The 143,769-nt window shown below is 48.0% G+C and overlaps 3 protein-coding genes across 4 annotated transcripts; 1 reads left to right on the top strand and 2 right to left on the bottom strand.

Annotated features, from left to right (window-relative positions):
• Window positions 1–44,487: 44,487 nt before the first annotated feature.
• On the bottom strand, window positions 44,488–68,720 carry ZMAT5 (zinc finger matrin-type 5). Of its 2 annotated transcripts, XM_065417866.1 has the most exons (6): window positions 68,656–68,720; window positions 62,741–62,902; window positions 61,171–61,233; window positions 59,192–59,272; window positions 50,598–50,700; window positions 44,488–44,742 (listed from the first exon to the last, which is right to left on the bottom strand). In XM_065417866.1, the coding sequence occupies exons 2-6, from the start codon at window positions 62,865–62,867 to the stop codon at window positions 44,613–44,615; spliced, it is 504 nt and encodes a 167-aa protein (XP_065273938.1). In that variant the 5' UTR covers window positions 62,868–62,902; window positions 68,656–68,720; the 3' UTR covers window positions 44,488–44,612. The 2 variants fall into 2 exon arrangements, with proteins under 2 accessions (XP_065273938.1, XP_065273939.1); XM_065417867.1 differs by lacking the exon at window positions 50,598–50,700 and having other exon boundaries at window positions 59,199–59,272.
• Window positions 68,721–68,971: 251 nt separating this feature from the next.
• On the top strand, window positions 68,972–71,805 carry LOC135890330 (cytochrome b-c1 complex subunit 9). Its single transcript, XM_065417695.1, has 2 exons — window positions 68,972–69,178; window positions 71,536–71,805. Exons 1-2 carry the CDS (start codon window positions 69,038–69,040, stop codon window positions 71,581–71,583), a joined length of 189 nt encoding a protein of 62 aa, XP_065273767.1. The 5' UTR covers window positions 68,972–69,037; the 3' UTR covers window positions 71,584–71,805.
• A 2,605-nt stretch (window positions 71,806–74,410) lies between these two features.
• Window positions 74,411–124,738, bottom strand: ASCC2 (activating signal cointegrator 1 complex subunit 2). The gene is made up of 19 exons (XM_065417581.1): window positions 124,672–124,738; window positions 121,375–121,474; window positions 120,174–120,332; window positions 119,630–119,800; window positions 117,623–117,752; window positions 114,462–114,529; window positions 112,764–112,874; window positions 110,994–111,106; window positions 109,301–109,375; window positions 107,114–107,221; window positions 92,172–92,240; window positions 91,354–91,428; window positions 90,905–91,091; window positions 89,256–89,470; window positions 87,409–87,528; window positions 79,885–80,109; window positions 77,439–77,532; window positions 76,219–76,298; window positions 74,411–75,185 (listed from the first exon to the last, which is right to left on the bottom strand). Exons 2-19 carry the CDS (start codon window positions 121,453–121,455, stop codon window positions 75,014–75,016), a joined length of 2,253 nt encoding a protein of 750 aa, XP_065273653.1. The 5' UTR covers window positions 121,456–121,474; window positions 124,672–124,738; the 3' UTR covers window positions 74,411–75,013.
• Window positions 124,739–143,769: the final 19,031 nt, after the last annotated feature.

The following is a 143,769-nucleotide window of genomic DNA, read 5'->3' as shown; positions in this document are numbered from 1 at the left end:
AAAATAAAATGTGCAAATCTATGTCTAATCAAACTGAATACAGATAATCTCACCCTCAAAGATGCGTCAGTAAGTTTTTTTTCTCAGACTGGACACCTTCCAGGCCTGGGCATAATTCTTTCCCCAGTACAGCTCTTGTTCCAGCTCAGGTGGTAGCTAGGGGATTCTTTATGACAGCTCCTCTCTCCCCCTTTGTTCTGTTCCACCCCTTTATATATGTTTTGCATAAGGCGGGAACCCTTTCTCCCTCTGGGTTTCCACACACACACCCCCACTGGAAAAGTACCAGGTTAAAGATGGATTCCAGTTCAGGTGACATGATCACATGTCACTGCAAGACTTCATTACCCACTTGTCAGCACACACGTATACAGGAAGGCCTGCAAGCAAACAGAGCCATCCACAGTCAATTGTCCTGGTTAATGGGAGTCATCAAGATTCCAAACCACCATTAATGGCCCACACTTTGCATAATTACAATAGGCCCTCAGAGTTATATTTCATATTTCTAGTTTTAGATACAAGAGTGGTACATTTATACAAATAGGATGATCACACTCAGTAGATTATAAGCTTTGTAATGATACCTTACAAGAGACCTTTTGCATGAAGCATATTCCAGTTACATTATATTCACTTATTATCATATTTTTATAAAACCATATCGACTGCACAACCTCATATGGCCAACCTTAAGAGATCAGAAACCATGAATCAGACCCCCAAAACGATGAGATTGGCCCCTCCGAATCAAAAGATTTAAAAAAAAACCTACCAAATCTCTGTTTTTTAGTCTGTCGTTTGACTTTTTAACTCCCCTCTGCGCCTCTGCCAGTGTGCGTGTGAGAATTTCAGGTTGAAAAGTCAATCTTTAATGCACACATAAATGCACGCCTCTTCCTGGCAGCTCACCCCTGAGAGAGGGGAACTGCCGTCAATTCCCTATTACCATCTCTCCCTCCTAGTTTATTTCCTTTGATAAAAGAAGGGCAGATGGTAAATGATTTGAGAACCACTGACCTAATCAATGCATTATGAGTCACACTCTCACATAGAACTTCTATTACTTTTTGAGGTTGATGAGTTACAGCTATACATATTAAAGAACATACATTAACTCCTGCTTTCTGAATGTAGCTGAACAGGATGCAGAGGAATATGACAGGAGAGGGGGGCTCAGACAAAAAGGAGAATTGTACATTGTATGGAACAGCAGATGAGAAATATGCTCTGTCATTATATATGAGTAAACTCATACATTTTGTAGTACTACAATAAAAGAACTGACGGCATAGTCACAAGTAAGCATGAAATAACTCATCAATGTTAACTAATGGGCAGCAAACCAGTAACCAGTGTCCTGAGAGAGCAGCGGGTTCTGTAATCTCCCGTCATTAAATATTTCAAAGAAATTAAGTGTTGAAAGTATTTGTAATGTTCCAAAAAGGATCCTCTAATGACAGGGTTTCTATACAAAAACTTGTATCAGTCACTCTCATAAGCGACCCCGTCACAGTGAATCCACTATGGGGTTGGTTCATCCTTGTGCAAGAAGCCATATTTCCCTGCTTCCCCCCCAGCCTTGCACTTCTTTGCCTGGGACTGGGCAGCACTTACCCCTCCCCACCACCACCACACATTGCTGCCCTAAGACTTCTCCGCCACCTCCCAGGTAAGGTAGAGGTCAGGGAGCTGCTGCTGCATCCAAGGCAGCCCTGAAAAATGCTCTTGCTTTTAGGGCAACAAGGCCCAGGTTAATCCTCACTGATCACCCATGGTAGGTGGTCACAGCATGTTTATATTTTCAGATAACTCCACTGATGCCCAGCCACAGCGGGTGAAATTCAGAGATCAGGTAGAGCCTTCAGTCTGCTAGATTCACTTGGCTATATCCAACTACTCTAGAAATATTCCTCAGTGGCCAGAAGTCCACCTTCACATCCCCAGGAGAAGTTAGGAACTTTCCCAAGAGTATAACACCAGTGGCAGAATCTATGAGAGGGTGGCATTCACAACTGTGCAAGATTTATGCAACACTTATGTCCTACTTAAATAAAACTTGAGATCTCCTGACTTTTTAGGAGGGCTGTATCTCAGGAATCTGTTGCTCAAACAACCCCAGATTTGGACCACTAAGCCTAGCTCAGTCCCCCATGAGGCAAAGCAGTTTTCAAGAAAATCCAAATGAGCACGTGGGTTTTAGGGCACTTAATAAAACTGGCTGTTAAACAGTAAACAAGTCTCAACCTTAACTATAGCAGTGCTTCCACTCCACTATAATAGGGTGTGAGTAGTACATGGGCCTTTGCAAAGGGGTGAATGTCACTCTCAGTAAATATCCATTTAGCAGGGATACCCTGCAGAAAATAGAAGGATTCTCCCCTTCATGTGTAATTTGTGCTGGGGACCATAAATGCTATACAGAGATGGCAAGAAGGAGTCATCTACCTTCTCTGCAGATGTCACCTACCTAAATCACAGGAGCTACAAGCAACTATAGAAGATTTCTGCAGATGTATGCACCCAACAGGAACGAACTTTGCCTTTAACTCTAATTCTACCCAACCAAATACAAGAATAGATCTCCCTTGACCATTCCAAGGACTTCTTGACCATGTGGAATTTACAGAAATTGGCGTTATCACCACATCAGACCATGCAGCAGGTTTCCTGGGTTTTACAATTAAGGCATTATCTAAAGATTTGAAGTTTAATATCATTCTCCTTACAGGATGCTCAGTTTATACACAAAAGAGGAAACTCCATAATGGGTTATTATTTGACTAACAACTCAAAGGAAATTTCCAAATCTGTGTTACAATAGGAACTCCGTAATGCTAGTTTTAGAGTACAAATTGTTATAGACTACAGCAGGTCCAATATTTGAATTTCTGTTCCCCAATATTCCATGGAACACACCGCTGACATGGTACTACTTTTTGGGCAGACTCTGTTAGGCCTTGTTTTAGGTGTATCCCGTTAACCATCTCTTCCAGCTATCTTAGGGTATGTCTACACTACAAAATTAGGTCGATTTTATAGAAGTCGGTTTTTAGAAATCGATTTTATACAGTCAATTGTGTATGTTCCTACTAAGCACATTAAGTGTGCGCAGAGTGCGCCCTCACTACTGTGGCTAGCATTGAAGCTATCCCACAGTTCCCGCAGTCTCCGCTGCCCATTGGAATTCTGGGTTAAGCTCCCAATGCCTGATGGGGCAAAAACATTGTCGCGGGTGGTTTTAGGTACACGTCGTCAGTCTCCCCTCCCTCTTTCCATGAAAGCAACTGCAAACAATCATTTCACACCTTTTTTCCTGGGTTACCCGTGCAGATGCCATAGCACGGCAAGCATGGAGCCCCCTCAGCTCACCGCTGCTGTTGCGAGCATTGTAAACACCTCGTGCATTATACTGCACTATGTGCAGAATCTGGCTAAGAGACGGCAGTGTTAGAGAGCTTATTCCTTCACTCTCCCACTTCCCTGGCCTTCTCGCATGAACAGAGAGCAACAATACCCGAAGTCCGAAGGTACAAACAATCAGATGTTTATTGGGGTGAACTTCCAGCAAGCTTAAATCCAAGTTCCTTTTTCCTTATTTTCGAATCCCAACTTACTTCCTGTTTGCCCCTAATTTATATAGTAATATTCTTAGCTATCCCTTAACCAATCATTCTACTAAAATTTACCTAACCAATCCTAACATATTGTAACATGATTAGCTAATCAATTCTATCCCACCACCTTCATTAGTTTACACCCAGCAAAATTAATTCTACAGCAGACAGAAACAATCACAGAACCAGACAGAGCCCATGCAAATAAACATAGCAAAGTGGGAACTATAATGACAAAACAATACAGAGGTGAGGATTTCACAACTACATCTATATAGACAGAAGGGTTTCCCAGCTGTGTCTATTGATAAGTGAGTTCTTGCCAGACAGGATGCTATCAAACTAAGTTTCCTTTTACATCTTCTAGGCTCTTCCCTTTCTCTGGAGGTGATAGATCGGATCACCATTCTAACAGCCCCAGATTGACTTATTTCAGTGTAACTGGTTTGGGATGTGAGGATGTGACCGTTCGCTTCCCAGCTTATAGCTGCCTCTGCTGCTTAGCCAAAGGCCTTGGCCTAAGAACAGGGCCTCAGCCTGTCACAGGGAGAGAAGGCCCTGACACAGATTCTTTCTTTTATACCTCTATAACTAGCTAAATGAAAACATACACCTAAATTCTTAAAGTATAGGCCTTTACAGACAGGCTTGAATATCTATATCCTAAGAGGCAGCACGAGGACGATTGTGAGGAGGACATGGACACAGACGTTCCTGAAAGCAGGGCTGCCCAGAGGATTCAGGGGGCCTGGGGCAAAGCAATTTCGGGGGCCCCTTCCATAAAAAAAAGTTGCAATACTATAGAATACTATATTCTAGTGGGGGACTCTGCGGGGCCCGGGGCCTGGTGCAAATTGCCCCACTTGCCCCCCCCTCTGGGCGGTCCTGCCTGAAAGCACGGGGTGTGGCAATTGTGACATCATGGCGGCACTGGGGCTGGTTGATACAGTGGAACGCCGATTCTGGGCCTGGCAAACAAACACAGACTGGTGGGACTGCATAGTGTTGCAGGTATGGGATGATTCCCAGTGGCTGCGAAACTTTCACATGCATAAGGCCACTTTCCTGGAACTCTGTGAGTTGCTTTCCCCCGTCCTGAAGCGCAGGAATACCAAGATGAGAGCTGCCCTGACAGTTGAGAAGCGAGTGGTGATAGCCCTGTGGAAGCTTGCAACGCCTGACTGCTACCGGTCAGTCGGGAATCAATTTGGAGTGGGCAAATCTACTGTGAGGGCTGCTGTGATCCAAGTAGCCAACACAATCAAAGAGCTGCCGATATCAAGGGTAGTGACTCTGGGAAATGTGCAGGCCATAGTGGATGGCTTTGCTGCAATGGGGTTCCCTAACTGTGGTGGGGCGATAGACGGAACGCATATCCCTATCTTGGCACCAGACCACCTTGCCAACCAGTACGTAAACCGCAAGGGGTACTTCTCAATGGTGCTGCAAGCACTGGTGGATCACAAGGGACATTTCACCAACATCAACATGGGATGGCCGGGAAAGGTGCATGACGCTCGCATCTTTAGGAACTCCGGGCTATTTGAGCAGCTGCAAGAAGGGACTTACTTCCCAGACCAGAAAATTACCATTGGGGATGTTGAAATGCCAATAGTTGGAGACCCAGCCTACCCCTTGCTCCCATGGCTCATGAAGCCATACACAGGCAGCCTGGACAGTAATAAGGAGCAGTTCAACTATAGGCTGAGCAAGTGCAGAATGGTGATGGAATGTGCCTTTGGACATTTAAAAGCTCGCTGGCGCTGTTTGCTGACTAGGTTAGACCTCAGCGCAACCAATATTCCCATTGTTATTACTGCTTGCTGTGTGCTCCATAATATCTGTGAGAGTAAGGGGGAGACGTTTATGGCAGGGTGGGAGGTTGAGGCAAATCGCCTGGCCAATTTTGAGCAGCCAGACACCAGGGCGATTAGAAGAGCACAGCAGGGCGCACTGCGCATCAGAGAGGCTTTGAAAACTAGTTTGATGACTGGCCAGGCTTCGTTGTGACCGTTGTGTGTGTTTCTCCTTGATGCAAACCTGCCCCCTTTGTTGATTTTAACTCCCTGTAAGCCAACCACCCTCCCCCCTTTGATCAGAGCTGGCAAAGGAAATAAAGACACTATTGTTTTGAAACCATGCATTCTTTCTTTATTAATTAAAAAAAAAAGGAAGATAACTGATAAGGTAGCCCGGGTGGGGTAGGGTGGGGTGTGGGAGGAGGGAAGGACAAGGCCACATTGCTTACTGTAGCCACACTACAACTCAAAACTGTTTGAATGATAGCCTTCTGTTGCTTGGACCATCCTCTGGAGTGGAGTGGCTGGGTGCCCGGAGCCTCCCCGCATTCTTGGGCATCTGGATGAGGAGGATATGGAACTTGGGGAGAAGGGCAGGCGGTTGTACAGTAGAGGTCTGTGCTCTTGTTGGCTTTCCTGCAGCTCCACCAGACACCTGAGCATGTCCGTTTGCTCCCCCATTAGCCTCAGCATTGCATCCTGCTTCTTCTCATTGCGCTCACTTAATGCTTTCCTGGACTCTGCCACTGAATGCCTCCATGCATTAAGCTGTGCCCTATCAGTGCAGGAGGACTGCATGAGCTCGGAAAACATGTCATTGCAAGTGCGTTTTTTTCGCCTTCTAATCTGCGATAACCTCTGGGATGGAGATGATAGGGGGAACATAGAAACATTTGCACCCGAGTGGGGGATAAAAAGGGAGAGTAAAATTTAAGATGATACATTTCTGAGAACAAAAGGGAGACTCTTTCACAGTGAATCAAACAATTCACAGCAGACAGCACATGTGCTTTAGGTACAAGGCCGCATTTTGCCTTTTATATTGAGCGCCTGCCGGTATGGTGATACATCACACACAGCTGGGCAACAGAATTCGGTTTCCAGGCAGTGATGGTAAGCCAAAGAGTACGCAGGTTTGTCTTCTAATGCCTTCATAACATGTGGGAATGTTTTCAAACTGCAGCGCCCTCCTTTCCCATAGCAAGCAATGCTGGTTGGGTTTGCCATTTAAAAGGAGGGGTTGCGGTTTTCAGGTGGATGATCCCTTTTAGACAAGCGCAAACAGCCCAGCATGAACGGGGTCCTTTTACTGTTCCCTTACAAAAATTCTAGGGTGACCAGATGTCCCGATTTTATAGGGACAGTCCCGATTTTTGGGCCTTTCTCTTATATAGGCTCCTGTTACCCCCCACCTCCTGTCCCAATTTTTCACATTTGCTGTCTGGTCACCTTAAAAAATTCCCCTATTTCAACCAGGTGACCATGAATGGTATCACTCTCCTGAGGCTAACACAGGATAACAGACATATACAGATGTCAACAGATAACAAAGATAAAGACTGAATGTTGCTTGAATGTGACCAAAACCCAGGACCATTCGCTGCCATGCTTTGTGCTGCAGTGATTTCAGACCACTTGCTACTGGCTTGGCGTGGTAAAGTGTCCTACCTTGGAGGATGAAATAAGGCAGCCCTCCCCAGAAACCTTCTGCAAAGGCTTTCAGAGAACCTCCAGGAGAGCTTCATGGAGATGTCCCTGGAGGATTCCCGCTCCATCCCCAGACACGTTAACAGACTTTTCCAGTAGCTGTACTGGCCGCGAATGCATCCCAATTGCTATGGGCAAATCAGACATTAAACACTATTGCTTTTAAACCCTGTACTGTAGTTACAAATGTGCACTCACCAGAGGTGCCTTCTCCGCCTTCAGGGTCGGGGATCCTGCCTTGGGAGGGTATTGGCTCCAGGGTGATGAAAAGGTCCTGGCTGCCGGGGAGAACGGATTCACCGCTTGCCTGCTGCACATTCTCCTCCTCTTCCTCCTCCTCTTCCTCCTCCACAAAATCCTCCTCCGTGTTGTGTGAGACTCCCCCCTTGCAGGTGTCCACTGACAGTGGTGGGGTAGTGGTAGGGTCCCCCCCCTAGAATGCCATGCAGCTGATCATAGAAGCGGCATGTATGAGGCTCTGACCTGGGGGGGAGGGATAGCTCATTGGTTTGAGCATTGGCCTCCTAAACCCAGGGTTGTGAGTTCAAGCCTTTAGGGGGCCACTCAGGGATCTAGGGCAAAAATCAGTACTTGATCCTGCTAGTGAAGGCAGGGGGCTGGACTTGATGACCTTTCAGGGTCCCTTCCAGTTCTATGAGATAGGTATATCTCCATATATTATTATAAAATCAACCTAACACGGCTAAATTCGACCTGACCCTGTAGTGTAGACCAGGGCTTAAGTGAAGGATGCGTTCATACATCAGTTCAGTGAGGTTTTAACTCAACCCAGAACACTACAGAGAAGTGCGACAAAAATGATTAAGGGTCTGGAACAGCTTCTGTATGGAGGAGAGATTAAAAAGACTGGGACTGTTCAGCTTGGAAAATAAACAACTATGGGGGGATATGATAGAGGTCTATAAAATCATGAATGATGTGGAGAAAGTAAATAAGGAAGTGTTTTTTACTCCTGCACATAACACAAGAACCAGGGGTCACTCAATGAAATTAATAGGCAGCAGATTTAAAACATACAAAAGGAAGTACTTCTTCACACAACACGCAGTCAACCTGTGGAACTCATTGCCAGGGGATGTTGTGAAGGCCAAAACGATAACTGGGTTCAAAAAATAATTACACAAGTTCATAGAGGATCGGTCCATCATAGCTATTAGTCAAAATGGTCAAGAATACACCCCCATGCTCTAGGTGTCCCTGGCCTAGACTGTGACTGCCAGAAGCTGGGACGGGCCGACAGGGATGAATCACTCGATAACTGCCCTGTTCTGTTCATTCCCTCTGAAGCACCTGGCATTGGCAACTGTCAGAAGACAGGATATTGGGCTAGATGGACCACTGGTCTGAGCCAGTATGGCCGTTCTTAAGTTATAGTGAAAACAATCATAAATTTATTATCAAAAGCTAAGATTTAAGAACTAATGAGTAAGGATCATGGAAACAGATAAAACAAAACTAAAATATGCTTCCCAGGCTTAACACGCTAAAACCCTTGTCTACCGTAGTTTATCTCACCTAAAGCAATCTTCCAACGTCTCCACCAACGTGGCTGGGATCCCTCTTTCATTAATGCAAAAATGCTGTCCTTTTGCTTCCTCAGTGAAGGATAAAAGGGTGTCCTTTAGCTTTCTCCTTAGAGCCCCTCATAATCATTGTTCTGACCCCAGACTCAGGATACCCCTCTGTGTTTAATCCCTGGTGTGCTGGCTTCACATCCTTAGCTTTGTATGCAAATGCAGGTCCATTATGCTATCTTATGATGCTTAATTTGCACATGAGCTGAGGCAGACAGGTGAATATACATCCATTGTCTGGCAGAAACCTGTTTGTCAACACTGCCTTGATTTGGGCTTTCTTAGGAACATATTTTCAGTATACACACACACACCTACCTCTTACATGGTATTTATACATTGTGATGGTCCTCACTTGGGGATTGGTTGGTGGAGTAGTGTCGCCTAGTGGTCAGGGCTAAGGCCCGGGACCTGCAGGGGAGCGGTTGGTAGGGGAGCCTGGGCCCTGTCCCTCCATCAGTCTCTAACCCAGGGCCCTCACTATCTGATATCCCAGGCGGCCTCCCTGGGCCACTTCCTATCTCCCCCTGCGATTGTCCCAATTCGCCATCCGGGTTAAGGCAGCGTGAATGGGTCTGCCCACCACAAGACACCCTCTGGTGGTGACATGCAGTGTCTGGTGAAAATTGCCTCTTCCTGTGGGCCAGCTCAGTCCAAGGGCTTTCCCTGGCTGGGAGAGTCCAACGCAGGAAAATAAAGGGGATTGCCAAAGTCCAGAGTCCATAGGAGGAGGAGAGGGGAATGCTTCCCTCTCAGGCTGTCTCTGTGGCAGGTCCTCCCTTCCCTTCGCAGGGAGAGATTTCTGCCTTCCCCTGTCTCCTCTGCTGGAGCTTCAGGGTGCAGGTCTGCTCTCTCCGTGGGCAGCCCCCAAATGAGCTGCTCCCCTGCCTTTTAACTCCTCCCCCAGCTGGAGCATTTCCTACAGGTGTGGCGGGGCAGGGCGGGGCTGGCTGGGCCCAGCGTAGTTCCTTAACCCCTTGTTGCCCAGTGTGGGGTTTGTACACCCCATCACGTACATGCATTTCACAATGAAATTAATGACCAGTGTGATCCTGGCTTTCAGTTAAGATCTTACATGATATTCTTGATCGCTAAATACTCTGAAAGTGGTGTGCCATGTGTAGTGAGTTCGTCAGGCATGTCTGGAGTTACTGATACAGAACAGCAGCCCTTTGTCAGTGAGCACTGAGGGGTTCTTAGTGTCACACTGCTATTCTCCATACAGCAATGGTGCCATAGAGAAGTGCTGGTGTGACACATCTCACCAGGTACCAGCTCAGTCCAGCCCTGGAAACATAAGAACATTTGCTTATCACCTTGGCCATCCTCTGACCAGTGAAAGGGCTTGTTCCAAAATCTCTCCTAAAATCCATAATCCCAAGTAGTCCCATTTGAAACCAATCCTTTCATTTAAACCCTGCCATTTTGTCTTCTTTTAATTATGATCTCACATTTACGCATCATGTTGCATCCCGAAGGATCCCAAAGCACTTTGCAAACTGATTTACAGTCCTCCACCACTGATCGGCAGCTGCCTCTGGGGTGGGACATACCAACTGTTTTATAGCACATACAACACTACACGACAATGGGGGGGGGGGTGATGGAGAAGTGTGTAATTAATTGTTGAAGCTGAAATTCAAGAGTTACATTCATTTCTCTTACAAAAAAACCAGGGATCTTTGAAAACTGCAAGTTGGCTTGGTAAGTACATCCCAGGCAAAAGTACATCTCCTGCAGCACAGCGCCCCCTAGCAACACTCTGAGGCTTTGCTTCAGTACTGAGTTAGAAGGAAAAGCACCACTGCTGAGGCAGCAGCCATGCTCCTTGGGGGCTCCTACCCAAGCACTAACACAGACCAGTCTGGCCTAGCTTTCGAGACCTCGCGGCATCACAGCACAAGATGATCCGGCTGCAGCCACATATTTGACTTTTCTGGGCATCATGGATGGAGACCAGGGGATCTCAGACTTTGTCACAATGTGACTGAGATTGTCAGAGATTGTCCCATGGACACCTGCTCGCCCTTTAGCATTGATGTGGACTACAACCTCCTCCCAGTACTGCCATGGCAACCATAGCAATCGCTTTCATGGGAAAGTAACCTTAGGAAAAGGCCTGGTGGATTTGTAACTGCTTTCTGATCCAGTCTGGCAGCTGGAGACGAGGGGGAGAGCCCGCCCGATGTGCACATCCAGCTGCCCCCCGCGCTTGCTGCTTCACCCGCCAGTGCTCCCCAGGTCAGGCACCTCTCACTCAAGCATCACAACGGCCTACTCTTGACTTGCACATTCAGAGCTTTCCCAGTCAATCAGGCAAGTTCTTTCAATGCCCTTTTTACAAGTTAGCCCATAACCATTGGCGATGATATATTGTGTCATTATGTCTCCAGACACCACGCAGTAAAATACAAGGCTATAAAAGCCTGTAATTTATAGGATGCTACAGGTAACTCAGAGCTATAAGGCTATACGCACATAGCAATAGCTTGGATGTCTTCAGAGCCCTCAGATGTATGTACAGCTTTATCCTGCTTATCCACTTCCCCCAGCTTGTGCTTTATGGGGAGAGATCACACAAGATTTTACAAGAAAAACATTTTTTAATTAAAATCAGTTCCCAGGCACCTCTGTGCCCCACGCCCTCCCACGGATTTATTTATCCTTTGTCACATTTCATTCGGCAGACATTTGAGGAAAATCTTCTCAGAGGAGTTATTGTTTTTCATACCTTACAAGTGTGGTTCTGAGTTATGAACTGTTCAGCCTTGGGGGAGGATGGGAGTGTGGTGAGAGGTTAGTGAGTTGCAGGGGCTGTGACTGAGATATAGCTATGGAGCGACGCTGGGAGTGAAGCAGTCAAGTTCCTAGTCTAACCCTGTGTTTGCATTCCACCTTGCCCCTTCTCAACTCTTCCCAAAAGTTACACACTTCAAACCTGGTGGGGCTGTGCTTTGGCTGAAGTAGCATTCCTTTGCCAAATTTACAGTGGCTCTGACAAGCTGTTTCTGAGACACAGTGCTAATAATAAAGAGGAGTAATTCAACCAACTACATAGCCTAGAAACTCTGTTTTATCCTAGTGGCCCTGAAAGGTGCTTGTGCCAAGGAGGAGTTTGTGGAGAGTGTCTGGATTGAATTACTTGGGATTTGCTCACGTTTAAGAATGGCATCAGGGCTGCTGTGCTCTTCCCCAAACCCAAAGTGAAGGTCACCCAGGGCAACAGAAACTCCAAGGGGCCTGGCTAATTTTACTACTCACGAAGCTCCCCACATCATTTATGAATTCCATAACGTTAGGAGGGATGGGGAGGGGGTTCCAGGCTGCATATGAAGAGGGTGAACAACAGCAGGGAATGGAAGACTGTCACCACCACTCCTAACCCAGGGGACGCAGCACAGACGAAATGGCTGAGGTTATAATACGGAGTCAAGGCTTTATGAGAGGGGCTGACGCAGACCAAGGGTTTGCCTGGCTGAACAGCTCGAGCTGTAACAGTGACCAGAACTAGGATGTTCCAAGCCAGCTGTCACTAAGCCACTCTTAAAAAACACAGGAAATTCCCAGCCTAAAAAGCCTGGGGAATCTGAACTTGACTGTAACTATGTATCAGCAATTTAGGGGCACTGAACTTTTCTTAGGGCATCCTAGTTTAAAAACAAATACAAGAAAGAAATGCAACATTGAAGTTACACTGTTTAATGATTGGTCACCCAGACAACCTCAACTCTGCCCTTCTATTCCCATCCAGCCTCCAGCCAGTCCCAAGACAGCCATATGCCTGCATGCCATGCCTCTTTGACACTGAGAATGTGAGCTTCCCACCCCTTCACTGTGCCATAGTCAATACAGGAATGTATTGGGGATGTGCCAGCAGTTCAGCCTGGGACCAGACAGCAACATCTCAGTACTTAGGGCTTGTCTGCACTGAGGAATGGGTGGCGCAGGGCTGTGCGCACTAATTATTGTGGATAACTATTCCAAAATAGTTACGTCCACATCGCTGGCTATTATCTACTTCCCTCTGGATCAGCCATACACACAGCACTGACTATTTCAAAATAAGCACTCAGCATTCTGGGCAAGTATCCCATGGTGCTTTGTCCCGCTGCTGTGCTCTTTGCATTCTGGGATTTTTCTTGCAGTGTGTTGTGGGATACCTGCTGGAAGCCAGTGGAATTCTGGGATTCGGGGGTCACAATAGCAAACTCCCATGATTCCTCTCCTCAGATCCCAGGATTCATCTGTCTTTTGCAAGCCAGCACCATTTTCAAACTGGTATCAGCCAGCATGGAAAGAACACAGATGCACGCCGTGGTCCTGGGACTCATTAATTCATAGAGGTGACTGCAAATGTATTTGTGATCATGCATCCAGGTGTCTTTGGAAGACAACCAATTTCAACAGAGAAGGAGAAGGAAATTGAGCTGCTACTTATGGATAAATCCTTCCTGGAGCAGCATAATTCCACTCAGCACTGTTTCTGGACTTAGGAAATCAGCGCTGACTAGTGGGAAAGGAGCACGGTGCTGACCTGGGATGACAAAGTCCACTTCCCTAGAGATCTGCCCGGAGCTCACCGCAGAGCTGCAGTAGCATCACTTGTCACAGGGGAGTTGCCCCTTTAAGTGATCCAGCTCCGCTGGTGAGGAGTGACGTGCACCCAGGGTGGGCCTAATGAGGGCAGGGCAACAAGTGAGTTAGAGGATAAGCAGTAGTACAGAGGGAATAAAAGAGTTCCACCATGCCATGTATTAGACACCTTCCAACCATTGCTACACACAAGGCTCCCCTGCAACTGCAGACATCTTCAGGGTCCTCAGGCCGAGCCTTCCAAAACTCATGAGTCAGGCCCCAAAATAACCATGAGGTTGGCTTAAAAGTCATGAGCACTTTAAAAATAACCATTGTTGAGCTCTTTTTATTGGCCTTCTAGGGCTGTTCAAGCCATAGATGAACACGATATGTTGGGGAAGAGTCAACACAGCCTTTGTAAAGGGACATCATGCCTCACAAATCTATTAGAATTATTTTAGGAGGTCAACAAACATGTGGACAGGGTTGATCCAGTGGATATAGTGAACTTGGACTTTCAGACAGCCTTTGACAAGGTCCCTGACCAAAGGCTCGTAAGCAAAATAAGCTGTCATGGGATAAGAGGGAAGGGCCTCTCATGGATCAGTGACTGGTTAAAAGATAGGAAACAAAGGGTAGGAATAAAGGTCAATTTTCACAGTGTAGAGAGGTAAATAGTGGTGTCTCCCAAGGGTCTGTACTGGGACCAGTGCTGTTCAACACATTCATAAGTAATCTGGAAAAAGGGGTAAACACTGAGTGGCAAAATTTGCTGATGATATAAAATTACTAAAAATAGTTAAGTCCAAAGCAGACTGCGAAGAGTTACAAAGGGATCTCAAAATGGCAGATGAAATTCAATGTTGATAAATGCAAAGTGATGCACATTGGAAAACATAATCCCAACTATACATATAAAATGCTGGGGTCTAAATTAGCTGTTAACATGGAAGAAGATATTTTACAGTCATTGTGCATAGTTTTCTGAAAACATCCGCTCAATGTGCAGTGGCAGTCCAAAAAGCTAACAGAATGTTAGGAGACATTAGAAAATACGAGGAGAGATTTAAAAGAGTGAGACTGTTCAGCTTGGAAAAGAGAGAGACAACTAAGAGGGGATATGATAGAGGGGATATGATAGAGGTCTATAAAATCATGACTGGTGTGGAGAACATGAATAGGGAAGTGTTATTTACCCCTTCACATAACATAAGAACCAGGGGTTACCCAATGAAATTAATAGACACCAGATTTAAAATAAACAAAGGGAAGTATTTCTTCACACAATGCACAGTCAACCTGTGGAACTCATTGCCAGGGGATGTTGTGAAGGCCAAAAGTATAACTGGTTTCAAAAAATACATTCCTGGAGGTTAGGTACATCAATGTCTATCAGCCAAGATGGCCAGGGACACAACCCCATGCTGTGGGTGTCCCTAAACTTCTGCCAGATGCCGGAACTGGATGACAGGAGATGGATCACTTGATAAATTGCCCTGTTCTGTTCATTCCCTCTGGGGCACCTGGCATTGGCCACTGTCAGAAGACAGGATACTGGGCTAGATGGACCATTGGTCTGATCCAGTATGGCCATTCTTATATTCATTAGGGGTCACATTTTAAATTTTTTCTCTGCAACCAGGCAGGCTAGAACTTTCCTTCCAAGCTTTAATGAAAGCTGAGATTCTCCCATAATAATGTTCCCCCTTTTGACCCAAACAGATAGCCAAATATGTGGGGTCTTGCAGGTTGTTCCAGTTAGGAGGAGAAATTGGGAAGAAGAGTCAGGTTTTTCTTTTGAGGTAATTTTGTTTCTTTGATAAGAATGTGCCAAGTCTTGTTCCCCTGACCACAGGAGGACTCAAACAATGGTACAGGAGAGAGAGTCCTTGCTCAGATATCCACACCAGCACCCCAATCCAACGCCTCTCTCTAGGCTTCTCCCAGGGCCGCACACCAGGCTTCCAGGCAGTGGCTGTTTGGCTTTCTTTCTCCTTCTGTCTTTCTGTGGCTCTCCCCTTATGCTGTGTCTCTCTCCCACACACAGAGAAAAAACAGTTCCACCAATCCACGCCCTCACCACTGCATATGAAACCCCTGAGGCCACAAGATTCCCCTTCTGTTCTGGCTTTTCCATGTGCCTGTGTTTGGTGCTAATGCTTCAGCCACTTCTTTACAACGGCTTCTTCACATTTCTGTAAGGCAAAGGCAACGTTTACCTCTGACCCATAACTAGGGTAACCCAACCCGTAACAACAATAGGAGATCATATATACGTTGCTGGGTGGGTGAACCATGGTGGATGTGATTTAAGAAACTTGCAGTTGCAGGAGAAATGCTCACGTGTACAGTTCCTTACAATGCTCCCAGCAGCAAGGATTCCTGGACTCCATCCAGAGAGAGAGCAAGCATGTGTCACACGCAGGGAGAGAGAGAGGTGGGTGGGGGGAAGACAGGCTAGGGTGACCAGATGTCCCAATTTTATAGGGACAGTCGCGATATTTGGGGCTTTTTCTTATATAGGCTCCTATTACCCCCCACCCCTTGTCCCAATTTTTTACATTTGCAGTCTGGTCACCCTAAGACAGGCAGAGCCAGCTAAGTATAAAGCAGTGCTTCCTTTCCCTATGCCCAATCTGTAAAACTTTATTAAGTCACGGAGGTGCCATATATCCCATGTCACCTAAGCTGTTGTCGTGACAACAGTCACCCAACAGTGAAAAATAATCCACAGGGCAGGTGGAGGCCATGGATTTTTTACACCTTGGCTCTGGGAATATGAGCTGCTTGTATCAGACCTTTACAAAGGAGATGGGGGGGAAAGACCAGCCTACCAGCATCTCTATAAATTATGCACAGGCTCTGCAAGCAAGCGGCGCACGCCTGGGAAGACGTAGTGCTTAAGAATTCACTCTGCAGAAACACATGCATAATGCGGCTGCCTCTGCCACGAGCACAATGGGGAGAGCTTTCGCGCTGGGTCCTGACAACATCACAACTAGAAGCTCTCCTGTGCTCCATACTCCCTCCCACCAGCTCTGCATCAAACGGGTTTCCCAGAACTGCAGAGTCAAGCGCTGAGAGACCTGGTACAAGCCTCAGAGACTCATCAGAGAGCCCTGGTAGAAATCCTGGACCAAGCTGCAGGTAAATGGCTTGGCATTAACTTCCCCATTCTGGGCTTGCATGACAGGAGATCTGTGATGAGTGCTGACTGCCTGGAATTCAGAGACCGCATCCTTAGGGGTAAGGGCATGGCCTAGCAGCACATGAATCCTGCACTGGGCAAATCCCTTCCTCTCTCCATACTTCAGCTCCCCATTGGTAAAATGGTGATAATGATACTTACCCAGCTCCTAAGGGGTGAGCGAGGAGTAATCTCTCAGTGGTACAGAGCAATCAGCTCTGGCAGTGCAAACAGGAATTGTGGTGGGGCTGGTCTCTGGCCTGTGTGATACAGGAGGTCAGACTAGATGAGCACAGGGGTCCCTTCTGGCCTTGGAATCTCTGAACCTTGCTCCCTACAGAGCTTTGCTGGGGACTGTACTTATTAATCATCCTCTCTGCTTTCTCTAGCATGTTTCACCCAAAGATCTCAAAGCACTTTGTTGAGTCTAGTGCCCTCTTATGGCCCCACTACTGTAGTGTCTGAGCACCTCACAGTCTTTGCTGTATTTTCCCTCACACACCCTTTGGGCAGTAGTGCAGAGCTATTATGCCCATTTTACGGACAGAGGCAAAGTCATTTGTGCAAGGTCACACAGGAAGTCTGTGGCAGAGCAGGAAATTGAAGCTCAGTCTCCTAAATCCTAAGCTAGTGTCCTAACCACTGGGCCACTCTGCGGAAGCATGGAGCCGAGATTGATCCAAGTGGACAGTCTCAGACACAAGCATGCTTGAGCACAAGCAAGAAAGGTATAAACACTTTGAAATGGCAGCAGGAGGCCACATTTTAAAACACTCCAAAAACCCCAGAATATCCTGAGAGAAGAAGAGTTGATTTTGCTGCTTTGATTTCCATTTGTCTGGGGGATAAATTCCAGCTGGGCCCTCATTAGGGGTTACTGAGTCTGCTCACTCAATTTGTTTGGGTTTTTTAACATTCTGCCCATCAGCTGGGCTGGCTCATTACTAATTCAGGGCTGTTCTGTGCCAAAGGCAGCGGGCTCTGAACTCTAGCTGCAGCCACTCATAAAAAAGCAGCGCAGCATTCGTACACCACGTGCACGCCCCGCCCTGGCTCTGTTATGCTTTGACATTAGAGCAGCAGGACTAGATGAATCAACCTAATCCCCCCAGGCCCATCTGCAGCATTTCTACTAGGGCTGTCAAGCAATTAAAAAAATTAATCACGATTAATTGTGTGATTAAAAAAATTATTTGTGATAAAACACGCAATTAATCACACTGTTAAAACAATAATAGAATACCATTTATTTAAATATTTTTGGATGTTTTCTACATTTTCAAATACATTGATTTCAATTACAACACAGAATACAAAGTTTACAATGCTCACTTTATATTTATTTTTTATTACAAGTATTTGCACTGTAAAAAAACAAAAGAAATAGTATTTTTCAATTCACCTAATATAAGCACTGTAGTGCAATCTCTTTATCATGAAAGTTGAACTTACAAATGTAGAATTATGTACAAAAAAAACCTGCATTCAAAAACAAAACAATGTAAAATAGAGCCTGCAAGTCCACTCAGTCCTACTTCTTGTTCAGCCAATCACTCAAACAAGTTTGTTTACTTTTGCAGGAGATAATGCTGCCTGCTTCTTGTTTACAATGTCACCTGAACGTGAGAACAGGCATTCTTATGGCACTGTTGTAGCTGGCATCACAAGATATTTACGTGCCAGATGTGCTGAAGATTCACATGTCCCTTCATGCTTCAACCACCAATGCAGAGGACATGTGTCCATGCTGGTGGCAGGTTCTGCTCGATGACAATCCAAAGCAGTGCAGACTGACGCCTGTTCATTTTCATTATCTGAGCCAGATGCCACCAGCAGAAGGTTGATTTTCTTTTTTGGTGGTTCGTGTTCTGTAGTTTCCGCATCAGAGTGTTGCTCTTTTAAGACTTCTTAAAGCATGCTCCACACCTCGTCCCTCTCAGATTTTGGAAGGCACTTCAGGTTCTTAAACCTTGGATCGAGTACTGTCAGGGCCGGCTCCAGGCACCAGCGCAGCAAGCAGGTGCTTGGGGCGGCCAACGGAAAGGGGCGGCACATCTGGCTCTTCGGCGGCAATTCGGTGGCGGATCCCTCAGTCCCTCTCGGAGGAAAGGACCTGCCATATATCCCATGTTTTTTTGTTTTTCCGCCGCTTGGGGCGGCAAAAACGCTGGAGCCGGCCCTGAGTACTCTAGCTATCTTTAGAAATCTCACATTGGTACCTTCTTCGCGTTTTGTCAAATCTGCAGTGAAAGTGTTCTTAAAATGAATAACATGTGCTGGGTCATCATCCGAGACTGCTATAGCATGAAATATATGGCAGAATGCAGGTAATATAGAACCAGGGACATACAATTCTCCCCTCAGGGAGTTCAGTCACAAATTTAATTAACACATTCTTTTTTTAACGAGCGTCATCAGCATGGAAGCATGTCCTCTGGAATGGTGGCCGAAGCATGAAGGGGCATATGAATGTTTAGCATATCTGGCATGTAAATACCTTGCAATGCGGGCTACAAAAGTACCATGCAAATGTCTGTTCTCACTTTCTGGTGACATTGTAAATAAGAAGAGAGCAGCATTATCTCCCATACCTGTAAACAAACTTGTTTGTCTTAGCGATTGGCTGAACGAGAAGTAGGACTGAGTGGACTTGTAGGCTCTGAAGTTTTACATTGTTTTATTTTTGAGTGCAGTCATGTAACAAAAAATAATCTACATTTGTAAGTTGCACTTTCATGACAAAAATATTGCATTACAGTACTTGTATGAGGTGAATTGAAAAATACTATTTCTTTTGTTTATCATTTTTACAGTGCAAATATTTGTAATCAAAAATAATATACACTTTGATTTCAGTTACAACACAGAATACAATATATATGAAAATGTAGAAAAACATCCAAAATATTTAATACATTTGAATTGGTATTCTATTATTGAATAATGCAAATAAAACGGCGCATAATTGCGATTAATTTTTTTGAGTTATCGCGTGAGTTAACTGCGATTTATCGACAGTCCTAATTTCCTCTGCTCCCTTCTCTCTGTAGCAGAGGGGAGGAGGTGAGCAGCCCTCAGTGGTGAAAGAACAGGTTAAGGACTATTTAGAAAAGCTGGACATGCACAAGTCCATGGGTCCAGATCTAATGCTTCCAAGGGTGCTGAGTGAGTTGGCTGATGTGATTGCAGAGCCATTGGCTATTATCTTTGAAAATTCGTGGCGATCCAGGGAGGTGACGGACGATTGGAAAAAGGCAAATATAGTGCCCATATTTAAAAAAAGAAAGAAAGAGAACCCGGGGAACTACAGACTTCAGTCCCCGGCAAAATCATGGAGCAGGTCCTCAAGGAATCCATTTAGAAGTACTTGGAAGAGAGGAAGGTGATCAGGAACAGTCAACATGGATTCACCAAGGGCAAGTCATGCCTGACCAACCTGACTGCCTTCTCTGATGAGATAACTGGCTCTGTGGATATGGGGAAAGCAGTGGACATGATATATCTTGACTTTAGCAAAGCTTTTGATACGGTCTCCCACAGTATTCTTGCCAGCAAGTTAAAAACGTATGGATTGGATGAATGGACTATAAGGTGGATAGAAAGCTGACTAGATTGTCAGGCTCAATGGGTAGTGATCAACGACTCAATGTCCAGTTGGCAGCTGCTATCAAGTGGAGTGCCCCAGGGTTCAATCCTGGGGCCAGTTTTGTTCAACATCTTTATTAATGATTTGGATGATGAGATTAATGGCACCCTCAGCAAGTTCGCAGATGACACTAAGCTGGGGGAGAGGTAGATACGCTGGAGAGTAGGGATAGGGTCCAGAGTGACCTAGACAAATTGGAGGATTGGGCCAAAAGAAATCTGATGCGGTTCAACAAGGACAAGTGCAGAGTCCTACACTTAGGACGGAAGAATCCTATGCACTGCTACAGGCTGGGGACCGACTGGCTAGGCAGCAGTTCTGCAGAAAAGGACCTGGGGATTACAGTGGACAAGAAGCTGGATATGAGTCAGCAGTGTGCCCGTGTTGCCAACGGCATATTGGGCTGTATTAGTAGGAGCATTGCCAGCAGATCGAGGGAAGTGATTATTCCCCTCTATTTGGCACTGCTGAGGCCACACCAGAGTTTTGCATCCAGTTTTGGTCCCCCCGCTACAGAAGGGATGTGGACAAATTGGAGAGAGTCCAGTGGAGGGCAACGAAAATGATCTTGGGGCAGGGGCACATGACTTACAAGGAGAGGGTGAGGGAACTGGGCTTATTTAATCTGCAGAAGAGAAGAGTGAGGGGGGATTTGATAGCAGCCTTCAACTACCTGAAGGGGGGTTCCAAAGAGGATGGTACCAGATGACAGAACAAAGAGCGATGGTACCAGCACTGCTCGGAGACGGGGAGTAGCGATGGTACCAGATGACAGAACAAGGAGCAATGGTCTCAAGTTTCAGTGGGGGAGGTCTAGTTTGGATATTAGGAAACACTACTTCACTAGGAGGGTGGTGAAGCACTGGAATGGGTTACCTAGGGAGGTGGTTGAATCTCCTTCCTTAGAGGTTTTTAAGGTCAGGCTTGACAAAGCCCTGGCTGGGATGATTTAGTTGGGGATTGGTCCTGCTTTGAGCAGGAGGTTGGACTAGATGACCTCCTGAGGTCCCTTCCAACCCTGATATTCTATGATTTTATGATTCAATGTAGCACTTCCATGCTGTGTGCATTGCACTACTGGTGGCACAGAGGAAAGGGGACATCAAAGTCAGGCAGCGCTGACACACAGCTCAGTTCCCGGTCCCTGCTGGACTCCCTTCATGCCTCTCTGGACCAAAGCCCTGACTCCCAGGAGCCCTCCACAGGAGCCCAGCTTTCTCCCTGAGGTTCCTCCCAACAGCTGAGTTTTCTTGCCCCTTTGATAAGCCCCGGAATTTCAGGCTGTCACCTGACCCCCAGCAGTCCAGCCCCCTTAGGCTTGGAGGCAGCTAATTATGGCACAGGTGAGGCTGACTGCCCGTGGCTGGCTAGTGCCAGGCCTCCTGGCCCTTAAAGGGACAGGCCACCCTGTTACATAGCAGCTCGGTACTACTGTAATATTAATAAAATTAGGCATTTTACACTCTCTTTGCACGGCTGCTGATGAGGATGATGACACAAGGTGCTAGGTGATAGGGAATCAGGCCCTAGCTCTGCCACTGGCTTGCTGGATGACCTTGGGCAAGTCACTGCACCACTCTGTGCCTCAGTTTCCCCACCGGTAAGAAGGGGTTGATCGTTCTGAGCTGTTTCCCCAGAGAATTGACCAGTTAATGTTTGTCACAAGGTTAATGCCAGCATCCAGGATGCAAACTCAGCTTGGCCTCTGAACCACAGTGTCACGGCCAACATCTCTGTGTGCAAGGACCTCGTGCCCTCACTAGCCTGGCCAGCCCTTATCTCAGGAGCCTCTTGCCATGGCTGAGCCCATCACTGCCAGGCAGAGCCATGCAGGCAGGCGCACCTCTGCCCTGCGTCAGACAGGAGGCTGAACTACACGCGCATGGACTGACTTCTCCTGGTCTTAGTGGACATGCCGTCCACACACAAACCCCCAGTTGTTGGCTACTCCCCGTCTCCGAGCAGTGCTGGCAGAGCCACACTCATCCTGGGGCTGTACGGCACTGCTGCAGTTTGCTCTGGGCACCTCCTTCCATTTCACTGCTGCCTGACGCCGTGGCTGCTGGGGCTTCTCAAAAGGGCTTTGTCTGGGATTCTCCTGGGGGTTCAGAAGCTGAGGTCAAATTCCCATAGTGCCCTGAGAACCCCCGGGGCTGGTGCCATTTCCCTAGGGGCGGCCAGGAGAGCACTCCGCTCATGCTCTTTGCTTGCCGAGAGGTTGGTCCAGGAGCTCTGGTGTAGTGGAGCCAGAGCCCAAGTCCAGCTACAATGGTCATGGCTGGAGTAGCTGGCCACATGCAGGTCTCGAGGGGGCTGACCATGACCACGGGCTTCTTCTTACTCTGTTTACCTGCAGATTTGGTGTGACTTTTGGAACCCACCCCACCCCCTTGTCCTCCATTTGGAGTCCAACCAGCCCCTTTGTATGGCATGTCCACCCAACAACAGCCACAATGCAGTGGGGCTGCCAAGGGGGAATGCCAAGGGAGCCAAGCCAGACGGGTCAGAGAACAGCTGGTGGCGCTGTGTGAGAAGTGAACCCCGCTACCATCAGAAGCTGCATCTGCCCTAATGGTGGCATCCATCAGAACCTGGAAAAACCTTCCCCAGGGTCTAAGCCTCCAAAACCAGCCCCCATCATATGTCACAAAAAATTGCAAACCTGGGCTCGAGGGTCCATCATCCCCCCAATTCCTCCTCCTCAATTCTTACAGCCACTGTCACCTCTGCTGCTGAGTCTAGATTCTGGGGCCCTGCAGAGAGAACCTGGCAACACCTCCAGCATCTCACAGACTGAGGCTTGGCCCGTTCGTGTGCCAGTGTTTTCCTGCTCAGCCCTCACCACTGTGCTGCAAGGCACCTCCATGCCTTCCAGGCACCTCAAGCTAGATGAGTTCCAAGGGTTTGGTCCAGCTCCTCATGCAATGGACAAGTTTTCCGGCCTGACCCAGGCCTGCTGATATTGTCCCAGGTCACACCTCTGCTTGCTGCTCTGAGGGATGCCCATCTTAGCAAGCCATCCAGACAGCCGGGCATACACCACTGTGTTCTGAGTGACTGAGCGCAGCTGGCTCTGGGTCTCCTCAACTCTCCAGAAGGCTGCCAGTGCTTGCATGAGGACGTCAAGCCAGCTGGCAACAAGCTCATAGGATGACATCCTCTGAGACACGTTAAGGCAAGCAGCAGACTGAAGACAGAGAAGCTGCTGAAGAAGTTGAAAATACCATGCACCAGAGCTCTATGGCATGTGGACAGCCACTTTTACAGGGCCATTTCCCTAGGCAGCTTCTGGCCAACTTGACACCTGTGCAGTGGAGTCCAGCGTGTAGACCAGACAGGCCAAATACACAGCATCTGGTGCACTGTAGGATGGTAATGGGAGGACTATGATGCTAGTGATTCTTGTCCTCACTTGCCACTGCACTGGTGAAGACCGGCACAGCAGAGTCTTCTCCAAATGGTGGGGTGAGCCCCTTGCACTATTGGGAGTGAGGTTGCATGTGGATGCAAGGTGTGTTATAGGCGTGTCCAGGGTAAGCAATGGCCAGCGTGCTTGTCACAGGGTATGCTGACCCTTTAAGAGAGATGGGGCTCAGCCTCACATGTGCCAGGTGCAGCCCACCTCCCAGGGAATGAGTCCAGGGGTCATGTGATGGTAGGGTTACCATACGTCCGGATTTTCCCGGACATGTCCGGCTTTTTGGTCCTCAAATCCCCATCCGGGGGGAATTGCCAAAAAGCCGAACATGTCCGGGAAAATGCCGGCACCCCTGCCCCAGTCCCCTGCTTACCTGAGCGGCTCCGGCTGCGAGCTGCAGGCGGATTCCCCGCTGTGGCAGTGGCTACTGCTGCTCCCCCCAGACAAATCAGCTTGGTGTAGCTGAAGAGCCGAGCTGCCCGAGCGCTACCGACTTCACGGTTTGCCGGGCAGCCCCCAGACCTCCAGACCCTGTGCCCCCGGCCAGGTGCTTCCCCTCCCGGGCTCCGGCTGCGCTGGGGAAGCGCCCGGCCGGGAGCGCAGGGTCTGGAGGGCTGGGGGCTGCCCGGCAAACCGCGAAGCCGATACGCTCGGGCAGCTGTTTCCCGTGGCTGGGAGGGAGGAGGGGGAATGCAGGGCGCTCAGGGGAGGGGGCGGAGTTGGGGCGGGGCCGGGGGAAGGGGCGAGGTTGGGGCGGGGACTTTGGGGAAGGGGCGGGGCCAGGGCCCCATGGAGTGTCCTCTTTTTTAAAACCTTAAATATGGTAACCCTATGTGATGGCAGCATGTGACTCACAACCAGGCCTGCTGGGGACTAGAAGGGTGGCCTGTGATCAGTCAGCAAGATCTGCTCTGCCTGGTGCCTAGGCACAGAGTCTGGGGAACGCAGCCTTGTGTTTCCTTTGGCTCTCTGTGCTAATACACCAGCCCCTGGTGTTTAAAGGGATCCGAAAAAAACAGGGTTGGAGGGCTCTATCGCTTTCCACAGAAATGAAAGTGACATCATATTTGCCCGCCCAGCCCCATCAATTCTGCTCCTCCTGCAGCTCCTGGGTTCTTTGCCCCCTTCTCCTAGGCCTGGGGGGCTGCAGCAGGGTCCCTCCCCCCTTCCCAGGCCTGGTGTTATAGGCAGGAGGGGGGAGGTGCAGAGGAGCTGTCCCTTTGCTAGGGGCTCTTTCGGCTTCTCCTTCTCCCCCGCCCCCCGAGAACAGTGTCAGTTCCTGAGGGGTGGGGCACAGAGCACTTCCTGCAGCAATCTGATTGGCTGCTGTACCACAGGAGGTGGGGCAGCGGGGAAAGCCACTCTGGCAGATAGATACCTTGCAATGCCGGCTACAAAAGTCCCATGCAAACGCCTGTTCTCACTTTCTGGTGACATTGTAAATAAGAAGTGGGCAGCATTATCTCCCGTAAATGTAAACAAACTTGTTTATCTTAGTGATTGGCTGAACGAGAAGTAGGACTGAGTGGACTTGTAGGCTCTGAAGTTTTACATTGTTTTATTTTTGAGTGCAGTCATGTAACAAAAAAATTCTACATTTGTAAGTTGCACTTTCACGATAAAGAGATTGCACTACAGTACTTGTATGAGGTGAATTGAAAAATACTATTTCTTTTATCATTTTTACAATACAAATATTTGTAATAAAAAATAATAATATAAAGTGAGCACTGTACACTTTGTATTGTGTTGTAATTGAAATCAATATATTTGAAAATGTAGAAAAACATCCAAAAATATGAATACATTGAATTGGTATTCTATTGTTTAACAGTGCGATTAAAACTGCGATTAATCGCGATTAATTTGTTTGAGTTAATCGCGTGTGTTAACTGCAATTGAGAGCCCTCGTTTACATTTCACACTGGACTGTACTTGCTGCTGCTTCTTTTTTCCCCCTCTCTCCTGCTGTCTGATTGTGTAATTCCGGTTCCAAATGAGGTGTGCGGTTGACCGGTCAGCTCGTAACTCTGGTGTGAGTAACTCGGAGGTTCTACTGTAATGTTAAGGGCGCTGTTAGCAGGTTATCAAGCGCACTTGTGCATGTGTCTATTTTTGTCTGGATCGGGGAAGGCACAACAAAAAATTGTAACTCAAAGAGAGAGCTCAGCTCAAAAAGGTTAAAAACCTGCTGGTCTAGTGCTAGAGCTGCTGATTGCTAGAGGAAATCCCACTGGGCAGCACCTCTCCTGCCACTCAGACTTACTATCCATTGCAAGCCTGACATGCGCCCTTGCCCTAAAAGCCTTTCCACTTCAAATTCTGCACGTGTGGCCCACATGGAAGGGGAATTCAGACAAGCCCTTAAGAAAACATCCAGAAACAGGCTTGAAAGGGCCAAAGAAGGGAAGAGGAGGAGGTTCTGGTATCACTATGGTGCCGAGTTAAGGCTGTTTGTGTTCCTGGGCCCACTCTGGGTTTCTGATATATAATACTGATCTGCGCTGTCAAACTTTGTCCAACGTTGGCTGGGGATTAGTTCCTCACTGAGCCTCAATCACAAATAGCTGCCTTTTAAACATTTTTAGTGCCCCTTAAACAACATTTTTCATAGTCTAACATGACTCATCCACAGCATTTCCTTGAGCTGCTCTCTTCCAGCCAAAGGGAAGGGTTTTATTTCAGTGCTTCCAGCCCAGACTATGAGCCCATTGATAGTAACAGGCTCAACCCTGTACGATGGCGGACCTTGCCCCCACTCCACTGAGCCACCAGCCTCAGCCATCACCAGATTTGCAGGAGACGTGAAGTGGGACTGACTGGGGTGCAGCGTTGATCAGTAATTGCCGCAGACCACAGAAGGGGAGAGAGATGGCAAATGAAATTGGCTCAGTATGGGGTAACTGGATGGAGTCTAATGGCCTGGGATATACAGGCGGTCTGACTAGATCAGTGGTTCTCAACCTGCCGTCCGTGGGCCACTTGCAGCCTAATCAGCACACATCTGCGGCCCACGTGACATCCTCAGAGCCATACAGGTAGTACTGGATGCGGCCCACATAACACATTGTGGGCCACATATACAGCCCACAATGGTAGATAGGCTGAGAACCAATGGACTACATTATCACAATGGTCCCTTCTGCCCTTAAACTCTTTAAATCTGTGAAAGACCCAGATTGGTTTCAAAGCTATCCAGAGGGGATGGATGTTAACAGGAACTAGACCCAGCCTCCATGCCTGTCAGACACCTGGCAGCAGGTTTTCATGCTGCTATCTCTATACAAGAGAGTTCTGAGCAAGAGCTGGGGAGAAGGGAAGAGAAAGCAATTTTCTCTCCAGCGTGCAATTTATCTGCCACTTATCATAGAATCATAGAATATCAGGGTTGGAAGAGACCTCAGGAGGTCATCTAGTCCAACCCCCTGCTCAAAGCAGGACCAATCCCCTGGCCTCTCTAGGAGAAGGAAGGAAAGTCCCCTCAGGCTCAGCAAACCTGAGGTGTGGAGCCCCTTCCTGTCGCCATCAATCAGCATTTGTGGCACTGGCAGGTTTGTTAAGTTCAGTGGTGGCTCAGAGATACCAGGCTGCCCCGCACAGTGCAGCAACGGAAATGTTATGTCTTCACTCAAGGCAGCAGCTTATCCATACGGGCTGAGCCTGGAGACCCATGTGTACACACGCTTTAATTACACCTTGGTGCTGCAGGCAACGGAGCTGGAATCCTGCTGCCGCAGCGCTAACTAAAGCGACGCTCTCCCCAAACATGCTGCAGGAACAGGTCTCATTCCCCCTCTGGTTAAGCTGCTAGCGGGCAACCAGATCAAACATGATGAGCTAGACACATCTCCCTGCATCTCAGTCCTGTGCTCACATCAGCAGGCCAATCTATCTTAGTACCTCTCTGATCCCCCATCACTGTACCACCTGTGTATGTCACAGTCTTTAAGCTTTAGCCCCACAAGACCCCTGTGAGGTAGGACAGTGCTATTGTCTTCATTGCACAGAGAGGGAACTGAGGCACAGATCCTCAAAAGCATTTAGGCAACTAAGTTCCATTGAAATCAAGGGGAGTTAGGCACTTAAATGTCTTTAAGGATCTGAGCCAGAGACTTAAGCCCAAATGTTTACCACTACTCAGGTGTGGCTGAGCTCAGTGTCACACTGCCTAGCTGATTTAGGAGCCAGAATCTCATTTTTCCAAAGGGATTTAAGCATCTAAGAATCTTGGTGGGGTTTAGATACCTAAGTGCCTAAAATTCATTTTGAAAATGAGAGTTGGGCTCCTAAAGCAGGTAGGGGTTGATATGCTGAGCGCAGTTAAATATCAGGGCCTAAGGAGTCTGCAGTGGAGTAGGAAATTGAACCCAGGTCAGCCAAGGTCTCAGCTCCTGCCCTAGCCACTTGGCCATCCTCCCTCTCCTGCTCAGTGGCTGGTAGCAGACTTAGGCAACAGAAGATAGAAGAATTTCCCCACACAGAGATTTTCCTCCCCTCCCATTTTAATCCTCTTTTCTCTTTCAATTATCCACCCACTCTCCATGCTGCCCTTTCCAGAGGACTCTCTGGAGGAATGTGATCATTGCCCTCTATTTGGCATTGGTGAGGCTTCATCCGGAGTACTGTGTCCAGTTTTGGGTCCCACACTACAAGAAGGAGTTATCTTAAGTGCCTATACACAAATGCAAGAAGCCTGGGAAACAAGCAGGGAGAACTGGAAGTCCTGGCACAGTCAGGGAACTATGATGTGATAGGAATAACAGAGACTTGGTGGGATAACTCACATGACTGGAGTACTGTCCTGGATGGATATAAACTGTTCAGGAAGGACAGGCAGGGCAGAAAAGGTGGGGGAGTTGCATTGTATGTAAGAGAGGAGTATGACTGCTCAGAGCTCTGGTATGAAACTGCAGAAAAACCTGAGAGTCTCTGGATAAAGTTGAGAAGTGTGAGCAACAAGGGTGATGTCGTGGTTGGAGTCTGCTATAGACCACCAGACCAGGGGGATGAGGTGGACGAGGCTTTCTTCCAGCAACTAACAGAAGTTGCTAGATCGCAGGCCCTGGTTCTCATGGGAGACTTTAATCACCCTGATATCTGCTGGGAGAGCAATACAGCGGTGCACAGACAATCCAGGAAGTTTTTGGAAAGTGTAGGGGACAATTTCCTGGTGCAAGTGCTGGAGGAACCAACTAGGGGCAGAGCTTTTCTTGACTTGCTGCTCACAAACCGGGAAGAATTAGTAGGGGAAGCAAAAGTGGATGGGAAACTGGGAGGCAGTGACCATGAGATGGTCGAGTTCAGGATCCTGACACAAGGAAGAAAGGAGAGCAGCAGAATATGGACCCTGGACTTCAGAAAAGCAGACTTTGACTCCCTCAGAGAACAGATGGGCAGGATCCCCTGGGAGAATAACATGAAGGGCAAAGGGGTCCAGGAGAGCTGGCTGTATTTTAAAGAATCCTTATTGCGGTTGCAGGAACAAACCATCCCGATGTGTAGAAAGAATAGTAAATATGGCAGGCGACCAGCTTGGCTTAACAGTGAAATCCTTACTGATCTTAAACGCAAAAAAGAAGCTTACAAGAAGTGGAAGATTGGACAAATGACCAGGCAGGAGTATAAAAATATTGCTCAGGCATGCAAGAGTAAAATCAGGAAGGCCAAATCACACTTGGAGTTGCAGCTAGCAAGAGATGTTAAGAGTAACAAGAAGGGTTTCTTCAGGTATGTTAGCAACAAGAAGAAAGTCAAGGAAAGTGTGGGCCCCTTACTGAATGAGGGAGGCAACCTAGTGACAGAGGATGTGGAAAAAGCTAATGTACTCAATGCTTTTTTTGCCTCTGTCTTCACAAACAAGGTCAGCTCCCAGACTGCTGGACTGGGCAGCACAGTATGGGGAGGAGGTGACCAGCCCTCCGTGGAGAAAGAAGTGGTTCGGGACTATTTAGAAAAACTGGATGAGCACAGGTCCATGGGACCGGATGCGCTGCGTCCGAGGGTGCTAAAGGAGTTGGCGGATGTGATTGCGGAGCCATTGGCCATCATCTTTGAAAACTCATGGCAATCGGGGGAGGTCCCGGATGACTGGAAAAAGGCGAATGTAGTGCCCATCTTTAAAAAAGGGAAGAAGGAGGATCCGGGGAACTACAGGCCAGTCAGCCTCACCTCAGTCCCTGGAAAAATCATGTAGCAGGTCCTCAAGGAATCAATTATGAAACACTTAGAGGAGAGGAAAGTGATCAGGAACAGTCAGCATGGATTCACCAAGGGCAAGTCGTGCCTGACTAACCTAATTGCTTTCTATGATGAGATAACTGGCTCTGTGGATGAGGGGAAAGCAGTGGATGTGTTATTCCTTGACTTTAGCAAAGCTTTTGATACGGTCTCCCACAGTATTCTTGCCGCCAAGTTAAAGAAGTATGGGCTGGATGAATGGACTGTAAGGTGGACAGAAAGCTGGCTAGATCGTCGAGCTCAACAGGTAGTGATCAATGGTTCCATGTCTAGTTGGCAGCCGGTTTCAAGCGGAGTGCCCCAAGGGTCGGTCCTGGGGCCGGTTTTGTTTAATATCTTTATTAATGACCTGGAGGAGGGTGTGGACTGCACTCTCAGCAAGTTTGCAGATGACACTAAACTTGGAGGAGTGGTAGATACACTGGAGGGTAGGGATCGGATGCAGAGGGACCTAGACATATTAGAGGATTGGGCCAAAAAAAAAACCTGATGAGGTTCAACAAGGACAAGTGCAGAGTCCTGCACTTAGGACGGAAGAATCCCATGCACAGCTACAGACTAGGGACCGATTGGCTAGGTAGCAGTTCTGCAGAAAAGGACCTAGGGGTCACAGTGGACGAGAAGCTGGACATGAGTCAACAGTGTGCTCTTGTTGCCAAGAAGGCTAACGGCATTTTGGGCTGTATAAGTAGGGGCATTGCCAGCAGATCGAGGGACGTGATCGTTCCCCTTTATTCGACATTGGTGAGGCCTCATCTGGAGTATTGTGTCCAGTTTTGGGCCCCACACTACAAGAAGGTTGTGGAAAAATTGGAAAGAGTCCAGTGGAGGGCAACAAAAATGATTAGGGGTCTGGAGCACATGACTTATGAGGAGAGGCTGAGGGAACTGGGATTGTTTAGTCTGCAGAACAAAAGAATGAGGGGGGATTTGATAACTGCTTTCAACTGCCTGAAAGGGGGTTCCAAAGAGGATGGTACCAGATGACAGAACAAAGAGCGATGGTACCAGATGACAGAACAAGGAGCAATGGTCTCAAGTTGCAGTGGGGAAGGTTTAGGTTGGATATTAGGAAAAACTTTTTCACGAGGAGGGTGGTGAAGCACTGGAATGCGTTACCTAGGGAGGTGGTGGAATCTCCTTCCTTAGAGGTTTTTAAGGTCAGGCTTGACAAAGCCCTGGCTGGGATGATTTAGTTGGGGATTGGTCCTGCTTTGAGCAGGGGGTTGGACTAGATGACCTCCTGAGGTCCCTTCCAAATATTCTGTGATTCTATGATTCTCTCTCTCTCTCGCTCTCTTTGAGTTGGTGTCAAACTCCCCAGTGCATGGTGAGCGTGTTCCCAAGCAAGCCAAATGACTTCCTGCCCCTCTAAATAATCTGGTTGGGGTGTAAGGGTGAATGAGGGCATGACAGCTGTGTTGTGTGGTCATCGGCTTCTTCTACGACTGCTCAGGCCAGGATTTAGGGAGACCCTTTGTGGTGCTATGAGGCAGCACTACCTGTGAGATGGTGGCTAAAGAGCCAGAGAGACCCAGGCTCTGTGTGCACCCCACAGCCTCAGGAAAGAATCCCCAGGGGAATGGATGGGGCCTTACGGAGGGACCTGAATAGAAGCACACTGTGAGCTTGGAAGAATGAGCCTGCTCCTATTTCCTTCTGCCCTTAGCTCTGTAGGATCTGAGCACCTTCCAGCCATGCATTAAGCAATGGGGAAGAGCAGCTGGCCTGTTGTAGTCTCTCTCTCAGCAGGGGAGGATGGGGTGTGTAGTGTAGTGCTTTGTTTTGGTAGGGGGTTGTAAACACATACACATTGCTCTGTGTGTTAGTGAAGGCAGGCTGGAGATGTGCTCCTTGCACACGTGCCGTGTGGTGTGGGCTGGGCCTTCATTCCACAGTCTGGGACCAGCCCCCAAGAAAGCTCTGGATCCTGCACACATGAGCTTGACCCTTATGGTAGAGAGTCCTATGGTGCCAGGGGTTGCTGACCACAGTCCCCATTGTGGAGATTTCATGGATCTCTTCAATATGCTGGGCCCAGACCATGGAGCACCTCAAAGATTGGGCCTGAGACCTTGACCTTATATTTGACTCCCAAACTGTGGTGCAAAAAGAGGTGAGCAGCCCGCCTGGATGACAAAGGATCCCACAAATTCTCCCAGGGGCCAACCCAGGGAAACACAGAACAAAGCGAATCAGAAGCAATGCTAACGCTGAGAGACTCCACAGCCCCGGGAGGGAATGAGAGTAGGGCCATATTCTTTACCTATAGAAAAACAAGAAGGCTCGGCCAGAGCAAGGGGAGACTGGCACACTAGCCTCATGACACCAGCTGCTGCAAAGTAGCAGAGGAGGGAGGAGCTGGGATCACAGTGACTAGCCTGCAGATCTCGCGGTCTCAAAACACCAGGGCAAGAGCTTCGCAAGGCCCAGGAAAGGCTGAGGCATTGATAGGGAGGATGCGCACAGCAGGGTTACGTTACGGAGGGGCACAAACCAGCCTCTAACTGCCTGAGGGGAGGAAGAAATGTCCCCTGGGAGTCAGTTAGACCACAACTGCCGGCCGTGGGATTTCCTGCACCTTCCTCTGAAGCTGGCCTGTTGGTAGGGTGACCAGACAGCAAATGTGAAAAATCAGGAGGGGGTGGGGGGTAATAGGAGCCTATATAAGAAAAAGACCCAAAAATCGGGACTGTCCCTATAAAATCGGGACATCTGGTCACCCTGCCTGTCAGAGATATGAGTCAAGTGGGTTGTTCCCTGCTATGGCAATTCTCAGGTTCCTAACAAACTAACCGGCTTCAGAGAGCACTAGACATCATGGGCACTGGGTCAGTCTAATGGCTTCCCATGAGCATCCACCCGTTTGGGCAGCACTGAGCCCCTGGACGTCACAGCACGAGCACAGCGCCCATCAAGACAGGAGTTGGCCAAGATTATGGCCTCAGCCACTGTTGTCCCTTCACCTGCATCCTCCCCATGCAGCCAAACCTGACCTACGTTCCTGCTGTGCTCAGTGTGGCCTGAACTGCTCTTCTCCCAGTAACCGGAGAGGCTGCTCCAGGGTGCTGCCTGCATGGCAAGACTGCTCCAGACTGGGCTCTCTGGGTTGCCAGCCATCTCTCTAGGGCTAGGCTGTAGCTTGACCTGACTGGCTCCACGAGAGAGCAGAGCCAAAGGGCCTGATCCACATCTTCCTGACAGTAGTTTTATCCTAGTGCAGGGGTCGGCAACCTTTCAGCAGTGCTGTGCCGAGTCTTCATTTATACACTCTAATTTAAGGCTTAGGGTTCCGGTAATACATTTTAACGTTTTTTGGAAGGTCTCTCTCTAAGTCTATAATATATAACCAAACTACTGTTAGGGTTAGGGTCAGGCCAGAAAGCAGGCTGAGCAAGGCTGGAGATCCAGACAGGAGGTCAGCGGCTGGAACCCCAGATCAGCAGCTGAGGTGAATGGAGCTGGCAGCTAGTAGGGCTGAGCAGGGCCAGAGGCCTGGACCCTGTCTGGCAGGGGGCCTGCACTGGAACTCCAACCAGAAGCAAGGTGAGTGGGGCTGCGGCAGGGGGGGACTCCGGCTGGCAAGAGACCAGCACCCAGAACCCCAAAGCAGCGACTGAGGGGCTCAGCCCGCCCCCGCTCTGGGGTTTCGGCCGCCAGCTCCTGGCAGCCAGGGTCTCAGCCCGCTGCCAGCCTGGGGTTCCTTCCCCCAGGCCAACAGCGGGTGCTGAGTGGGACCGGCGGTGGGACCCCGGCTGGCAGGAGCCGGCCACGGAAATCCCAGAAACCCCAGCAGCTCAGCCCGCGCTGCGTGCCATCAAAAATCTGCAGGCCTAGCTCCATCACAGCACTAATCTGTCACCTTCCTTCCCCAGCAAAGCAGAGGCTGGAAGGGCTGTAGCCACAGCACAGAGTGCCTCACCTCTCTCCTGGCAGCAAGAGGGGAGGCCAGGTATGTTCAGGCTGCCAGTTCTCTGAGGCTTGGAGAGGAGACAGCAGGAGGTAACAGGAGGATGCCTGCCTCTCCACTGGGTGCACCGGCCAGCCCTCCCTCCCCCCCCCCCCCCCAGCAAAATGATCTCTTCTGTCCCTTGATCTCCCCTAAATTCTGGAGGTTGCAGACGCAGTGATACCAGCCGGGTGGGCGTGGCCTGCAGAGTGCAGTTTTGTTCCATGCAGCTGCGTCCTCATCCCCGGATGTCTGTCCAGCCCCTTTTCATTCCAGTCACCTAAAAGCCAGCAGGAATCAAGAGGCCTAAGCCCATCACCACAAGAAACAAGGTGACATCTTGCATGAAAGGGAGAGTGAATATAGGCACCGTGGATGGGTCCAGCCTGCTGCCCTCAGCATGTGGAGGGGGTGAGGTGAAGTGGCAATTTTAGGTCCCCTCCTCGTCCATTTCCTCTCGGCTATCAGGTCAGAGCATGCTCCTGCTGGGATCAGGAAGTTGGAGGATTCTGTGTATGTGAGGCACTTGTAGACTGCTTAGCACGAACCCCATTCTCACCCCACAGCCAGACCAAGTGGGAGAACAAAGCCCCTCCAGCCATCTCCCAGCTGCTCACAGAATCCTAGAGCCATAGGGTTAGAAGGACCCGCAAGGGTCACCTAGTCTCACCCCTGCAAGATGCAGGAGTTGTTGGGTCTCTAACCCTCCCAGGCAGATGGCTCCAGCCTCCTTTTGAAAACCTCCAGGGAAGGAGCTTCCACGACCTCCTGAGGCGTCTGTTCCGTTGTCATTTAGGGAGTTTTTACAGTTAGGAAGCTTTTCCCGAGATTTAATCTAAATCTGCTCTGCTGTATTTGAACCCATTGCCGCTTGTCCTGCCCACTGTGGCAAGAGAGGACAACTTTTCTCCATCTTTTTTATGGCAGCCTTTCAAGTGTTTGAAAACCGTTGTCATGTCCCCCCTTAATCTCCTTTTCCAAACTGAACATACTCAGTTCCTTCCGCCTTTGCTCCTATGGCTGCATTCCATCCCCTTGATCATCTTTGTCAATTGCCTCTGGATCCTTTCCAGTTTCTCTACATCCTTCCTATACACTGGTGACCAAAATTGGACACAGTACTGCAGCTGAGCCCTAACCAGTGCTGAGGAGAGCGGTGCTATCACTTCCTGTGACTTCCATGCTAGGCCTCTGGTAATGCCACCTGAAATTGCATTTCCTTTTTTTTGTAACAGCATCGCATTGCTGAGTGATGTTGAGGGTGTGATCCACCACAACTCCCAGATCCTGCTCAGCAGTGCTGCTGCCAAGACAATTATCCCCCATGGCATTCTGTATTTGTGCATTTGGTTTTTCTTCCCTAAGTGTAGCACCTTCCATTTGTCTTTGTTGAACTTCATTTTGTTATCTATAGCCCAGTTCTCCAATTTATCAAGACCCCTCTGAATTTTAGCTCTATCCTCCAAAGTGTTGGCAACCCCTCCCCAGCTTTGTGTCATTTGCAAACTCGGTCAGTCTGCTCTCTAGTCCTACATCCACGGCATTAATGAAGATGTTAAACAACACCGGGCCCAGAACAGATCCCTGTGGAATCCCACTTGAGACCTCCCTCTAATCCAACATCATTCCATTAATAGTTACTCTCTGTTGTGGATGTTTAACTAATTATGTATCCACTTAATGGTAGCTCTGCTGAGCCCGCATTTCTACAGCTTACTTATCAGAATGTCACATGGGACTGAGTCAAAATCCTGGCTGAAGTCCAGGTATATTATGTCCACTGCATTCCTCCTATCCACCAAACCAGTTACCCTGTCAAAAAAGGAATTCTGATTTGGCATGATTTTTTCTTGGTAAATCCATGCTGGCTGCTAGTGAGCACCCCTTTATCCTCCAGGTATTCGCAAATTGAATGTTTTATACATTGCTCTAGTACAGTGGTTTTCAAACTTTTTTTCTGGGGACCCAGTTAAAGAAAATTGTTGATGCCCATGACCCAACAGAGCAGGGGATGAGGGGTTTGGGTGTAGGAGGGGGTCAGGGCTGGGGCAGGGGGTTTGGGTGTAGGAGGGGATCAGGGCTCTGGGCTGGGGGTGCAGGCTCTAGGGTGGGGCTGGGGATGAGGGGTTTGGGGTGCAGGAAGGGATTCCAGGTTTGGGGGGGGCTCAGGGCTGGGGCAGGGGATTGGGGCACGGACTTACCTCCCGCAGCTCCCAGTCAGCAGTAAGCTGACTGGGAGCTGGTACTCGGGGTGGGGGCAGCGTGCGGAGCCCCGTGGCCCCCCTGCCTAGAAGCCAGACCCACTGCTGAACGCTTCCGGGGCGCAGCGCAGTGTCGGAAGAGGTAGGCACTAGCCTGCCTTAGCTGGGCAGCACCGTCAACAGGACTTTTAATGTCACAGTCGGCAGTGCTGACCAGAGCGACGCAGTAGCGTCACGACCCAAAGTTTGAAAAATGCTGCTCTAGTAGCTTCCCAGGTACCGAAGTCAGGCTGACTGGTCTATAGCTCCCTGGCTCCTTCTTCCCCCCCTTTTTAAAGATGGGCAGAGGTGACTTGCAGAGACATTCTTTAAAAATTGGGGCTTGTCAGCAAGAAAGACAGATGGATATTTAGGTATTTGACTACCTTTTATTTGATACTCAGAAAAAGTATATTCACCTGAAAAAATAAACCAGCATGCCTGTCCAACTGTTCTGAATATTAATAGACTTGCCTGGGCTGTTACATGTGTATATAGAGATATTTTACTCCATTTAATAAAATCTTTAGACACAACATAGGTGTTGCAATGTATGACACACTACACCTCAGAGTAGCACCCTGTAACCCCCATATTCATCATTTGTATATGGTTGTGATATTTCATATAAAGCATGCCATGTAAGATACCATATGAAAGGTCATGATCTGCTGAAACTAATTGTTCTGACAAAATATGTGTATCATTAGTGTGTATGAAGTCATGAGATTTTGCTATATGGTTGTTATTGAAATATGTTGTGAGTTTGGGAGATGCCCACTGCTAGTTCTCCAGTAACAACAAAGGTGGTGACCCATACCCAAACTGGTGTTAAGTGACCATCACGAGCCATCGATCAGCAGGGGAATTGTAAACAAGAGATTTACAGTTCTGTAAGAGACAGTTCTGCAAGCACCACACATTAGGGATTGCTCAACTCTGCGATTCAGCAAGGCCCACCAGGACATGCCTGGGCCAGTATCTTCCCTGGGACATGAATTAAGAGTATAAAATAAGGAACAATGGCATCATGAGACCACCTCTCCCCTCCCCCACCTACGCGGAAGGCAACAAGAATGCTTGGAAGATAAAGACTTTGAACTAAGGAGATTAGCCCCAGGCTGAGAAGGAAATTCAGCCTGTGTATTAAGCACTATAATCTGCCTATAACATCCAGAGGGGTGAGAAAAACTGCTTGATTCAAATATTGCTTAGTCTGAAAGTTTAGGAATTGGAATGCGCGTTTACTATTTTTTTTACTACCTTTATGCCTACCACTTATAATCATTTAAAATCTATCTTTCTGTAGTTAATAAACTTAGTTTAATGCTTTATCCTTAACCATGAGTTTGTCTAAAGCGCTCAGGGAATCTGCTCAGATTACAAAGGCTGGTGTATGTTCACTATCCTTTGACAAAGTGGTGAACTTATTAATGAGCTTGCATTGTTCAAGAGGTCTTGAGCAGTGTAAGATGGTACATTTCTGGGTGCAAAGCTGTGGACTGGGGGGATTTGCTGGTGTCTCCCTTTTATAGTTCATGAGTGACTTGGAGAGCATACACGCAATTGTGCTGAGTGATCACAGCGCCTGGAGGGGTTTGCTGCTTGTCACTAGCAAATCATTGAGAGAGACAGCCCAGGCTGGAGATTCAAGGGGGCACAGTTCCAGATTGTACCCCAGGGTCCTGTCACATACTGATGCTCACTCTGTAAGACGGGAACTTGCTGTTAAAACAGAAAGGCCTGATGACTATATTTCTGTATAATGTCCTTTTAAACAAAAGCTCACTGTTGTAATGATTGTTTTGTTTCTGATATTTACATGGCAAAGATTTGTAAACTTGTTAAAAATTCCTAAATAGTGTAAAAAAAAAAAAAAAAAAACCTGAGGACTTTCCCTTTTTGGCTTCTTCATGATGAAGAAAGAAAGCTTGAAAGATGGCAGTTTTGGGGGAGTTGCCTTGTGGTTTTTTACCTTAGAAAAAGAAAGAGTGGGAATATCAGGCCTGGGGTAGCTGGAGGTCTCTGGTTTCAATAGCTTAAATAAAAGGGCGAGAATGTTGGATTTCACAAAGACTTCCTTTCTCCAAAATGCAAGTCACTAAAGTTAAACAGATGTTAACAAAAACCTGAGATTTACAGTCTGGCTAGAACTCCCTTCACCTCCACTGTCATTATTACTGCAGTAGTGCGAAGTAGCCCCACCCCTGGGCCAGGATCCCATTGCTCTAGTCATGTACAAACACAAAAAACAGTGCCTGTCCCAAAGTATGAGACAAGACAACAGTTGGCCGCAGACAGTCATGAGCGCAAGGAAGCAACAGGACAATACTGGACAGACAGCGGGCTCAGCACACTAGCTGCCTAATCGTACTCAAGCTTGTTGTAGGCATCACAGCAAGTTAGAATCATAGAATATCAGGGTTGGAAGGGACCTCAGGAGGTCATCTAGTCCAACCCCCTGCTCAAAGCAGGACCAACACCAACTAAATCATCCCAGCCAGGGCTTTGTCAAGCCGGGCCTTAAAAACCTCTAAGGAAGGAGATTCCACCACCTCCCTAGGTAACCCATTCCAGTGCTTCACCACCCTCCTAGTGAAATAGTGTTTCCTAATATCCAACCTAGACCTCCCCCACTGCAACTTGAGACCATTGCTCCTTGTTCTGTCATCTGGTACCACTGAGAACAGTCTAGATCCATCCTCTTTGGAACCCCCTTTCAGGTAGTTGAAAGCAGCTATCAAATCCCCCCTCATTCTTCTCTTCTGCAGACTAAACAATCCCAGTTCCCTCAGCCTCTCCTCATAAGTTTTGTGTTCCAGCCCCCTAATCATTTTTGTTGCTCTCCGCTGGACTCTTTCCAATTTTTCCACATCCTTCTTGTAGTGTGGGGCCCAAAACTGGACACAGTACTCCAGATGTGGCCTTACCAATGTGGAATAAAGGGGAACGATCACATCCCTCGATCTGCTGGCAATGCCCCTACTTATACAGCCCAAAATGCCGTTAGCCTTCTTGGCAACAAGGGTACACTGTCGACTCATATCCAGCTTCTCGTCCACTGTGACCCCTAGGTCCTTTTCTGCAGAACTGCTGCCTAGCCACTCGGTCCCTAGTCTGTAGCAGTGCATGGGATTCTTCCGTCCTAAGTGCAGGACTCTGCATTTGTCCTTGTTGAACCTCATCAGGTTTCTTTTGGCCCAATCCTCTAATTTGTCTAGGTCCTTCTGTATCCTATCCCTACCCTCCAGTGTATCTACCACTCCTCCCAGTTTAGTGTCATCTGCAAACTTGCTGAGAGTGCAGTCCACGCCATCCTCAAGATCATTAATGAAGATATTGAACAAAACCGGCCCCAGGACCGACCCTTGGGGCACTCCGCTTGATACCGGCTGCCAACTAGACATGGAGCCATTGATCACTACCCGTTGAGCCTGACGATCTAGCCAGCTTTCTATCCATCTTATAGTCCATTCTTCCAGCCCATACTTCTTTAACTTGCTGGCAAGAATACTGTGGGAGACCCTATCAAAAGCTTTGCTAAAGTCAAGGAATAACACATCCACTGCTTTCCCCTCATCCACAGACCCAGTTATCTCCTCATAGAAGGCAATTAAGTTAGTCAGGCATGACTTGCCCTTGGTGAATCCATGCTGACTGTTCCTGATCACTTTCCTCTCCTCTACGTGCTTCAGAATTGATTCCTTGAGGACCTGCTCCATGATTTTTCCAGGGACTGAGGTGAGGCTGACTGGCCTGTAGTTCCCCGGATCCTCCTTCTTCCCTTTTTTAAAGATGGGCACTACATTAGCCTTTTTCCAGTCATCCGGGTGTGACGTTGTGCAGTCTACATGGTTTTATAAAAACATGATAATAAGTGAATATAATGTAACTGGGATAGTTTTATAAAAAAATTGATAATAAGTGACTATAATGCAAATGGGATATGCTTTGTGCAAAAGGTGTCTTGTAAGGTATCATTACAAAGCTCATAATCATCCTATTTGTAGAAATGTACCACTCTTGTATCTAAAACTAGAAATATAAAATGTAACTCTGAGGGCCTATTGTAATTATGTAAAGTGTGGGCCATTAATGATGGTTTGGAATCTTGATGACTCCCATTGTCTGCAGATGGCTGTTTACCTGTGAGTCTCCCTGTATGTGTGTGTGCTGGCAAGTGAGTAATGAAGTCTTGCAGTGACATGTGATCATGTCACCTGAACTGGAATCCATCTTTAACCTGGTGCTTTTCCAGTGAGGGGGGGGTGGAAACCCAGAGGGACAAAGGGTTCCCCGCCTTATGCAAAAGATGTATAAAGGGGTGGAAGAGAACAGAGAGGGGGAGAAGCCATCATGAAGAATCCCCTAGCTATCACCTGAGCTGGAACAAGAGCTGTACCAGGGGAAAGAATTGTGCCCAGGCCTGGAAGGTGTCCAGTCTGAGAAAAAAAAACTTACTGACGCATCTTTGAGGGTGAGATTATCTGTATTCAGTTTGATTAGGCATAGATTTGCGCATTTTATTTTATTTTGCTTGTGACTTACTTTGTTCTGTCTGTTACTACTTTGAACCACTTAAATCCTACTGTCTGTATTTAATAAAATCACTTTTTATTTAGTAATTTACTCAGAGTATGTATTAATACCTGGGGGAGCAAACAACTGTGCATCTCTCTCTCTCAGTGTTATAGAGGGCGAACAATTTATGAGTTTGCCCTGCATAAACTTTATGCAGGGTAAAACGGATTTATCTGGGTTTAGACCCCATTGGGAGTTGGGCATCTGAGTGCTAAAGACAAGCACACTACTGAGAGCTGTTTTCAGGTAAACTTGCAGCTTTGGGACAAGTGATTCAGACCCGGAGTCTTTGTTAGAGCAGACTGGAGTGTCTGGCTCAGCAAGACAGGGTGCTGGAGTCCTGAGCTGGCAGGGAAAACAGAAGCAGGGGTAGTCTTTGCACATTGGGTGGCAGCTCCCAAGGGGGTTTCTGTGATCCAACCCGTCACACCGGGACTTCCCCCGATCGCCATGAGTTTTCAAAGATAATGGCCAATGGCTCTGCAATCACATCCACCAACTCCTTTAGCACCCTCGGATGCAGCGCATCCAGCCCCGTGGATTTGTGCTCATCCAGCTTTTCTAAATAGTCCTGAACCACTTCTTTCTCCACGGAGGGCTGGTCACCTCCTCCTCATGCTGTGCTGCCCAGTGCAGCAGTCTGGGAGCTGACCTTGTTCGTGAAGACAGAGGCAAAAAAAGCGTTGAGTACATTAGCTTTTTCAACATCCTCTGTTACTAGGTTGCCTCCCTCATTCAGTAAGGGGCCCACACTTTCCTTGACTTTCTTCTTGTTGCTAATATACCTGAAGAAACCCTTCTTGTTACTCTTTAACATCTCTTGCTAGCTGCAACTCCAAGTGCGATTTGGCCTTCCTGATTTCACTCTTGCATGCCTGAGCAATATTTTTATACTCCTGCCTGGTCATTTGTCCAATCTTCCACTTCTTGTAAGCTTCTTTTTTGCGTTTAAGATCAGCAAGGATTTTACTGTTAAGCCAAGCTGGTCGCCTGCCATATTTACTATTCTTTCTACACATTGGGATGGTTTGTTCCTGCAACCGCAATAAGGATTCTTTAAAATACAGCCAGTTCTCCTGGACCCCTTTGCCCTTCATGTTATTCTCCCAGGGGATCCTGCCCATCTGTTCCCTGAGGGAGTCAAAGTCTGCTTTTCTGAAGTCCAGGGTCCGTATTTTGCTGCTCTCCTTTCTTCCTTGTGTCCGGATCCTGAACTCGACCATCTCATGGTCACTGCCTCCCAGGTTCCCATCCACTTTTGCTTCCCCTACTAATTCTTCCCTGTTTGTGAGCAGCAGGTCAAGAAAAGCTCTGCCCCTAGTTGGTTCCTCCAGCACTTGCACCAGGAAATTGTCCCCTACACTTTCCAAAAAACTTCCTGGATTGTCTGTGCACCGCTGTATTGCTCTCCTAGCAGATATCAGGGTGATTAAAGTCTCCCATGAGAACCAGGGCCTGCGATCTAGCAACTTCTGTTAGTTGCTGGAAGAAAGCCTCGTCCACCTCATCCCCCTGGTCTGGTGGTCTATAGCAGACTCCGACCACGACATCACCCTTGTTGCTCACACTTCTCAACTTTATCCAGAGACTCTCAGGTTTTTCTGCAGTTTCATACCAGAGCTCTGAGCAGTCATACTCCTCTCTTACATACAATGCAACTCCTCCACCTTTTCTGCCCTGCCTGTCCTTCCTGAACAGTTTGTATCCATCCATGACAGTACTCCAGTCATGTGAGTTATCCCACCAAGTCTCTGTTATTCCAATCACATCATAGTTCTCTGACTGTGCCAGGACTTCCAGTTCTCCCTGCTTGTTTCCCAGGCTTCTTGCATTTGTGTACAGGCACTTAAGATAACTCATCGATCGTCCCTCTTTCTCAGTGTGAGACAGGAGTCCTCCCCTCTTGCGCTCTCCTGCTCGTGCTTCCTCCCAGGATCCCATTTCCCCACTTACCTCAGGGCTTTGGTCTCCTTCCCCCAGTGAACCTAGTTTAAAGCCCTCCTCACTAGGTTAGCCAGCCTGCTTGCGAAGATGCTCTTCCCTCTCTTTGTTAGGTGGAGCCCATCTCTGCCTAGCACTCCTCCTTCTTGGAACACCATCCCATGGTCGAAGAATCCAAAGCCTTCTCTCCGACACCACCTGCGTATCCATTCGTTGACTTCCACGATTCGACGGTCTCTACCCAGGCCTTTTCCTTGCACAGGGAGGATGGACGAGAACACCACTTGCGCCTCAAACTCCTTTATCCTTCTTCCCAGAGCCACGTAGTCTGCAGTGATCCGCTCAAGGTCATTCTTGGCAGTATCATTGGTGCCCACGTAGAGAAGCAGGAAGGGGTAGCGATCCGAGGGCTTGATGAGTCTCGGCAGTCTCTCCGTCACATCGTGTATCCTAGCTCCTGGCAAGCAGCAGACCTCTCGGTTTTCCCGGTCGGGGCAGCAGATAGATGACTCAGGGCCCCTGAGGAGGGAGTCCCCGACCACCACCACCCTCCTCCTCCTCCTCCTCTTGGGAATGGAGGTCGTGGAACCCTCATCCCTAGGACAGTGCATCTTTTGCCTTCCAATCGGTGGAGTCTCCTTCTACTCCCTTCCCTCAGATGTGTCCTCTAGTCCACTCTCCGCATTAGTACCTGTGGAGAGAACATGGAAACGATTGCTCACCTGTATCTCCATTGCTGGTACATGGACACTCCTCTTTCTCCTTCTGGAGGTCACATGCTGCCAAACTTCTTCACCATCCTTCTGTCCCTGCTGCGCCGCCTACTCTGAATCTTCAGAACATTGTGGCCGTAGAAGCATCTCCTGACGTCTGTCCAAGTTGGTTCTTGTCTCCGTTCCACCAGTTCTCCTGGCACCATAGAGGCTTCCCGCCTAGACAGGATCTGAATTTTTATTGTAAAAAAGATTTGGGGGGGGGGGGGGGCAGGGAGGGTGGGAGAATAAAACCTCTCCAGCCATTTTTGTCCCAAAGAATTAAACAAGGACAAAAGCCCAATTTTCCTCCCTTCACAGGTCACCATGGGAACTGGCTGCTAGAGTCCTGAAGAAACAATACAGCTAAACAGCGAGAGAGGCAGGAACTAACACACTTTGCTCTCCCCAGCATATGGCTCTTAACAGTCCAGGCATTTCCAGTGCTGGAGAGGTCATTAGCTGAATGACTAGACCGGGGTAGACAACCTATGGCACGCGAGCTGAGGGCGGCACACAAGCTGATTTTCAGTGGCACTCACACTGCCCAGGTCCTGGCCACCAGTCCGGGGGGCTCTGCATTTTAATTTAATTTTAAATGAAGCTTCTAAAACATTTTAAAAACCTAATTTACTTTACATACATACAATAGTTTAGTTATATATTATAGACTTATAGAAAGAGATCTTCTAAAAATGTTAAAATGTATTACTGGCACGTGAAATCTTAAATTAGAGTGAATAAATGAAGACTCGGCACACCACTTCTGAAAGGTTGCCGACCCCTGGACTAGACTCTAGGCCCAACAGAGACCATTAAAAGACAAAAATCGCTGTGAAAGAAGCACATGCTGCCGCATTAACGCCACTTTACTTTAACCGCAGGTTTGTTGGCTTGTCCATCATCAGGAATCTGCCTCTAGTGCAGCCACACGACTGGGGCTTGCACAGACAGGTAGAGCTGGCACTGTGCCTCAAAGGCCACAGGATGGGGCTCATGCTAATCTTCATTAGCAAAGGCCTTGCACCCCCACCCCCACTAAGGGGCAGGAAAACCCTGCTGCCTTGTGGGAATGACCCTGCATGCAGTGCAGGGGATACATAGGCTGGGGTTCTGATAGGTTGGTCAATTTCAGCAGAGAGGACAACTTCCAGGTGATCAACTCAACCCCCGGGCGGCTGGAAAACATCACAGTGGGGGAAATACCAGGTCCAGTAGGCCACACACCCAGACCAGCCACAACTGACTCAAGTGACTTTTATTCATTTAAAAAATATATATGAAGTAACACTGAACATTTCCTACAGCAAACAGAGCCCCTCTCTTCTCCATGAGGCATAACTCCACACATCTACCCCCCTGCAGCCTTCATCCCCACTGGAGGTTGGGTAAGACTGGCCATCCTCCAGGGGGTGGAGCCTGAAGGGATGGGGGAAGGTCCTGTATTGGAGGCCAGCCAGGGGGGTATTGAAAAACCAACGTCTTCTCCGTCAGGGAACTGGGTGAGAGAAAGAAATAGCAACATCAGGTCAGATCCAGCCAGGCTGAGTCATGGTGGTGCTCCCTCTGCCCCCTTCCTCTCCACCCCATTATCAACCTAGTTTTTCAACAGCCACCAGACCTGCCCCCCCACAAGAATGAACCTCCAGAAGTATTAGGGGCCATAGGGCTGTCTGGGGAGTTGGTAGAAATCTGAGACTTGGGAGACTTGAGCCAGACAGCAGCAGCTGGTGAACAAAATAAGCAGAGGAGCCGCAGGTAGCAAGTTACCACAAATCCCTCCAACCTTCCCTGACCGGCCTTTCCAAGGGAAACCCTGGGACTCTGGTCAGGAGGCAGCACAGGGAGAAGAGAGGGCAGAGGGAAGGGTTCTGCTGGGGAAGGGAGCCGGTGGGGAAATGGGAAGACAACAGAGGAATGCAAAGCTGGGACATTTTACAGTCAAGAGCACGGGATGAAAAAGCAGCATTTATCCCTCTATACATTGCTTTACTGCTCTCCTAGTTCCAAACTCTACCCCATCTTCACAGCAATAATCCCGGGAAAGGATCTCTGTGCAAGCAGAGAGGAGCTGCTGAAATGTCTGGGTGCTTTGTGACAGGCCCCACTCCTGGGTGGGAGATCCTTTCCTGATCTAGCCACTGGGAAAGTCACACCTCCTCTCCCTGTTGTGTATCAGTTAAGGTTGCTGCAGACAAGCAAGGATGGGAAAAGTTAAGCCACCTAATCTGACCTAACCTTCCACCCACAGCTATACACCTCATTGCTAGAGCAGTTGCCACATGCCTCAGCCTTGACTCATCCCCCTAGACATGCCAGCCTCCAGCACTCCAGGGAGCTGGCTTCCCAAAGCTCTGCAGAGAAGGGGGAGGGTGTCAGGCTGGTCTTTGTTGTGGTGGGGGTTTGGGGCCAGCATATCCCAGAGAGAGAGAGAGTCACCACCACAGCAGGTGCATTTGCCCTGCGCTTGCTGCCTGAATGGGTGAAAATTTGCAGTTAACACTAGCAGGCAGCCCCTCCGCCCAAAGCACAGCACTCCCATGCCAGAGGTGAACTCCTCTCTTGCTCCGGAGAGGATAATTAATCATTCTGCACATCAAGGGCCAAAGCCAGCCAAGGTGTCACTCCATTATCTCCGGAACAGGGATGCGCTTGGCCCTTTAAGTCTTCCATTGGCAGGCAACCTGCCCCCTTTCCAGCAACTCCTCAGTGCAGAAGAAGAACTCATTTGTTCTCCAGCATGAGTCCTGACAGCCGCTTTCACTGATTCTCGGGGGCTTCTACCTCTGATCCTCACGCATCTCTTTTTAATTGTTATGCCAGGATGAATGTAATCAAGCTCCTTTACATAATAGTGCTTATCCAGAGAATCGCGGAGCCCAAACCATGCGCTGGAATTGACTATTAACGTTTAGTGCATTACCTTCCATGCGGTCTAAGTGAAACGATCATTCAGGGATGGTCTAGATAATACTTAGGCTAGGTCTACACTGCAGCGGGGTTCCGACCTAAGATACGCAACTTCAGCTACGTGAATACCGTAGCTGAAGTTGCGTATTTTAGGTCGGCTTACCTAGCGGTGAGGACGCGGGAAAGTCGACCGCTGCCGCGCTGCCGCCGACTCCGCTGCCGCCTCCTGCCGAGGTGGATTTCCGGAGTCGACGGCAGAGCGATCAGGGATCGATTTTACCGCGTCTTCACTAGACGCGGTAAGTCGATCCCCGAAAAACCGATTGCTACCCGCCGGATCGGCGGGTAGTGAAGACAAAGCCTTAGTCTTGCCATGAGTGCATGGGACTGGACTAGAAGACCACTTGAGGTCCCTTCCAGTTCTATGATTCTATGATTCGGGCTAATGTTTATATCCCCTTGGGGGAGCTTCTTCTGGAGTTTGGATGACACTGCAGATGCTTTCAGCGTCTGGTGGTAACATTGCTTTTGCCACATTTAGGCTTTAACTATACACAAAAGCTGTTCTGCTTTAACTAGACCAGTATGGCTAATGCCGTATGACCCCCTAGTGTGGACGCAGTTATACCAGTGTAAGAGTGCATACAGGGGTACAGCTATACCCATACAGGAAGGGGAATAAACTATTGCGGTATATGACCCCTTTATCACAGTGTAACCGCATCTACTCTAGAGCTTGTACTGATCTAACTATACTGGTAAAAAAAAAAAATCACCGACCTAACCAAAATGGTTCTCCTGGTCCAAGAACTGTGTGGGAGGCCGGCAGGCGTTCTGGAAAGTAAAGGTGGCTCAGTGGTTAGGGTGCCAGCCTGGAACTTGGGGAACATGGGTTCAATTCTCTGTATGAACTTGGGCAAGTCACTCAGCCGCGCTGTGCCTCAGTTTCCCCATCTGTACAGTGGTGATATTACAAGGGTGTTGGGAAGATAACTACTGCTGATGGGGGCCCTATACGTACCTTAGATACAATTATTCATGGATTTCCTTACGCCCCAGCCTACCTATCCAAAGAATGGCAGAGAACTGCATGGCTCAGGCAATAAGGATCAGATGGGAGCCTCTTGTATAAACGTCATTTCAAAGCCAGCCAGAAGGGAATGGGTGGCTGTTTGGGGGGATTATGTGAGACAAGCTGGTGGGTCTCCAGTCATTTCCCGCAGGATCGGAGTCCCATAGTGTTACCTCAGCCAAGAGGACACAGAGTGAATGGAGACAGAAGCTCAACTCCCCTTTGCCACCCCCAGGCCATGGTCTGAGGCACATCGGCAGGGGATGCTGGAGCTGCTCAGACCATTCAGGACCATGCTGCCCCCAAGAGCTTTTCCGTCATCCCCCAAGCTGCCCTCCCTGGTAGCCGAGATGGAAATGGCCCGTAGGATCCCCTAGTCCCATCTCTTTGCCAATGCAGACTGCTCCCCACAGCACTTTCTCTACAGTTTAGTCTCATTTGAAAGAGCCAGATGGCCTTTATGGACACCAGCAGCCACACAAAGCACTAGCTAAATGAAGCAGGCGCTGGAGGGCATGTGTGTTTCAAGTCCATGTACCCATCACTGCACTGTCTGACCCTTTCAGAGAATGGGTCACCTCTCTAAGTTTCATAGAGTTTAAGGCCAGAAGGGACCACCGGATCAAGTCTGACTTCCTGCGTGGCCCAGGCCATTACATCTCACCCAGATACCCCTAATTGAACCTAATGACTTGAGTTAAACCAAAGCATTTCAGTCCACAGGCAGAAAACACGCGAGACCGAGGTGCCACCAATGCCTGAGGCCCCAGAAACGGCAGGGAATTGATGAAGTGAGACGTGCCCAGATGATTCCAGCTAGTGCTCCATGCTCCATACTGCAGAGGAAGGAGAAAGACCCTTCCCAGGATAAGACAGGGAAATGGGCTACTTGCCCCCTGCTGCCAACGTTCTCAGCACTGTCTACGGCCACCCACACATTAGCTGGGTGTGTCAACGCCCTGTGAAGCATCTCACAGTGGAAAGTGAAGGCTCCTTCCCAGACAAAACAGAACACAAGATTGCTCAGGACAGCAAAATAGCAAGGGCTGCTGAGTGTCCTGTGGCTGTTGGTGTGGGTGAGTGTAGCTGGTAGGGATAGACATTTGCCAGGTCGGTCTAAAGGTGAAGTTCTTACATGAATGATATTCAGCTCCTGGCTGGCAGATGCACCAGCAGCATCTACTGGAGCAAAGAGGAGCTTAGCAAATAAAACACCCAGCATCCAATGCCTCCTGCCTGCTTCTAATGACCAGGGAGACAGGTGCTGGTTCGTGGCCATTCCACTTGGTACTGCACGAGTCCCTGAACAGGACAAACAAGGGGCGACCGCACTGCATGGGTGCCAAAGTTATTCATCACAAGCAGGCTCTGCTGCAGGGCTAAGAGCAGCCAAGCAGACAGATGGGATAAAAGGAAAGCAGCACATCTAGAAACACTCCAGAAGGAAGATCATGTCCAGACCAATGCGGAAGGGACAAGAGTGAACAGAAAAGAACAAAAGAGAGATCTGGCACCTGACCAAGCAACAGCCAATTAAGCCTGCGGCACAGTCAGGTGAGCGAGACAACAGGCAATGCCAGGCTGTCAGAATGCCACTGGGAGGGGCTGGTTCCATTCCACTGCTAGCAAACCAGAAGGCAGGGGCTGTGCAGGGAGGACAAGCAGAGGGCAGAGAAGCTGTCACCGAGCCGGGCTCAGCAGTCTGTCCGTGGAACTCGGGTTGTTAATGACACACAACACTTCAGTGGCATTTTCCACCCAGAGATCTCCAAGCACTGTGCAAATGGGAGGGAAATATCACTAGCTCACATTAGATAGGGAAACTGAGGCAGAGAGAGAGCAAGGCTGAGATTTCAAAGCCATGGGTGTGTAAGGGGACTGTTGGCCCTTACTAAAACTCAGTGGGGGTGTTTTGGTTAGCTAGCTCCTGGTACCAAAAGAAAGGGGAAGGGTCGATGGGAAATCAGTATCCTGAGACTGACAGTCCCCAGGACCAATGGGGAAAGGCCAATGCTCCAGGTCAGTCTGATTGACAGGGTGGGCAGGCTAATGAGGGAATCAGGAGGCCTGGGTCCCGTCCTCTGTGTGAGCTGGAATTGCCTGGAACAGAGTGGGGCCCAGCTAAGAAGAGAGCAGGGGCCCAAGCTGAGCTGGGGAGCAGGGTCACACCGGTCAAAGCCAGAGAGAACCAAAGAAACAGCCCAAGGAGCAGGTCAGCGCTGGGAGCAGAGCCGTAGCAACAAGAGCGATAGAAAAAGTCCAGAGAGCAGATCCATGCTGGGAGGAGAGTTGCAGGAGCCAGAGGGGCCAGAGAAGCAGCCCAGGGGGCTGGAGGCAGAGCAGCAGCAGTGCTGGGGCTGGAGTTGGGGCTGGAGCCAGGGCAGTGAGCAGCTGCGGAGAGCGAGGGGGACCCTGGGCAGAGGGCCCAGTGCAGGGAGGTGCCCCTAGCCAAGAGGCCTTGCAGGCCAGACCTGGAGGGGGATCATAACTCCGATGGGGGGGTTGACGCTGGGAAGAGGGTCCTGCCACCTAGAGCCTGAGGGCGTGGCCACCGCCAGATCAAGTGTCCGACATGCAGTATCCCTGCAGTACAGCCAGGGCCTGGGAGGGAGGCTTGGCACATGTGAGTGACAGACTGTGAACTTTACAACCAGCGTCTCTGGAATGTAAGGGATGTTCCTGTGCCACCAGGGCGGGGTGATGTGTTTTCCTTTAGCCTTTCCCATTTTTAACTTATTTTTTAAATTGGTCGCTGTTTCATAAATTGTATTTGCTTGAACTGTATATAATGATCAGTGAGTCAGGGGGGTGTCCAGAGCGCAGAGAGCACCCTGGAGTGGGGACACCCTAGCCAGTGCCCTAAGTGACCACAAGATTGGCAGCCGAGCTCCCCAGGAATTGTCGGGGTTACAAGGACTCTGCCAGACAGGGGAGTGGAAGGGGAGCCCTCGAGGTCAGGCAGGCCTCTGGGTAAAGGGAGTGGGAGCGAGGACTCGGATCCTTTCGCCGGCCCATTTCACCGGGGTAGTGTATAAGCCAGGAAAGTTCCCCACGATAGCGGGACCCATCCCCAGTTTACAAGTGCATGCAACCCTGATCTGTGCGTGCAAGTCCAGATTTGCACAAGCGGGTAGGTATGACGTACACACCCAGCGCACGTGCATAGCTTTGAAACCCAGGCTTTAAGTGACTTGCCCAAAGGGTCACAGCAACTCACTAGCGGGGTCTCCTGATTCCCAGCTCCCACAATCAATCCACTAGCTTAGACTCTGCTCTGACTAACCTCCAACATCTTTAAGATTCAAGGAGGCTGGGGTGAAGAACGGGACCATCTTCTGACTGGGGCGGGGGGAGCTGCCAGCCTCACATACCTGTTGCTCTGAGCCAAGCTCACCCTCTTTGCTCTCTTCTCCAGCCAGTCCTCTACTGTGCCAGCTGGGACCTCTGCTCCTTCCTCCTTTGATCTCCTTTCCTCTGTTTGGGGGAGAGAAGGTAAAGAGGGCCCCGTCAGAGCGCCAGCCCTGCAATCCTGCTCATCCTGCAACACTTTCCCTGCAGTGAATCAATAGCTTCTCCAATACAATCCGATCCCTCCTCCCTTGCTGGCCACCTACATCTGGATACTTGGCTTCGCCATGGCCAGGGGCATACCCAGGAGCATCCATTGCCAGACACATGCCCAGCAATGGAGACTGATATAGAATCGTAGAATATCAGGGTTGGAAGGGACCTCAGGAGGTCATCTAGTCCAACCCCCTGCTCAAAGCAGGACCAATTCCCAACTAAATCATCCCAGCCAGGGCTTTGTCAAGCTGGGCCTTAAAAACCTCTAAGGAAGGAGATTCCACCACCTCCCTAGGTAACCCATTCCAGTGCTTCACCACCCTCCTAGTGAAAAAGTGTTTCCTAATATCCAACCTAGACCTCCCCCACTGCAACTTGAGACCATTGCTCCTTGTTCTGTCATCTGCCACCACTGAGAACAGCCGAGCTCCATCCTCTTTGGAACCCCCCCTCAGGTAGTTGAAAGCAGCTATCAAATCCCCCCTCATTCTTCTCTTCTGGAGACTAAACAATCCCAGTTCCCTCAGCCTCTCCTCATAAGTCATGTGCTCCAGACCCCTAATCATTTTTGTTGCCCCTCCACTGGACTCTTTCCAATTTTTCCACATCCTTCTTGTAGTGTGGGGCCCAAAACTGGACACAGTACTCCAGATGAGGCCTCACCAATGTCGAATAAAGGGGAACGATCACGTTCCTCGATCTGCTGGCAATACCCCTACTTATACAGCCCAAAATGCCGTTAGCCTTCTTGGCAACAAGAGCACACTGTTGACTCATATCCAGCTTCTCGTCCACTGTGACCCCTAGGTCCTTTTCTGCAGAACTGCTACCTAGCCATTCGGTCCCTAGTCTGTAGCTGTGCATGGGATTCTTCCGTCCTAAGTGCAGGACTCTGCACTTGTCCTTGTTGAACCTCATCAGGTTTTTTTTTGGCCCAATCCTCTAATTTGTCTAGGTCCCTCTGTATCCAATCCCTACCCTCTAGTGTATCTACCACGCCTCCCAGTTTAGTGTCATCTGCAAACTTGCTGAGAGTGCGGTCCACACCATCCTCCAGATCATTAATAAAGACATTAAACAAAACCGGCCCCAGGACTGACCCCTGGGGCACTCCGCTCGAAACCGGCTGCCAACTAGACATGGAGCCATTGATCACTACCCGTTGAGCCCGACAATCTAGCCAGCTTTCTATCCACCTTACAGTCCATTCATCCAGCCCATACTTCTTTAACTTGGCGGCAAGAATACTGTGGGAGACCGTATCAAAAGCTTTGCTAAAGTCAAGGAATAACACATCCTCTGCTTTCCCCTCATCCAGAGAGCCAGTTATCTCATCATAGAAGGCAATTAGGTTAATCAGGCACGACTTCCCCTTGGTGAATCCATGCTGACTGTTCCTGATCACTTTCCTCTCCTCTAAGTGTTTCAGAATTGATTCCTTGAGGACCTGCTCCATGATTTTTCCAGGGACTGAGGTGAGGCTGACTGGCCTGTAGTTCCCCGGATCCTCCTTCTTCCCTTTTTTAAAGATGGGCACTACATTAGCCTTTTTCCAGTCATCCGGGACCTCCCCCGATCGCCATGAGTTTTCAAAAATAATGGCTAATGGCTCTGCAATCTCATCCGCCAAGTCCTTAGCACCCTCGGACGCAGCGCATCCGGCCCCATGGACTTGTGCACATCCAGTTTTTCTAAATAGTCCCGAACCACTTCTTTCTCCACAGAGGGCTGGTCACGCCCAGCTATTCAGAGAGACTAACAGCCTCCGCATCTGGGAGGGTGTCAGCTTCCTCTCCTGCAGCACTTAGCCTCTGCTGGCCCGCAGCCCTGAAAGATTTCCAAGGACCTGTCCGTCTGATTGGCAGGGAAGTAACCAGACACCTCAGCCCCGGCTAGCTGGCTGAAAAAAGGAGCATTTGTATCAATCGATGCAGTTAGCAAGTTGCAGGAGTGTGAAAGATTCAGAATGTGTGTGTGTCTCAGACAGACACACACACAGGGTTTCTGCTGGAAGATAATGGGGACACTGCCAGCGTTTGTTCTTGGGGCATTTGCTGCTCAACACATCACAATCCCAAACACTTATGGGGGGCAGGCCAGAGCCAGAGGGATTGCTGGATCAATGGTCAGTGTAGACCAGCAGCCAGTCTCTGACCAAGACCAATAGCAGATATTTCAGAGCATAGCACAATGAGGGGCGAGGGGGGGTATGGCTAACCTTCCTTAACCTCTGCTCAGCCAGCCAAGAGGAGGGGGTGAAAGTGACTGTCACCTTTGCACTTTCTTGATCTCTTGGGCTGCCAAGAGCCTGTTCAGCCCCAGCATAAGAGAGCAGCCTCAAGATTGCTCTAGCTTACCCCATCTGGTAATAGCTCCCTAGGCACTGTTCTGCCAGCTGGAGGTAGTCAGAGTGCAATGGCATCCAGTTACACCCTTTCCTGTGGCACGCGCCCTATGCCCAGAGAGAGTGTAGTACGGAGCCAGCTAGCGTGGCTCTGAGAACGCCCCATGCTGGGGGAATTCCCAGCTGCCCCGTTAGGGCAGCTTTGTGCCCCCAGAACAGCATGAAGGTGCCATGGCATGGGCCAGGGTCTAGCCCTCTGTGCTGACATTAACAACACAATCTCACCCTGACAGCAGGCAAGGCAGAGACAACCTGCTAGATGCTCACAGCTCCGGGAGTCTGCAGCCTAGGTTAAAGTTTCCAGCTGATGGAACTGGGAATGCAGCTTTAAAACACTCTGAAATTAACAAAAAGAAACCAAACATCACGTCCTGTCTCGCCTTTCTGGCAGTGGCCAGTAGTGTCTCTTGTGGTACAGAAGCACCAAGACTAGGTTACAATGGATATAAAGGACAGACAGAAAGACCCTTGGAGCGCTCTAGCTCCCTGACAAACACAGCATGTGCCGCCCCTTGGCCCCTTCCACAAGGTGCCTGCTCAGCATCAAGACATCATATGTCAGGCTTTTAAGCAAAATAGTATACATTTCCAGACAGGGTGTGAAATTAATATCACTCCAGCAGAGTGAAGGATCACTCCATCCTAATGGTGGCAACCAATTATTCATCTGCCTGGTGAATTTTAATGAGGACAATGTGCTACACAATGAGCAACTGGAGATGGATAATTTCCCATACCCAGAATTCGCAGCCTTTGCTAAGGGGGATTGGTTTGATCCCACCGGCTGCATGTCACTCTAAATGCAGTGATGAGGATCTTTGCTGGAGAGCTCTGTTCTGCTGTTCTCCTTGGAGAGTGGGGAGGGATCCCCCGTTTAGAATGGCCACCCAGCATAGTCCCAAACCAAAGGCTTGATCAGAAGGGTTGCACAGGGGAGGTAGGAATGATAGTCCAGTGGACAGGGTACTGGACTGGGGCTCAGGAGTCCTGCATTCAGTTCCTGGCTCAGCCAAGGACACACCAAACATCTATGGGCAAGTCCTTTAGTTTCAGTTTCCCCACTGGCATTCCTACTGGGAGGAATCTACCAGTGATTGTGAAGTGCTTGGATACGTGGTGATGAGGGACACAGAAGTACTTAGACAGGTTTCTCTCCTGCATCCGCCTTGTGCTGGGATTGCCTTTCTACCCTACTTCTTCTATTCAACAATGCTTTTCAATGCCTCTGTCAAAGCTGCTTTACTATTCAGCCAGCAGGGGGCACTCATGGAATAAACTGCCCCAAAGCATCTCCATGACTTCAGCTCTGCTCAGACAGAATGGGAGCAGGTGGTACTCCGCAGACCCTCGGAGCCAGAGTCTGCTCTCCGTTACCCCACAATAAATCCAGAGTAACTCACTGGCTACTCCAGATCTACACTGGTTTAAGTGAGATGCGACTCTGGCCTCTGGTGTCCACATTAAAACATCCAGCTAGCTACTTGTTCAACAACATGAGTTTCTGCGCCAAGGTGCTCTGATCCTCAGACACCCACATACAGGCAGCAGGGATCAGATACATTTAGCTCTATCCTGCTCTCTGCACACCTGTTAAATCCAAGCCTCTAAACCAGCTTTCCTCTGCAACATTCCCCTCCCCAATCCCATGTTGCCTGGGATGATCCTAGGTGCCAGTGCATTTGGGACGCTCCCAAGAATTGGGATGGATTTGCCAGAATCTACAGTTTAAGCTTGAGAGGCAAGGTTCTGAGCCCATCTGCCTCACTAATAAAAATACATGTACAATACCAAGTACACAGCGAAGCAGACAGTGGGAATGGCAGCAAGACTGGGGGGTTCGGTTCAAAGCCTAACGACAACCAATTAAAGAGTGGCTGTAGTGAGTAAAGTGCCTCTCTAACGACGCTGTGAGGGGATTCCAGATCAAGCTTCTCTCTCCGTGTGGCTTCCAGAACAGGTTTGTTCAATTGGGGGAAGGGGAGGAATATATCTATCTATCAGCTTTTGACTCGCACAGTGACAGTGTGCAAAGCTCATCTGGGATCGGAGAGTCAAGCTGGGTTCTCTCGGCATCTGACATCAGCATCTGTTACAAAGAGAGATGAGCCAGAACCAAACCTTCAGAGCAGAGCAGCCCAACGCATCCTGAGCAAGTTCAGATCCAGATCTGAACTTTGGGCCGCTCTCTGGTTAGGAAGCTTCTGCAACCAGAACTTCTCTGGCTCCTCTGCAGCAGTGCATGAATAAGAAGGGACTCCGGCTCTCTCCCACATCTGTATGGGCTTGCCAGGGCCGACGAGAGAGATTGGAGTGCATCAGTACTATGAGCATGAGGGACTCAACGCAGCAAGGAGCCAGTAACTGCGTGTAAGAAGATGCCAATTTTACTGTCACTTTTCCTGACCATAACTGCACTTAAGACGACAACCCTCACATGTCTCGCTGCTGATAGTTGGGACACTGCTCCCCGTCCTACTACAGGGGGAAACTGTTGCTCCAGGACACGCACATTGGAGTGGCAGCACAAGCAGCTAAAACCAAACTGGTCTTGATGCCTAAGCCACTGTAAAGCAATGAATGGTAGAGAAAAGCTCCTATTTTACCCTCAAATGTGACACAAAAACATGGGGACACCCACCTCAATTAAAAGGCACCAATTAAAAAAAATATTGCCTTTGATTAACCAGTGGAACTCACTGCCACAAGGTTATCGAAGCATTTAACTGGATTCAGGAAAGGATTTGATATTCATATGGCTAGTAAGAACAGACAGACATATTAGACAAGCTCTCGTGCTTCAGGGTATAAGCCAACCACTAACAGGGCTAGGAGGAAACTTCCCATAGGGGCAGGCTGTTCCATAACTTTTCCTTATGGGGTTTCTTGCACCTTCTTCTGAAGTATCTGACCACTGTTGGAGATGGGAGGCCGAGCTAGATGGGCCTCGGCTCTGATCTAGTCTGGCAATTCCTATATCCCATAGGCAACACACAAAAGGGAATTAGAGCTGGGCTGCTCGAAGAACCCTGCCAAAGGTTGATTTTTGTCCCTCCCTTGACTCCATCTGAGGCACAGAGCAGCCACCTGCAGCAAGTTAATAACTTCTGCAAGTGATGGGTTCTGGGACTGCTGCAAAGGAGAGACCCACCCCACCTGGCAACTGTTTGCTGCTCCCACCCCTTGTGACTGTGACTCAGCCCTAACAATCCCCTGCACCCTGTAGCCAGACCATCTTATCACAATCCCACAAGCTAAGCAGGGGCAGGTCATCAGTCGGATGGGAGACCTCCAAGGAGCAGGGAGTGGGGCTGGTAATCCAGTAAGTGGCACTATCCCCTGTGAGTCAAGATCGCTGGTCCATCAAGTCCTGTGTCACATCTCCAGCTGTGGCCTGTGGTGCATCTTGTGGGACAGAAAATGGATGTAAAGGGAATTCTTTACTGGGACAGATACACAGATCCTATGGAGCTCTCTAGCTCCCTGACAAACACAGCCTTGTGCTACCTAGTGCCACCACACGGGGCCTTCCTAAATCCTGGCCTGGCCTCAGCATGCTGTACCTCTTGCCTGGCCTCCGGACTCCTGCGAGGCGCTGCTGACTACTCCACATGGCGGATACACTTGGTTAATTGCAGTCTGTTCCTGCCTGACCCCTAGCATTACCACCACTTTACCCTGTCTCTCTGAAACTCTCCTGGCATCTGGCTCCATTTTACAAGCCCAGCTACAGTATCTGACCCCGATGTCCCACGCCTGTGAATCCTGCCGGCTGACTGCATGCTGTGCAGCGCTACCTTGTGCCAGCTGTGCTCTCCGGCCATTCATGTGATCCAGATTTTCCATGTTACTAGATCCCACCTCCCTTCCACTGTGCCCTTCATTCACAGCCTTAAAAATTCCAGAAATTCCCGGTCAGCCCCTTGTCAGGCTAAACCACCCTGGGTCTCTCATCACAGTACAAACCAGCTCGCATGGCCAGCCTTTACTCACAAGAGGATTTCCATTGACATGACTGAGACTGCTCCCAGGAGCAAGGTGAGCATAGCCCTGAAGCCAAGCATTTATACCGCACTCCTCCCAGTGGTGCCAAGTCTAGATAAGAGCCCTGCCTGTCTCTAGCCATCTAGGCTGCTCACTCCTTACAGGGGAATTGCTTTTAATTCAAGAGTTTAGTTTGTAAAGCCAAGGGCAAGGGTTCCAAGGAGTCCCCCTGGCCAGTCAATTCAATTCCCCACTTTCATCCAATCAATAATCAATAACAAATGTACTTGGCACACAGCCCTGTCAGATCCTGCCCTCTCCCTGTGGCTCCACTCAGGACAGCTGTTGCCATGTGCGGCGCGTGAACCGCCAGCTGGGGGAGGCTAGCCCCCAGCCCCACCCCTTCCGCCTGAGGCCCCACTCCTTCCGCACGACCCCACTGGAGCCCAGAGCCCCACCACCTTCACCCTGCAGCCACCGGCCCCTGCCCCAGGCTAGCCCCCCCTAGCCCTGGAGTGCCGGGAGGGCCAGCAGCGTGGCCCCAGCCTGAGCCGGGGGCCACCGCACAGGGGGACTGGAGCTGCCGCCTGTGGCATGCAGAGCAGGAAGTGGGGGGAGGGCCTGGGGGCAGAGCATGGGTGGAGCCAAGTCTGGCTGTTTGGGGAGGCACAGTCTCCCCCAGCCCATGGTACCCACCACCCATGGCGGTTGCTTCCCCTGCTATAAATAACCTTAAATGGCTAGAATTTTACAGGTTCTTTCAGTTTAACTGACTTCCCAACCAGCCCCTCGTAGGGCCTTGCAGCAAAGAGGGGTCACCAAGAGGTTCCGCCCAGGGATGCAGGAGCAGAGAGAAAAGGAGGCGAGATGGCAAGATGGGCATTGCTTTTCTGTGTGTACGGTGTGAGAGGCAACCATCGCTGGCTCTCTCCATCCCCCACGTGGCTCCAGTGGAGGGATTTTTACTGACTGCCAGCGCCGGTCAGTGAGCGATTCACAGAGAAGCCTCGGGGATGTGCAGCCTGACTCAGCAACAGCCAGGCCTCTCCCTCCCACTCTTTCAAATCTAGAGCAAAGGCCGGGGGTCCCAAGAGTCCCCCCCAATTAGCAGCCCCCCCCCGTTGCCAGCTTAAGGCTGTTCCCTGCTGGACTGTTATCAATGCGAGTCGACCTCTCCGACTCCTGGAAGCCTGGGCAAGTGACTGGCTTGGAGGAGGTCAACAATGCTTGACCCTCGGGTTCTTAGCCTGGGGAGGTCATGATCCCCAGGAGGCGTTGCAGCTGCCTTCCCTTTCTTCAGGGTTAGATGGAAGGGGGATCATCTGGGATCACAGTATGGAAAAGCCATGGCCTCCCCCAAGACTGGCCAAGGGGAGCAGCCCCCCAGCACCTTCTTTCTAATCCCTTACCCCATCCCAAGCTCCACTCCCCCAGAAGCAGAAACCCTGAATCCAGGTCCCTGTGCATGCCCCATAGAGGACCCAGCTAACTCTAGGCCAACCTTTCCCGGGGTTCGGAGAAGCAGTTTCCCTTTAATTGTGGGGAGGGGCTGGGGGGAAACCACAAAAGTCTGAGAGTTTGGGAGGATGTGATGCATTGGTGCCCCCTGTTGGTGACAACTCATATAGCTGGATAACAAAGCCTTCTCCCAGCCATGCTGCAGAGAACCCACATGGCCCAGAAAGCCACCTTCCCACGCCCATTACTGGGCTGTAGCTCTGAGCAGTAACACGCACAGGTCTCTCCCTGTGCCAGGAAATCAGGGAAAGAATCCATATAGGAAGTGGCCCCATCTCCAGTAGTGTTACAGGCTCAGATGGTGAGGAGTGGCTGGGGGGCCAGCAGGATGGATCTGCACTGATCATTCCATGCAGCTGCCCAGTCCCACAGACTGTCATTGCACAATTGCTCCTCTGTGCCCCCTTGTGCCCCACCAACACTCTGCAGCCAGGGTTCACAGTCCTCACAAATCACTTAGAAGTTTCTTGTTCCATCCTCCCTTCTCCCAATATTCACCTTGTACCTGTGCGTTCAGCTTCTCCAGATCCTCCTCAGTCATGTGAGAGAATCTGCAGTTGAACCCAAAGTCGCATTGCCCTGGAACAAGACACAAATGCAGGCAGATTAGAGCAGGGCTCACTCCAAACAGCAGAGGAACAGGCTTGGGCTCCCCCATGCATCTGCACAAACAGCCTCCATCCTTCCCTTTTTTACTCCTGGGGGAATTCTGCACCACTGCGCATGCGCAGAATTCACGTCCCCCGCAGATTTATTTGCTTCCCTGCAGAAAATTGACTTTCTGACAGGGAAGCCACAAGAGCAGTCACGTGACCCTACCCAGCAGTATGTTTTAAGAACATAAGAAAGGCCGTACTGGGTCAGACCAAAGGTCCATCTAGCCCAGTATCTGTCTACCGACAGTGGCCAATGCCAGGTGCCCCAGAGGGAGTGAAACTAATAGGCAATGATCAAGTGATCTCTCTCCTGCCATCCATCTCCATCCTCTGACGAACAGAGGCTAGGGACACCATTCTTACCCATCCTGGCTAATAGCCATTTATGGACTTAGCCACCATGAATTTATCCAGTCCCCTTTTAAACATTGTTATAGTCCTAGCCTTCACAACCTCCTCAGGTAAGGAGTTCCACAAGTTGACTGTGCGCTGCGTGAAGAAGAACTTCCTTTTATTTGTTTTAAACCTGCTGCCTATTAATTTCATTTGGTGACCCCTAGTTCTTGTATTATGGGAATAAGTAAATAACTTTTCCTTATATGTTTTGGGTGCCCAAGGCAGCCAGCGGAGAGGTAAATCATTGTGGGGCGGGAGGCGGGCCTGGGGAAGACCCAGCTGATGGCTTCTACCCTGTGCCGGGCTCAGTTGCTAGTATGGTTGGCATGGGGAGGATGGGACTTCCTCTTCCCCTACACAGCACCCAGATCAGAGTCAGACCCATCCCCAGATTTCTCTCCAGGCTGCAGGAAGCTCTGCAAACCCCCCCGCACCTTGGACCCATCGCTCCTCAGCTGCAGGGGGAGGGATCACTGTACAGGGAGCTGCTCCCCCAGCTGCCAAACCCTCATGCATCCGCTGAGCCTCATCCCCCCAACCAGCACCCCCCTGACAAGCCCCACTCCCTCTGCACCTGGACCATCCCAACAAGTCACCCGGATCTCCACCCCACTTAGCCCCAACCAGCCGCACCTGGATCCCCAACCTCACTGAGCCCCACATCACTAGCATCTGGACCCCCCCACACCCAGATCCCCCTGCCGAGCTCTATCCCCTCCCACACCCAGACACACACACACCCTGCTGAGCTCCAACCACCTTCACCTAGACCATTACCGCTGCACCCAGAACCCCCCAACAAACCCCTGTGCACCCAGATCCCCTCTGCACCTGGATCCCCCACTGAGCTGCCCACACTCAGATTGCCCCACACAGAACCCTCTCAACCCACACCTGGATCCTCCCACACTAACCATCCACACTTGGATGCTGCCTTGCTGAACCTGCCTGCCCACACCTGGTGCACCTGGCACTGAGGGGCAGGGCCCTGGGGTGTTTCTGAGGCAGGCACGGTCCTTGCGCTGTGTCAGGGTCGGGTGCAGCCTCACCACTGAGTCTGTGTCCCAGGGGAGAGCTGCACAGTGATCTCCCACCTCTGTGCAGCCAGTGGCCTGTGTTCCCCGATGCCATGCTGGAGCCTCCACACTTATTTGACAAATAAGATTTGCAGAATTTTGCAGACTTTTAAAATACTGTGCACAGAATTTTTAATTTTTCTGCGCAGAATGTCCTCAAGAGTAAAACTTTTTACATGCGTGTGCACATGGGGGTCCACACAAGCACACCCAGCAGCTCCCCGCCATACTCTGTTAGGCACAACTTCCAGGCCAACCCAGAGCGGCACTGACCTGGCTAACAGAGATTTTTTTGAGCTAGCGCACCCTAGTTATCACTGTATGGAAAGACACCATGCCAAAACCTAACCTGTTTGCAGAAATTTCCTGCAGGGCTTCTTGCTTTGCTCCTCCAGCAGGACAGCAGCAGCATCTGGGGAAGGAAAGGAATGAGAGAGATGGGAATCAGTAGAGCCATCTCACCCAAAAACCATGCACATGTCACCACCCTTGCATAAGGGCCTGCGGCCCACAAGAACAACATGCAGGTCAGCTGACCAGTGAGCAATCCTTTCACATGAGAGCCGTGAGCAGCAGCCATGGAGAGCTCACTACAAGACAACTGGTGACTAACATTTTCCTTGTCTGCAGGCTCCTCCCTTGCATCTCACTGGCTTTGGAAGATCTTGTTTTCTTTCTGCTACGTGCTTCTTCTCCAGCCACACAACAGAAAAACAAGCATGAGGCCAGAGCAAAGACAGTCTGTAAAGCTCACAGGACAGAGACAGACTCTGGTTCAAACTGATGGCAACAGGAGGGGCGGTGCGCAGCAGTTCTGGAAGCTGGGCCCCCAGCACCTCATCCTGTGCATCTAGGGGACACCACGGCAAAAGTGGCCTTTAATGACTATTGAGGTTGTGCCCTGGAAACCCCTAGCAGTGAATGAGCCTGGAGAGCCAAGCTGAGCCCTGGTAGAGGCAACTCCCTCAAATTTCAATGGAAACTGCAGCTGCTCATGCCAGGGCTATATTCAGTCTGGAGACAGGAGTCCTTGCTAGCCAAAAGGAAGGTGACCCCTGTAAATCAAGGTTGGGGGGGGTCACTAGGACAGCAGCACAAGATAGGCCTGGGAACGAACAAATCGGTAAGGCTATTCGGCAGCTTGCCCTGGCAAGACCCCGTTGGTCCTTCCACGCTCAGCAACAGTCACCTAAACTTCCACAACCCAAACTGCACTAGGCAAACTTCCTGCCCAGCCCAAGCCCATCAGCACCATGCTGTGCCTGACCCAGCAAGCCAGGTGATTTGTCCAACGGAGGCAGTCTCTAACTCCTGGCCCATGGGAGCCCCAACAAAGGCCGTGCGATTTCCCCAAGTCACAAGGGCATCTCCTGGGCTGCAGCTGCATCTTCCAGCACAATTCCACAACCGCATCTGCCTCCTCTGTCCAAACCCTCAGTGCCACCCTCCCCCATGGCCGCGGAACCCCCATACAAACAAAGCAGCACCTTTTCTCCCCATCACACATCCCTGCCTCCCCCAGCTCCCAATTCAGGTCACAGTAGTCCTCTGGGGTTTCAAGAGCTGCCTAACTCCAGCACTCTCTCTCTACACCCCTCATCCAGCACATGCCTCCTCTCTCAGCCTCACCACTGTTGGTGCAAGAGGCTTCCCCTTTGCACTTCTACCATCTGGAGCAGACTTCCTGGTTCTTTCCATCTCATTTCAAATCTCACCTGACACCCAGGATTCTTCACAGTGTGATATTGCTGCCTTGGAAATAATTTGGCAGTCATACCACCAAGTCTGGGAGGCGTCCTTGACACACTGGGATGAATGATGCTGGATACAGATTACTGATGCTGATCCAGCCTCATTTACTGACCACCTTCCATGACCACCCTCCAGGGAGAAGGTTCAACTCGGCTGGCAGGACCCACCTCGGAACAGGTCATACCAGGCCTTTTTGGCCCTCAGGTGCTGCACCCCGTTCAGGTGCTTCTTCCTGTTGTGAAGATTGTCTTGAAAGGATCGGTCACAGTAGTCACAGAAATATCTCTTCCCCATTTATCCTCCGTTGGGCAGAGCAGGGTCAGTGCTGCCTGGAAAACAGCATCAGACAGATGTCAGCGCCGTGCAGTATTCATTCCCAGGGAAACCCTTACAGCTACTGCTCCCAAAGGACAAGGATGTGCACCCTCTGGAGGTGTACACTTGAGAGGGATAGAGAGGAGGGGGCGAGACAGGCTAATTTAAACTATTGCCCCTCCCCCCAAGACATGGCAGCTCTGAGTCTAGTGGATAACGCTCAGCACTGCTGCAGGGAGGCTCCCATTCCCTTCCATGGTGTCTTGCTCCCTAAGCAGTGGGAGGCCAGCTAAACACACCTCCTCCCCAGGGCTGTAACCAGGGCAGGGTGAGCAGGGCAACCGCCAAGGTGCAAAGCTGCAGGGGCAGAAAAATAACGAAAAAAACCAGTAGGGGGAGCAAACATGCTTGCTCGCCCCAGGCGCTAAAATGCCTCCTCACGGCACTGCTCCTACCCTTAGGGTTCTCTGCTGTGAGGAGTCCAGATCGTCCAAGCAGCAATGCCAGAGAACCTCCGCAAGCTGCCCAGCAGCCCCTGTGTGGTGAAGCGGTTACCCCTGGGAGCTGGGATGATCTCAGGAATTAGCCACCCTGGATGACAAAGTGATGGTACTGCCTAATCCAGTGCTGATCTAGCTAGAGTTTAATGCTGCCTTACAACATGCAGGATTAGCCTCTCCCCATCCTTTTCTCCTCCTTCCAGCCCACCAATGTATCCCTCCAAATGATTCCATTCCTAGACCGTCAGAAGTTGAAGCAAGAGGGATTCTCCCTTCCACTGCACCCCCTGTACAGATGTCCTGGCAGCAAATAAGGGTCATATAAAACCCCTAGCCAGCTGGGAGAGAATTCCCCTGGCACAGACACAGCACTGAACCACCACACGTTACCTGATACTGCCCAGCCTGGCATGGGAGAAAGGCTGGTGGAGGGCAGGAGCATGTCAAATGAGTCTCCATAGCACTGAGCACTACAGAGATTTTGTGCTATGGTCCATTGGCAGGATCTAAAAATTATAACAGGAGTTGACTGCTCTAATTTATGCTGGGGCCACGTCAGCCCCCAGAGCAGGCCAAAATTCCGATGGGCAAAGATGGCTTAAATCACCTGTGCCCCATCGCCCGCTGGACTGTGCCTGCTCGAAGCGCAGAATCTCAGCCAGTAGCAGCTGTACACTCCCTCTCTTGGAACATGATGGACACCTTACAAATACCTAAGATGTACAGATAGGTAGATAGACTCTGAAAATGCCTACACAGCTTCAGACACCTTGATGACCAAGTCTCTGAAAAGCATGGCACAGAAATTAGCACAAGAAATAAAGACTTAAAAACAAAAAGACAGCCAGGACCAGAGCCCCCAGGAGGTTCTCCAGAGTCAGCAGGAACACTGCCATCAACAGGTGATCCCTTTAGCGCCAATACCCAGCCTTCCCTCAGAGCAGATCCTGCCAAGCCTTCATGTCAGCCAGTCACAGGGACACCTCAGGGGCAAAACAAATCACTGCTACAGAGTCAATCTATCAGCCTCCCAGAGCCTGAGAAAGGAGCCGTCTGTTCCATTCGCTTTCAGTGCAAGATTCCTCAATGCCTGTGCCAGCCACTGCACAAATACAAGGGACTGGAGGAATCACACACCAATAAACCTCCACCTTGAGGCACTGAATATAAATGCCTCCTTTTGGATCGCCCTTTGTTCTCTAGGTACATGATGGATGGTAAAATACTTGGATAAGAATAAGCCAGATGGGTTGGTCTCTCTCTCAAGTTCTGATTACCCTACTGGGAAACCAACTATGTTATCTAGAATGATGGCTAAGTCTAGCTCTTGCTAGTAAAGTGCTACCATGGCTTGGATGGCCAGGAGTTTCAACCCTGGTGAGCTCTAAAGCTCTGCAGGGGTGAAGCCTGAAGCTCTGCTCTGCAGTCCTGGAAGACACAGCCCATCTTCAGTTAATCAGCATTTACCTACCATTTGTCACCTTCTTCTACCTGATGTACTACAAACTTTTGTAGCCAACTGTGGAATCTGGCACTAGGCATATCTCAGCAGCCAGACAGCTTTTGGGATCTGTAGGGGAAAGTTCTTACAGCTTTCCACCACATAAAGGGTCACTCAAGGATGTTATTGTTTTTTTGTTTTTTTTTAAGTTTCTATGTTCAAAGACCTCTGACATCTGATTCCAGGGGATATGCCAGCAGCTGACATTAACCCAAACTCTAGATTTCAACCACCTGCTTCTGCAGTCTATTTTTACTCCAATTTCCACAAAACCAGATCTCAGATCAGGGGAAATGAGCTTGGTTTCTGCAATGGATCCACACACAAAATATCCATGGAGTTCAGTGTGAATTTCATGTCCAGAAAACATTACAGCATCAAACTCTGAGAAAATTAATTTAAATCTTTACTTTTCTTTATTTGCATTTTTCATCATTCTGGCCCCGTAACTGCAGAAACTAATTCCCAAAATAAACAGCAGCAGCAAAGAGTGAGAACTCTTGTAGATTTCAGCAAATGCAACTTTCTACAATCCATACATCCCTTGTGGTACTGGCTCCTGCATTCTTGTAGCAAGTCAGACTATGGGGAAAAAAATATCATAAAGCTCTATTAGAGGGTCACCGGATACTCGATAATAATGGGGACGGGGATGGGACACAAAATGTTTTTTTACAAGGAGTAAGAGCAATAAATATGTTCATCTTCTTCATATAATTTCAATTACAACAGTTATTTGTTTAGATTTTAACAATCCTCTGTAGTGCTGCAATCCAGACTCTTCAGCACAGGGCTAGTGCCTGGGAATCAAAGTGAAAATGACTAGAACCAAAAGTGATATTGACTAACCTATTTCTGCTCTCCCTACTGAATGAAGCACAAAATAAACAGCATTATTAGTTAAAAGTACAAATAGATTTTTTTTAAAGAATTCCCTCAGTTTTAATAATCTTGGTTGTTATTAATAACAGGAGTAAAAAATTCAGCTTAATATTTTTTAACCTGGCTTTTCTCCTTTAATGTAATATTTGCAATTGGATCCATGCAAAGTGGACCCCCGAGTCTCTGTGGAGCCACCACACAAACATCAAGGAGCCTGTACAGGTGCAGAGGTCCATCTGCCTTAAGCCCATTTTAAAATAATATTGTTCCAGTTTAAGATCTTTTCAGAGCAACCTTTTCAAAAAGCAATAGCACAATCCAATGAGTGCAGTGGTTGACGTAACCACATGGGCTGGGTGGTTGAAAAGATCCAAGGTACACTGCATAATCTCACACCCTTCTTCTCTAAGGGGCCTTTCACTGATTTCATTTACAGGTGCATACAATCCAGGGAGAGGGAAGGACATGCTGAAGAGAACACATGTCTGATTTGTTTTCATCTGGGTGTAACTGATTTTTTTTGTACTGGACTCTGGGCCTCTCTCTCAATTTCCTGCTTTCTCATAATCCAGGCTCAGGGCATTTCAGCCACCTTGGGTAGGATATCTAGGCAGATGTGAAGTTAATTAAAGCCAAGTGTCAAGCTTATGAGACCCAGCTGCCAATTTAAATATGCTCAGATCTCTATAGTAACAAGTGAAACCAGTGGAGTCTGCCAGCATCTCTCCATGCTGAAAAGAGGACAAATTCTGATCTAATTTACACCAGTGTAAATCCAGAATAACTCTCAATGGATTTAGTCAGGAGTCATGCCAGCATAACTGTGATCAAAATCCAGCCAAGTGGGAATAGTTTATAGGCTTATTACGAAGATTGCCTTAGCAGAAGTGATGCTCAGCAGTTACCATTGAAAAATTGCGGCTGAGTTTTCAAAGCCACCTAAGAGATAGGTACACCTAATTCCCATTATAATTAATGGGAACTGGGTGTCCAAACCTCTTGGCCAACTTTCCAGCTTTTCTCCATGTCTCCGACACAGACAGAAACCTCCACTGATCTTAGCAGAAGCTGTGTGCAAGATCAAGGAAAGCAAATGGCTCTGCAGCCAGGACTCCATTTCTGGGTGGCTGACATGACTGAAACACAGAGAAAATGTCAGTTTTTAAGATCCATTTTCAAATTCAATGTAGGTTTCAGAGTAGCAGCTGTGTTAGTCTGTATCCGCAAAAATAACAGGAGTACTTGTGGCACCTTAGAGACTAACAAATTTATTAGAGCATAAGCTTTCGTGGGCTACAACCCACTTCTTCGGATGCATATAGAGTGAAACATATATTGAGGAGATATATATACACACATACAGAGAGCATGAACAGGTGGGAGTTGTCTTACCAAGTCTGAGAGGCCAATTAAGTAAGAGAAAAAAAACTTTTGAAGTGATAATCAAGATAGCCCAGTACTCATTAAATGGAAACCCTGGAAGAGAGAGGGAGGTTTTAAAGGGAATTTTCCCCTCCTCCTTTTAGTTTGCTTGAATGCAGCCCCAGATACCCCTCCCACACACGCTTCTAAACCCAGATTTACCTCTGCCCCACTGAGGTTTGCATTGATGGGGGTAATGTGTAACTGCTCCCCTTGTTAAAATGAACCACTTTGATATAAATCAGCAGAAGGCAAATGGGAACTGGAAGTCCTCCAATAAAACGTATTCCAAGCAACTTCACCCTCCTCGTGCTATCACTAAAGTCAATGGCAGAACTTCCACTGATTTAAAGTGGAGGCAGCACCAGGCCACAAAATTTATGTTTTTCTTGTGCCTTCTACCAGAAGTCTCTGCTCTCTAATGATAACTACTCTTACTCTCATGTGTGATCAATAAAAAAAAATAGCTGCACACACACACACACAACAATATATGAAACCTAACTTGCCTCCCTTGTGGTCCCTTCTATCCCTAGGATTCTATTTCCAGGAGCAAATGTTCTTTCCTCATGGATTTCTCTTAGCTCTGCTCATTACCCACCGCAATCCAGTGTCATTATTTGTGGTGCTGTTTCATGTAGAATTCAAGACTCTTTCTGTAGGTATGAAGATCACCAAGAATGCCTATTGTGCTGTGTAAAACACACAATATGCAGCTGGTCTATATAAACTTGGGCTGAAAAATTCATTATTAGATACTGATCTTGGGTGCAATTTGGGCTGCCCAATTCAAGACAGCTTGGCCCTGATTGTCAGAGATGCTGTACACTTACAGCTTACATCAACATCCAATTGCAGCACTTCCAAAACAGCCTCAAGCCCCCACTGTCTCAAGCGGAGCACATACAAATTGAAGCAGCTAAAATCAGAGGCCATTTTTTTGGCCTTGATGTTTCATTACTCCTCCCCACATCAGAAGTATTTTAAGTCATGCTAACATTATAAAAGCCTGTTTTGCGTTAAATGTATTCAAATCCCCACCTTCCTTCTGTGCTTTTATTGGGCCCGATTCCTCAGCACCTTGCACTTTGTGTAGTCATTTACACTAGCACAACATGGGTGTGAAAGAGTCCCAGCCTGATGTGCTCCATTTTATACGTACTTTGCACTGGTGAAAATGTTTACACAAGGTGCAAGGTAAAGGGTGCGTCAGGCCCATGTTGTGTGTACACGCTGCCTTAGGGGTCCCTGGGGCGGAGCGCGCGAGGGGGTGTAAATGGGCCGGGCCTGCATCCCCAGAAGAAATAGTTACTCTATCCCAGCTCGCACGAGCCCGGGCAGCCCAAGGGCCGCCCTGCCATGGGCCAGGAGCCGCCGCGTTCCCCTAGGCCTGCTGCCCTGACCCTACCCCAGCGCAAGGCCCAGCCCCCCGTGCGCTGGGACAGGCACAGGTGCCACTCACCTCCCCACGGACACAGCCCGACTCCCCAACCTGCGCCTCCCTGAGCGCGCACCGCACGGCATGCTGGGGCTTGTAGTTTTTTACCGCCACCAGCGAGGGTCCGGCGCACGCGTTCGAATGAAGGGACTACATCTCCCAGAGGTCTCATCGCTTAGGGACCATGGTCGCCTGAGCGTGGCGCTGTGCATGCCAGGAAATGCAGTCCGCGTCTGCCCCCGAGAGCGAGGTGCTTTCCCCCTGCGGTGGAGCGGCGCGACGCCGCACTCCAAATCCCATGGTGCCTCGCGGCAGGACTCCAAGCCCCAGGGTGCATTGCCGCCACTATAAATTCCGGGTGCAGGCCGCACCTACGCTGGCCCAGGCGTCGCCAGAGGAGGCCATCATGCCGCTGCGCTCCCGGTTGTACAATGTGCTCTTCCGCCGCACCTCCACCTTCGCCCTCACCATCGTGCTGGGGGCCCTCGTCTTCGAACGCGCCTTCGACCAGGGCGCGGACGCATTCTACGAGCATCTCAACCACGGGGTGAGGAGCCGCTGACGGGCCGCGCCGGACCCGAGGCGGAGCTCGCGCAGTTCCTAGGCCGGCGTGGCTGAAGGTCAGGGCGGCCTGCGCACTACGCGAGGCCCCGGCTCGGGCGCGGCCCCTTGACAGTCCGTATCCCCAGGCGTGTTCCGCCTGCGGCCAGAGTGGGGTCGCGGAGAGCCGGGCCCCGGGTGACCTTGGCCCGGCTGGTGACGCTCTCCCCCGCTGTACTAGCGGGGCTGGCTGCCGGCTCCAGACCGCCTCCGGGCCCCTGCCTAGAAGGGAACAGCCGCCCGGGTGGGTGCCGGGCCCCTCAGCCCCGCCGATCGGGGCGGACAAGTGGCCTATTCTCCACGCTTCGGCTTCCTTACAACATACCTCGCCCCTTCCGCGCTCGCCGCTGCGCCCCGCTGTTTCCCCCGCCGCTCTGTGCTAGGCCGGGGTGTGAGGGTACCGCGCCCTGCCGCACCTTCCAGCCCACCTCTGACCGGTCTCTGCCAAGGTGAACACAGCAGTGGGACTTTACAAAAAGGCTGGGTGAATTTACTTCTCACTTAACACAGGCTGCCTGTAAGTGGTAGGGAAGCAGTGGGGTTGAGTTCTGCTCACTTCATTCAGCCCTTTATTTTACAGGGCCAGATGCATATGAAGGGCTGAGGATCCAGCAACCATGCTAGTATCATGGCAGATGCATTTTGTAAATGCATAGTAATGCCAGTGCTGAATTGCCTTGTGATGACCACCATGATTATAGAAGTACTGCTATTATGGCACTTATAGGGAGGATTTACGCATGCTCTTGGACTTCTCCAGTTGTCTTGGCCCTAATGGGGGAGACAGTCAAAGAAATTGTAACACAGGAAGCTTAAAACAAGGACTCATATTTCTGATGTCTAACTCAACAAAAAAGGTGACAGCAACTTTGCACACAATGTAGGTCATATAGGATGTGTTGCCAGTATTGCAGTGCTGTCCCAAGCAGTCTGCAACATAAGATGAGATGAGTCAAGTCATCATTGTAGTTAAGTTGTATCCATGGACAGGAAAAGCTTGATAATTAATGCTTAGATACCATGGCAATAAGTGATACACACATTACCTGATCCTCCAGTTACCTGTAACTGTCCCCTTAGCATACCAAGTTGTGATAAAGTATGTATTTTAACTCTAAAAGCACCCAGAGTTTGTGCAAAATACAAAATTACAGCCAAATATAAAGTGTATGATTTGCACATTTCCTCTTCCCTTCCAGGAGTTTGGGGCTAGAGGAAACTTCTAATATCCAACTGGAATTATGTATTTCTTTGGCTACTTTCTTAATTGAGCAATTCAGTTATTACGTGTTAGTGTACTTTTTGTCAGTCTAGGGTTGTATGCTGATTTTCCTCTTTTAAAGAGGCTGTGATCCTGTCTAGACCAGGCATTAGAAATGCTATGATACTTTCTGCCCACAAACAGGAATCTTACAAGTATTTATTGTACCAGTTGGTTGTGATGGTTGGGCTAAAGACCTTGTTTTGGGTCCAGCTTGAATCTGTGTTGACTACAGTGGCTTTTCCCCAGTGTGAATGGGGAGCCAGAAGCTGCAACAGTTTGGTGTTTCTTAACCTGTAAGGTTACAGAGTAGGGCAGCAGTAGGAACCTATCAAGTTGTATGATCCTAGACTGCCTCCCTAAAAAAACATTCTTGAAAGCTACCTCCATTCCCTTTCTGGTATTGTAGCTTACCTAATGCAGTTCCTGAGGATGGGGCCCCAAGCTGAGGCATCAGTGCACTGCTCCAGGCTCTTGTGGCACTCACCTGGTATCATACGCTCCTCTGGTGACTGGGTACAGGGAGGCCATAGCACAAAAGAGCAAAGCTACTGAAAAAATATTAAGCAAAATGCAGCAAAGGATGTGTGAATAGAAGGAAGAAATGGCAGCAAGTATGCTGGGACTTGAGGAAGGGGACATGGTCTGATTCTGCCAGTCCACTGCAAGAAGCAGCTTAATCAAAAAAGATGAGATCCATTATCTTAACTCCATTCTACAGTGCAATTCCTCCTCTTGAAGTTACCTCAGAACCTGTGTTTCAAGTGTGTGCTGTGCCTTCTGGAATAAATGTTTTGGTATTCCTGGAGTGCACTGGTCTGGCTAGGTAAGGCATTGTGTGGATGTGCCACAGTGGTCACCCAAACAAGTGCCATTAGGATATGCTGTCAAGGGCAAGACACCAAATGGGACAGCAATGGCAGGAAACTTCAGTGTGTTCCTCACTTGTAGGCATTCCCTTTAGGTGAAAGTAAGAAATTCAGCCCAGCATCACTGGGACACATACATAAGGCTTCTTGCTTTTGTTTTTTTTTCAAATGCAGAAACTGTGGAAACACATCAAGCACAAGTATGAGACAGAAGAAAAGTGAAGTGAGAGCTACAGGAGCCATGCGGGGGTGCCTGTATCCCCTTGTGTAAACTCTTCAGTTGCCTGATACCAGTTACCAAGAATGAAAATGGGCTTCTGACTGAAGAAATCTGAGCCAGAGTACATCACCAACTTCATCTGTGGCAGAAACCTTGATGGATTTACTTAAGGATTTACTCCTGCTGTGTTAAAACATTGTTAAACTAATAAACTCACTAACCCATACCTCTTGTGCTTACATGTTCAGTGAACTTCCCCTGTGCTCCATATGTAAATAAGGGTTTATTGTTAGCCATAGGATGTTGGGCTCTAAATTAATGTGGCATATAAAGCCTTATTTCTGTGGCACTGGTATGGAAAATCATATGTGGTTTGTTTTTGTGTAACCTAAAAAGTGGAAGCACAGGTACAGCTGAAACCCTTTGTCAATATTTATTGCTTTTGCCTGGTAAATGTTCCAGTTTATAACTCAGACCAATGTACAGACAGGAGCAATAGCCTTAAATAGGCAGGCAATAGCTAGCCAAAATCTCTAACCATAAATGGTCTCTCCAAATATTCTTAACAGCACTTTATTTTAAAAAATTCCTCCAGCATTCAAACCCATCTTTCACTTTGCTCTTGGTTATATGCAGCACTTTGGTCTCTTTATTTAAACATCTTGTTTTTTATAGTAATTAGTATATCAAAGCACCCAGTTCTGGTTTCTGTATCTTTGTTACATCTCAGACAAACATCTAGCCTTTGCTTGCTGACAAATGATATGCACTTGTTCAGGGTGGCTGCCTCAGTAGTATTGATTTTAATTAAAATCTTAACTTTCAAATATCCTTCACTACTCAGTGAGAAGTGCTGCTTTGCTTTCAGACAGCTGGCCTGAGCTGCACTTAAAAACAAAAGCAGCTAGCCCAAGCTGCCATGCTTGGTTTTGTGTCAGGATGCTATTCTTAGCCTGCTAGGTGGAGCAGCACTAGTGCCTTTCTGTCTGTAGTGGGAAGCAGCTTTAAGAGTCTCATCCTAACTGATAGCAGTGCCATCAGTTCCCATGCCCCTTTGCTGCCTATTTCCAGAAACCCTCTTCCTTCACAAGCCAGGAATGGAGGAAGTTAAAGCATTATCTAACTACCTGGTTCCTTTAAAAGTTATCCAATAGGAATCTGTTTTTAGTGCATGGGGATGATGGAAACCAGTTACTACTTGCCTGGCCAGTCCTACACATCTTACACTTGAACTGTCTTTCTGCTTGTTACATTTCCACTAATAACATGCAATTGAAGTTTTGCTGATGGATGACTGAGGTGGAATGGAACTTGCTACAGCAGTAGCATGAACTGGAGAAAAGCTTTATGGATAGTGAAAACATTAACCACAATGGGTGCCATTTACACTTGGTGGGTAAGGAGGATTTGCCAATATTTTGTTTGAGGAAAAAATGGCTGCTGTCGACTCCTAGCGGCCTTAAATTGCTTTTATAGAGGCACCCTAGGGGGTAGGATTTAGGCCTTGCTGGGCTAATCTCATAACCTAACAAAAAAAACCCACATTTGCTTCTAGTGTAAGTTCTACCTGCAGGGCTGATAGCTTTATGCTATGCTGAACTAGTGATGGTGGTTTCAGCAGCCTTGAAGCTAGTTACCTAGCAGTGAATACATATTAGATGGGGAGATGTGGTAGCAAGTCTGTCAAAAAGCAAATTATTAGGCAACGGGATAACTGAAAGTACAAGGGTTAAGTAGTTTCCCATGACAATGGCTTTTGAGAAAGCGCAAGTGTTAAATTCATTCCTTTTACCCCATGTCCTAGTGGGCTGTTGAATAGTGCAGAAAATTTTATCCTGTGAACATTCAGGGCTTTATCCTATTTGCATAATGGTGACAGCCATTTCCATTCTTTCTGAAAGCAGCCTCAGTGTTATAGCACTAATCACATAACTGTACAATCTCCTCCCCCTGCGTATAACTTGGCAGTGAAGGACGTGCATACAAAGCTTAATACAAAAGCCTGCCTTCTGCAGTATTTGGAGAAAAGCAACATGTAGTACTACACACACTGAAACAAGGGTTAGAATGCTGTAAGCTTAGAATTCAGTGCATTTTACGTAGCAGCAATACACCAAAAATAAATTGCTCTTGACTTTCTTTGGAACAGGTTGATCTACCACAACCCATTTGTCATCTGTTTATGTGGGGAGCTAATGTACTCATACTATTTATTTTAAAATGTAGTATAAGTCTACATGCTGGTGAGCAGAACGCATTTTCAATGTGCAGATATTTAATGACAACTTATTGACATTCGTATCACAGACAGCTAGCTCCATCTCCAATGTCTGTCTAGGCTTTTGTAAGGTAGCCCTCACGCTGGTATCTGAGTACCTTACAAATAGATTAAAGTGACCTCAGGAACGGTCTCATTCTGTAGAAGTGACTTTTTGTATGACAAGATTGTTTCTCTTGAGACCTCTGTCAGCAGGCAGAGATTGCTATTACTAGCTCATAGCGTTCCCCATGACAGGTATGATCTGAGCTGTTCTGCTTAATGAGTGGTGACAAGTAGCTATTGGGAAAGCAACTCTATGGCCTGTGACTGCAGAGGCAAATCACTGCATGCCTTCCCCTCACCTAATTTGCATATTGCAATCATCTTGCTTTAGATGCCTTGATAGTGAATGCATTTCAAAGGGGCTTTGGGCCATGCATATCCACTGCACACCTCACTTCATTAAACAAGCTCCTAACTGCAGACATATGATAGTTCACTGCTAACGGATACAGACAGATTAAATTAGATAGGGTTCATGGACGGAAACTGCATAAAACACCAAGCCGAAAGATTCAAATTCTTTATCTGCATGTTTTTATACACGTTTCTCGCTCAAGGGAGAGGAATTTAAAGTACATCACCATACAGCTGAACTCCTAGGGCTTTGTCAGCAACAGGACTGGCCTGTTGTGCATTTGTTTCTATACATCCCATGAGTCTACTGCAGGATAAGGCACCGTGTGTGGAGTGGGCAGCTGTAGCTAATGGTGCAGGCAAACCTCACTGTCAGTTGTAGCGCTCATTCTAAGTGCTCTTAGCTGTGCTGATTGGATGCCCCAGGCAGTTGTGGGGGCGGGGGGATGTTTCTTATATGAAAATAAAGTTCTCATAGAATCATTACAAATAGTTTTTAAAAAAAAAACCTGAATGGCTGTTGCAGCCTGTCCTATGCATCTGAGAGACCTGCTGCTGCATTAGCTGTATTGACAACTAGCACAGCAGCAAGCCTGCCTGATGGGCAGTTCCTATTCATAAATGGAAAGCTCTCCCCAGGGCGGGGTGATCCCAGTTAAAATTGAAGGGCTGGGTATTGCACCATAACCTTAAGATCAGGAGGCCCTCAGAAGTGAAGGCCTGAATCCAATGCAATGCCTTGGGCTAAGAGTCCCTCAGGAAGGGATCATGCCTTTGTTCCGTTTCCTGTCAGCCATGACGCGGCGGTTATGATTAGCTCTTGCCCCTTTGTTGGCTTCCTTCTTCCTTCGGTCTTGGACTGTATCCCGGCTTTGTCCATGCCCCTTGGCGTTCCCTACGACAGCTGAGGTGTTGTCATGCTTGTACCTAAAGTATAGATAAAAATGGGAATCACCACAAGTTCTGCACAAGGCACACTGAGGATCACACATCTAATTTCTCTTTCTAAGACAAAGGATCCTGAGAAAAGATCAGATGTGGAGAGAGCACACCTGAGGGGAGTCCATCCACCCAGCCATCTCCCCTGACGAGTGAGCTGTGCAGCACTTCTATAGTATCCGAACATTACCCATCAGCCATGTGATGCCAGCTCCCTCTTCCTGCTTTTAGCATGCCAGCAGCCAGCCAGATGTTGCACTGAAGCCTTGTACTGTCCAAGCATCCCCTGTGGTAGTTACTGAGGATCTGGGAAGCTCCTGTACCCCCAAATCTTACTAATCTTATGCAGGTTCCTGCTCTCCCTTCCCCCATATAACTGCAGCAGTAGCATTGCTGTGCCAGTGAAGGGACTTGCCAGGCATCCCTGCCACTTGGTGTAGCTGCACTCTAGGCAGCGAAGTGGAAGCTGAGTAAGATGTTGGAAATGGTGACACTCCCAACAACTCTCGAAAGATGGACTGTCATTTCTGAAAGCCAACCTGAGGCTGTGTGTAGACTGCGCATCTTACAACGGTGCAGCTGTGCCGCTACAGCACTGCCATTGTAAGGTATGTAGTGTAGCCGCTCTCCTGACAGCCAAACAAAAGCATCCCCAACGACAGGCGGTAGCTTTGTCATCGGGAGAGCGTCTCCCGCCAACAAAGCACTGTCCCCACCGGCACTTTTTGTCGTTAAAACTTTTTTTATTTGGGGTTTGTTTGTTTTTTTCACACTCCTGAGTGACAAAAGTTTTAATGATGAAAGTGCAGTGTAGCCACAGCCTAAGACCTGGAGCTTCTAGTCAACTCAAGATGCAACATACCATTGTGGCTGGAGCCCTGAGGAGACAGGAATATTCCGACCAGGTGCAACAGCAGGACAGTCACCAAGGAGGAAATCCTGGCCCACTAAAGTCAGGGAGTGTTTTGCCACTGACTTCAATGGAGCCATGATTCACCCCTGGAGAAGGATTCCATCTTACCCTTTCCTTGCAAGGTAAGTCATCCGTCTGGCTTCAGCTCTCTCCCTCAGCACTGCTGGGTCCTGCACAAAATGGTCCTGCTGGGGGATGGAAATAAAGTCTTTAATCTCATTACCATTTTACCAGCATTCAGCGTGACTTGGGGAGCTACAGAAGCCTGACTTCTTGTGGCTCCCTGGTGTGGGGAGAGTCCCCCACATTCCTCAGCTGAAGTTATTCATTACAGCCAAGTAGTCCCCCAGGATCAGTGACAGGGAGCGGCTGATGTGAGATGCCAAATTGATCAAAGTGAAAAGCATCCGAAAATTTGAATTGCAAGTGGTTTCACTGAGATTTTAGGGATTTCCCCCCCCCCCCCCCCAATCACAGCCAAATGGTCAATTTCCATTAAATCCATGATAACCATGAAAATAATACAGCTTTAATGATCCTCCCCTCCCCCTCACACACTCCGCTGGCATCATATCCTCTCTTCCAGAGATACATGCACACCTCTCCAAGGAGTAAGAGTCCTGTGACATGCCTAGGTTGGGAGGCTGTGGGCAATTGTACTTGGGGGACACTTCACTGTCCAACTTGCTGCAGCCTGCCACTCTGAAAAGCAGAGCTGCCTCAATGCTATGTGAATAGATTCATGCTTTGGAAAAGGAAACCCTTTCCACACTGTTACTGGTCAGGGCTTCAACCAGCGGCGTATTATCACCTAGGCCGGCAAATTTGCAGGGGCGGCAAATTTATAATAGCAGCATTTTTGTAATCGCGGCATCAGTGATGCCGTGATTCTACCAATCATAGCGCGTATTGAAACCACCAATGACGGCGTGACGCCATTTAGTAAACATACTCGCGAGAATCCTAAACTGCACTGGACCCCCGCTTGAATGCGGGGTTTTGGATCCATGTGCGGTCCCACGCTATAAGCGAAATCACACTATACAGACGCACGTTCAAGCGAGGGTCCACTGTACTTGTAATTTTATTTATAATAAAACTTGTAAATGTTCAATTATTTTAATGATATTTACATTCATTTTAGTTCAAACGAATTTGTAAAAAAACGAAAACAAGTTCATATGGGGCTGGGGGCGGCAATTATTTCAGGGCCTAGGGGCAGCAAAATCATTAATCTGCTACTGGCTTCAACAGGTGAAATAGACAGGGCATACAATAGAATTTAGCATAATGCCAATTCCCATCAGCCTACAAATTAAGCTAGTAACCTTTGTTGTTTCCTTTTCAGGCTCTTCCACTTCCTCCTCCTCCTCCTCCTCCTCTTGTCCTTTGGGTCTCAGGACTTGAGGGATGGTAAATGGCCTGGGAAATGGAGAGAGAAAGGTGAAAGATTCAGTACTATTTCATCTGCGCAGTTCTGATACTAGAATCTTTTAAAGACAATTCTGAATTACAGAAGGGCAGGTCTTTCAAGAAGTGAAATCCACAGCTTTTATGGACCTGCCTAATTGGTAAAGCAAGTGGACTGAATTAGCAAATCTAGAGAGAAGGAGAGCAGCCAATGACAAATTTGCCATGTTCCAATGACTTCCAGGAGATCTGCAATTGGTGAATATTGACTAATAGGGAAAAGTGTCTTAGTGGAACATGTATCCTTGATTTCATATTTAATACTTCACCACCTGTACATTTGGTCTAGCTGTAGGACCATATACATTGGGGGTCAAGTGCAGCCCTATTGTAATTCCACAGAGGTCAATGGAGATCTCCCCCAGACCCACTCTAGGATAGGGATGCCACCTCTGATGTACAAAAAATCCAGACATCCAGGATGATCCTGAGCCCATAAAACTGGCCAGCTGGCCATGTGTAATGAGCTCCCTTACAGATTTCCTGGGACAGCTACCTCAGAAAAGGGATGATCCCTGGAAAACCTGGACAGACAGCAACACTACCCCAGGATGAATTTGTGGCTGTGTATTTGGTTTAGTTCTCCCTTTTTATATATGCACATCTTCAGTTCCCTGTGGAATGTTCTTTTCACATCTATCAAATCTAAATTAAAAAGGGACAGTTTAAAACACTTACTATCCAGTGCCACCTTGAGGCAGGGATAGGATGGCATTTCATGCACTGGGTGAATTGCAAGGGGGAGGAGAAAGGCAGAAAAGACTTGAGACATGCAAGGGACAACAGAGCTGCACAAAAGAAAACATGCCTTCCTCTAGGAGACCACCCAGAAAGCATTTTGCATAGAGCAATGGCATTTGATGGTTAACTCTCTCTAGACCTCAGCACACAGACAGCGATGGGACTGAGGGTTGTATGTAGGCATATCAACTCACATTACGTGCACACCATATTAAAATCAGGTATCTGCTCAAAATAGTCCCCACTTTAAAACTGCTGTGATTGGTCAGAGGTTGTCCCATTGATTCTCAGTTGCACCCATTATGCTGGGTTTGCTGGGGAGTCTTTCACACAGGAGGAAATCCATCGGCTTTATGGCCCCTTTGCACACCTCGAGCAGTGCAAAGGGCCTGGAGCGAGGAAGAGAAAAACTATCCCTTTATTTCTGGCTCTAATGTAGTTCTTCTAAAGGATTCCATTTTATTTTAAATCTGTGGTTGTGTCACCAAGGAAAAGAAAACTTAAAACCAAAAGTACAACAGCCTTTGTTTTATATCAGACGCCCAGGCCTGATCTTCAGAAGTGCTGAGCACCCTCAGACCTCCCAGAAAAGCCAGTGGGAAGGGTGGGTGCTCACAACTTCTGAAGATCAAGCCCCAATGTGTTACAGGTGAACCGTAAGGAAGTTTTTATTCAAGTCTCTAGAACTCTTTAGGAAGATTCCAAAAGAAGAAAAAAGTAGAGAAGAGAAATATTTTGTTTTAAATGGGGTTAGCACTGCCTGTTAACATGGTACAATTCCTGCTTCCTGAAAATGCTGTTATGGCTGGAAAATTACTCTGTAAATCACAAGAGAAATGTTAAGCTTACAGCTTCCAAAAGATGGAGAAAGAGAGAGAAAGAGTGGGTGTGCATACTTGGTTGTCTGTCAAAATCTCATTCCTTTTCCCAATATACCTCTAGCCATGCTCTTAGAATTAATGTTTTTCAGTTCTAACTCTCAGCTAACCCTCACACCCCTGGGAGCCAACTTAGTATTAGCTCTATTTTGCAGATGGTGAGACTGTGGCAGAGAGAGGTGATGGTCACATGCCGAGGCAGTGGAGTGGAGCCCAGAACTCTCAGTTGCATGCTCTAATCACTAGATCACAGAAGAGCCTGTGCCCAGGGTGGGGGGAGGGACTTGCCAAACAAGCAAGAACAGAGGTCAGCTTTTTCTTACTGTTTGCCCAGCGGCTTTTCTGCATTGGGATGGGGGGAGAAACAAGCATAAGAGGCCAATTCACACCCTCCATCCCCAATGACCAGCGTTCCCCTCTGTGTGCAGAGTGAAGTGCTGCCTCAGTGAAAGCTTAACCTCTCAGAGCAAAGCCTCCCGCTCAGGTTTTAAAACTGAGCTCAGGCAGCATTTGGTTCCACACACGAAGAAAGGAAAGGAGGTATAGGAGGAAGGGGGAGCATGACAACTCCCTGTTCCCATGGCTGGGAGAAGCTCCCTGACCAGCAGGGGAAAGGGGAGACCCAGAAACCCCTCCTCCAGGCTGGGAGCAGAAAGAGCAGAGAGGCCAAAGATGCTGTACCCACCTCCTACTGATCAGCTCATCGTCTGAGTCAGCATCATTCGCCCCCACCTGGTTGCCATCATAGGTGTCGTCGTATTCATCCTCGTAGTCAACCCTATAGAACTGGGCTTCCCCCTCCTGCTCAGGGACCTCCTCTACGATCACACTGTACTGGCTGTAGCGTTCCTTCTGCTCAGCTATCAGTCGCTTGTCATTCAGTAAACTCTTTGTCGTATCCTTGTCCTTCCTGCACGTCGGTGGAGAGGACAGAAAGAAATAAAGGCAGTTTAGAGTTGTTCTTTACAGCTGGATTTTTTAAATAAATGGAAATTTAAGCACCATCTGGTGACTACATTTTATCATCTTGCTCTAGCACCTTTCATCTCAAAGAAGCTCACAAACATAAGCCTCACTGCCTCCCCTCCTGAGGTAAGTAATGGAGATGCAAAAGGATCATTCGACCCACTAATGAAAACAGCCACTTCTGGTTTGGAACACAACAGCTGTTTAACAGCACCCAGCAAGATTGTGCAACAGGTCAGAACAGGAATGGAGATTGCCGAGGAGATTTTAAGAATGGCCAAATGCAATTACTCAAGCTGGAATTTGACCAGGACCAAACTCTCCCCAAAAGTACCATGGACCGTGAATAACTACAAGTGGTCAGGGCCTGGAACTTGTCTCAGCTGAGGGGCAGCATGTCCAGGTGCACAGTGCCCTTTAACACCAGGCTGCAGCTGTACTGGTTCATGGGGGTTAAGTATCTGTATTGCAGTACTAGCACCTAAAGGCACAAATCAGGGCTCAGCGCTGCATTGTACTAGGTGCTGTACACCTCCCCCCAAGTCAAAGAGCTTCCAACCTAAGCATAGGATGAGAGAACGCAGCTGAACACAAACAAACAGATGAGGAGAGCACAAGGTAACAGTGAGATGATTATGAGTATTACACTAAGCAGGGGCTAGAAAAGCAGGATTCAGAGGGGAAAAGACAGCAGAACAAAACACCAAGCAGGGAGATCTGCCTCAGCCAGAAAATCAGAGCCCCACAATAACACCACTTTGCATTCCTGTTGCACTTTATCTATATATCTCAAATCACTTAAACACCCATCAATTAACCCTCATCCAACCCCTGTGAGGCAAGTAATATTAGACCCATATTAAGATAAGGAGCGGGAGGGATAGCTCAGTGGTTTGAGCATTGGCCTGCTAAACCCAGGGTTGTGAGTTCAATCCTTGAGGGGGCCACTTAGGGATCTGGGGCAAAATTAGTACTTGGTCCTGCTAGTGAAGGTAGGGGGCTGGACTCGATGACCTTTCAAGGTCCCTTCCAGTTCTAGGAAATAAAATAAATAATGGAGATATCCTATTTATTTATAAGGAAATCAAGACACGGGTACAGCCAAAATTCAGATATGGCCATTGATTTAGCATGCCTCAGTTGCACAGGGACCTGATACCTCACGCCGGATTTTCAGACATGCTGAGCACCCACTGGTCCTGTACAGTGATCAAGACCTTGTGATGCTGAGGTTGTAAACCACATATGAGAACTTACTGCAGACTTATGGGGAAATCCCTTTCTGAGTCTACTCAGGACAACCTGCAGCTCCCAAAGCCTGAGGAGGAATTCACATCTGAATCCAGAATTCATTCAGAATCTGCATATTACTAGTGGAGGAACCTGTCTGATGAACAGGTATATCAAGAATTGCCACGTTCCTGTGACATTCTTGCAAATATAGGGAAAACCATCCTCTGCCCTGACCATCAATTCCATTCCACGCGGCTCAGCCCCGCTCCGGCCGGGGCGCTGGGTCAGGGGCCGCACCACGCGGCTCAGCCCCACTCCGGCCGGGGCACTGGGTCGGGGCCGCACCAGGCGGCTCAGCCCTGCTCCGGCGCTCCGGCCGGGGTGCTGGGTCAGGGGCCACACCACGCGGCTCAGCCCCACTCCAGCCGGGGCACTGGGTCGGGGCCGCACCACACGGCTCAGCCCCGCTCCGGCCGGGGCGCTGGGTCAGGGGCCGCACCAGGCGGCTCAGGCCTGCTCCGGCGCTCCGGCCGGGGCGCTGGGTCAGGGTCGCACCCTATGTCTCCCAGAAGCAGCGGCATGGCCCCACTCCAGCTCCTACGCGCTCCAATGGGAGCTGCAAAGGTGGTGCCTGCAGATGAGGCAGCACGCAGAGCCAGCTGGCCGTGCCACCGCAAAGGAGCCAGAGAAGGAATATGCCACTGCTTCTGGGAGCCACTTGATGTAAGCGCCGCTTGGAGCCTGCATTCCTGAGCCTCTCCCCATGCCCCAACCCCCTGCCCCAGCCCTGATACCCCTCCCACTTTCCAAACCCCTCGATCCCAGCCCGGAGCGCCCTCCTGCACCCCAAACCTCTCATCCCCAGCCCCACCCCAGAGCCCGCACCCACAACTGGAACCTGCACCCCTTTCCGCACCTCCGCCCCAGCCCTGATCCCCCTCCCATCCTCCAAACCACTCGGTCCCAGCCCAGAGCACCTTCCTACACCCCAAACTCCTCATCCCCAGCCCCACCCCAGAGCCTGCACCCCCTCTCGCACTCCAACCCCAATTTTGTGAGCATTCATAGCCCACCATACAATTTCTATTCCCTGATGTGGCCCTCGGGCCAAAAGTTTGCCCACCCCTGAACTAGTACAATGGGGCCCAGCCAGGTTGTGGTCTTCAGGTGCAATATCATGTTCAACAACACCACCAGAACTCTAATAAGATAAAGAGCAAGCACCACAATTACATCTCTCTGGTTTTAAGGAGGGAGGCAAAAAGAGTAGAGATCATTGAGACCCAAATCAGGCCTTAGATGAGGCTGGAGAAAACCCTATTGCCCAGAAAGCCTGGGCAAGTATCAAGTTTTCTGCCTGTTAGACAAGGACAACAGGGGAGACACAGGCTGTCTTCACCACAAAATAGGTATGGTTTTGACATCGAAACAGCTATCTCGATGTAAATTCCTAGTGAAGACAAGGCATTGTAGTTTTTACCTTGATGTACCAAGTCAAGGTCAGCCCTAAGTGGAGGGTATATGGGTGATCCCAACTAGCTACCAAAGGCTACCTTCACTTGGATTTTACATCAAAAGGGCTATAACTAAGGCTACATTTTAATCACGGGACCTCGGCTGGTGCTCGGGGGGAGGGCTTGGCAGGGCCAGGAGGCTCCCTACCTGGCTTCGTGCCTCTCCCCCACAAGTAGCAGCAGAGTTTGGGTGTGGGAGGGGGCAGGGGGTTGGGGAACCACAGCCAATGGGAGCTGCGAAGCCACTGCTCTGGGCGGAGGCAGCACACAGAGCTACCTGGCCACGCCTCCGCCTAGCAGCTGAGCGAGGCGGATGTCGCCGCTTCTGGGGAGCCCCCGAGGTAAGCACCGCCCAGCACCCGCCTCACCCTGTCCTGTGCCCCAACCCCCTGCCCCCTCCCACACCCAAACTCAGCTACGGGGAAGAGGTTGGGAGCACAGGGGCCCGAGACTGCCCCAGCTGCAGCCAGTGCACCTGGCACAGGAGCTGCCTAAGCTGACCCTGAGCCAGGTACACCGGCTGCTGCAGAAGTCACAGAAAGTCACGGAATCTGTGACAAACTTGCAGCCTTAGCTATAACTGATCTAAAAAACACACCTATTTTGCAGTGAAGACATAGCCAGGAGGGCAGAGTGACAGACACAGCAACATGGGGAACTAAAGGAGCAGCAGAGCACAAGAGATCTGAGCTGTCTCAGAAAGGTGGAGGATGAAGGGGCAGAGATGAGCAATAGACATGTGCTGACAGACAGATGGGAAAAGAATGGGTCTAGTTCAGTGGTCTCCAAACTTTTTACACGTAAGATCACTTTTGGAATTTAAGGGCAACCCAGGATCTACCCCACCCCTTCCCCAAGGTCATGCCCCGCTCACTCCATCCCCACCTCTCTCCGTCACTCGGACTCCTCCACCCTCACCAGGCTAGGGTAGGGGTTTGGGAGGGGGTGCGGGCTCTGGGCTGGGGCTGAGGAGTTCGCAGTGTGGGAGGGGGCTCTGGCCTGAGCCTGGGGCAGGGAGTTGGGGTGCAGGAGGGGGTGAAGGTTGCAAGCTCTGGGAGGGAGTTTGGGTGCAGGAGGTGACTCCGGGCTGGGGCAGAGTGTTGGAGTGCAGGAGGGGGTACAGGGTGCTGGTTCTGGGAGGGGGGTCAGGGCTGGGGCTTCCCCTCTCTACAAGCACCGCTCCCGCAGCTCCCATTGGCCACAACTCCCGGTTCCCAGCCAATGGGAGCTGTGGGACAGTGCTTGCCAGGCAGGAGCAGTGCGCGGAGGGAGACCTCTGCCCTCCCCACCCCCGGGACCGCGCTGGCTGCTGCCACTTCCGGGAGTGGTGTGGGGCTGGGGTAGGCAGGGACCCTGCCTCAGCGGCAGCCCCACTGCACCACCGGGGTGGGGGGGCAGGGGTCTCCCTCCGCACACTGCTCCTGCCTGCAAGCACCGCCCCCGCAGCTCCCATTGGCCGGGAACAGGGAGCTGTGGCCAATGGGAGCTGCGGGGGCAGTGCTTGTACACAGGGGAAGCGCGCAGAGCCACGTGCCCCTCCCGCCCAGGGGCCGCAGGACCGACATGGAGCCGGGGTAGGCAGGGACCCTGCCTTAGCGGCAGCCCCGCTGCACCACTGGAGATCGCCATTGACTGCGAGATCCTCTAGGATCGACCAGTCGATCGTGATTGACTGGTTGGTGACCACTGGCCTAGCTGATATCAGCCAACAAGGAATGGTTTGGGAGAAGGCACAGAGCATTGCTGGGTCTCACATGCATGTGATGTCTGCTGGTGCTTTGATCAGAAGAATGTGGTGAATGGGGATGGGAGATAACCTAGGGCCAGGTCCACGCTAAGAAGTTAGATCAACCCAGCTACATCGCTCAGGGGTGCAGTTAAGACGACCTAGCCCCTGGTGTAACTACCACCTCTCAGGGAGGTGAATTAACTACTGTGATAGGAAAACCACTTCTGACGCTGTAGTGAATGTCTACACTTAAATCGCTACAGCAGTGCTGCTGTAACGGTACAAGTGCAGACGTAACCTGAGTCTGGGGGTTTTCCAGCTGTACTTAGACAGTTCAAAGGTAGGTATTTTGGCCTGCAAGGCAAGCAACAATTTTGTTTGACAGCCTGTGATGCTGACAGATCAGGTGCCAACTCAGGCCAAGGTCCCCATGCTTCAATACTGACAAATACATAGCTGGAATCACTTATAACATCTGTATCACAGATTGTAAAGTAATATTTGAGCATTTGCACTATAAGCCTTGATAACTGTGTAAGTCACCAGACAGGAGAGATGTAGTTGCAGCCATGTCGGTCCCAGGACAGAGAGACAAGATGGGTGAGAAGGTGGTCCAATATAAGGTATTACATCACCCACCTTTTCTCAGACAGACGAGATATATTGATTAGTGTGAAATGCTGGTCTCCAACAGAAGGTGGTCTGTCCTGCCCCACAAGGAAGGCCCACTGACACCAGGCAGATCAGAGTGGAACGTTAAAAGAGAACCAACAACTTTGTTGTTTACTCTCCACCCCTCCCGCCTCAGGAAGATGAGTCTTGCAAGTTAATTCCTCCCATCAGATGAGTTCATCGCTGGAAGCAGCAGCTCAAAGTGGACGGGGGAAGGGAATAAAACCCCCTAACTTCTGCTGCTGAGACTTGAGGAGGTGGCTGGGGGCAGGCAAGGATTACTAGACATCAGCAAAAGAACCTCAATGCTCAGCCTGGTTAGCCCTAAAGGACATAGAGATCTTGCTTATTATAGAAGCTTCTACAACTTTTTGAAACTTAAGATTGGAACTAATTTGTGTGTACCTATGTTTACCTGCTTTAACCTTTTAAATAACTGATGTTTCCCTTTCCTAAATCTGTATATATATATTATAGGATTGACTATGAGCGTTGTCTTTGGTGTGAGATCTAAGGTGTAATTGACCTGAGGTAAGCAACTGGTCCTTTGGGACTGGGAGTAGCCTAAGGCCAGGTCTACACTGCAGACCTATAGCAGCATAACTAGGTCATTCAGGGGTGTGAAATATCCACAGTCATAGTTATACTGACTTAACTCCCCTCGCCAGCATGTAGACAGCGCTATGTCAAATGGAAGCGCTTCTCCCATCAACATAGCTACCGCTTCTCAGGGAGGTGGATTAACTATGCCTCTTCATTTGAGCATCTTCACTTGAGTGCTGCAGCGACACAGCTGCATCTGTGCACTGTGCTGATGCAGCGTTTTAAGTGTGGACCTGCCCTAAATATTGCTGTTTGGTGCAAGGGACCATCTACCACAAAGGTAGGCAGGAGCAATCAGAGTATTCAAGGGGACTGCCTGTGATTTCACGTTCAGGCTGTTATAGAGCCTGAGGAGTTTACATTTGATAATTGGTTGGTGAAATCTAAGTATAGAAACCAATTTGGAGTTTGTGCCCTGGTTCTTAACAGTCTGCCCTGAGGTTGGTCCTCACTCTCTTGAGTATAAAGAGCAGATTATTATATGCAGAACAGCTTGACACAGCCAAACCAGAGTAGGATTTGTAGTAAAAAAAAGCTATAATTTGATTACTTGCTGCTTCAAATCACAGTCTGATTGGACTTTCCTCCAATAAAAGAGATTAGCACACCCACTTTTCCTCCAATACTTTGTTACAGTCTTGGAGCTGCAAACTTAGCTGATGCTGCCACAGCCAGACAGTTTAATTTACAAATCAATCTTTCATTTCCCAGCTATTTATATATCTAAAGACAGGTCCAAACACAGGCTTGGCTGATTTAAAAGAAATGTTTGAATAATGCCTGGAACACATCAAACCACTCTGTTGGGCTTTTGAGGGGAAACCCCCCATCAACCTGAATCAGCAGAGGGTAATACCAAAAGCACTGGGTTAAACAAACAAAGTACATGACACAGCATGGCATGCTAAGAGATGTGAGAAACAGAGGCAATGCACTTTCACAGAGACAGGAACTACTAGTGGAGGAACTAGATTACTGAGATTGTGTTATCTGAGCTAGATTTCAAAACAGATGGACATTATTGATATTTGTACTTGAATTTGAAACAAATTTCACCTAGCCTCATTTCTGACTCACAAATCTCAGACTGGTGGCAGTAGTGGCCTTGCAATTTATGGAGAAAAGAAAATGAAACATAAACGACCAAATCAGAGTCAGATGTTAAAAGTGAGTCTGGCGCAGTAGTGTCAAACAGTACAAGCTGAATAGAGAGAAAGGCCACAACACTATTTCATTTTAATTTCCTAGCGAGAATGAGATCACAGCCCAAAAATTGGGACAATGATGTTTTCTTGTTAAAACCAACCAAATCTCTAGCCCTAGCTGCTTGTGGACAAGTGATCAGGAAAATAACTCTACCAGTTAGCCTCAGACATACAAATATACTCTCAGAGGACTGCAATGGGATTTTCTTAACGGAATTTATTGCTCTAAGTCCATGAACATTTATACCACCCTGTCCAAAAGAACTGATTGAAGCTGTGATACGCACCTCCTGCCTTTTTGTACCCGGGACATGTCCACTGAGTCCCTGCTGAATATATCAAACTCATCATCCTGGAAGATGTTGTATCGAGAAGTCACCAGAGGGGTTGGTTCTGTCTTCACCTGCCTGTTAGAAAGGAGACAGAACAGAAGCCGCTGAGATAAAGCTAAGAAGGGCCACATTCTCTCAGTCAATGCCATGATCTCCATTACTCCGTCAATCCCTTAACCGTACACAGCAGCACAAAGTACAAAACTGAACAGCATCAGATTGCAATAGCTCCAGTCATTTTCTGTTTCACAGCCCCAGTTAACATCCAATACTATGCTGGTCTAGAATAGAGGTCTCAAGCCATGTGGCTGATCTTCATGGGGAGGCTCAAACCCATTTAGGAGAAAGCAAGGGGAGAAAATCCTTCTTTTAAGAATGGACAAAACTAGAGTATTCAATACTGAAGCACGATTATGCTCAGCAGTGACTTGGTAAAATCAACACTGTATGTATGTATGTATGCATGCATGTATGTATTGGACTACTCTCTGGAGAAAATCCCAATAATTTGTTACGGATGGTTTCAGAAGGTAGGTCTCCCTATGGTTCCTTACTCATTCTGTCTCAAATATTTCCAGATTAAATTTGTTCAATTTACGAGTCAAAAGAGGATTATCTTTAAATTTATTATTTCTGGTGCTGTATACTCAGCCTGGAATCTGAAAAAAGTCAGCTGTGCTCTGTTCTAAGATCACCAGGAATCACAATTCTGCCTTTGCCACTTAGCTGACAGTTTTGTTGATGATGCATGAAGCAAAACAGAATCCACCCAGTCTCCCGTAACTGTGTTAGCTCTTCAGTGCTAACAGAAATAAAAAGTAGTTTGTGCCAGCAAATCAGCAGATCTGATTAAAAGAGAATAAAAAGCAGATTGTTATGTACAAAACCACCATTTTATATAGTCTCTGTTCTGATAAGATTGCTTTTTTTTTTTTTTTTTTTTTAAAGTGCATCACTGCTGAACAACATACCAGACACAGTCAGCTAATGCCTTTCTGGAGTATGACTGGGCATAGCATACCATTCACATCCTCAATCACAGTTGGAAACTGCTGCTGTAGTGCATGCACATTCTACAGCTGCAAAGGCAGCTAAAACCAAGCAGGTTCCATTGCTGATTATGATTCCTAAGCCCCCAATGCAACATACAGAAAGCAGCAGAGGCCAGGCAGCTCTGTGGACTCTGATAAAAGTGGATTTGAATTGTAATTTCTCATTTCTCCTTGGTTAAAATTCTTTTTGCACAGAGTACAATTCTAGTACCTTACAATTTAACTACTCTGCCCTGCAGGGTAAATTCCACTTGAATTAGTTTCTTTGAAGATACTCCCTTCATGCAGGACTAATGGGATTTTAATCATGAAGGACCATACCATAGCCATCTGCAGCAAATTAGTAGCTTTTGCAGGTAATGGATTTGGGTCTTGCTGTATAAGAGTGGTGGCACTATTGCCCAGTACAGGGCTAAGCTGTTGTCCTCCATGAAGTGATTTTGACAGGTCTCATTAGTGTCCAATGGACAATCATTTGTGTCACTTCATAACACATGACCCAGCCTCTGTTGTACAACTCAGGATGGAAAAATCTCTGGCCTCTGCAGGGAAACAGGGGAAGAGGCAGGACTGAGGCTTAGTGGCAGACAGAACTGGGCAGCTCCCACTGCAGCTACCTGCCGAGGGAAACACAAGCTCATTCAGTTTCCCAGGCACAGAGTGATTAGTAACCATCATGCAGAACAGTCCCTTTAGCAATCCACAACTGGAAAGAAAACAACATCAAACATACTAAAACCTCATCCCCACCTTGGCATTGTTCGCTCCAGTTTGTCCAGGGATGGCACCAGCCTATCCTCCAGGATGTTGTTTATCACCTGCTCTACACTGTAGCTGTGCTCCTCCAGGCAGGCCAAGATGAAGCCCTCCCCTAGGTCAGGCAGCAGATCTTTCACTTGAGAGATCAAAGAATCCAACTCCACCCCCGAGACCTTGGCAGCGGGTGCTGCAGCTGCTCCAGCACACTATACATACCAAACACAAGGGGTGAAATTACTGAAAAGGGATCACAATACAGAGAGGGCATGTGTGCATGGAAACCGGGGCAAAGAACAGTTAGGGATATGAGAATAGAACCCAAATGGGGCACTAGGCAGAATCCATCAAGTACAGAATTAGGTATGCAGCTCTTTGAATCTGAGAGAGCTGGGATATTTTACAGCATCTTTTCCTCAAATAATACTTAGCAGGTATATCATAGAATCATAGAATATTAGGGTTGGAAGGGACCTCAGGAGGTCATCTAGTCCAACCCCCTGATCAAAGCAGGACTGATCCCCAACTAAATCATCCCAGCCAGGGCTTTCTCAAGCCTGACCTTAAAAACCTCTAAGGATGGAGATTCCACCACCTCCCTAGGGAACCCATTCCAGTGCTTCACCACCTGCCTAGTGAAATAGTGTTTCCTAATATCCAACCTAGACCTCCCCCACTGCAACTTGAGATCTGTGGATGAGGGGAAAGCAGTGGACGTGTTATTCCTTGACTTTAGCAAAGCTTTTGATACGGTCTTAAGTGCAGGACTCTGCACTTGTCCTTGTTGAACCTCGTCAGATTTCTTTTGGCCCAATCCTCCAATTTGTATAGGTCACTCTGGACCCTATCCCTACCATCCAGCATATCTACCTCTCCCCCCAGCTTAGTGTCATCTGCGAACTTGCTGAGGGTGCAATTCATCCCAACATCCAGATCATTAATAAAGATGTTGAACAAAACCTGCCCCAGGACCGACCCCTGGCGCACTCCTCTTGATACCGGCTGCCAACTAGACATCGATCACTACCCGTTGAGCACGATAATCTAGCCAGCTTTCTATCTACCTTATAGTCCATTCATCCAGCCCATACTTTTTTAACTTGCTGGCAAGAATACTGTGGGAGACCATAGCAAAAGCTTTGCTAAAGTCAAGATATATCACATCCACCACCTTCCCCATATCCACAGAGCCAGTTGTCTCATCATAGAAGGCAATCAGGTTGGTCAGGCATGACTTGCCCTTGGTGAATCTATGTTGACTATTCCTGATCACCTTCCTCTCCTCAAAATGCTTTACAAACAAGTCAAGGGCTCAGATACATCAGTGGTGGGAGGCGTACGAGTACTAGGTGGGTTACATTGATAGGAAACCCAAGACAAAAGGAATTAAGCAATCTGTCCAAGACCAGTGGCAGGGCCACAAGTAGAACCCAGTTTGTCTCATTCCCAAGCTTATTCACCATGCCGCATTGAATAGGTGGCTGCAATTCAGTTTTGATTGATCCATTTGGATTTGGAATACAGTCATTGCCTAAGAGCCAAGGAAACAAACAAGACTTCTCACCCCACCAAAGCGCAATCAGTTAAGTGGAGATGGTGGGAGAGAACCGTTACCCTCCCTGTCCATGCAGCTCCATACTCACATCATACTCCAAGTTGTATGCATCATCAAGCCCTTCTGAGTCCTTAGCAGCATTTTCCACCATTGCTGAAGCTCCATCAAATACCCTTGGTGGAGGCTGGCTTTTAACGACTGGTGTTTTTCTCCTCTCCACACCTTCCCAGGCACTTTCCACTGCTTGGAGGATATATGCTGTCCTGGTGTCATCCCTACAAGACTGCATTAAGGGCATTTCTCTGTGCTCTAGTCCAGATTTGCCTGTTCAGACATCACATGTGAGTAGTTATGTGCTCTTTGAGGACTCCAAATCTGTGCCTACACTAGGCTTTTTTCTAACAGCTTCCCCACCATTGCTGTCACTGGTGCAGCTTAATCAGAAGTAGCAAGTGTGAGAGTGCCAGTATAGACTGTCAACAGCCACCAGCTTTTTAAAACACAGTGAAGTGTACACCTGCTGAGAGAAAAGGATACAAGGCAGAGGATGCCTGCTGAAGCAGACTCACATCGTCTGCGACAGGAAACAGCTCATCATAGTCACAAAGAAACCTGAAAACACAAAAGCAAGTATATCAGTCAAACTGAGGAGTGAATGAACTGCAAAGCTCCCTGCTGCAATCCTTAATGCGCTGCTGTAACCTCATCAGCATGCAGTCATGAACCCCACGACCTTGCAGACACCCAGAAACAAACTCCAATGTCTATCGCCAGGCCTAGTTTTGCATTCCATCATAATCCAGTCAACGTCCCCACACCACAACAGCCAATTATAACCCTCAACATGATGCTGTGACCCTCCAATGACCCAATGCCCAGCTAGAGAGGAGCATGATTTTGTGATTAAAACACCTGACCTGGGGGAGTTAGGAAATCTGGGTTTGATTCCCAGCTCTGCCACTGACTCGCTGTGTCTCCTTGGACAAGTCACTTAATCTTGTGGTTCGGTTTCCCCATCTGTAGACTGGGGACAAATAATTGTCTAACCTGACAAGGTAGCTGTGATGGTTAATTCATTAACATACATACAGCACTTTGAGAGCCTACAGCAAGAGGTGCTAAAGAAGTGCAAAGCATTATAACAGTCTCTGGCACCACACAGCATCCTCTGCAACACTACAATAATGCTTGTTATAATTCTCTCTCACAGAACATTTCCTAACTAGACTAAAAGATTTCTAATTCCCACATGCATCAAAGTCCCTCATATACCAATGTCTTCCGCACTTTTAGTGCTGGGAACAGATATGGGAGGACAGTTATTCCTCCTTTGGGTCCCATTCTGTTGGATTTACCTCCTCTCCTGAAGCACTGAGGTGAAGATCTGCAGAAACTCTTCAATAAAGGGCTGAATAGTCTCATAGCTGTAAGAGACAATGCCATGGAACAGTGAGAAATTGAATTCAGAGCTGTACTTTTGAGATCACATTCCTCCTTCTGAACCTCCGTGACCTACCTTGCTAGCCATGTCTGCCACGTGACGACCACACGTACATCACAGCAAATCCATGTGTTCAACAGATTTCATTCCAGTGGGATTTTTTGAGACTTTTAGTTTTAAAAAGCAGCAAATTGTGAAACTGACCCAGCCTTCTCATGAGGCTTCAGTGAACATTTCAGCAAGCTGAACTTGGTCTTAAGGAAATAGGACTTTTGATAGGATTGAAACCATACTGGAAGGCAAGTGAGATTGCAGTGCGTGGCCCAAAAAGAAGTGAAAACAGAGTGGGGAGGGGAGGGGTAGGTACTTATATTCCTAATTACATTGAGATTCCTGCAAGACTGGGTTCCTTACATATGAGGTTATAGCACAGAACTCCCCAGAGAATGTGTGATCTCTCTTTTGCTCACCTGTGTGAGGGCATATGCCAAACAAAGACCACTTTATTGCATCGTCTCAACCTCCCCTTGGTTCCGGTGCATTGAGCATCACCACAGAAGCCAAACTGATGTGATGGCTGAGAGCCACCCCTTCACAGAATGCTCCTGCCAGTGTATGGATGCCATACAGATACTCCTCTAGAAGCAGGATGTGTCACCTCCACAACAGCCCCAGCTCCTGACAGCCCAGACTACCCAGCTCTGTCATTTGCTGCTGTTGCTGCCATCTACCTAAGACAGCGGTTCTCAAACTGTGGGTCAGGACCCCAAAGTGGGTCGCGACCCCGTTTTAATGGAGTCGCCAGGGCTGGCTTAGACTTGCTGGGGCCCAGCCAAAGCCCAAGGACTTTAGATCTGGGCAGCGAGACTCAGGTTGGGCTTCAGTTTGGTCCCCCCGCCTGAGGCAGCACTCAGGCGGGCTCAGGCTTCGGTGCCCCCTCCTGGGGTCGTGTAGTAATTTTTATTGTCAGAAGGGGGTCATGGTGCAATGAAGTTTGAGAACCCCTGAATTCTAAGGTATTAATATGGCCCCCAACCATTACCACAGTACTGTATCTGAGCACTCACAATCTTCAATGCACTTATCTTCTGAGGAAAGGCAGGACTATTATCCCTGTTCTACAGATGGGAACTGAGGCACAGAGAGGCTAAGTGATTTGCCCACGGTCACACAGGGAACTGAACCCAGCTCCACCTCAACCACCGGAGCATCATCTCCTTGAACAGATTGTACTGATGATAATTTGAGGTCAGTATTCAAGTATCAGAGGAGCTGCAGTGACATCAACAGCTCAGTGCAGGCTGTCTACAAACATTCATTCCAACAGTGCTGTCATAACTATAAAGAGAAGGGTAACAACCCTCCTGTATACAGTACTATGGAATCCCTCCTGGCCAGAGGCACCAAAATCCTTTTGCCTGTAAAGGGTTAAGAAGCTCAGGTAACCTAGCTGACACCTGACCCAAAGGACCAATAAGGGGACAAGATACTTTCAAATCTTGGGGGGCGGAGGGGAGGCCTTTGTTTGTGCTCTTTGTTTTTGGTGGTTGTTCGCTCTTGGGACTAAGAGGGACCGGACATCAATCCATGCTCTCCAAATCTTTCTGAACAAGTCTCTCATATTTCAAACTTGTAAGTAATAGCCAGGCAAGGCGTATTAGTTTATCCTTGTTTTCTCAACTTGTGAATGTTCCCTTTGCTAGAGGGAGGTTTATCCCTGTTTTGCTGTAACTTTGAAACTAAGGCTAGAGGGGGTTCCTCTGGGCTCTTTGAATCTGATTACCCTGTAAAGTTGTAAAATCAGGATGGAAAATAGAGATGATTTTTACCTTTTCTTTTTAATAAAATCCTTCTTTTAACAACCTGACTGATTTTTCCATTGTCCAAAGACCCAGGGGTTTGGGTCTTTGATCACTTTGTAACCAATTGGTTAGGATATTATACTCAAGCCTCCCCAGGAAAGGGGGTGTAAGGGCTTGGGGGGATATTTTGGGGGAAGAGGAACTCCAAGTGGTCCTTTCCCTGTTTCTTGTTAAATCACTTGGTGGTGGCAGCGTACCAGGTTTTAACCTAAGCTGGTAGAAATAAGCTTAGGGGGCTTTCATGCTGGTCCCCACATCTGTACCCTAGAGTGCAGAGTGGGGAAGGAACCCTGACATGGGTGCAGAGCGGTGGGATCATTTTTGAACCAAAAGCACAGCAGGATTTTAAAAGGACAAATTTTTCTTGTTAGAGGGTTTTTTCCTCTGCATGAACGCAGATGGGTCAAGTTACAGTAGCAAAGGAATTCACAAGCTGGGGTTTTTTTTTTTTCTTCTTTCTAACTCTCAGGTATAGCTAGTTTAAACCCAGAAAGGCTGGGCACTGAATGCTGTGAAAGTCTCTGTTAACTAAGCAGCCCCTGAGCTGAGTGCATCCCAGTTTCAGTGAACTGCAGAGGGGGTGTGGCCCAGCACAAGAAAGCAGGAAAATGAGTACCAGTGACGCCGCTAATAAACTAGAGCTGGCCAGACTGGAAAAACAAGAGAAAGAAAAGGAGCATAAAAGACTGATCGAATTAAAACAACTCGAGAAGGAAGCTGCTGAAAGAGAAGAGAAAGCCAACGAGGCTGCCCACAAGAGAACTATGGAGGAGAAAGAAAAAGAGATGGAGGAGAGGGAAAGAGAGAGGAAGCATGAACTGGAGTTAGAGAGGGCAAGGGCTAAGTAGGATATACCAGACAATCCTAGCAACCCCTCTCCAGGTACCGCTTCCCATCCAAGAAAATTCCCCACCTACAAGGCAGGCGATGATACCGAGGCCTTCTTAGAAAATTTCGAAAGGGCCTGCCTTGGGTACAGCATCTCTACAGACCAGTACATGGTAGAGCTGAGGCTGCAGCTCAGTGGACTCTTAGCAGAGGTGGCGGCTGAAATGCCTAAGGAAAACATGAACAGTTATGAACTTTTTTTTTTTTAAAGGCCAGGATCAGAATGGGGCTAACACCCGAGCATGCCCATCGGCGGTTCAGAGCCCTAAAGTGGAAACCGGATGTGGCATTTTCCCGACACGCCTACCACATTGAAAAAAATTGGGATGCCTGGATATCAGGAGCAAGCGTTAAATCTCGGGAAGATCTGTCTTTCCTAATGAAAATGGAGCAGTTCCTAGAGGATATTCCTGAGGAAATAGAAAGGTATATCCTAGATGGGCAGCCCAAAACTGTAATCGAGGCGGGGGAGATTGGAACAAAATGGGTGGAGGTGGCAGAAAAGAAAAAAAACTAGTAGCAGTTGGAGCAACCCGAAACAAAACCCTATCACCGGGGGCAACCCAAGGCCCCACCTACATCCCAAGGAAAACCCTAGACACCTTATCGTCCCACCACACCAGTCTCCAGCAACCAACCTCGCCCCACTGACCAGTCAGCTGGGCGATGTTTTAAATGTAATGAGCTGGGCCATGTGAAGGCCAACTGCCCCAAGTACCCCAACAGACTGCAGTTCATTACACCGGAGTCACACCCAAGGTCCTCGGGCCCAGATGCCTCTCAGGTACCCTCAGAGCAAAGGGAAACTGTGAATGTGGGTGGGAAGAAGGTTACAGCATGGAGGGACACTGGAGCACAGGTGTCAGCTATCCACCAGTCCTTAGTGGACCCCAAATTCGTCAACCCAGAGGCCCAAGTAACGATTCAACCATTCATGTCAAAATCTTCAAACTTGCCTACAGCTGAGTTGCCTGTCCAGTACAAGGGCTGGTAAGGAATGTGGACTTTTGCAGTCTATGATGATTATCCCATTCCCATGCTGCTGGGGGAAGATTTGGCCAACCATGTGAAGCTAGCCAAGAGGGTGGAAATGGTCACCCGCAGCCAGGCTAAGCAAGCTTTCACACCTATCCCTGTTCCTGAGCCTTCCACCAGGGCCCCGTCTGTGTTACCAGAGACCCAGACAGAGGTGGTGGAACTGGATTCCCTACCAATGACTGCAACAGCCGTAGTGAATCCAGTCCCAGAGACCCAGCCAAAGCCAGTTCCAGACCCGGCGAAGCAACCAGCACCAGAACCATTGCCAGTACTGAGTCCAGCACTTGCAAACCCATCTACAACTTCAACACCAGAGGGCACCACCGAGCCTGCACTGGCAGCAGCAGCAGATAACAGAAGAGGCTCAGCCAGAGCCTAAAATACCACATAGTGCACCAGCGGACAGCGGTTCACCGTCAACGGAAACAGCCCCATCACCTGCATCGCTTCCAGAGGGACCAAGCCCAGGTCCACAATCCAGTGAGGAACTGATGGCTCCAGCATCAAGGGAACAGTTCCAGGCCGAACAGAAAGCATATGAAAGCCTCCAGGGAGCTTGGACGGCGGCACAGAGCAACCCACCGCCTCTCAGCTCTTCTAATCGATCCCGGTTTGTTGTAGAACAAGGACTTTTATACAAGGAAACTCTTTCTGGGGGGCACCAGGAAGATTGGCATCCTCAGAGACAGTTGGTAGTTCCAACTAAGTACCGGGTAAAGCTCTTGAGCTTAGCCCATGATCATCCTAGTGGCCATGCTGGGGTGAACAGGACCAAAGACCGTTTGGGGAGGTCATTCCACTGGGAGGGAATGGGCAAGAATGTTTCTACTTATGTCCGGTCTTGTGAGGTGTGCCAAAGAGTGGGAAAACCCCAAGACCAGGTCAAAGCCCCTCTCCAGCCACTCCCCATAATTGAGGTCCCATTTCAGCAAGTAGCTGTGGATATTCTGGGTCCTTTCCCAAAGAAGACACCCAGAGAAAAGCAGTTGTGACAGACCCAGACCAGTGGGGTACAGGAGTCTGGTAGAGGGCAAATATACTGGTCACTGGATGAGTAGTTTTCTGTTCCCTGAGTGACCAGAGAAGGGGCTGCACTAGAGTAATCAGGAACCTGCTGGAACCAGTTAAGGCAGGCAGGCTAATTAGGACACCTGGAGCCAATTAAGAAGAAGCTGCTAGAATCAATTAAGGCAGGCTAATCAGGGCACCTGGGTTTTAAAAGGAGCTCACTTCAGTTTGTGGTGCGAGTGTGAGGAGCTGGGAGCAAGAGGCGCAAGGAGCTGAGAGTGAGAGGGTGTGCTGCTGGAGGACTGAGGAGCACAAGCATTATCAGACACCAGGAGGAAGGTCCTGTGGTGAGAATAAGGAAGGTGTTTGGAGGAGACCATGGGGAAGTAGCCCAGGGAGTTGTAGCTGTCATGCAGCTGTTACAGGAAGCACTATAGACAGCTGCAGTCCACAGGGCCCTGGGCTGGAACCCGGAGTAGAGGGCGGGCCCGGGTTCCCCCCAAACCTCCCAACTGACCTGGACTGTGGGTTCTTCCAGAGGGGAAGGTCTCTGGGCTGTTCCCCAACCCACATGGTGAATCTCTGAGGCAAGAAAATCCGCCAATAAGCGCAGGACCCACCAAGATAGAGGAGGAACTTTGTCACACTGGTGTCAGGGGTGGGATCCTGGGGTGCACAGCACGGCGGAAGAAGGAGGGTGATTTAAAAAAAAAGGGGGGGGAAAAACCAACAAAAAACAAAAAAGGGAGAGGGTTTATTTTTTTTCCACCACAATGGATGACGTAGTGCGGGCACTGATACAAGCTACGGCGGCCCAGCAGGATGCTACCCGTGTCCAGGCAGCCGCCCAACAGGAGGCAGTGCGGCTGCAGCAAGAGACTAATCGCCTGCTGATGGACCAGGCTGCTCAAGACCGAGCTATGTTGCGGGAACTGGTAAACCAGGTAAAGTCCCTTACAGAGCTGAATCGCAGCCATGATGGGATGCGGCTCATACGGGCCAGCCATTGGCTGCAGAAAATGACACGGGAGGATGATGTAGAGGCATACCTTCTGGCCCTTGAGAGGACAGCCCTACGGGAGGCCTGGCCTTGAGATCAATGGCCTGGCATCCTTGCCCCATTCCTGTGTGGGGAGGCCCAGAAGGCCTACCATGATCTGCCTGAAGAGGCTGCGGCAGACTACCCCCAGCTGAAAGCAGAGATCCTGGCCAGATCTGGGGTAACGACAGCAGTGCGGGCCCAGCAGTATCACGGTTGGAGGTACCAGGAAGACAAAACCCCGCGGTCCCAATTGTATGACCTCATCCATCTCACACGAAAGTGGTTGCAAACAGAGTCCCGGAGTCCGGAAGAGATACTAGCGGTTCTGGTCATCGACCGATACATGAGGGGACTACCACCAGACCTTCGTGCCTGGGTAAGCCAGAACGAACCCTCCACCTATGACGAGGTTGTCGCCCTGGTAGAGAGGTGAAGGACAGCGAGGGAGCTGACCCGACCAGTTAAGGAAGAGGCACCCGGGGTTAAACTAGCAGCACCAAGCCCTAAAGTTCGGGTGACTGGGCCACCAGGAGGGCCCAGGTGGAAAAAGAGAGAGGCCGAAGGTCCATCAGAGGCCATAAAGAGTCGGAGCACTGAGGGAGAAGAGGATCGTGATGTTAGACTGCCCAAACCAAGAGACTGGGGAATGCCTAGGGCTCCATACAGATGTTATGCCTGCGGGGAGTGGGGACACATAGCTGCACAGTGTCCCAATGCTGAGGAGCCTATGCAGTGTAACCTGGGGAACTGGGCAGATCCATGCTCCCTAATCCACCTTGTGGGGGTCTCACTAACCCCACATATGTATACCAGACCAGTGAAACTAAATGGGGTAGGGACCATGGCACTGGTTGATTCGGGGAGTGCTATCACGCTTATCTCAGGGAAGCTCGTGAAGCGTAGTCAGCTGCTACAGGCTAAACGTACGGGGATAACATGTGTCCATGGGACAGTTAGTTACTACCCCACCATCCCAGTAAAAATCGAGATCCAAGGGAACACTACTGAGGTAGCAGCAGGTGTAGTCCCTAAACTCCCATACCCGGTGCTCATAGGGAGGGACTTCCCAGGGTTTGGAAACTTACTCCCAGTAGGGGGATTGGAGAAAGATGGGGACCCTAAAATTGGTGAGGCATCCACAGCAGACTGTCAACCCCCAATCTTCTCTGAAATATCCCCAGATTTGTTCTCCACTCCCAGACAGGGTAGAAAGACAAAAAGGGAAAGAAGGGCAGCTAAGGCCTAGGGAACCCGAATACTGACCCAAAGCCAGAGGGTCACTCTTGTAGGTAGGCGGACCCGCGCAGCTGAAAAGGAGACCACGCAGGAGGGAGAAGCACCTGAGTCTGACCCCCACCCTAATGCTTCTGAACCAGTAGAGGCAACAGAGACTGGGCCCCTAGATCTTGGGCAGATTAGCCCCGGGAGAGGAAATTTTGGACGGGACCAGGCAGAAGACCCAAGGTATGACAACATTAGGAAGGAGGTGACTGAAATAGATGGGGTACCTGTGGAAGGGAAAACCCAGGGACCAGGACCCTACTTCATAATGAAGAAGGATCTCTTATACCGGGTTGCACCAGTACAAGGGCAGAAGGTACAGCAGATCCTAGTACCTCAAAAACACCAGAACGCTGTATTAAGTCTTGCTCATAGTCATTTTTTTGGGGGGCATTTGGGGGTAGAGAAGACCCTGGCACGAGTCCTACGACGGTTCTTCTGGCCCGGAGTACATGAAGAAGTGCGGAGGTAATGTGCCTCCTGCCCGGAGTGTCAGCTGCACAGTCCCCGTCCCCACTTGAGGGCACCTTTAGTACCTCTTCCCATCATAGAGGTCCCCTTCGAGCGAATAGCCATGGACCTAGTGGGACCCCTGGAGAAGATGGCTCGGGGCCACCAATATATACTTGTTGTTTTGGACTATGCTACTCGCTACCCAGAAGCCGTCCCCCTGCGGAACACGGCCTCTAAAACTATAGCCAAAGAGCTGGTGGGGATCTTTGCCCGAATGGGGCTACCGAAGGAGATATTAACCGACCAAGGAACCCCATTTATGTCGAAGCTAATGAAGGACCTCTGTACGCTGCTCCACATACATACCCTGAGAACTTCGGTCTACCATCCGCAGACTGATGGGTTGGTAGAAAGGTTTAACCGAACCCTCAAGGCTATGATAAGGAAGGTGGTAAGTCGGGACGGGAAGGATTGGGACACCCTACTACCCTACCTTATGTTCGCTATCCGGGAGGTACCTCAGGCCTCAACTGGGTTTTCCCCCTTCGAGTTATTATACGGGCGTCACCCCCGTGGCATACTAGATATCGCCAAAGAGATCTGGGAAGAGGAACACAAAGAGGGGAGAAATATAATAGAGCATGTAATGCAGATGCGAGACCGGATAGCCCGGGTTACCCCTATTGTACAGGAACATTTGGAGAAGGCACAGGAGGCCCAGCGAACCCATTACAATCGCCAGGCAAAAGTGCGACAGTTCCAACCAGGGGATCGGGTTATGGTGTTGGTACCCACGGCAGAAAGCAAGCTTCTGGCCCAATGGCAGGGGCCCTATTGAAATTGAAATTAATGGAGATATCCCATCTCCTAGAACTGGAAGGGACCTTGAAAGGTCATCGAGTCCAGCCCCCTGCCTTCACTAGCAGGACCAAGTACTGATTTTGCCCCAGATCCCCAAGTGGCCCCCTCAAGGATTGAACTCACAACCCTGGGTTTAGCAGGCCAAAGCTCAAACCACTGAGCTATCCCTCCCCCCGTGATTGAACCCGTGGGGGAAGTAACCTACAAGGTGCGGCAGCCAGGACGCAGAAAACAAGAACAGATTTATCACGTTAACCTTCTGAAACCCTGGCATGCACAAGAGGCATGCACAACGGTCCAAAAAGACCTAACCCAGGAAAACAAGCCTTCCAAACAGGTGAGAGTGTCTCCCGATTTAACACCAGACCAGAAGAATGAGGTATCTGAGATGATCTTCCGGAACCAAGATGTGTTCTCGACAAAACCGGGTCGAACAACCGAGACATATCACCACATCGTCACAAACCCTGGGGCCAGAGTAACAATGAGGCCCTATCGGGTGCCAGCGGCAAAAGGGAGGAAATAAAAGCAGAAGTAAAAAAAATGCTGAGTTGGGGATCATCAAAGAATCCCACAGTGGTCCAGCCCAATCGTGCTGGTGCCCAAATCTGATGGCACCACAAGATTTTGCAACGACTTCCGGCGACTAAACGAAGTATCCCAGTTCGACGCGTACCCCATACCTCGCATAGATGAGCTAGTGGACCGTCTGGGTAATGCCCGGTACTTGACTACCCTAGACTTGACAAAGGGGTACTGGCAGATTCCCCTTGCAGAAGACGCAAAGGAAAAGACTGCGTTCTCTACACCAGAGGGTTTTTTTCAATATGCTGTCCTCCCTTTTGGACTACATGGGGCCCCAGCTACCTTCCAGCGCCTCATGGACAAGCTATTACGCCCGCATAACAGTTATGCTGCTGCCTACTTGGACGATGTGGTCATTCATACCCCAGACTGGGAAACCCACCTGGAGAAGGTGGAGGCAGTCCTCGATACCTTCAGGCGAGCTGGCCTTACAGCAAACCCTGCCAAGTGCGCTGTAGGGTTTACAGAGGCCAAATATCTTGGCTACATTGTGGGAAAAGGTTTGGTAAAACCCCAAGTGAACAAGTTAGAGGCCATCCAAAATTGGCCCCAACCAAGTCGCAAGAAACAAGTCCGGGCGTTCCTAGGTGTGGTGGGGTATTACCGACGATTTATCCCCCACTTTGCCACAAGGGCAAGCCCCGTGACAGACCTAGTGAAAGCCCGTGGACCTGATCTGGTGAGATGGTCTGACCCAGCAGAGGAAGCATTCACAGACCTACGGATTGCCCTCTGCAGTAACCCCGTACTGATAGCCCCTGATTTCACCAAGGAGTTTATCCTGCAGACGGATGCATCGGAAGTAGGGTTGGGAGCCGTTCTATCACAGATGGTCGGGGAGGAGGAACACCCAATTCTATACCTCAGTCGGAAACTCCTTCCAAGGGAACAAAATATGCAGTGGTGAAGAGAGAATGCCTCGCTGTAAAATGGGCCATGGAAACATTGCGCTACTACCTGCTCGGGCGCAGATTTGTCCTCATGACCGACCATGCCCCTCTTCAATGGATGCAGCGGAACAAGGAGAAGAACACAAGGGTGACCAGATGGTTCTTATCCCTCCAACCTTTCCAGTTCCGTGTGCAACACAGAGCAGGGAGCCGTCATGGCAACGCCGATGGCTTGTCACGTGTGCACTGTCTGACGTCCCAAGCTGCCCAACCCCTTGGCGTTGAGCAGGGGGGAGGGATATGTGACAGACGATAAATCGTCCTGTACCAGTGGGGTACAGGAGTCTGGTAGAGAGCAAATATACTGGTCACTGGATGAGTAGTTTTGTGTTCCCTGAGTGACCAGAGAAGGGGCTGCACTAGAGTAATCAGGAACCTGCTAGAACCAGTTAAGGCAGGCAGGCTAATTAGGACACCTGGAGCCAATTAAGAAGCTGCTAGAATCAATTAAGGCAGGCTAATCAGGGCACCTGGGTTTTAAAAGGAGCTCACTTCAGTTTGTGGTGTGAGGAGCTGGGAGCAAGAGGCTCAAGGAGCTGAGAGTGAGAGGGTGTGCTGCTGGAGGACTGAGGAGCACAAGCATTATCAGACACCAGGAGGAAGGTCCTGTGGTGAGAATAAGGAAGGTGTTTGGAGGAGGCCATGGGGAAGTAGCCCAGGGAGTTGTAGCTGTCATGCAGCTGTTACAGGAGGCACTATAGACAGCTGCAGTCCACAGGGCCCTGGGCTGGAACCCGGAGTAGAGGGCGGGCCCGGGTTCCCCCCAAACCTCCCAATTGACCTGGACTGTGGGTTCTTCCAGAGGGGAAGGTCTCTGGGCTGTTCCCCAACTCACATGGTGAATCTCTGAGGCAAGAAAATCCGCCAATAAGCGCAGGACCCACCAAGATAGAGGAGGAACTTTGTCACACAGTACATACTGACTTTCATGGATTTTGCAACCCGGTGGCCAGAAGCAGTAGCTCTAAGCAACACCAGGGCTAAAAGTATGTGCCAAGCACTAACAGACATTTTTGCCCAGGTAGGTTGGCCCTCCGACATCCTTACGGATTCGGGAACTAATTTCCTGGCAGGAACCATGAAAAACCTGTGGGAAGCTCATGGGGTGAACCACTTGGTGGCCATCCCTTACCACCATCAAACAAATGGCCTGGTAGAGAAGTTTAATGGAACTTTGGGGGCCATGATACATAAATTCGTAAACGAGCACTCCAATGATTGGGACCTAGTGTTGCAGCAGTTGCTGTTTGCCTACAGAGCTGTACCACATCCCAGTTTAGGGTTTTCACCATTTGAACTTGTGTATGGCCGCGAGGTTAAGGGGCCATTACAGTTGGTGAAGCAGCAATGGGAGGGTTCTACACCTTCTCCAGGAACTAACGTACTGGACTTTGTAAGCAACCTACAAACCACCCTCCGAGACTCTTTAGCCCTTGCTAGAGAAAACCTAAAAAAGGCTCAGGAAGAGCAAAAAGCCTGGTATGATAAACATGCCAGAGAGCGTTCCTTCAAAGTAGGGGACCAGGTTATGGCCTTGAAGGCGCTCCAGGCCCATAAAATGGAAACATCATGGGAAGGGCCATTCACGGTCCAAGAGCGCCTGGGAGCTGTTAACTATCTCATAGCATCCCCCACCTCAAACCTAAAGCCTAAGGTGTACCATGTTAATTCTCTAAAGCCCTTTTATTCCAGAGAATTAAAGGTTTGTCAGTTTACAGCCCAGGGAGGAGATGACACTGAGTGGCCTGAAGATGTCTACTATGAAGGAAAAAGTGACAGTGGCGTGGAAGAGGTGAACCTCTCCATGACCCTTGGACGTATGCAGCGACAGCAGATCACGGAGCTGTGCACTAGCTTCGCGCCGATGTTCTCAGCCACCCCAGGACGGACCGAACGGGCATACCACTCCATTAACACAGGTAATGCTCGCCGAATTAGAGCCCAACCTTACCGGGTGTCTCCTCAAGCTAAAACTGCTATAGAATGGGAGATCCAGGATATGCTACAGATGGGTGTAATCCGCCCCTTTGACAGTGCATGGGCATCTCCAGTGGTTCTAGTTCCCAAACCAGATGGGGAGATACGTTTTTGCGTGGACTACCGTAAGCTAAATGCTGTAACTCGCCCAGACAATTATCCAATGCCACGCACAGATGAACTATTGGAGAAACTGGGACGTGCCCAGTTCATCTCTACCTTAGACTTAACCAAGGGGTACTGGCAGGTACCTCTAGATGAATCCGCCAAGGAAAGGTCAGCCTTCATCACTCATGTAGGACTGTATGAATTTAATGTGCTCCCTTTCGGGCTGCGAAATGCACCCGCCACCTTCCAAAAACTTGTAGATGGTCTCCTAGCGGGATTGGGAGAATCTGCCGTCGCCTACCTTGACGATGTGGCCATCTTTTCTGATTCATGGGCAGAACACCTGGAGCATCTGCAAAAACTCTTCGAGCGCATAAGGGAGGCAGGACTAACTGTTAAGGCGAAAAAGTGTCAAATAGGCCTAAACAGAGTGACTTACCTTGGACACCAGGTGGGTCAAGGAACTATCAACCCCCTACAGGCCAAAGTGGATGCTATCCAAAAGTGGCCTGTCCCCAAGTCAAAGAAACAGGTCCAATCCTTCTTAGGCTTGGCCGGATATTACAGGCGATTTGTACCGCACTACAGCCAAATTGCTGCCCCACTGACAGACCTAACCGAAAAGAAACAGCCAAATGCAGTTCAGTGGACTGAAGATTGTCAGAAGGCCTTTAACCAGCTTAAAGCGACACTCATGTCTGACCCCGTGCTAAGGGCCCCAGACTTTGACAATCCGTTCCTAGTAACCACAGATGCGCCCGAGCATGGTGTGGGAGCAGTTTTAATGCAGGAAGGACCGGATCAAGAATTCCATCCTGTCGTGTTTCTCAGCAAGAAACTGTCTGAGAGGGAAAGCCACTAGTCAATCAGTGAAAAGGAACGCTACGCCATTGTGTACACGCTGGAAAAGCTACGCCCATATGTTTGGGGACGGCGTTTCTAACTACAAACCGACCATGCTGTGCTAAAGTGGCTTCATACCGTCAAGGACAATAACAAAAAACTTCTTAGGTGGAGTTTGGCTCTCCAAGATTTTGATTTTGAAATACAACACATTTCGGGAGCTTCTAACAAAGTGGCTGATGCACTCTCCCGTGAAAGTTTCCCAGAATCAACTGGTTAAAAATTGTTCTCGGAATGTGGGACGTATTGTTAGTTTTTATATATTCAGTAGTATGTCTAAAGGTGCATGTGTCTTATTAACTCTGTTTTCTCCTAGAGCTCCAGGAAGAAATCACAGCCAGTGTGGAACCGGCTGTCCAACACTATCTGTGATTTGGGGTGTGTGTCATAACTATAAAGGGAAGGGTAACAACCCTCCTGTGTACAATACTATAAAATCCCTCCTGGCCAGAGATACCAAAACCCTTTTACCTGTAAAGGGTTAAGAAGCTCAGGTAACTGGCTGACACCTGACCCAAAGGACCAATAAGGGGACAAGATACTTTCAAATCTTGGGGGGCGGAGGGGAGGCCTTTGTTTGTGCTCTTTGTTTTGGTGGTGTTCGCTCTTGGGACTAAGAGGGACCGGACATCAATCCATGCTCTCCAAATCTTTCTGAACAAGCCTCTCATATTTCAAACTTGTAAGTAATAGCCAGGCAAGGCGTATTAGTTTATCCTTGTTTTCTCATCTTGTGAATGTTCCCTTTGCTAGAGGGAGGTTTATCCCTGTTTTGCTGTAACTTTGAAACTAAGGCTAGAGGGGGTTCCTCTGGGCTCTTTGAATCTGATTACCCTGTAAAGTTGTAAAATCAGGATGGAAAATAGAGATGATTTTTACCTTTTCTTTTTAATAAAATCCTTCTTTTAACAACCTGACTGATTTTTCCATTGTCCAAAGACCCAGGGGTTTGGGTCTTTGATCACTTTGTAACCAATTGGTTAGGATATTATACTCAAGCCTCCCCAGGAAAGGGGATGTAAGGGCTTGGGGGGATATTTTGGGGGAAGAGGAACTCCAAGTGGTCCTTTCCCTGTTTCTTGTTAAATCACTTTGTGGTGGCAGCGTACCAGGTTTTAACCTAAGCTGGTAGAAATAAGCTTAGGGGGCTTTCATGCGGGTCCCCACATCTGTACCCTAGAGTGCAGAGTGGGGAAGGAACCCTGACAAGTGTAAAGGCAGCATGGTCCAATGGAAAGGGCACTGGCCTAGAAGTCCCAGGGTCTGGATCCTTCTCGTGACTCAGCACACGTGGCCCTGAGTAAGTCACTTCACCTCTCTGTACCTCAATTTCTCCCTCTGTTAAATGGGGATACTCACCCCCCTTTGTACAGCACTTGGAGATCTGGGGATGAGGACCGTTACACACTAGCTTTTCACTGGGGTGAAAATGGAATAAGGGCAAAAGCATCCATAGCTAGATTTAAAAACATTCTTCAATGAGCTACAACACAATGTGGATTTCTATGTATTTTAGGTGTTGCTAAAGTGCTTAGCCTCATGATATCTAAGCACTAGCCTAGAAGTCACAACATATCCCGTAGCCAATATGAACATGTTCACTAGGACATGGCCTTATGCCGTCTGGAGGGGTCAAAACAAAGCCCAGTTTGTAAATGCTCTAGATCAGGGACAGTTTTATCCTAGATCTTTGTACAGCACCCAGCACAACAGGGCTCTGATCCCAATGGGGCCTTTGAGCACTACCCCAATATAAATTATAAATAATAATTCATCAATAAGGCTGGAAATCTCAGGACTCTTCTCTTCAACAGAGCAATTAAGCAACTGAGTTACTCCTAAAGATAGCACCCTACCAGTAGACACTGCAGTCTCAGCCACATAGATAAAGTGCCTGTACCTGCTTTCTAAGATGGGCTGGAGGCAGATCTGGTTAATGAGAATATGAAAGATTTCCACCACCTTCTTCCTGGAATGAGAAAGCCTCCTCCACAAGTCAGCCAGTAAGCTTCAGAGAAAGAGAGAGCATGGAGTTAGTCTCAACACAAGGGAAAAAAAAAAAATCTCTGTGGTTTGGGCCCTGCTCACTTTAGAGGAGAACCTGTGTTAGCTGAGCCATTTTGAATGCTTAGGGCTTGTCAACATGAACAATTAGACCACGGTGAGCTGGGGTGTGACTCTACTCCGCACTAGCCTGCCACACTCTAACTGACCTTGTGCACCCTGCTGACATGTGTTAACAGTCTATTAGAGCACTTTGAGCTAGTCCTCTTTGAAACAGGACTAGATCAAATCGCTCTAATAAACTGTTAAACATATCAGCAGGGTGCACACAGACAGACTCCCAAGCAGGCAAATATGGGGTAGATTCACACCCCAATTTGCCAGGCTCTAAGGGGTTCTCAAACTGGGGGTCATGACCCCTCAGATGGTTGCAAGGTTATTACATGGGGGTTGCGAGCTGTCTGCCTCCACCCCCAAACCCTGCTTCGCCTCCAGCATTTATAATAATGTTAATATAAAAAAATGTGTTTTTAATTTATAAGGGGGGGGTCATACTCAGAGGCTTGCTGTGTGAAAGGGGTCACCAGTACAAAAGTTTGAGAACCTGGTCTAACTGTTCATGTAAACAAGCCCCCAGTTTGTCTCTGCTGCAAGAAGCAGACAGAACCATTACACAATCTGTTTGAATACATATTCTAAACAAAGTTGCTCTATAAACATTTTTTAAACACTAGGAGTACTTGTGGCACCTTAGAGACTAACAAATTTATTAGAGCATAAGCTTTCGTGGGCTACAGCCCACTTCTTCGGATACATAGAATGGAACATATATTGAGGAGATATATATACACACATACAGAGAGCATGAACAGGTGGGAGTTGTCTTACCAACTCTGAGAGGCCAATTAAGTAAGAGAAAAATAACTTTTGAAGTGATAATCAAGATAGCCCAGTACAGACAGTTTGATAAGAAGTGTGAGAATACTTACAACGGGAGATAGATTCAATGTTTGTAACGGCTCAGCCATTCCCAGTCCTTATTCAAGCCTAAGTTGATTGTATCTAGTTTGCATATCAATTCCAATTTGTTAGTCTCTAAGGTGCCACAAGTACTCCTGTTCTTTTTGCGGATACAGACTAACATGGCTACTACTCTGAAACCTTTTTAAACACGGTTACCCTTGGTTCTCACTAGCTAAGCAAATGGTATTTAAACCACCTTAGCAAGAACTCTTGCTTTCAAACACACTGGGGCAAATCCATGAATGGAAGCATACTGGTTCTTTTACATGCTTGCACTTTATTACAGGTTTAGGATGCATCTACCTTGGGATAGTACACTATGCAGTGCCTCTCCCTAGAAAGTAGAAAAGGATTTACCGTATATACTCGTTCATAAGCCAAATATTTTTGGTAAAAATGTGACGCATCAAAGAGCGGGGGTCGGCTTATAAATGGGTCTACACCAAAATTTGATGATTTTAAACTCTATGGAAACATTGAATTGAATATCTAATACATTGTCGTTTTGTTTATCTGGAGCATCTGCAGGCACGGAGCACCTCAGCTCCCAGTGTCTGCGGTTTGCCGTTCCCAACCAATGGGAGCTGCGGAAAGTGGCGCGCCACTTCCCGCAGCTCCCATTGGCTGGGAACGGCAAACCGCGGACACTGGGAGCTGAGGGGCTCCGTGCCTGCAGACGCTCCAGGTAAACAAAATGTCCAGGCCCACTAGCGGCTTACCCTAATGGGCCAGGAGCCAAAGTTTGCCAACCCCTGAAATATAGGGTCGGCTTATGAAAGGGTCATACCGTTTTTGCTATTTTTACCTAACCATCTTGGGGGGTCGGCTTATAAACGAACGGGCTAATGAACAAGTATATACGGTAATTAAAAATCCCACCAGGTGGGAAAGAGGCTTTTTTGAAGTCAGAAAAGCTTCTTCTTCAGGACTCTTGAGAAGAAGCCAAGAAAGGCAGAGAGAGACTAAGGGCATGGATGTGGAAGGGGAAAGAATGTTTTAATTTACTGTGGGGGTGGTTCTCTCTGAAAAGAATAGGCAAACCTTCTCTGCCACTTTTTACCTCTTATCCTCACATGTCCTCCTCTTAATTGCAGATTCCAGCTCAGGAATTGCAAGTTCATAAAATGAAGCCAGTCTGCAAAAACATGTAATAAAACAAGAACTGTCAATAGATGTTTTTAAAATGCTTCATTAAAAGACAAATCAAATGGGAACCTTGATATTGATATCTCCAGTCTCTAATTACTAGCAGTTCCAGCTCTGACCCTTGTTTCATTATAGCTTATTCCCAGAAACAGCAGCTCCCTAAGGATCTGTTCAGCACTTACGCTACAGCTGCACCGAAATGAGATGGTTTCAAAGCATCCTGCTGCTGACTAGGCAAACGATCTGCACTACTCTAGAGCATCCTGCACACACATCTGCAGCCCATGAAGAGTTGACAGACTGATGCACCCAAACTGAACTCCTTTCTTACTGCTGTGAGATCTCCTCTTACACAGACTTAGACTGATGACAGACATGCTTGGTCCCATTTGCAGGGAGAGAGAACACATGCTCCTTTTGGTCTCGGGAAAGGAGGGAGGGAACAAAGGAGCCACTTTGGCCTAGTACCAGGTTCTGAGAGCCAGACAGCCCATACATACCATTTTTACCTAGAGACAAAGCATCACGGGATGCAGATATACTTGCCCACACCAAGAAACAACTGGGTTTGCTTCATGATTTGCTAGGGGTTTACAACTGATGGTTTATAGTTCTTTGTACAGAGGCTAAGACTGCAAAATGGTGTGCAGAGGATACACACACACACTGCAACTGGTCTCATATCAAGATGTCAACATGCCTCAAGGACACCAATTTAACAACATAGCAGAAACCAGTTCATACTTCTAGGTCAGGAGACAGACGATTAGCAAGAGTGACAAGAGGCTGATTTAGAAACCTTATAGATTCTCAGAAAGGGACACATGCAAATCAGTATTCATCTGCCATACCCCAAAGGACCAGTGATTAGTCCAGATTGACAGTGCATTAATAAAATGCAGCTGTCCCCTTAAAAGAGGGCAGGGCCATTTTAGTGCATTTCAGACAACAACAACAGAACTAAAAGCAATTGCTTTTTCCCTTTGGGTTACCAACCACCATAGTGCAGCTGTTTGGCCAGTCTAAACATTCACCACCAGTCCAATAATCTGACTACCATCAATAGCATGACCACATACAATGGGGATACCCCTCCAACAACCTACACCTCTTAGAGCTTAAAACCTCTTATCTTACCAAATGTAATAAGCCAAATTTTTAAATCTACATCATCATTAATATCCACAATCAATGCAATTGTGGCCAAAGTGACTAACTTAGTGTGTGGCTGCCCACATCCTTGTTAAAGGGACAGCCTGCAGAGACCAGTACACAGTGCTGCCTCCACCCAGATCAAGATGGCGTGCTAAAACCTGAAGTCTTTATAGGACACACTGCAATATTACTGAGGAAGCGGCTGCAATCTGGTCCATTTTATGGAAATTAGATACAACCCAGCCTCCTGGCAAATTGCCAAGGTAATCCTCAATTGGGGAAACTCTGGGCATCCCCTGTAGTGACCTGTTTTATTCACCAAAAGACTACTCTACCATCAGAATAAACTGAGCAGCCTATTCTTTTAATGATAAATGTAAAGGGAAAGGACAAAACAGCACACTCGGCATTTATACTCCACTAAGCCAAGCTGTCAGGGACTAGACACGTACCTGTAACAGAAGTCATGTTTTTGAAAGGTCTGACAGGCCAAGGGAAAGACATCAAGAAAGGCCCAAAGGGTGGTGCAAGTGTCACACAAGTACAGCATGATATCCTTCAATGCCTAGTAGAGAAAGAACTATTCATTATCCAAAGAGAGGAAAAAGTCACATCGAGTTGTCCTGGCAGCCTAGTATTCGGAGACTAGTGCTAACGCACTGAGTTCACGGAAAAGCTGCCCTTTTGAGGGTGGGAAGAGAGTTCTTCTTTGTGCCACTCATGGCACAAATAAGACAGTCCACAAATATTTAGGGCAACATCTATACTAGACCTTTTCTCCCTCAGAAGGCATAATGAAAGCATCTGACTACTTATGCTCATTAAAGTTTCCAAGGCACTTTTGTTAAATTAGGGGGGCCCTGGCCAAAGCCCATTTTGCATAATGGCAATTTACCTCATTAAGTCCCTCTAGAAGTCCAGCTGGATACAGTATTCTTCCCCTTCTATCCTAAATGGTTGCACAGCATTAGTGTTTGCACTTAAAGAGCTGACATGGTCCACTTTCAGTGGCAGCCGAAGTGATTCCTCTATATCAGAGGTTCCCAAACTTCTTTGCTGTGCTCCCCCTTCTACCTGGGAATCACATAACAGGCCCCCACCTCACCCCCAACGTCCACCCATCCGGAGCAGGGACTGAGGGGAGCAGACAGCTCACACTCAGGTGGCAGCAAGAAATGGCTGGCTTCATCCCCAGAGGACACCATGGCTCTTCGCTCTCCCTTCCCCATGTCCAGAGCCCCTCACTCCTGCAGGCATCAGAGGGTTTAAAAACACATGGAGCTGTAGCCAGTCAGGCATCTGGGCCATGTGGGCAGGGTAACAGTGGGGACAGCACGCAGGGAGTCCCCAGCAGTAAGAGAGGGGAGGAAGTGGCTGCAGGGGAGGGATAGCTCAGTGGTTTGAGCATTGGCCTGCTAAACCCAGGGTTGTGAGTTCAATCCTTGAAGGGGCCACTTAGGGATCAGGGGTAAAATCAGTACTTGGTCCTGCTAGTGAAGGCAGGGGGCTGGACTCGACTCAATGACCTTTCAAGGTCCCTTCCAGTTCTAGGAGATAGGATAGGTTAGCGTGGTGAGAGTCTGGGGTAGACCTGCACTCCTCCACCACCACCGGGACTCCCTGTGTGCTCTCCCTGCTGTTCCCCTCTCCCAGACACTTAGCCAGCTGCAACCTCATACCCCTGATAACCTCATCATGCCCCTACTGGGGAGTGCACCTCCCAGTTTGAAAACTAACCCTATATATGATTTGTACAGTTAAAGTGCCTGGAGATTTACATTATCAGACTATAAACTCTTTTAATATGTGCTTATACAGCACCTAGCACAATGGGGCCCTTCCCTGCACCACTGCTATACACATAATAATTTTGAAGGAAGGGACTATATAAATGGAAGATCAACATCATAAAGCTATTTTGCAGTTATTCAGTTATTGCTTTATTTCACAATATGCCCTTTCACACTGCTTAGCAGGGGTTGGAAAGGAAAGCAGATAAAGGTCATACCAGCATTTATGGGGGGAAAGGCAACCCAAAATGAATAGAAGAACAAAGAATACAGAACTCTGAGTCACATGATAAGCACTGAAACAATGACTAGGAACCATATGCTGAATGAGACCTAAGTATCTGAGAACTCAATGCGGGGTTAACAGTCTGTGGTTAGCTTAGCAAAAAAAAATGATGTACACAGAGGGAAAGGTTACAGCAATAACTCCACCTGGAGAGGCATGGCACTAGGAGTCACTTTGACTCTTTCTTCCAGTTTCTGGGGCTTGGCTGAGGCCCCATCACATTGCAAGCCACACTCCTGCAGAACGTTGTTGAACACCTGGATCACAAAGAGCAAACCATTATTACATCAGACAGGCTAATGCACCCAGGTGTGTTCTATCTTGTCAGTAGTCCTTTTATGACTGGCAGCTGAACTGAACAAAAGACATTGCTATTTACACACAATGGAGAGCTGCCTAACCTGAAAGCAGGGACAAATTTACCTGCATCTTTCTCTCACAGCCTACAACAGGGGTCGGCAACCTTTGGCACGCGGCCCATCAGGGAAATCCGCTGGCGGGCTGGGACAGTTTGTTTACCTGCAGGGTCCGCAGGCTTGGCTGATCGCAGCTCCCACTGGCCGCAGTTCGCCGTTCCAGGCCAATGGGGGCTGCAGGAAGTGGCGTGGGCCGAGGAATGTGCTGTCCACTACTTTTCACAGCCCCCATTAGCCTGGAACGGCAAACCACGGCCACTGAGAACTGCGATCAGCCAAGCCTGCGGGCGCTGCAGGTAAACAAACTGTCCCAGCCCGCCAGCGGATTTCCCTGACGGGCCGCGTGCCAAAGGTTGCCGATCCCTGGCCTAGAACTTAAGAAACAACTCTATTAGAGTTGCATCTTTGGAGAGTTGCAACTTTGGAGGCCCTGACCAGAGCTGGTTATAAGATGAACAGAGGGACTACAGGCATTTTTTGAAGTTGAATACTTGGGTTTATACTGCTTTTCCTTATAATCACCAAGTGTTTTTCTTTGGACTGGTATATGCGTGCATGCAAATATACTGATGCTCTTTCTGTGACAATGTTAACTAACAAAACATCTAACACACAGTATGCAAAGCAGAGCTCTGTAAACCCAAAGTAATTGCTTCAAGACATACACCACATACAATGGGCAGAATCTTCACTGCCCTTCAAATAACTGTTTTGAATGGATAATCTGGCATCACAGAGCACTTCTACACATGACACCATCTCTCACATGAGTGCTCCTGGACCACTGAGTTTAGCACACCCAAAGCATGATGGAGATGGAGACACGGGAGTTCAAAGAGAACAGAAAGCCATCCCAGCTCTCTTGGCAAAATGACTTTTTAAAAATTATTTGTTTGAGGACTAAAACACAAATTTTCCCATTGCAATGATGCCAAGGCATCTTGATTCATATTCAAATTAAATATGAGCATAGCCCAGTCAGCTTGGGGAAATTCTTACTGCTCAGAGCAACGAAAGCTCAGAACATTGGACCTGGCTAATATCTGTATAGGAGCAATTTATGTATCTTGGTTCCAAAGATATTTTCATTCTCTCCTGTGAGCTTACTGGGTGTTATCACTAGTGTAAATGTGTCAGTTTCTTGATTTGGGGAGGGGAAAATGGGCACTTCCTATATGAACTATCTAGCAAAGGAAGTCCCAAGGATTCACAGCAAGGAGAGTGTCATAAACAGGTAGGATGTAAGGGGGTTAGCTGTAAGTAACCATTGTAGATAAAAGCTATCTAACATAAGTTGGTAGAACTAAGGGGATCAAATACAAAGAAACACAAACATTCTGCCAGCCTGCAACTATACCTCCTGGGACTGTGTCAGAGCCTCCCCCGGGGGCTCAGAAAACCACCCCAAGCCAGATAAAGAGGCAGTACCTGGAGGATTGTGGGCACTGTTTCATTCAAGTCACTGAAGTAACTTGATTGCTGAGTGAAGATGTTTTCTGAAAGGAGAGGAGGAAAAAATCCATTCCAGATTCATTCAAATGTCCAGCCCAACAAGCAGCCTCACACCAAGCAACGTCCTTATGTACTATCCACAGCATCTTCTCTAAAAATAAGACTTGTAACCACCCAGGGTGGAACTATTGACCTATACCCACCACAAGTACAGTGCTTGTTCCTATACAGCTGACCATTTCCTAACAGTTCAGTGCAGCTGGAGAACATAAAAACGGCCACACTGGATCAGACCAAAGGACCATCCAGCCCAGTATCCTGTCTTCCGACAGTGGCCAATGCCAGGTGCCCCACAGGGAATAAACAGTACAGGTAAGCATCAAGTGAACCATCCCCTGTCGCCCATTCCCAGCTTCTGGCAAACAGAGGCTAGGGACACCATCCCTGCCCATCCTGACTAATAGCCATTGATGGACGTATCCTTCATGAATTTATCTAGTTCTTTTTTGAACCCTGTTATAGTCTTGACCTTCACAACATCCTCTGGCAAAGAGTTCCACAGACTGACTGTGCATTGTGAGAAAAAGTACTTCCGTTTGTTTGTTTTAAACCTGCTGCCTATTAATTTCATTTGGTGACCCCAAGTTCTTGTGTTATGAGAAGGAGTAAATAACACTTCCTTATTTAATTTCTCCACACCAGTCATGATTTTATAGATCTCTATCATATTCCCCCTTAGTTGTCTCTTTTCCAAGCTGAAAAGTCCCAATCTTATTAACCTCTCCTCATATGGAAGCCATTCCATACTCCTAATCATTTTTGTTGCCCTTTTCTGAACCTTTTCCAATTCCAATATATCTTTTTTGAGATGGGGCGACCACATCTGCACGCAGTATTCAAGATGTGGGCATACCATGGATTTATATAGAGGCAATATGATATTTTCTGTCTTATTTTCTATCCCTTTCTTAATGATTCCCAATATTCTGTTCGCTTTTTTGACTGCAGCTGCACATTGAGTGGATGTTTTCAGAGAACTATCCACAGTGACTCCAAGATCTCTTTCTTCAGTGGTAACAGCTAATTTAGACCCCATCATTTTATAAGCGTAGTTGGGATTATGTTTTCCAATGTGCATTACTTTGCATTTATCAACACTGAATTTCATCTGCCATTTTGTTGCCCAGTCACCCAGTTTTGTGAGATCCTTTTGTAGCTCTTCACAGTCTGCTTGGGACTTAACTATCTTGAGTAGTTTTGTATCGTCTGCAAATTTTGCCATCTCACTCTTTACTCCTTTTTCCAGATCATTTATGAATATGTTGAATAGGACAGGTCCCAGTACATATCCCTGGGGGACACCACTATTTACCTTTCTCCATTCTGAAAACTAACCATTTATTTCTACCCCTTTTTTCCTATCTTTTAACCAGTTACCAAGCCTTGAGAGGACCTTCCCTCTTATCCCATCACAGCTTACTTTGCTTAAGAACCTTTGGAGGGCTGGTAATGAGAATGTTCATTAGAACACAGTGTCTGAGGCGCTAGATGATTCAAGCACTGCACTGTTGGTTGAGTCAGTAAATAATATCACTAAATGCTCCTAGTTCCTTTATTTGACAGCTATAGTTGAGTTTTAATTGCTGATTCCATGTACGCCAGTAAATGTTCTATAGAATATTTTTTAAAGGTAATGAGGCCTTATCTTAATAATATAAGACTAAGTATTGCTCTCATTATCTTTTCAAAATACTCTGCAGAATAGCAGAGTGCTGTAAAATCTTAATTGAATAGTGGAGAGACATTGATTGCCCTTTTTCCGTGAATTACCAGACATGCTGTGCAGATTACCATGGTTCCACCACAAGGACAAACCTCTTGAAGAGTTTACACAGGTGTGTGAGACCTGTGAAACAGATTTCACAGAGAAGAATAAGGACAGGAAAAATCTGATTTTTTGCATTTGCACACCTGAATTGCACATGCAGATACCATGAGTGCATACACAAACAGTCAGGGAGACATGTCACAGGACATCTGTGTGCACAATTACTGCTGCTGCACACGTAATCACAGTAGTTGCATGTACCATTTAGACTAGGTTTTTGAAACTTAGACTTAAAAAAAAATACATTTTGACAAGAGGAGAAAGATCAGCATTCAAAAGTTAAAGTGTTTAGGCCTGGAAATTTGGAAAAAATCTTGTTTGAACAGCCTGTGTCACAAGATTTCTCGTACAGTACTTCCCATTTTAACTTGGATTGGATTAGAAATCCAACAATAGCCATCTTTCAAAGGAAGGAAAAAAGTTAAATTATTCAAACTTCAGAAAAGTCTGGTTTTGAATTTTAGATGAAGGATTCTATATCTTATTGTATCCAAAACTACATGCTCAGGTGGAAGATAAGGATCGCAGATGGTCCCTTGTGAAAATAATAGGGATAAATGCAGTGTCCAGACCAACTCGTCCTCTGACCATAAAACAGGTTCTAATGTCCAAGGCTGAGCTGTTGCTAAATGTATAATTGCTGCTGTGTTTGCTGACACAGGTAGTGCAGTGATGATTTCAGTTGGTAAAGTGCTTTGAGATACTTTGCAGCTAACAGGGACTCTATGAAAATCAAGTTCTATTTTCCCAGTTAAAGCTCTCTGTGGTCACACAACAATCACATTGTGGGTTTTGTCTAGCTGCCAGCTACAGGAGCAAAAGGCCCACTCTTAGCTGTCAGACTGCTCCCCCTTCCCTCATCCTGCAAAGAGTAAGGCTTTTCGGACTGTCTCTTCACCCACAGAGTCCCTTTACAGCCTCAGAGCTGCATTTTAACTAGCCAGAGGAGTTACTGTTCAGCAATAAAGAGACCCTGTAGCAGATCTAACTTAGGAAGCAAGACGGACTATGAAACAAACTTAGTTCTCCCAAACAGCAAAGTGTAATCCCCTCCCCATATCACCCATAAATAAAGATGGTTCACAAGAAAGTAAAAGAAAACCCATCTTATTCAGAAATCAAAACTTCTTATTTTATAAGGAAGAGTTTGTTCTGAGGTTGCTACACTCAGTAGCAACCCCACCCCCTTCAATGCCTGCCTTTCAGAGAAAAACTAGAAAGCCTCAAGCTGCTCCTAGCTTTGACTAACCAATCATCTTCTGAAGTAAGGTGCCATTTCCTTTCCCAAAGAGCACACACAGATCCAGAATCTTAGGGATGTCAAACAGGAAGTTATTGTAAAGAATTTCTCCAAAAACAGAGGGTGTGATGAAGTGTTCCTATTAAAAACAAGAGAAAACACATTAAAAAAAAAAAAAAAAAAAAAGACAAAATAAACTTTTAACAACTTGAAAGAGAATCCATATTCTACTCTGCATAGGGTTACCATATTTCAGGTTCCCATAAAGAGGACACTGTGGGAGAGGGAGTTGGGGGGGGGAGTGGAAGGGGGTATTTAGAGGATGCTGGAGGGGGGTGTACTGGGAGGGGGTATCTGGGGGAGGCTGGAGGGGTGTGTGTGTACTAGAAGAGAGGGATGCTGCAGGGGTTGCTGTGGCTGCAAGGAAGTGACCAATCAGCTGCAAGGACCAATCATGACATGGAGACAGCTCTTTCTGAGCTGCAACATCAGCTAGTTAGCTCACAAAAATCCAGACATTGCCTCTTATTTGAAAAATCCACTCAGACAGAGGGTGGAGGATCAAAAAAGAAAAAATGTCCAGATGTATGGTAACCCTAACTCTGCAAGGATTACAGCATTTACAGTAATAATAATACTTATACATTCTCTAACCCAAGTACCTCAAAGCACTTCAAAACTGCCACCCCTGTGAGGTAGGCAAGCATTTTACAGATTTGGAAGCCAAGGCACTGAGGAATTAAGTTCCTTGCCTAAGATCACTTCATCACTGGCAGATAGGAACAGAACCCAGGACTCCTAATTTACATCACAGTGCTCTAAACCCCTACACCAACTCCATCTTGCAGATATAACTCGTGTAACTAACATGTTAGGCTGGAAATGTTTTTGAAATTCTAAATGACAAAGGTCTTCAAACTAAAATTCTCATTGCTCCTGAAATGGAGAAGTATCCAATTTAAAGAATAATAGTGGAAGCAATGACTAATAAAAGAAAGATTTACTTATGATGGCAAACATTATCCATCCAAAGCGAATGGTAGAGGGTGTGTTGCATGTGTTCTCCCAGTTAATACAGAGGACAAGGAGTTAGGATTGCTGGGTTCTATTTTTAGCACTCTCACTAATTTGCTATGTGGCAACAGGCAAACCATTGACTTCAATTTACCCAAATACTTAGCTACCTCATTGGAGCTGTGAGGTTTAATCGATTAATGTCTGTACAGTATTCCGGCTTAGATGAAAGGCTCTGCAGAAGTGTGGAGTACTTTTATTGAAGTGATGCTAACTACAAGATACAGCACTTCTTTCATCTGTTCTCTTCCCACTCCTCCAACACCCACACTGAGATCTTTTCTCAAAACAGACTGAAATTGACCATCATGACAATGCATATTCTTAAAATAAACCAAGGAGGATTACAGGTCAGTAATTATTAAAACCTGAGGACAGAATGAGTTTCCTTAAGGCTCTTGTGAAACTTTCACCTCTGCTAATGAGCACTGCACTCACACACCCTTCATTCTGATGCAAAGAAAATTGTAATTAGATGCAATTTTACCTCAGCCATAGGGAGAGGCAGAAATTTGGAGAAAGTGCAATGACAGACAAGTCTCAGTCTGAGTTGCATGACTTGATGCCTGGACCAGGGCAGCAGGTGGCATGAGAGCGGTCACCAACACATGGCTACAGGAGCCTCTGACAGCCTCGCACACCTTTTATGCAGCCCTGCAAAGGCTGGACCCATTTATAATGCCACACCTTGCTAACCTATTATTAAGAGTAGCATTTTCCTTTGTGAAAAAGATTAATGCATTCATTACACACTTGAGATAGTTCTATCCTTTGCTGATTGGTGACTATCTTTGTGGAAACTATTGGAATGAGAAAAATAGGGGCTAAAAAAGGAAGGCAGCTGGGAGAGATGAATAGGAAACACAGTTTGTTTCCCAAAATGTCTATCAATTTTTGTAAGCCATACAGTGTGCAGTGAGGGTAAGAAGAAGAGGTATTTACTTTGGACTCCTTGTGAGTGGACATTCTGAGGAAGGTTAGGAAGACACTCTGATGAAGGCATTTCTGCATGTCATTCACCTCCGGAGGGAAATCAAATGATGCATCAAACTTGCGAGGGGCATGGCACAGGTACGAATCCAGGCATTTCTGAAGTGTCTCATCAAATATGACCTAATACAACAGAACAAAGGCAAGTGGGGAGAAGGAAAGATGAAGCATACACAGTAGTACACCACATCACATGACACATATGCAGCGCATGGTATTTAAATTCATCAGTGAGCCAAAGAGATCAAAGGTGTTCAGAGGAGTCCATGGTCCATTGATTCCAAACTAGCAGTTTTAAAATTCATTAAAAATTGTAATATTTCCTTAAAGATTTTTGATAATCTTAATGTCACACGATCCAAAATTAAGATGTTTGGGTACTAGCAACAAAAGGCAATTATGAGCCTTCATCAGACACATTAATTAAACCTACTTATTTTTCTAAGCACTCATATAAGTCACAGGTTTTTATTTATTATCTATTCAGTAACATTACCTGGCACCAAAATTTATCATGAGGCAAAGCCAGAAGCCAGTTCAGATCATCTGCAATGAATTTTGCTCGTTCCAAGAACTCCTCCACTAGAGCAGGGTCTCTGACTTTAGGGGGTGGTTTATATAGCACAAAAGACCTATCAGCCTTCATTTCTGGATGCTACAGAAAGCAAAAAGACAATGTGTTAACAAACCAGGGACCAAGAAACAAGAATTCCTCTTAACCATTTATGCAGCCAGGGACCTCTCTCATATTTTTAGGAAACTGGTGTGTGGTTATCAGGAATCCATCCTCTTATGTTCACTGGCAGTTCTCCCCGCTCTTTACTCTTTAAAACACTGCAGATCAGTGGTTCTGCATCATCCTTATTTTTCCAATAATATTTTCAGAATCCTGCACAGTTCAGTACATGTTGCTCCTTGTATCCCATTCAGATAAATAGCTGACAAGCAACTCCCACACCTCCAAAACAAACAGCAGCAGCTCAAAGTCATTCCTTTGAAATGTTTCTCCCTTTCAATACTGATGCTTGAGCACCTTCCAGAGTCAAGCTGATTGGACTATCCAGTACAGAAATCAAACAGGTTATCGTCCTTTAGCGCAGCTCGCATTACACGGAGATCTGACTTAAGCCTGTGGTTGCAAATCCACATGGGCGAGCACACAGAATGTGGTGACACAGAGGAACCAACACTGATGCTCCACCTCAGAGTTAAACTTCTAAACTGAGTTTCAAATATCTCTCCACTACAGGAATATCAACACTACCCATCAAGCAATTCGCGGAATGAAGACTACGTTTATAATAAACTTGGGATACACCATAGAACAAAAGCCCCAAATAGTTTCAATACACTATTGTGGGGAGGGATAGCTCAGTGGTTTGAGCATTAGCCTGCTAAACCCAGGGTTGTGAGCTCAGTCCTTGAGGGGGCCATTATAGGGATCTGGGGCAAAAATCTGTCTGGGGATTGGCCCTGCTTTGAGCAGGGGGTTGGACTAGATGACCTCCTGAGGTCCCTTCCAACCCTGAGATTCTGTGATTCTATGAACATGTAGACTTCAAATAAAGCCTCCTCCTATAGGGAAGCTGTTTGGATTTCACTGAATTTTTGTTCCAGAGCCAGTTTTGCTAAAGTCACTTCTTGAAATGAGAGAACAATTTGTTGAATATTTTCATTTAAAAAACAACACAGCTCACCAATGCTGGTGAAGTCCTCAGTTTCCCTGTGTTTGGATCAGTCTCTGTCAGCTGGAGTTCATCCAAGGGCAATACTGGCATTGTGCTGAGATCTCTCTGTCTTTGGCAAACACCAACATAAAAGCGGTATGAGGAAATGTTTACAGAAACAATTAACCAACAACAAAACAAGACAGGTTATAGCCTTCTATAAAACGCACCCCTAGAGGCTGGAAGCACATCAATACAAAGGAAACCTTTACACCACCAAACATCAGACTTTAGGAGATATCCAAGGATTAGGTGCATAGGCCACAGAAAAAGCACAGTTCCCCTTGCCTTATAGAGTACAGCCATATTCTCTTTACAGCATTTACACCAAGCAGTCACAAAGACATCTACAGGAGCACCAAAAAGAATTTTTGTTGGTGTAGTTTCTTTTGTGTAAATGCTTATAATTCTCACATGGTTACTGAAAAGCCCTGTTAAGACCTCTCCTTTGTAGAGCCCTGTAGCAATAGTCTCTGTCCAGATGTCAGAAATTCTAAGGGCAGTCATAAGACATCCTGCTAACATGTTATCAAAAGAAGATTCTGTGTTCTTATGAAACAAGTTTATTAAATGACTATATACATAATATATATTTTTAAGGACATGAGATTAGACTAGAAAAGATGTTCTAGCTTTCACCTTTCTTCTATGCCATTGCTTATATGATTCTGTACAAGCCCCTGTATTCTCACTGAAACTGTTATTATAAAATTAGTTCTATTAAATGAAAAACCTTGCTAAGGCAATTCAAGAGAAGATGTACCATTAAAAACATCCTTAAAAATCCCAAATATTAAAAAGCTTGGAAACCACAAGCTCAACAAAGCTTTTGTTATTTAATTTCTGCGGTTTTATAAAAGTATGATCATTTATTTCAAATGCTGTTAAAAAGTTGTATTCAAGTTAAAGTTTAAGACCCTGATCCTAAAGTTAGATCAACGCCTGTGGACCCTTATCCTCAGGCAGAACCACATGTATGCCATGTTCACCCACATGGATCCAAATGCAGCATCCAAGCATAAGCTGGAAATTACAGACTCTGTGGGTATATCTACACCACAGCTCTAAGTGAACCTCTAGCTCAGGCAGACAGACTAGTAGGGCTCAAGATAGTGCACTAAAAATACCAAAGTGGATGTTCCAGCTCAGGCTGGAGCTCAGGCTCAGAAGCCTTGGGGTCAGATGGGCTTGAGAGCCCGAGGTTCCACCTGTGCCAGAACATCCACATTGCTATTTTTAGCACACTAGCTTGAGCCCAGCTAGGGTAAATCTGTGTACCCATGCTAGGAGACTTGCTCCCAGGCGCAGTGTAGACATACCCTGAAAGGCTGAGGCTTTTGTCCATTTGTCATCTGAAATTTTAGATGACAAAACCTTTAATGTTTAACCTTTTAGATAAATTGATCTTATGACAAAAGGATTTCTTATAAAATCCATTTAACAACAAATATATTTCACCATGCTAATCCCAATATACAACCACTGCGGTCCTTGGGTGGGGGGGAAAGAGAACTATTTATAGGATTCTAAAAGCAATTAAAATGGTAAGCTTCCCACCAGTGTTTTAAAAATATAGAAATTTTCACATTTCTATGATAAATCACTGAGGCTGAAAAACCACAAGGATATTGTTTTTATTGTGAAACAAATTACATTATTTTCCAGTCTTCGACACAAAATCAATTCTGCACTTAAATTTCTAAAAACTGTTTTTAAAAATCTACTATACACACACACACACCCCTTTAAAAAAAACAACAGCAGCCTGATTTTCTTGGTGCTCAGCACCAAGAACTCCAGCTGAAGTCAACAGGAGTTGACCTTTCAGTACCTATGAAAGTTAGGCTGCCGACCAATAGATTGTTGAGCTAAAAATGAAAAGGAGGGGCCAAATAATCTTGAACTACGGAGCATCCATAAGGATCAGGCAAGACTACTAACATATACATTTTCCTATGAGCTTTGGTGTAAGCCTTGAGGACACAACTCCCTTTGTATAGCTTTGGGGCTGCGTCAGCAGATGGAACTAGTGTAAAAGCCGAGCAACTCTGCCAAGGGAAGACTGAATTACTCTTCAGTGAGTGTCATAGTCCTGTCACACTGAAATGCTGTTTATAACCTATCTCCTGAGGGATCCCAGGGGACGTACGCTCAGGTGCAGAAGACAGGAGACACCTGCGGGACAAGATGTCACATTGGCCCTCATATGCTACATCAAATAACACAACAGTGCTGATTAAAATGAGGGACTTGGTGGTACAGCTCCAGTGACTTGTGAAAAGAGCTGCAAACCTGCACTGATGTTACATAGGTCACACATATTATTAAAGAAACACCCCCACCCCACCACCCCCACCTCCAGGCATCGTCCCCAACTCCTTCAACTGTCCCACTTCCCCCAGCCATCCCCAACTCCCCACCCACAGGCACTGCCCCCCGACCCACCTCACTGTCCCCCAACTGTCCCACTGCCCCCCAGCCACTGCCCCACCCACAGGCACCGGCCCCCCAACCCACCCCGCTGCCCCCAACTGTCCCACAGCCCCCACCCACCCACCTAAAGGCACCAGCCCCCCCGACCTACCCCACTGCCCCCCAATTGTCCCACTGCCCCCAGTCAGCCCCACCTCCCTACCCACAGCCCCCCACCCACAGGCACCGGCCCCCCGACCTACCCCGCTGCCCCCCAACTGTCCCGCTGCCCCCACCCACAGGCACCGGCCCCCCAACCCACCCCGCTGCCCCCAACTGTCCCACAGCCCCCACCCACCCACTCACCCAAAGGCACCGGCCCCCCCGACCTACCCCACTGCCCCCCAATTGTCCCACTGACCCCAGTCAGCCCCACCTCCCTACCCACAGCCCACAGCCCCCCACCCAAAGGCACCGGCCCCCCCGACCTACCCCACTGCCCCCCAATTGTCCCGCTGCCCCCAGTCAGCCCCACCTCCCTACCCACAGCCCACAGCCCCCCACCCACAGGCACCGGCCCCCCCGACCTACCCCACTGCCCCCCAATTGTCCCGCTGCCCCCAGTCAGCCCCACCTCCCTACCCACAGCCCACAGCCCCCCACCCACAGGCACCGGCCCCCCCGACCTACCCCGCTGCCCCCCAACTGTCCCGCTGCCCCCACCCACAGGCACCGGCCCCCCAAACCCACCCAGCTGTCCCCGAATTGTCCCACTGCCCCCAGTCAGCCCCACCTCCCTACCCACAGGCACCTCCCCGAGCCACCCAGCCAGTCCCCGCGCAGCCGCGCACTCACCGGTCGCTCCGGTCCGTTACCGGCGAGTCCGGCTCTGACAGCTCAGCCCCGCCTCCCTCGGCCTGACACTTCCGGGGTCAAAGAGCGCTTCCGCCACAAGCAGGAAACGCGATAGTGGCGGAGTCCTCGCTCCCTTAGGACCGCTGATCCCGTCCGCTGGCCTAGTGCCTGGCTCTCCCCGGAACACGGCCGCCCTTCGCTCTCCCCGCGGGCCTAGGTCCGTTCCCCCAGCTGGAGGGACCCAGCGCCCCTCGCGGAGGCGGCTCCTCCCCCGCCCCGCGGCACGGGGCACTGCCGGGGCGGGGTAACGCGTCGAGGGGGCGGGGCTGAGCCCTGGCCCCAATGAAGCGCTGGGTAAGGCCGCCCCACCCCTGAGTGCCGGGTTTCTGAAGAGGGTCCCCGTGTCTCGCCTGCAGCATTGATACTGTCTGTGCCCAGGGCTGCTGCAGACAAAGGCTTACGATGCCCCCTCTGGACGGGAGCAGCCAGGCAAATAAACAGTTTGCAGCCTCCGTTCGCTGTGCTTCCCTCTGAAGATGAGGGCTGCTGCATGTCCCACATCATCCATGGTAGGCGCAGCCTTTCTGTTCCTGGCCAATTGCCAGCAGGGCCCTTGGGTGAACCTTGGCCACCTCTGCTCTGCTTTACTGATGCTGAAAAAGGAACACAGCCTGGAACACAATGGCTGCCTTTGCACCTGACTCAGAGAAGGACATAGCAGGGCCTTTGATGGGCACTTTGCCTCCATATATCTCATCCCTCAGATGTCAGCAACCATAGGGTTTGCTGACATTGGTAGCAGATGTCTCTCTAGAATGACATGATTAGCTGGGCTTTCAATAGCCAGTAAATCATTAAGGGGCTTGATTCAGTGCCAAGGAAAGTCAATGGGAGGTTTGTGATTTTTCCTTGTGCACCATGGTGGTAGCACTTTCCCAGAGCTGTACCACCTCACTGAATGAAATAAACAAAATCTCCAGCACCATGCTGGCTGCCTGAATAATGCTACCTAACTTCAAAGGCTTAACTGCTTCACTCCTGCTGAATATGCCTGGTATGTGAGCAAAACCCATGGCTACAATTGTCCTATTGTACTAAATGCTTCATGAAGTCCCAGGTTAGAACGACAGCAAAATGTTGTTGCAACAGGGATGCAGGAATGGAGCATCAGCTGCAAAGCAGATAAGATGTTATGTAATATAATAAAAGGAGATTTTTACAAAAAAGGACGGTTAGATTTTTTTTTTCCCCTGTGGAAGATGACAATGCAGCCTGTAACTTATCCTTCTGAGTCTTTTCCAGTTCACTGGCAATTGGAGGGCTCTGAGTATAGCAATAACTTGTACATGTATAGTGCTTTCCACCCGAGGATCTTAAAGTACTTTGCAAACTTGAGTAAGTTAAACTTCCCAGCCCACATGTGGTGGGAGAGGCAAGTATCACAATATGCAGATGGAATAAATGAGGCCCAGAAAATGTGTGATTTGTCTAAGTTCACACAAAAGTCCATGCCAGAGTAGGGAATAAAGCCTAGAACTTCCATGTGACCTTTGTGTCTAAGAGCTTGTGTACATGGGAAAGTTATACCAGTATAAGGTAAGGTGTGAATATAAACCAGTTTAGTTACTGCTATAACCCCTTGTGTTTAATATCAGAGGGCTGCCTTTGCTTTAGCTTTTGTTGGCCAGGAAGGATTTTAAACTAAACCAAATCAAGCCACTCTTATTCTGGAATAACTGGGCATATAGGAGTGTATACTGGTATAACTATATTGGCTCAATTATGCCAGTGTAAGTATACTGGCATAACTGGCAAAACTTTTCCGTGTGGACAAGCCCAAAGGCAGAGAGAAACATCCAAAAGTTACTTAGCTTTCAGTTTCAGCTGTGCAGTTCTTTTGGGTGCAAAAAGCACAAGGACAATTCTGGCTATAGCAGTAATCTGTAAAGATCTGATCCCACGCCCAACCTGAGAAATCATTTAAAAATAAAACTCCTTTCAGTGTGGCAGACAATTGGAATATGACTTTTTCTCCAAAGTGTTTGTATCATGCAGATCAAGTCTGTGGCTGTGCTTAGTACATAGCAGACTTCATCTTCAAAGCACTTTTACAAACAATTAATTAAACCTCCCAACCCTATTGTGAGGGAGGTATTATTATCCCCATTTTACAGATGAATAAACAGGAACAGAGAAGTAAGTGTGGGAGCCATGAAAGTATTTAGGTGCCTTAATCCTGTTTTTAGGCATAACTGTTATGCAGAAAAGTCCCACATGACTGCCGTTTAACCCTGTGGGCTACTAAAGTTACTTTGCACCTAAGTTTTTGCAGTAAAAGTTTCCTAGGTGCCTACATTTCTGCCTCTAAGCAACCACACTTGCTGCCTCATTCTAGGCACCTGGGCACCTAGCTCCTGCCTAAGCCCCAGAGTGATCCAGGCACCAGGGAACAATAGATGTTTGGCCACCTAAGTTGCATGGAGGGCCTGATCTAGTAGGCGCATTGAAGGCCACCTAGCTCCACACAAAGAGCTGGAAAGAGGAGGTCATTCTAACTCTTTCTCTGTCCCAATTCATAGTAAATTAAAGTGGAATAGTTTCAATGGGAGATGGAGGGATGCCCCCGACATCAGCATCTTCCATAGCCTAGTGCTGGCAAATCCCTTCAAATCTTTTCTCCCACTCTGGCAGAAGAGGGACTTGAAGTGGTGTCTTCTATAGCCTGAGTGAGTACCCTAACTCCTGGACTAAAGGTTACAAAGGGGGACTGCCTCTTTCCCCACACTCATGGCTGTTTCATGTGGAGTTAAGCAGCTGCTGATGGACCCACACACAACTTGGTTGTGTGGCAGAATGATTCTCTTCTCCAGGTTCATGAGTCACAAGCAGAGCGAGGTGCCTCTTTGAAACCTGGATTTAGATGCCCGACTCAGAGAGGGGTGGGACTTAGCACACACCTCTTTTGTCTGCATCACCTACTGGCTAACTTAGGCGGTTTGTATAGGCGCCTGACTTAAGTTTGGTGGATCTCAATGCAGTTCCTGTGATTTTCTAGGCACCTAAAAATTAGGTGTTGTGACACTCAGTATTGCAGTCCCTGAGTCCCCTTGTGGATCATGGCCTAAGTGACTTTCCCTAGAACATAGAGGGACTTCGTGTCCAAGTCAGAACCAAAATGTTCCTGGTTGCCAGGCCTGTGCTCAGGGCCACCAGGTCACACTCCCCAACATCTTTTTTCACAACAACCCTTTCATTGTAAACCGGTGTCACAAATGTTCACATGGAGTGAAAATGCAGCTGGTGTATAATACAAAAATAAATGTCTCCTATTCTGTTACAGGAAGAGACACGGGGATCTGGTTACCAGAATGACAACCAGTGCCTATCATAATCAGATATCTGCAGTTAAACTTTCCACCCACTGATTTCTTAAACTTTGTTTTCTCTCTGGTGTTTGAGGCAATTACTGTACAATACAAGCCTGACATTGCAGGACAAGTACCATTCTTGTCAGTTAACACATGCCCAACTGAAGTTAAAGAACAGGTTAGGCTTGTCAAGCTTATAAACACACACTAAACCCAGAGGAATCAAATTCCAGAACTAACTTTAACATTGGGGAACCTGTTACAAGCAGCCTTCTGGAGAGCAAAATATTTCCATTTCTGAAAGCTGGATTGTTGGCAGGTCCAATACACTTTTTTAACTAGACACACAATTCTACTGTCTTTGTGGAATTTCAAGAAGTAGTGTTGCAACTGGTGGTGTGAGGAGGAAGAAGAGATATCTGATGATGATGACTAGATGCTGCTGGATGCTGCAGATAAAAATGTTGGGTTGCTGTTGGCATTCACAGAGCATCTTCATGGGGATTGGTGCTTCTGGGGCTGAGAAGAGAGCACTGAGTGGTGGGATTGCATCGTAATGCAGGTTTGGGATGATGAGCAGTGGCTGCAGAACTTTCGGATGCACAAGGCCATATTCCTGGATCTGTGTGCCGAGCTCATCCCAGCGCATGAACACCAAAAGAGAGCTGCATTGACAATGAAGAAGCAAGTGGCGATCATGCCTTGGAAGCTTGCAACACCAGATTGTTACGAGTCAGTGAGCAGTCAGTCCAGAGTTGGAAAATCCACAGTGAGGGCCATTCTCATCCAAATGTGCAATGCCATTAAGCATCTCCTGTTGCACAGTGCATAACAGCTATTAAAAGAGCCAACCGTGGAGCTGTACAGCTAAAGAAGGCCTAAAAAGAGCATTTTAACAGTCAGCCATAGTAGTGTTGTGTGATACTTTTATGAATTAGTGAGCCTAGTATGTAAAGATCTTAAATATGGATAGGTTATTGACTCTTGTAATGAACTTTGTAAAGTGTCATTTATGCTTGGTATAAATTAATAAATATTCTCTGAGTTTCCAAAAATATAACTTTATTGTGTGCAAAGAAACAGGAAACAAAGTGCAAATATACAAGTTAAAAACAGTTTAGCAGCACCGTAAGAATATGACTAAGGCTACTATTTTATTACGGAGGCTGCAGAAGTCTCAGAATCTGTGACTTCCGAAGACCTCCATGACTTTAGCCTGCAGGCGGCTGGAAGCTGCAGGATACCGCCGCCACCCAAGGCAGCGGGGGCCCCAAGCTCTGAGGCAGTGGGGGTATGCCACAGCTCCTGGCCACTGCAAGTAGTGGGGGACCCCCGCAGCTCCCTGCCAACTCCACAGTTCCCCGCTGCTGGGGGTGGCAGAAAGATCTCTGGAGTTCCCAGCCGCTATGGGCGGCAGGAGGGACCCGGCAGCTCCCAGCTGCCATGGGCAGCAGGAGGGACCCCACATGAGAGACACAGAGACAGAAAGAGACTGACCTCAAGTAGTTGCATTCCTGGGGAAGATCCCGTATTTCAAGCCTCCTCTTGGAGCTTATCACATTTCTTGGAATGAAAATTCTGCTTTTGTGTCTTAGCACCAGCCAAGCCAGGAGTGTTTTTAATGCTCAGTTGGAATCTAGGAGATCAGTTATATATATCTGTCAAAAACCTAACTGTGCTACTGAAACCAGGGCACTCTTCCCAGGCTTTGACTTGTGACATCTTGATAATCTCAATGGTTACATTCAGTCCTGAATAATTTCCATCCACCTATAAATCATCTCAGAAGAAAGTTCTCTTTTGATAAAAGCCTTTTTCCCCAAAGTTCAATAGTTTGAAGAAGTTCTCCGCTTAGGGTCTGATCCAAACCCCACTGATCCCAATGACTTCAGTGGGCTTTGGATCAGTCCCTTAAAAAGGAATTTTTCTGTGGACCTCAGCAGTCTGTGAGATGTTTTTAATGTTTTGTCATAGATAGTCAGACAGACAAACGGGGGCCAGTGGCTGCACATAGATTCACCCTGGACTGTCAGGATTTAAGGGTTGTCTTATATCATTGGAAAGGTGATTTTCCCTAGATATGCAATAATATCTTAGATTTGATCTATGGCTTCAACGTCATCAGGCATTAAAGACCAAAGTAAACAAATGTATTTTTTTTGTTTGTAGAATTGCTTGAATTCTATTCATTTGTAAAATTAAATTCAATTAGCAGAACTCATACATTTATATATTTACATGTCATATTCATACGCCTTTGAAGGAAAGCTTCAATCGTTCATAACACCATCGAAAGACAAACACATAACACACAGATGACCAGATAAGAAAAAAAAAGCATATTGAATCAAAATGGACACTAAGGGTATGTCTACACTACAACTGGACACCTCCAGCTGGACCGTGCCAACTGACTCAGGCTCACAGGGCTCAGGCTAAGGGTCTGTTTAATTGGGGTGTTTGCCAAATAAAATTAAACATTAATAATTCATGTTTTAAAATTCATAATTTAACAGACATGACAGAAGTGCTGCTAAGATTGCAGCTTTCCAAACAACCTATCACATTATTTGAAGGGGAAGTCGACTGAACCTTCCAAGAGTTTACTCTAGTCACACTTTCCAGGAAGAAAATGTTGGCATGTTAATAATTAAATATTGAATATGGAAACATTACAAATGCTAATAAAACCATCAGCTTTTCCTAATGTCCTAACACAAATCATGCAGATATTTAACCCTACACCATCCTCTCCTTCCTATGCCTATACAATGGAGGGCACACAGGACGTGTACACCGAGGAAAACAAATTTCAGACCAGTACTCAAGTGACCTCAGGGTCTTAATTTGCTTAAGGGTAGAAGGCAGACAGTGTGTTTCTCAACTCTCATGGGTAGTATTGTCTAGTGGTCTGGAGTTAGGGCCTGGGAGCCAGAACCTTTCAGTTCTAGTCTCACCCTGCCACTGACTGGCCGAGTGACTTTGGGCATGTCACTTAATTTCTCTGTATCTGTCTTTTGCCTCGTGTCACTTACCAAGGCACATGAGATCTGCTGGAATGACCTTGTTTACCACCCCAAAGTTCAATCTGGATCACATCAGGGACATTACTGAGCAACATGCCCAAAGACCCTGGGCACAGCAGCCTTTCCAGTCCATAGAAGACTCCATGGTCATTGCTCCCTATGCCCTTCAATGTGGCATGAACTCTTCCCCCTACCCCTCCATGCCAGGGGAAAACAAAGAATCATGACTACACCAACCTGTGACAGCCACAGCATTAGCCACCAAGCACTGTGTGCTACATGTTTTGTAACATGAATGAAACACTGTTATATGTATTTAATATGCAATCCTGTATGCTTATTGTTTCCATATTTATATTTTTTATAAACATGGGTCATACTTAAGGCTAAGATTTTTTCACGGATCTTTTTAGTAAAAGTCACGGAAGGTCATGGGCAATAAAGAAAAATTCACCGAGGAAAATTCACCGAAGCTGGTGACCTGTCCGTGACTTTTACTAAAAAGATCCATCACAAAAGTGGAGCCGCTAGGCAGCTGCAGGGGCCTGGCTGGGAGCTCCAGGTTCCCCCTCCCTCACAGCCCTGAGCTGTGGGGTCCCCTACTGCCAGAGGCCAGGAGCTGCAGCCACCAGCAAAGAGCTGTGGGGTTCCCCCTCGCTCCTGGCTGCTCAGAGCCCTCTGGCGCCCGCGGCGGCATTTCGGTGGCGACGCCTCTGGATGACACTGCTTCTCGGCGGCATTTCGGCCGATGCTCATCCACCGGCCAGTACGCGGGCGCACTTAGACGCCCCAGCGGGCGCCATGGCACCTGCGGGCACCACATTGGGGACCCCTGCTCTAAGGTGCCAGGAGGACTCCTCATTGTTTTTGCTGATACAGACTAACACGGCTACCACTATTGAATGGTTAAAAGATTATATATATTACAAATGCTTGCAAGGTCCTTATATCAGATTTGTAGCAGTGATGGATCAGTCTGCAAGCTTGCAAAAGTCTCTCTGGAATCATCCCAAAAGGTTAGAATCCAAATGCAGTTTAGATATAAAGCCTGATGGAGTCTTTCCATGCGTTTTCCAGGGTATTCCAAATTAATAACTACTTGGAAGATCTCAGTGCCACAGCTTAAGCTTTCCTTATTTAAAGTTCAGCAGACTAGAGATGCAGGATCAGGCCTGAGGTTTCACTTCTATAGCTGAAGCAGGCTGTTAAGAGTTTTAAGAACAGCATGTGACTAAGGATTCTTCTTTGTTGAGTGCACACTGACTCACCACTTTGAAGTTAACATTCAATTTCCTATGAATACACAGGTAATCTAGTTATACTATAAAACAACAGCCAGGTATTCATTATAATAGAGACAGATAAGATGAAGACAATGTAGATAATAATATTAGTTTCCAGCAGTATCTCACATTTTTTATCTTAAGGTTAACTGAACACAGGCGCATACATAATGTAAGGCAATTAAGTCATTAAAAGAATTTAGCACGGAAAAGCTAATTTGGTTACACTGATAAACTTCTAACAGGATACAGGTACACAGCCAAACACATTTAGCATCTATCCTTGACTTCTATTACTACAAGTGAATTGGTTAATGATTGCTGCTCTAATACATCTCTTTGAAATTCACATACAAGTGAATTGTCCAGATACAATTGTAATGCCTCTGGTTAAGTTGTTCTGGGTCATGCACAGGTTGGCTGGTCTGCCAGTGTCACAGGTGTTATAGGTGATAACAGTTTCATCATTTTGTTATGAGGTAGGGGGTGCATATATGCATACAGCACTTTGGGATTCTCAAGTAGAAGGTTCTATAGAAGGTCTAAAGAAGTATAATTGAACCTCAGTTTTACAAATTCCAATCTTATGAATGACAGATTATATGAACCAACGGGAAAAAATAAATCACATGACAAAAGTGATGTCAATGAAGAACAAGTCAACATCCCTTCACATTCCGATGCCTTCAGTGCACTGGAAATCACTTCGCAGTGATTTGAAAGACACGTAGAAAGTGATACAATGCACCTGAATACAACTTATGCACCATGCTGACTGTAATTTTGAGATATTAAATTTTACAAACTTTTTTATTTTTATGAATTCTTTAATCCTCAATTAGTTCATACAATAGGGTTCTACTGTGTTATTAAAGCAAAGACGTTGGTTTATTTTTCTTATTATTATTGCATGAATTTGTCAAATGGTCAGCTGATCTGGGACTCTAGAAGCCCTGGGATCCTCAACTTGGGGCAGTGTGCATGGCAGAGCTGCAGACGCTGGGAGCCAGTCCTAGGAGTTCCAGGCTCCAAACTCCATGGCAGGGACCCTGGAAATCTTGAAGGCTCTGTCTTGAGTGGAGAGCCTAACAGCCTGGAGAAGCCCCACTTTAGCCATGGCTCGACTTCTCTGGATTGGGGAACCTAACAGTCCAGACAGACCTACGAGAGACCTGGCTCCAGCTGGGACTCCTCGGGCTGACAGGAACCCTTCCACAGAGGGGAAGACCTGGAACCCCACCAGATTTCCAATTAAAACTTGCCTGTGTTTTCGCAAAAGTTTTGTCAAATCTGTAACAAAGTCAGCAAAACATTTTGCTTCAACAAGTTGGAATTTTCTGACATAATTTAATTTAGTCACAGGCTCCTGAAGAGTTGAACTGCAGCCATGTGGACCTGTTGGGATAACAGTATTGCCAACTCCAAATGTTAAAAAATCATGAGTCAGGCTCACCAAAAATCATGAGATTGGCTTTCCAATCATGAGATCATGTAAAAATAATAGATTTGGTGTTCTTTTTATTTACCATCTACTTTTTGAGCCTTTAGAGTGCACTGGGGTCACATTTTGAAGCTTTCTCCACAGCCATGAGGGCTAGAAACTTACTTTTTTTTTTAAGAATGACGTCTGAAATCATCACATACCCACTTGATTCCAGGAGCTGGGGCTTTAAGGAAAACAAAAATTATCATGAAAGTCAGCAACACTGGGATAAGCACAGTTGGTGCACAGGATACTGTAACTCAGGTCCCTGTCTACGAGTGGGAGAATCATGGGATTCCACCCCAGAGAGGGAAGAGAAAGAGGCCCAATACTTGTAGGGGCACACTCAGAGAGACCAGGGAAGGGGTCAGAGATGCAGTTACCCCTGTAACCATGACTCTCATGGACTTTAATGATGCCTTTATTGATCTGGGTGGCATTTCATAGGGTATGTCTACACAGCCGATGTTAAAGCGCTGCTGTGGTAGCACTGCCCTGGCAGCGCTTTAAGGTGTCTGTGTAGTCGCGGCTCCAGCACTGGGAGAGAGCTCTCCCAGCACTGTAATAAAACCACCTCTGCGAGGGAAATAGCTATCAGCACTGGGAGCGCAGCTCCCAGCACTGTAGCACTGTCTACACTGCTACTTTACAGCACTGAAACTTGCATCGCTCAGGGGGGTGTTTTTTCACACCGTCAGTGAAGAAAGTTTCAGTGCTATAAGTGACAGTGTAGACAAGGCCTCAGGTCACAGCCTCAACCAAGTCCTCCAGAATAGGTATTTCATTCAGGGACAAACTCAGTGATTTTACCTGGGAACAATTCAAGACTTTAAAGCGCTAGTGTAAACAGTGCTCCCAGCGCCTGGAGCTAATCCCCTCGTGGAGGTGGATTACCAGGAGCGCTGGGAGAAGGCTCTCCCAGCACTCGCGACCACACTCACACTTCAAAGCGCTGCCACGGGAACGTTCCTGCACAGCGCTTTTAAGTTTCCAGTGTAGCCATGCCCAAATGCATTTAATCTTGTCAAAAATTAAGCTAGATAGGGACAATTTGTGCTATCACCTCTCTCCCAGTGCCACACTGCCACAGCTACAGTCAGAAGAGATGCCTTGGCTGGTTCCCCTTCGATATAAAAGAGAGAGGGCGGCTGTGAAGCTCTGTACCTTGGGGGAACACCCTACACCCCCATATTCATCTTTATAAAATGGTGTCCAATGCAAAGTTTGTCATGTTGGGTGTCTTCGGAGGCTCATGATTCACTGAGCATGGTTGTTATAGTGATGTTATAGTACAGGGGTTGGCAACCTATGGCATGTGTGCCAAAGACGGCACGCGAGCCGATTTTAAAAAATCCTGCCTGGCCTGGCCCGCTGTTCTCCGCCCTCCACCCCCCCGCCCCCTCCCGCAGGAGCAGGGGGCAAGGGGCAGGGGGTGTGGGGGGGTGGAGGGCAGAGAAGAGCGGGAAGGGGCAGAAGCTTGGTCCTGCTGGCTCCCCTGCCTCTTCCTGCAGTGTGCTGGGTTCCTGCCCCTCCTCCTCCTCTCTGTCCCTCCCTCCCTGCCCTTGCGAGGGAGGGGCTGGGGGAGGAGTGGAGTCAGTGTGCTCCCTGCTCCCAGTGGAGGCAGAGAAGAAGTGGGGGCAGGGCCTTGGGGAAGGGGAGTGGTGGAATAGGGGCAAATCCCCTCCAGCCCCCTGCCGTGAGCACCCGACGACCCCAGCCCACACCCCCTGCCCTCTGCCCTGACCCCCCCTCACACACACCCAGCCCTCTGCCCTGAGCTGTGCAGCCCAGGACACCCCCCAGGCCTGTGCCCTGAGCCCTGCACCCCGCACACCCTCCAGGCCCCTGCCCTGAGCCCTATACCCCCCTCACACACACCCAGCCCTCTGCTTGACTCCTTCACCCCCCCATGACCCCAGCCCTGACTCTGGCACCCCCACACATACCCAGGCCCCCCAAACACCATGCCCTGACACCTGCATCCCCCCTACATCCCCCCCGCCCTCTGCTCTGACTCTTGCACTCCCCCACACCCCATACACCCCCACATCCTGATTCTTGCAACCCCCACATCCCCACCCTGAGCACCAAATGGGAGCTCCTGCACCCCCCCCCCCACATTCCCACCTGCACCCCTCGCAACAAATGGGAGCTGCCCAGGTAAGCACTCCACACCCAAACCTCCTGCCCCAACCCTGAGCCCCCTCCCTCATTCTAGCTCCTGGCCAGACCCTACACCCCAAACCCCAGCCTACTCCTTCACCCCCTGCCCTGTGCTCAGTGCACTCCCACCCTCAGCTCAGTGCAGAGAGAGAGGAAGAGAATGGGCCAGAACCAGGGAGAAGGTAGGTACCCACTGTATGTGGGCAGGGCCGGGACCCCAGACCGGCAGCGGGCTGAGCGGGTCCGGCAGCCGGGATCCTGGCTGGCAGGAGCCGGCGGATGGAACCCCTGAGTGGCAGCGGGCTGAGCCGCTCAGCCCACTGCTGGTCTGGGGTCCCGGCCGCTGGCCCCGCACAGCCCGCTGCTGGTCTGGGGTTCTGGCTGCCGGACCCTTGCCAGCCGGGGTCCCGGCCACAGGCCCCGCTCAGCCCACTGCCGGCCTAGGTGAACAGAACCGCAGACCAGCAGCGGGCTGAGCGGGCCAGCAGCGTAAGATCAACATTTTAATTTAATTTTAAATGAAGCTTCTTAAACATTTTGAAAACCTTGTTTATTTTACAATACAACAATAGTTTAGTTATATAATATATAGACTTATATAGAGAGAGACCTTCTAAAAACATTAAAATGTATTACCGGCACGTGAAACCTTAAATTAAAGTGAATAAATGAAGACTCGGCACACCGCTTCTGAAAGGTTGCTGACCCCTGTTATAGTAATTGTTACAGTAATGTTATAGGTCGGGGTAGGCAACCTATGGCACAGGTGCCGAAGGCGGCACGCGAGCTGATTTTCAGTGGCACTCACACTGCCTGGGTCCTGGCAGTCTGGGGGGGCTCTGCATTTTAATTTAATTTTAAATGACGCTTCTTAAGCATTTTAAAAGCCTTATTTACTTTACATACAACAATAGTTTAGTTATATATTATAGACTTATAGAAAGAGACCTTCTAAAAACGTTAAAATGTAAGACTCGGCACCTTCTGAAAGGTTGCCGACCCGTTATAGGTTATAATTTCATTTATATAGTTATGAGGCTGAAAATGTATCCTCATGGCTTAAAGCAAGCTCAGGCAAAAACTCTCCAAGGACAGAGAGGCAGTTCACACCTCGTCAGGGCATGGATGGGACAAACCCACCCCAGCCTCACAGGAACAAAGGACGCTGGCCTAGGCAACAACAAAGGAGCTGTTAGACTCTGAGTGAGTCACTCCCCTTTCTTTGGTCATTTTGGGATTGCAATGAGGTAATGCTCACCTCATTCTGAAGGGGGGGGGGGGCAAAGCCAAGAGGGAAGAAAGGACATGATAAAAGGGAGAGATGTTTGACATGCTCTTCATCTCTTTTCCACCTACATCTAGAGACACCACATCAAGCGGCTGACGCGCTGATCAAAGGGGAGAGCCTGGCTGAAGAGCAACCAGCCAGCCCGTGGTGAGAAACATCTTAGTTTGTAAGGATGTTGAAAGTGTTAAGATCAGCTTAGAATGTGTTTTGCTTTTATTTCATTTGACCAAATCTGACTTGTTGGGTTTTGACGTATAATCACTTAAAATCTACCTTTATAGTTAATAAATCTGTTCGTTTATTCTACCTGAAGAAGTGTGTTTGGTTGGAAGCGTATCAGAGACTCCCCTTGGGATAACAAGCCTGGTATATATCAATTTCTTTGTTAATTTGACAAACTCATATAAGTTTGCAGTATCCAGTGGGCATAACTGGACACTGCAAGACAGAGGTTCCTAGGGTTGTGTCTGGGACCGGAGATATTGGCTAGTGTCATTTGGTTGCACAATCCAAGGAGCAGCTTACATGCCAGAGGCTGTGTGTGAACAGCCCAGGAGTGGGGGTTCTCACGGCAGAGCTGGGTAAGGCTGGCTCACAGACTCAAGGATTGGAGTGAACTAGCAGATCAGTGGTCCAGATAACACCAGAGGAGAACGTCACAGGGTTCTCTCTGCAAAGGCTCTGGCGCTTGCTCCCCTCCTTGGTCTGACAGCCCAAATTTGGTGGCCTTCCAAGCACACATCAAAAGACACCTGTTTGATAGGGTTTTTGGAGACAGTTTTTGGTTTGTAATTTTCACTCCATGCATCTGAAGAAGTGTTTTTTTTACCCACGAAAGCTTATGCTCAAATAAATCTGTTAGTCTTTAAGGTGCCACTGGACTCCTTGTTTATTTTAGCTTAGGGTATGCCTCCCAAAATGATGAACTGGGGGAAGGAATTTTTTAATAGGTGGCCTACTGGCTGAATTCTTGTTTGAGCAATCATTTTAATGCTGCTGGGATTATGTAGTTTTACTAATTATGTGATAAGGTGCCTGAAGTATTTAAATATAAATACAATACATATTGTACTCCTTCCTGGGTAGCCTATGAATGAGACAGCCTTGCTCCGGCAGATACCTGTCACCTTTCTTCCTCTCTCATCCTCCCTCCCAGCCGTGTTTTCATTTTCAGGTTTCTTTGATGTAGCTGACTTATTATCATACCAAACACCTTCCCCACTCCCACACACAGTGATGCATGCAGGTATCTCTGCAGCAGAGGATATTATCCTTTTCCTTTTCATGCCCCGTCCATTGCATATTTTTTTAAAGTCATTCGCTGTTATAATCATTGCACTTGGGTATAAACAAATTTTAAGTGGCTGGTTTTTCCTCCTGTTACCTGTGTTCCTTTGAAAGTATATGGCTGACTTACAAATAACATTTGCATTCCCCACCCTCTAGACAATGGTTTGTTGTTGGAAGAATCCCTTTAAAGATGCTAATTAACCTCCTTTCAAATGTTTACTATCCCTGAGCAAAGGCCCTAACCTAGAAAACCACTCACTGCATGCCTTGCATCCCAGTTCATAGATTCCAAGGCCAGAAAGGACTATTTGTGATCGAGGTTCTCAAACTTCATTGCACTGCAACCCCCCTTCTGACAATAGGGTGACCAGACAGCAAGTGTGAAAAATCGGGATGGGGGTGGGGGTAATAGGAGCCTATATAAGAAAAAAAACCCAAAATCAGGACTGCCCCTATAAAATCGGGACATCTGGTCACCCTATCTGACAACAAAAAATTACTACATGATCCTGCGGAAGGGGGGCCGGAGCTTGAGCCCCTGTTGCCCCAGGCTGAAGTCCTCAGGCTTTGGCTTTAGCCTCTGGCCCCAGCAAGTCTAACATTGGCCCTGGCGACCCCATGAAAATGGGGTCCCGACCCACAGTTTGAGAACCGCTGTAGGTCTGACCTCCTGTATCATAGAATCATAGAATCTTAGGGTTGGAAGGGACCTCAGGAGGTCATCTAGTCCAACTCCCTGCTCAAAGCAGGACCTAATCCCAACTAAATCATCCCAGCCAGGGCTTTGTCAAGCCTGACCTTAAAAATCTCTAAGGAAGGAAATTCCACCACCTCCCTAGGTAACCCATTCCAGTGCTTTCCTAATATCCAACCTAAACCTCCCCCACTACAACTTGAGACCATTACTCCTTGTTCTGTCATCTGGTACCACTGAGAACAGTCTAGATCCATCCTCTTTGGAACTCCCTTTCAGGTAGTTGAAAGCAGCTATCAAATCCCCCCTCAGTCTTCTCTTCTGCAGACTAAACAATCCCAGTTCCCTCAGCCTCTCCTCATAACTCATGTGCTCCAGCCCCCTAATCATTTTTGTTGCCCTCTGCTGGACTCTTTCCAATTTTTCCACATCCTTCTTGTAGTGTGGGGCCCAAAACTGGACACAGTACTCCAGGTGAGGCCTCACCAATGTCGAATAGAGGGGAACAATCACATCCCTCGATCTGCTGGCAATGCCCCTGTATCACATAGGCTGTAGCATTTCTCCAAAATAATTCCTAGAACAGATCTTTTAGAAAAACATCCAATCTTGTTTTTAAGATTGTCAGTGTTGGAGAATCCACCACAACCCTTGGTAAGTTGTTCCAATGGTTAATTACCATCACTGTTAAAACTTTATATCTTATTTCCTGTGTGAATTTGTCCAGCTTTAACTTCCAGTCATTAGCTCTTCTCTGCTACATTAAAGGACCCATAGTGACACAGATTTTTGCAACGGTTCTCCTGTCCTTTGCAAACAACTCTCATCTGAGACCTGACAAATTCACTACACCAAACACATGTCTTACAGGACATTTATCTGTAAAGAGTAATATGTAAGGTACCTACAGAAAGTTCATAATTTGTCAAGATTAATAATCATTGTGATATGTATATATGGGTAGTATTTAAGGAATAATGTATTTATATTGAAAGGAGGCTTTAGGGACTGTCTGGGAGTAAAAATTAGTCATCAGGGGATAATGTGTCTGGATGATGGCCCATTCAGGCAGGAGGGAGTTGTCACCTGGCCCTGTTTACCAAGTAATGCAATGCAAGGCTCAATTGTTAAACCTTTCTCAATCCCCAGATTTTCAATGGAAAAACAGAGACTGCAAACAGTTGAAACCTCTTGAAGGTACAAAAGAATCTTTATAACAAGGCGGGGGTTCACTCTGTCTAGGAATAGAAACAAAAATGTGTTTCAATGTAAGAGAGGAGGGAGAAAGATCCTCTGCAAGGAATGAGGTGTTAAAAATTGGATCCTGGTTACATACAGCGCTGCAGTGCTTCTGGTGAAGACGCTCTATGCTGACAGGAGAGAAGCTCTCCTGCCGACATAGCATTGTGCACACGTGCACTTATGTCGGACTAACTTATGTCACTCAGGGGGGTGGTTCATTCACACCCCTGAGTGACATAAATTATGCCGACATAGGCTGTAGTGTAGACATAGCCTAACTGAGCTTTTGAGGGGAAATCTACTTTATTAGTCAGGAAAGGGAACAATTGATAAGTGTAGATCCAGGTTTGCATTTGATAATTTTGTTTTGCATTGTAGCCATGTATTTCCATTACTCTCTCTTGTTTCTTGTACTTCTTTCTTAAATAAACCTACTTTTGTTTGGCTGACTTAGAACAACGCTTCCTTAGCTCTCGTCCCCTAACGCCCCTACTCTACTTGCGCTACATTGATGACATCTTCATCATCTGGACCCATGGAAAAGAAGCCCTTGAGGAATTCCACCATGATTTCAATAATTTCCATCCCACCATCAACCTCAGCCTAGATCAATCCACACAAGCGGTCCATTTCCTGGACACTACTGTGCTAATAAGCGATGGTCACATAAATACCACCCTGTACCGGAAACCTACTGACCGCTACACTTACCTACATGCCTCCAGCTTCCATCCAGGACACACCACACGATCCATTGTCTACAGCCAAGCTCTAAGATATAACCGCATTTGCTCCAATCCCTCAGATAGAGACAAGCACCTACAAGATCTCTATCAAGCATTCTTAAAACTACAATACCCACCTGCTGAAGTGAAAAAACAGATTGACAGAGCCAGACGAGTACCCAGAAGTCACCTCCTACAAGACAGGGCCAACAAAGAAAATAACAGAACACCACTAGCTGTCACCTTCAGCCCCCAACTAAAACCTCTCCAGCGCATCATCAGAGATCTACAACCTATCCTGAAAGATGATCCTTTACTCTCACAGATCTTGGGAGACAGACCTGTCCTCGCTTACAGACAACCCCCCAACCTAAAGCAAATACTCACCAGCAACCACACATCACTGAACAAAAACACTGACCCAGGAACCTATCCTTGTAACAAAGCCCGATGCCAACTCTGTCCACATATCTATTCAAGTGACACCATCATAGGGCCTAATCACATCAGCCATACCATCTGTGGCTCGTTCACCTGCACATCTACCAATGTGATATATGCCATCATGTGCCAGCAATGCCCCTCTGCCATGTACATTGGCCAAACCGGACAGTCTCTACGCAAAAGAATTAATGGACACAAATCTGACATCAGGAATCATAATACTCAAAAACCAGTGGGAGAACACTTTAACCTGTCTGGCCATTCTTTGACAGACCTGCGGGTGGCTATCTTAAAACAGAAAAACTTCAAAAACAGACTCCAACGAGAGACTGCTGAGCTGGAATTGATATGCAAACTAGACACAATCAACTCAGGGCTAAATAGGGATTGGGAATGGCTGAGCCATTACAAACATTGAATCTATCTCCCCTTGTAAGTATTCTCACACTTGCTTCTTATCAAACTGTCTGTACTGGGCTATCTTGATTATCACTTCAAAAGTTTTTTTTCTCTTACTTAATTGGCCTCTCAGAGTTGGTAAGACAACTCCCACCTGTTCATGCTCTCTGTATGTGTGTATATATATCTCCTCAATATATGTTTCACTCTATATGCATCCGAAGAAGTGGGTTGTAGCCCACGAAAGCTTATGCTCTAATAAATTTGTTAGTCTCTAAGGTGCCACAAGTACTCCTGTTATTTCTACTTTTGTTTTATTATAAGTGCTCACAAGTGCTGTGTGATTTACAGAAGTGCTGGTTTAAGGGAAAACTGATACCTTAGCCTGATCCTGAACATCTACACAGCAATTAAACAGTCCCCTAGCCTGAGTCCTGTGAGCCTGAGTCAGCTGATATGGGCCAGCTTTGGGTGTTTAATTGCAGTGTAGACATACCCTTAGTGTCCACCTCATAGATCAGAAAATACTGCATTAAAACCATCTTCTGGAAAGAGTTCTGTGACAGGATACCTTACTTATCTGTAACCTAGTAGCAGCAGGAAGAAAGTCCCAGAGTTCCTGTCAAATAGATCCTGTCTACACAAATAAATTGGCCAGCATAGCTATTCCAAAATAAGATATTCAGGAGTAGCCATTCTATTCTGTAATAGAGTGTTCACAGGGGGAGCTATTGGAGTAGTTTATTCTGGAAGACCTATGCTGGTCAATTTCCCCATGTAGACAAGGTTTATGATTCTATTCTGGGAGGCAAGGGTTAATAAGCAAAAATCAAAATCAGCTGGAGTCCATTAACCTTCCAGGAGACCAGCCTGGTGGTTATAAAAGGAGGAAGAGCAAATTAATTACTTGGCTGGTGAGTCAAACAGCTAATGTGATGGGGGAAAGGGTCTCTAAAGCAACTACCTCTTTTGTTCACTTTAATCCCAGAGGAAAGGGACTTTGGAGCTTTAATCCTGAAGAAAGGATGAATACAGGTCCCCCCTCTCTTCCCCCCCCCCCCCCAAGGAAAGAGGGGAGGGTGTTAGGATTTGCTTTGTTTGCCTGAACCATTTTCTTAGAGGAAAAGTGATTTTGAAATTGCTTGTCTGATCCTGGAAGAGGGAACTTTAGAAGTGTTTTCCACCACCCTAAGAAGAATCTGTTTATTTTAGTTCTATAGGTTGCCTGGGATTCTTTCTGGTTGAAGGACTTTTTGCAAACAGGCTCAGGATGACTGTATGGTATGTGTAGTATGAGAACCTTTGGTGGGGACTTAATGGCTTGGGGATCAATACTGGCCTCAGTTTAGAGTTTTAACAGTGCTAATTTAAATCTGGTTTAATTGTCTGAAGGCCATTATGTTCATTATTCTGTGAAATGTGGGTCTCAGTTTATATCTTGGATAGGTGTCCATATTACAAAACCACAAACACAAATAACCCCTTTAGAATTATGTAGAGAAGAAAAGGCTTGAACTAAGCTGTGGAAACAGAATTCCTCTTTCTACTTTGAAGGGGCAAGGACTAAATAGGGCAAGTTAGGGGAAGGCCACGCTTTGCAGACCACTGTCCAGCACCTTTCACCAGCAGTTAACTCTAAACTTTATATTTAGAAATATATAGTTAACTTTATTTTATTTGCATCCATGTCTTG

Source organism: Emys orbicularis, chromosome 16 (genome assembly GCF_028017835.1).
Source record: "Emys orbicularis isolate rEmyOrb1 chromosome 16, rEmyOrb1.hap1, whole genome shotgun sequence".
NCBI classification, from domain to species: Eukaryota; Metazoa; Chordata; order Testudines; family Emydidae; genus Emys; species Emys orbicularis.
The sequence above is the reverse complement of the archived record's forward strand: the minus strand, read 5'-3'. Positions and strand labels throughout refer to the sequence as shown.

Coding starts and splice junctions, on each gene's coding strand:
- ZMAT5 (XM_065417866.1), bottom strand. CDS start 62,867: ATGGGGAAGAGATATTTCTGTGACTACTGTGACCGATCCTTTCAAGAC. Junction 59,273..61,170: donor CAGGAAATTTCTGCAAACAG/GTTAGGTTTTGG, acceptor GTCTTGTTCCAG/GGCAATGCGACTTTGGGTTC. Junction 50,701..59,191: donor GCTGAACGCACAGGTACAAG/GTGAATATTGGG, acceptor TCCCCCAAACAG/AGGAAAGGAGATCAAAGGAG.
- LOC135890330 (XM_065417695.1), top strand. CDS start 69,038: ATGCCGCTGCGCTCCCGGTTGTACAATGTGCTCTTCCGCCGCACCTCC. Junction 69,179..71,535: donor ACGAGCATCTCAACCACGGG/GTGAGGAGCCGC, acceptor TTTCAAATGCAG/AAACTGTGGAAACACATCAA.
- ASCC2 (XM_065417581.1), bottom strand. CDS start 121,455: ATGCCAGTATTGCCCTTGGATGAACTCCAGCTGACAGAGACTGATCCA. Junction 111,107..112,763: donor CTAGTGCCATGCCTCTCCAG/GTGGAGTTATTG, acceptor TTTCTCTACTAG/GCATTGAAGGATATCATGCT. Junction 87,529..89,255: donor CTGGAGCGAACAATGCCAAG/GTGGGGATGAGG, acceptor CCTTTCTAACAG/GCAGGTGAAGACAGAACCAA.